A 101,369-nucleotide genomic window follows, 5' to 3' on the forward strand; every position below is an offset into this window, starting at 1 on the left:
TTGTAGATTTCCTTCGGGGCTGGAGATACCATTGGTGGATGAGTCCCGGACCCACTGAAATTGAAGGAATTAACCCTCCCCTGACACAGCTCCATGCCGTTCCCTCGGGCCCTGTCGCTGTCACACAGAGCAGAGCTCAGCGCTGCCCCTCCGCTCCCTGGGAGAGCTGCAGCCGCCATCAGGCCTCCCCTCAGCTCCTCTGCTCTGTGCTCAGCACACCCAGGGGCCTCAGCTGCTCCTCACACCCCCCGCCCTCATGCCCTGCACCATCTTTGCAAGCCCTCCTTTGGTCGCTCTCTTTATGTCCTTTTTGTACTGCGCCACCCAGAGCTACTGCACACAGTACTCGAAGCTACAGCAGTGCAGATTGGGATGACAAGCTGGACAATCAACTAGCTGTTAAACTCCAGATATTTCTCTGCTTCAGACTTTTTCTTTCGCTTTTGCTTTTTCGACAGCCTTTCCCATTTCCTATTTCACAAGGCGTCGCCTTCTTAAAGCGGCCGAGGAGGGCGCCCCCACAGCAGCGCCACCGCGGCTGCGCGCGAGAAAGCCCGCCCGCGCTGCGCCGAGCCCGACCGTTAGTCCCGCTCCCCGCCGCCAGGAAGCGGGCGGGGCGGGAAGCGGAGTCACGAGCCGAGGGATGACGCCGCCGAGCCCCGGATGTTGGTGGCGCCCGCCACCCTCAGCCCCGCGGGCGGAAGGGGCTGACTGCGGTGGGCGTCCTCCCGCCGGGGCCGCCCCGGTCCCGTGAGGGCGCGATGGGTACCGCGCTGGACATCAAGATCAAGCGGGCCAACAAGGTGTACCGCTGCGGGGTGAGTGCTGCTGCTCGGACCTCATGGGACGCGGTACCCTGTTAGATACAGTCTTTAGGCAAGGCCGGTTTCAGCGATTGACTTCTCGTTCTTTTTTACTGGTTTCGTAATACTTTTACACTGATGTAGTTGCATGAGGCGAAGTGATTTTGTGTCATTCAACTTTGGCAGCTACTTGAAAAAATGCAGTGGCTTTTGCAGTCTCTGTTTTCATTCCGTTCGAGAGCAGTTGGCTTTGCTGCTTTACAACCACCTGAGAGGAGGATGCGGTGAGGTGAGGTCGGCCTTTGCTCCCAGCACGAGCAGTGAGGCAGTGGCACAGGCTGCACAGGGAGGTGGTGCAGTCACTGCCCCGGAGGTGTTCAAGAGCCGTGTGGATGTGGCACTGAGGGACGTGGTCAGTGGGCATGGTGAGGCTGGACTCAGTGATCTTAGAGGTCTTTATCAACCATAATAGTTCTACAATTTCATTTTCATTCCTTTTTCATTCACTTCAACAGCGACTGGTAAAAAAACAAATCAATCGTCTTGTGTTTTTGAGGCATGCTTTCAACACTTCTAGGAGTAAAGTATTGTTTAAGCAGAGATATTCAGGTCATTTTTTCTCCTTTTTTTTTTTTTTTTTTTTCCTCATGGAGCCCAGCCACAGGCTGGTATTACATCTGAAACCCTATTTACACTACATCTGTCCCCCTACAATAGCAGTTTGGCTCCTACAGTGTCTAAGCATATTTCAGCTTACTGAATGCTTTTAATGCTGGGAAACCATGTTAAACAGATTTAAATAGAAGGCTATGGAACATCTGCTCTGCAGTTGTCGAATCGTGGAGACAGCAGCATCCATAAAGCTGAGCTGTCGTTCCGTAAACAACACATCCCTTTGGGTGTGATGTTTTGGTGGTAAATGCTCTTCTCTGTTTTTCACCTTCTCATCTTTTTGCTGATGCATGTTATTGTGCTGCTGTTTCTTTTCTGTTTCTCTGCTTGACTTGCTTTTGTATCATTATAAACAGAACTGATTTTCTTAGGACAAGAAAAAGGGATATTTCTTCTGTCTTCAAAATGAAATTTTTTACCATTAGTTGGTCTGTGTGGTGTTTTTACAGTCACTCAAACTCCACGTGAGGAGGTTTATAGTTTTACTTCATTAATAAGATCTGAAATTCTGAGCTTCGAGTGATGTGAAACAACAGTGAGCTGGGTGCTAGGAGCACAGTATTATTTTTTGCTGGTAATTTCCTAGGCATAGGAAGGCATTACAGATCTTTCCTTAATTAGGTAGGCATGGAATACGTGCAGCTTTGGAGTTTTTTTTTTTTGGTTTTTTTTTTTTTAGAAATGTACTGATTGTTGTATGCTGTGCTGACATCAGCTGTGCTAATAATTCCTTCAGTCTATGACAACTTTCATCTCAAGAAATGCTTTCGTCAGTGGTACTCAAAAATGAGAGGGTTCCTGTAGTAAAAATCATAGCTCATCCCATTACAGATGTCTTATTTATCTGAAGGCAGTGGGGATACTGGGGCTTGAACTGATCTTTCATTTTCCAAACTCATTTAAAACTGGAGATGAGAGAAGTTGGTCACAGTCACAGTGTTGTTCAGGTTGGAAGGGACCTCTGGAGATCATCAAGTCTGGTGACGTTCAAACTGTGCAGTGGTTAGGCCTTTTTGGAGATAATACACAAAGCTTTCAAAGTCATAATATGCCTGAAACCATGATTAATCCAGCATAACTTCTCAGTGCAATTCACTTTCACAGCCACTCAGTGTCTGCTGCCATTCTTGCATTGATAGTGTTGGCCAGAGAGCCAGAAGAAGGAAATAGGTGGTATTTGGACAGTGACTTAAATATATGTACAAATGAAATCTGTTGGATCAGATATCCCTTTTTGTTTTTTTGATGAATGGCTTCTCAAATAGAGTGTAGTACAGTGCATGTAATGATTAGAATCAGGATGAACTGGTACTGGATGTGGAAGAAAAGGTGACTGTAGAGAGATGCCCTAAGTTTCCAATCTAGTAAGTTTTATAAGATAGCTTTGCTTAAAGTATAATGTTTGTCTGTGTAGGTAAATGTTTCTGTGCATAATTAAGCAGATGGATAGTTAAGGAACTTTTAATGTTCCTGATGTTTGTTTTTGAGTGCATTATAAAAGCCTTTTTATTTTTACTTATTTTTAGCAGACTGCTTTAAAGATGGTCTGCACGCCCAAGTATATATGAAGCATTTGCTCAGAGAGTTGATACGTAGTATTCTGGTCTGTTTAATTTAATACATGCAACTTGGTGCTTTTATAACTTCTGCTGAGGGTTGTTTTGGCTTTAACACCCATCTAAATGGTATAGGCACGTGATAGCATAGTTACCTTTTCTATCATCTCCTGACATCAGTTATGATTTCAACATGAAGCCTTTGAAAGTATGTGATGTAGTTGAGCCCGTAGGTTTTCCCTACATCATGCAGGAATCAATGAAGTTGTGCCCAACATGATCTCTTTCTTATATTAAGAAGCAATGGGTGGCCTATGGAATGGAGATTGCATGTAGTGGAACAGCTCCAACAGAGCAGGGAATTGGACAAAGCAGATAAAGCTGTGTGGATAAGGAGAAGTCTGAGGAATCTCAACCTGTGTTTCTAGGTCCTGATAACCCAAAGAAGTGGTAATGGCAGTGCTGCTGATTCTTCTATTCAAGCTCTGGTTTTGTATTTTGTGAGAATGCATGAAATATTTGAGAATTTTTCAGCAGTCAGCATCTTTGGATCTGTGGAGTACATGCCATCCAGCATCTGTCAGTCTCCTGAAAGCAATTTGCTATGGTTCTGTATTACCTCCAAGATGGAAAGGGTTGGAGGAAATCAATATGAGAGAGACCCATATTTAACAAGTTCAGAGGTTCTCATGGTAGAGAGGCCCTGAAGGTGTGGGAGTTTATATTAAAAAACTTCTAGGGAGAAATATTTTAAGATAAGTAAGTTTGTTAACTAGAATGTTTTTGCACAACTCTCTTATATTCATGTTAGGGGAAAATATTGTTCAAACTCGTAGCAGAAGGCTGGTGAGAGAAGAACGTGTGTGTCCGAAGTAAATAGCTGGCCAGGAAAATTAATAACATCTGAGTAGATTCTCATTTTTTGCTTTTTATAAGGTTAGAGTGGTATGTGTGGTTTTCTGTAGGCTTTCTCCATAAGGCCAATACCTCTAAATTTCTCCTTGGTTCTGGAAGAGCCATGTCATTCAGACTTCAAATTACAGTTCCCTGCTGTCTTGGATTGGGTCAGGTTACTTTTCATCCTAGTACAGTGACCTTGGTTATATTAAATCCAGTTGAATTCAAGCAATTTTTGTCATTACAAAACAATCTTTCTTGCCAAGTTGAAATCTCTCCTCCTCCTATTTTTTTTTAATTTTGTGCAAGACAGTATCTTGGCAGTAACTTTATTTTTAATTCCTCTTTTCTTCTATGTTAATTATTTTTTTTTAACTGGGAAAAAGCAGACATAACATTTATAAAGTAATTGTGCATGATACACATCATCGATTGTGTTCCTGCTTTAAAGAATAAAAACTTGCTGTGATAATGGGTAAGCCGTTTCTGTATTCATTGTTTATGATCATTGGAAACTGGAGCAACTAAGCAAACAAAGATCTTTATTTTCTTTCCATAGTTCAATTTGAGAAAGCTTGGTTTAAACAAGTGTCTTTAAACTGGGGATAAAAAAAACAACAGCACTTCCTGGAGCAAAAAGAGTAATAGGATTGTTAGGGAGCAAGAGAGAACCGGTAGCAGATTTAAGAATAAAAAGATAATAAAATAGATCCTAATAGCCAGTTCTGTTATATATAACAGAAAGCCTTATGTATAAGGCTTACTACAGCAACTAGGAACAGAAGGTCAGTGTTCAGGAGACTTCCCCTCCCCCCCCTTTCTTTTTTTTTTAATTGAATAGAGAATTCCAAGCCATTGAGGCTAATTTAACAAACTTTGGAATGCCAGAAGAATGAGAGGGGACAGGCACAACTAATGATGGGTTTTATTTAGCAAACCTAACAGGATGACTGGAATATCTGTGGTAGTTAGCCCAAAACGGATTTGTAGGCTGAAAAGGCTGAAAAATGCAGCATACAAAGAAGAATACCATAATTAATGTCAACAAAAGACTTCTAATGGCAAGCAACTCCAAAATATACTTAAGTTAGAATTTGCCTGCATGGAAACTTCTTATTGTTTCTGACAAAGCAAACTGCTTGGTAAAACTAAACATTGAGGTTGAAACATCTGATGCCCAGTTAGTTGGATGTAGAAGGGTTTTACTATTAAATGTAGTTTCTTTCTCTGTAAAGAATCAGAAGAATGTGTAGTTAGGATCTGCAGGTGGATTGGTTGGGTAGAATAATAGACATGGCAGAAAATGATGAAGAATATTTAGTAAATGTGATTTAAGTGAACTTAATGGGAAGTCTAAAACTGCCAAATGCATGTCCTTAGTCCTAAAATTAAATGCTTGTAATGTGAAAAGAGGAACTCCAGACCAAAGTGGCATGTTGGTAGTCAACAGACCATATACTTCCATTCTACCAAACCAGTGACAAACTTGATTCATAGAGTTATGGAGATAAGGAGGCTAAGGGGAGACCTTATTGCTCTCTTCCAATATCTGAAAGTGCTTATAGTGAGAGCGGGGTTGGTCTCTTCTCACTGGTGACAGGAAGAGGGGAAGTGGCCCTAAGTTGCATCAGGGTAGGTTTAGGTTGGATATCAGGAAACACTTCTCTGCAGAAAGAGTTGTTAGGCACTGGAATAGTCTTCCCAGGGAGGTGGTTGAGTCATCATCCCTGACTGTGTTTAAATACCCTTTTGCTGTGGTGCTCAGGGACATGATTTAGCAGAGGGTTATTAGGGTAGTGTGGTTAGGTCACGGTTGGACTCAGTGATCTGTGAGGTCTTTTCCAATCTGAGTGATTCTGTGATTCTTTGTGTTATGTGCTATTTCTTATTGAACAAAGGTCATCCCTAATTGTCCTCAGCCAAACTCAGATAACTCTGCTCAAGAACTGCGGAAACAAGGGATAATGCTGTTGAATTAGATGAAGCAGATGTTCATTGAACTTGTGACTTTCCTGTCAGTTTCATGTGCCTGTTTGAAAGGTGAGGATCTGACAAGAGGAGACTAAAGAGCTTATTTGGGGATCATTAACTTGGGATGGTCTTCTCACAAGAATGTTTTGTTCCAGTGTAGCATGTGCTATTCTGTCTGCTTCACATAATGTAGTGTCCTCTCTGTGGATAGTTACTCCTGTTAGGAGAATATTTATTTGAAAAGTGCATTAGCATTATTCCATTTTAGTTTTGTTGTCACATGGTGAAGCCATGAGGAGTTCCTAGTTAAGTGTGAAGGCAGGAAGTGAACAAAAGCAACAGATAGTGTTACTCCATTGTAATAAGTGGGGATTCATTCCAGTGGTGACTTACTCAACACCTTTATAAAATCATGAAGGTTGGAAAAGACCTGGTAAGATCGTGTAGCTCAACAGTCAGCTTGCCCCTACTGTGCCCACTGACCACGTCCCTCAGTGCCACATCCACACGGTTCTTGAACACCTCTGGGGACGGTGACTGCACCACCTCCCTGGGCAGCCTTTGCCACTGCCTCAATGCTCTTGCTGAGAAGAAATGGTTCCTAATACCCAAGCTGAGCCTCCTCTGGCACAGCTTGAGGCCATTCCCTCTCATCCTATCGCTGTTACCTGGGAGAAGAAGCCAACCCCAGCTTGCTACAACCTCCTCTCAGGTAGGTGTAGAAAACGATAAGGCTTAAGTAAAGATAAATGAATCCCTTTTGATATGAAGGCAGTACTAATCAGTCTAGTGATGCCAAGTAACTTTTTCAAATGTTCTGTGTTTGGTTTTGCAACACTGAAAAGCTTTCTCATAAATGCTGTGCTGATTCTAAGTATTTTACCAACTTGATACATTTATGTTCTTTGTTTTGTACTTCTTGGAAGGACAAGTATACTGAAAGCTGTGTACTTAAAGAGGACACGAAAAAGAACAAAGTAGCTCTTAAGAAAAGGCTTAGCAGATTTTCCCACCATTGTAAAATGGAAATAGAACTTGTTTGAATATGAACAGTTTATCTAAACATTAAAGCATCTCTTTTGTGATGCTGTCTTCTCCCCTAACAAGTGACTTCTTTAAGTTGCTTGTTAAAAAGAGATTTCAAGGTTTTTGTTTAAATTTCTTTTTATTTCTTAGGAGATACTTACTGTTTAAAGAAAAAAAATCATATCTAATTTTAAGCCATTGTTCTCCCTTCTGCCCTAAATACATGCAACCTTCTTGTGTGAACCTGTGTAGGTGATAGCTCTGTAATAGGTTATTGCTGTATGATAGGAGTCAGTTCTCATTTACTGATGTGCTTCGTATGTTCAGCATTGTCCTTGCTTCTTATAGTTCAGCAGTACTCATTTTTCAAAGCAATAACCTAATTGCTGGTACTAATTAAAGCCTGTTTGTAAAGCAGTATAGTATGTAGGTCAGCTTTTCTTCATCATCTTTTTGTGATTGTGCCTTCCATTCCTGGAGTTTCCCAGTTGCTGCAGGTCCTCTTCTCAGATTTGCAGCATGTCAGCCTTCACTGTGATGCTTGATGTTCTGCTGCTGCCCTGTTCTGCTTTAAAGTGCCTGACCTATTTTCTATATTGCCATGGTGTAGCACTAGTGAAGACAAAAGCCTGGCAGCATTCAAGTAGTGTCTGTCAGATGTACAGAGCTGGACTGGTTCGAACTGGTTGAGCGTGGAGTGGGCATCTGAGTTACTGTTTGAATCTGTAGTTCAGTGTATATCTGGTAACTGGCGAAGGCACAGAGCTTCACTACTGAGCAGAAGAGAAGGTTAGTCCTGAGAAACCTCCAGATTTTCAAATCACTTGCTGCTGTTTCCAGACATGTATGAGTATCTGGCGTGGAATACTGGATTGGAGTGGATTCTCTGTTGTAGGACAGGGGAAGGATAAATGACGGGGTATGTAAAATGGAATGTGTTATGTTGTCTTGGCAGTTAATCCTTTTTCAGTGTTAGACCTTCTGATTTGGTACTTAAAAGCTGCAGTGTTCTTGTGTAGATGCATCCTTAGTGGCATAAGTGACCTTTCTCAGCTCACACATCTTATCCTTAGATTCAGATGTGCACTCAAAGCTGTTTCCCATGTAGCAGGTCATTGGTTTGTTTAGCATAACATCTATGATATGAAGTGTTGGGTTTTGGGTTTTTTTTTGGTTGTTGGTGGGTTTTGTTTATATTAATTTGCTCTGTACAGCTTTTGAGATAACCTTATCTTCAGCTCATCTTTCATGGCTATGCTCTCTCTCCCATTCCCTGTGGCTGACCATCCCGCTTTTGGTACTTACATTTCTCCTGGGATTTGGAATTGGAATTAAACTGTTAACAACTGAACTGATGGCTGTTTGTGAGGATATTTTTCATTTGCTGGGAGAGGAAAATCTCAAAGTGTTGGAACGCAATTGAAACTTGGGATAGTACTTCTGTGAGAAGGAGGAGAACACTTTTAAAGAAACCGAACTAGAAGTATGACAGTCTGTTCCTCACATTATTTCATTATCAGTATTTGTCACTTCTGACAAGGCTAGACTGTACTTGGGGAACAGCTTTATTAAGTTGCTGGAAAATCAGGTAGCACATTGGCTGAGTAACAGCAGGAGAAGGAATTGCTTTAAACAATTGTTTACATGTTGTCTTTTCTCCTATTAGGAAATTCTTTCTGGAGTTGTGGTTATAACAAGTAAGGACACGGTCCAGCACCAAGGCATCTCATTGACAATGGAAGGATCTGTAAATCTGCAGCTTAGTGCCAAAAGTGTGGGTGTGTTTGAAGCTTTCTATAATTCTGTCAAGGTAAGAACCTGTGCAAGTTGATATTTTCAGCATGAAACTTTTCTCTTTTTCTCTTTTCTTAGACTTTTCCTTAATGGCTCTCAGGAAGTTACAGTATTTCATGGTATGTGACTGATAGCAGAGAAACTTGGAGAGTTACCTTTAGGGCAGAAACACAGTTAAAATAAATACTTAAGGTTACTGGAGGATGCATTGGGGGCACATTCTGTGGTGAGAAAGTTTAATTGGACTTTTGTGCCAGATCAGTTGTTGCACCAATAGTTTCCGCAGAGGCCATTGAGGTTGTGCGCTGTGGGGCATGATGCAGGCTCCTCTGTGCAGTATGACACAGCAGGCTGAGTGCAGAATCCTGGAAGGCCTCTACTGCTCTCCAGGTTTGGAGGTGTGAGGTCTGGAATCTAGCAGGGCGAGTTATCTAGGGCTGCACACAAATGTGGCTCTGTTGATTGAGGGCAAGGTTGCCTGTGTCTAGAGCCAGTGTAGCTGTGTTTGTGGAACAGTTTGCTGAAGTTAGCAAAGTTAACTTAAGTTAACTTAAGCAGTTACCTTAAGTGTAGGGTCTTTTAAAGTCTTAATTTGTATCATAGTTAATTCGTGTACAGCATGAGTAATCTGTCCATGAATGATAGAGAAAAGCAGAAGAAGCAATAGGATTTTCTTATTTCAGACTACTAGAAGAAAAAAATAGAAGCAAAATTGTAGAGAAGTGTAATCTTCAAGCAAAGCTGCAGTGAGCGTGCTTCTTTATAGTCATCTTATACCCTTTTCCTAGTGAACTCAGCATTTATTGATTAGCTTCCTTCTAAGTGAGTAATGAACACTTTATTATGAGCTGGAGAAAAAAAAAGTTCCCTTTATGATGATCCCTAAGATGGGCTGAGATCATTTAATCCTTTCTCTTCATCCAGCACTGCTACTGCTGCTTTGTTTCTGCTCATTCTGGTTGATTTAATTTATTAGATTAGTAGATCAGGAGAGGGCAAGTTTATTTTTGATAGATCACTTTAATTGATTTGAATTGAATTACCTTACTCATAGGTCAGATGAATGTCTAGTTTGGCACAAGAGAAAGTAATGCCACATGGAGAAGCAAATGAGGCTGCTTCTTTTAGCACGAGTGAACGGTTAGCTTGGTTCAGTCATTTGTCTTTCTCATGTTAAAAGCACAGGCTGGAATAAACCTAAATAGAGAAGGTTTAGCTTTATCTCATTAAATGTCAGAACAATAATTCTCTTTCAGTTCTTGCAGTTTTTATACTCAACTAGTACATGGAAGTAATAGAATGGTAAGATAATGAGGGATTGCATCTCTTATCAATGAGACGCTGAAGCAACTTTAACTGTTTGCAAGAAACTGAAATCTTGAATGAAAATAAGATGCTAATGGTTATGCTATGCTGGATATTCAGTCTGCTTCCCTATCACACTCTAGTCCTGCTGCTTTTGCTGTGTTCCATTTGTGTTTATGTATGCATATTGATGTGCATACTGATGATTATCAGGCTTTCTCAGTCCAAAGCAAGATTTTAGTAACCATAATTCCAGAGATAAATCAGCCCTTAAGAGAAACCTTCAGGGTAAGAAGCGGTGGGTGAGCGGGCAGCAGGGTCGTGGGGAACGGCTGCCTGCTGAACTGGCACGTGCACTTGTTCATTTCTGCAGCTAACACTATGGGTCATCACTTGGAAAAAGGAACTTTACTTTCCAAGTTGTTTGAGACTTTGCTGTTCAGTTCTCTGAATATGCTTAGTCATTACTCTGATAGAAGTGTTAAATAGATCATACGTCACTTTTCTGATCAAAATGTGAGTATTTCCATTCCTTGTAAGACTGGAGAACTGCATATGAGGAGAAAATATCTGCATTTTTGAAATTTCATAAAGCCTGTTAGAATTCAGTGATGTTGTTGGCTCTTTTGGAATGATGCAACTGTCGCTGTGGTTCAGACTAAATCTTCATATTTATTTTTGCAGCCTATTCAAATTATTAATAGCACTATTGAAATGGTAAAACCAGGGAAGCTTCCCAGTGGCAAGACAGAAATTCCTTTTGAATTTCCATTGCACGTGAAGGGCAACAAAGTTCTGTATGAGACGTATCATGGTGTCTTTGTTAATATTCAGGTAAGAGAGTCCTACCTGTAAAGAAAATCTGAGCTTTTGTTACCTGCTGTATCTCTTCTTCCATGGAAACAGAGGATAAAGTTTTCTGTCATAGTGTCTTTTAAATATATTTGTTTAGAGATCCTTCTTTTCAAACCAAAGCATGGTGAGAAGCAATAGTCATCAGTCCTAATTGAATGTCATTTGGGTGCTCAAGTCATACAAGAGCGTTACTGTGTCAGTGAATTAGTTCCTGTTATATAAAGTGGGAGACCATCTGAAAATAGTGATGGCCCTGTAAGCACAAAAATTAGCTTTTGTTTAGGGCATGTGAAATTGTCTACCTTGTAACTCTTTCCCTTTCCACTGCTTCATTAGTATATGCATAGTATAGTAATCTGCTGTAAATGATGCCTTAAATATTAAAATCAACAATGTTCTGCACACACACACACACACACACACACACATATGTATATATATATACACACGCATATAAAGGACTGAAAGTAAACAGATGGAGGAAGTCTTAAATTCTTAAGTCTCTCTTCTTTCTCTTTGTCACCCCATTCTCACCAGTATACCTTGCGCTGTGATATGCGACGTTCTCTGCTGGCAAAAGACCTAACTAAGACCTGTGAATTCATTGTCCACTCCCTGGCAAGTGCAGTTTCTATTAACTATACAGAGTGAGAGGAGGTTGGTTGTGTGCGTTTCTTGTTGGATCTGATTTGGTTTATTTTTTTATTTTATTTTTCATTTTAATTGAAGTTTGGAGGTAAGGTTAGAAGACCAAGTAAAACAGTAAGTAATACTATATGTGGTATGTATAACTAAAGGATGGACATAAAAACAAAAGTATCCAGAAGAGCTAACGTGTCAGGTTTTCCTGGTAAGAGTAACACACTTTTTGTTGTGGTTTTTTTTTATTTTTAAAGAAGAGTTATAAATAGGATTTGCATTGCATTTATTCTGTTATTTAATTTTTAAAACTGAAACAATAGTGTGGTTAGATAAATATTATGTGTTTTTCAGGTTATTTGAACGTTTCCTATCCCAAGGTTCCAGGCACCCACAAAGCCTGCCCTAGAAAAGGGAGTTTGTTAGTTGAGAGGCAGCACATAATTTCTGTTTCCTAGATGACTAATAGTGACTTACAGCCCCAAGCCCAAATATCAAAGTTAGGACTGCATCAAATTGGAAGGAAGAAACTTTTCAGCTTAAATCACCTTTATTATGTAAGCCGTGGTTGGCAGTGTGCTGGATATCCAGGTTAATAACCACGCTCTCCAGTCAGCGACATGGAGACGGTCTTCTGTATCGTTCTGGGATGAGGTTTGACTGTCTCACAATAAATGGCTTATTATTATTTTGAAGTTCCTATTATTATATATTATTTTATATTATATTATATATTTATTATTATTTTGAAGTTCCTACATATTATTTTGAAGTTCCTATATCAGATTGCTTTCCTCATTTTAGTTTATATTGCCTAATACACACATTCAGAGCATGTGCCATCAGTACAGATTGTGAAGGCCTAACCAAATACCTCTTTCCTCGCAGAACTTACTAGAACATACTGTTTTGTATCATTCCTTTCAAGTTTTTAATAGAGCAATTAAAATGTTAGACTCTGTCTTATGGTGTAATATGGTGGAAATGTGCTCTTTTCATTCTGTACTATCACAGATTTAGCAAGCTGCTAAAAGGAGGTCTTCTGTTGGCAGAACCTTATTATTTTCCAAAATGTATTATGCTACTTTCTATTAGTCCATCATTATAATATAAGTAAGCCACAGTTGTCAAAATAGGGAACAAATTATATTGTGCAGTTTCTTGATTTTATTTCATGTTCCCACTATGGCACTTCTTAGAACACAAGTCAATAAATCATGATGAATCTTCCTGTTGGGTTGAATTAATGAGGTTTTACTGAACATATAATTCTCACTGTCAGTGCTCGATGTACCATTTCCCTTAGCCTTATTCTTTGCCAGAATTTGTCATTTGTGGGAGAATACAGTCAGTCTTTTGCTATTATCTTCCATCTTGCAGCTGGGCAGCAGAAGCTGTTTTGAATTCTTAGGTAGTGAGAGTAAGTCCTAATGTTGAGTTCAAGTTAAGGCCATTGGCATAGTAGTGCTCTGCCAACTCCCAGTCACACACAATTGGGTCTGTCCTAATTGATGCTGCGTCGATCACTTGTTCTAAATATGTAGGGAAAAGAGTGTATCTCTCTTGAGATGAGAATGGGGAGAGATCATGGTGAATGGTAAATTACTCTTGCCTTCCTGATTCAAAGCACGGACCACACCTCAGCTGAGCTCAGGGCCCAGCCAGACATCTATGTGAAGGCTAACTTCTTGGTTTTGTGATAAGTGATGTAAATAAGTACTGAAGAACTACAAGAATGTGCCCCTAAAATTGTTTCTCCCAGGTGGAAAGTTAACCTGTACCACGTTTTACTTTAGTTAAATTAGCTGAGATTCCATGCCTGTTAAATCAAAGCCAGATCAGATTCCCTCAGCTGAGGATCTCCTTTTGATATGAGGATGGCTTCAGAGACCTCTGAGCTGTTCCTGAAAGGGCAGTAGAAAGAGTTCAAAGAGCTCAGAGAGCAAGAGGGAGGGAAAGTGCTTTAAATGTAGAAATAAACCTGCTCCTATACTCCAGATAATTTAGCCATTTCTTCCCTGCCCAAATTTACAAAGTACCGATAACTTAAGGAAACATTAGGCATGGTATACAAAAAGTAACTATTTGTAAATACAGAAATACGAAGTTGATCTTTTTTTCTATGGCATTCAGTATGTTTCAAAAGATTGGTGATGTTCTGTTCCTTTTTCTGGGACATTGACAGTAATCAAACGCTTGGTTTATTTGTTTGTTTTTCAGTGGAACTTAGGCCAGAAACTTACAAATGGAGACTGTGTTGTGGTTTATTGCAATAGCAAGAACAAAGTAACCAACACTTGACAGTTTTGTTTCTGTAATTCAGATTTGTAGTACAGTGTTTAGACAATATCGTGATATTACTTGATAACAAATGCAGGAAACATTAGGTCTTTTATTACACAGATACATACTTTCAGTATGCAGACAGTCCTGAAAATTAACACAGCCAATTGTTATTTGATTTTAGTATTCAGAGTGTGTTTGTGTGCTGCTGATCAGTTACAGCTTAACTGTTTCATTACCCTGTAGTCACAGAAGGGGAAACTGACGCCCAGCCCAGTCGACTTCACAATTACTCCTGAAACTCTGCAGAATGTTAAAGAGGTAAGCTGTTTGGGTTTTATTTGTTTACATTTAATTTAATGCTTGTGTGGTGCTGAATGAGGACAAGAAAAGAATGAATAAATGCTTTGTTGCACATAATTGCTTTTTTTTCTTTTTTTCTCCTCTACCTCCTGTTTTTATTTGGTAAGGTGATGCTGCCTGTTTTCTTCTGGTAGAGGCGATTACAATTGTTTGTTTCTTTTCCCTCCATCTTCTTAGAGAGCCTCACTTCCAAAATTTCTCATCAGAGGCCATCTCAGTTCTACAAACTGTGTCATTACGCAGCCACTAACAGGGGAGCTGGTAGTGGAGAGTGCAGAAGCTGCAGTCAAAAGTATTGAGCTGCAGTTAGTACGTGTGGAAACCTGTGGTAAGTTTCTCTATAGGTAGAACACATATATGCTGCAGTAATTATTGCTTAGACGTTCAACATGCAAGACTGTCAGAAGCCATACAACTAAAAAGACTGGCAACAAATAAATTTGTGTTTCATGTGGGACAGTTCAATCATTAATTTAAATTAAATCTCTCATTCTGAATTTTGGAGCACTAATACAAAAATTCACTAATCAAAGGGTGAAGGGCCTTGCCCCACATTCCCTTCCCTGCTCCCTCTCCCAGAAAATCTTCCTATTTGAATTTTGGCTACTGCTTTGCCTTTTGTTCCTCTCCCTCTGAGTTTCTTGCTTTCACCAGGGTGTGCAGAAGGTTATGCCAGAGATGCCACAGAGATACAGAATATTCAGATTGCTGATGGGGATGTCTGCCGAGGCCTACCAATTCCTATATACATGGTGTTTCCCAGGTTGTTCACTTGCCCTACCCTGGAAACAACAAACTTCAAAGTTGGTAAGTGGTCAAGATTTTAGGCTCTGCTGGCATCTTCCATTAAAAATAAGCTGCTAGTTTCACTTCAGCTTCTGGCATGTAATGGGACGAATCACTGTGCAAGAGAGAACAAGCACATCTACTTCCATGTAGAAGCTCCATGAACAGGGCTGTAGTATGCTGAATTTCGTATAGACTGAGAAGGCAGAGACGCAAGTGCTTCCAAGAAGAAATAGTTAGGATACTATTAATGAAAGTTCTAAGAGAATTACAGAGTAATCAATAAGTGTTTTTTTTTCTGCCTAAATTCTGGTGTTAGTCACCACCTGAGTAGTAGCCCAAGAATAAAAATGCAATGATCACTTCCTTCTTTCCATCACCACTTGAGAATTCCTCCTTCCATAGCACCTTTTTTTGTTCTCCTGCTGCACAGACTTGGAAGTGAGGCAGATTGTATCTCAGTTCACTTTCCTGATTTACACAGGCCACTTCCTCCTAACCGTATCCAAACTCTACCATTTTAATTAACAAACATCTGAATTTTAGGATATTTCTCATTTGTTCCAATAAGTACTTCAGAAGGCTCGCAAGGAATGGCCCAAGGTCTCAGATGCCTCTGATTTGGTTCTGTCTCGAGTCCCTTGTTCATCCCTGTATGACTTGGCCATAGAAACGGCTTGGGAGAGTCCTGTGATGTGATGCACCTGTGAGAGCAGGCACTGTGCTCTGTTTTGTCTGTTACAGTTCAGTTGAATGGATTAATTAATGAAACTTTTTTTTTTCTTTCCCCCTTCCTGTAGAGTTTGAAGTGAACATTGTTGTCCTTCTGCACGATGATCATCTCATCACAGAGAACTTCCCACTGAAGCTCTGCAGGATGTAAACAGCCACAGGAAGAATCGCTTAAGGATTCACAGAAAGATGAAATCATTCAGAGACAAAATGAGATTTTATCTTATCTTGTGGTTTTGTTTTTTTTTTAAGTGAAAACTCATCACTTCCTTCTTCCTGATGGTTATTCTGGGGCTTTCAGTCTACAATTCTTCCCAAAACCTGTGCCTCTCTTACAACAGCCTTTGTGGATTAACTATCCTGAGAGCTCTGTCAAGTGTCTTTCTGATTTCAGCAGCCAGATTTTCTGCATGTTTTTTCTCAGCCAAATAGTGAATGATTTGTTTTGCATATTTTTACAAGTTATAGAAATATGCAAATTAAGTTTTTTCTGATTAATTCATAATGTAGCACTTTTTCTAAAGTCCTTTAAAGCCCTCTTACACTGAGTCAGTCCCGTTATATATGGTGTATGTATATATTTGAGAAGGGGACAAGACTGGGGTATATAATACTGAACAGTAACTGAGAAAGTGTAATAAATGGTGCTGCTGCAATGCACAGTGTCACCAGGATGAATCCTGCTTGATGACTGAACTAACAGATGTGAAATGAGCAATGATGTGAAATAACATGAAGTCTGTTCTGCTCAAATTAGGAATGAGTCTGCCTGGAAGGAGTGCTTAGAAATGAAGTTACTGCTTCACGTGTAACTTCTCCCAAGATATTCCCCGGGGGGAAAAAAAAAAAGCCCTTGCTTTACCTTTGCTATTTGTGTAAAACAGTGCTAAGAAAGATCAGCCAAAATTTTTAGCTTTAAACTGTTTCTTATTCTAGGCACTTTAACATAGTTCCTCTTCACTAGACTTGTACAGCTCAGCTCTGATGTGAAAAAGGAATGGCTGACATGACAAACAGCAGCACTGCACTGTTGCATACCCATCTGTTCAGAGTGCGGACTACGCCAAGCACTGGAGGAAGTGCCTAAAATACTTCTATGCTGTGGCACCTTGTGCTCGTAGAAGACTATTACTCCTGATGTGAGCAACCATTCCAAGGGAGATAGGCTGTTCACTGCTTAAACAGGTGTGTTATTGTTGCCACTTGATCAATACAGAAGTACAGCTTGATTTCTGGGAAACGAGCTCCCGTTCCTAGGCTGGAGACTTTAAGTCTACAGGAGTGCCACCTGCTGCTCAAACAGCATCATTTCACACATTCCAAAGTTGTATGAAAAAAAGGTTTTGCATTCGTCCTGCCCCGACCATTGTGTCTGCAGCAGTTGAACCCCTGTAACTGCAGTCTGCCAGGTTGTAGCATGTTGTTCCTCAGCTACTGCTGGGTTAAGAATGGTTTGGGAATCCAGGAGAGACAGCTGCTACAGAGTAAGCACTCCTGTTGCTCTCTGATTTTCTTGCTCTCTAAAAGGCAGCTCTGAGAGAAAGCCAAGGATTAATGTGAGACTCTCTACACTAAACTGCCCACAACTGGGAGCTGAATTAGAAACTGGGTGCTTCTTGCTGGTGGATACTTCCATGATTGTGGAGCATGTCCCCAATCTCTCCACATACAAAGTGAACAGCATCCTAACGTGATAGGAATACTCAGTCAGCACTTAGTACAGCCCTGAGTCCGGACTGCTGAACACACAGCAAGGCTGCACTGTTTTCTGTGGTCTGGAAATAAACTACCTTGAGTGCACTTGAGACACCTCACCTCCTTCAAAACAGTCTCACATAAAACCAGGCCTCATTTTTGTCTGCTTTAAGGCCTCCTTTTCAACATATGAATGATATACTTCCAGCTGTTACTAATACCTGCAGTTTTTGGGAGTTGGATAAAAGGACCAGAAATTAAAACAAACAAACAAGAAAAAGCAGCAAACAGCTGAAAGGAACCTGGGATCCTATCTGTGTTGAAAGCATAGCAGGGGCGAGGCGAGATTGGCTGGTTACGAGTGTGAATGTATTATAACACAAAAAGAAACCACCACAGTGGCTGCAGTAGTAATTTTATTTTTGACCCAAGTTGCAGTTAACATACTGACTTATCAAAGGATGCTTCGAAACTTCACCTGTGTACTTACTGACCTGGGGAAACAAATGAGCTGTTAGATTACCTAATCTGAAATAGCCGAACATGGCATGTGCCCAAGCAACAGTCAGACTCACTGCAATTTCAGTGTGTTTCCACCACACGGTGTACGTTATCTAGCCCTGGATATCTGGCTGTCTGAAACAGAACTGATCATGCAGAAGGCACTCAAGGCACACCTGGACTTTTCAAGCAGCAGGACAGCCACTCCTTCAGCTGGTGGTACTGCATACCTTGTACTGCTCATAAATTGGCACTCATGCACAGAACAAGTGCATTATATTGCTTCGCCAAGAATAAAAATCCTTTAATGCCAACGTAAACAAATCAACGAGGAGTGAAATCTGAGATGTATTTTTACATTACAGAACTGAATCATAGTATTGTAAATTGATGTGTGAGCACAGAAAGAATCACAAGAATACTTAGTGCTTCCAAATGCAGCTAAGAGGCATCATTAAAACCATCTGAATGATCAGCTCCAGATTTACATGGAAAATAGAGTTGTAACTACATGAACTATACTGATAATGATCTAAAGAAGCCTGATTTGAATCCTGTGATTGTTTATACCAGGGAAAGGTGACGATGGCTTAGTTATTCCATATCCTGCTAGTCTGTAGCTTGGCCCACCTGTATTTATTTTCAGTGTATCTGTTTTCAGTGTAGCTCTAAGGAAAATCCCCCTTTTTAGAGAAACACTTGCAGCAACAGAACCAGCTTTTGAGAAAAATAGGGGAGTTTCAATCCCTTAGCCAGAAACCCCACAAACCTTGCATGGTCTTAGCCTCTGAACTATGTGAGGTACACACACTTGGGCAGCAACCAGAAGTGCTGGGTTATGGAGTCCACTGTCTTGATTCAGTGTGTGCCATGGCAGTACCCCTGTCTTACAGCTCAGTGTTAAATACTGCATCAGTACACATAACGCTATCACTTCCACATAACCAGGGTTCTGCCTCTTCCTTGGCATCAAGATTCCATGCTGTCAGGATAATTATCTGCAGCCACTCTGCATCTTACTGCATGTCAAGTGAAACAAGGCTTAGGCATATTTATTGCGTGCAGGGAGCTCAGGAAAGTCTTCAGGTAACAGAACGTGAATGCGACAGATAGGGCAAGTACTTGAGTGTTCCTTAAGCCATTTTCTAATGCACTGCAAGGACAGGAAGATTACATTAAGAAAACAGTCTCAGCGTGGTATAAAGAGTTCAGCATGACTTTGTTAACAACTGTCCCTGACAAGAGGTTTTCCACCCCCTTCTACCGCTTGCTATGAAATCTGCAGTTAGAATACTGTTCTCCACTTCTGATGTTCTGCTCACCAACCTATTCTGCAAGTGACAAATAGAGCACTAAACAAATAGGGAAACGAGAAGGAGTCATGGATAAAAGTATTGCATTATTCCAGTATAATGTTTTGCCTCCTTACTACGTGGAGTTACACATGCAGCTCCTATCAGGTGGCAAATGCAGCTATATAGCAGTGGCCCCTTCTCTAAGGATGCTACAAACAGAAACCTGTGATTTTCTGACCAAGACTTGATTACTCTGAATTCAGAGTAAGCTTCAATTCATTCTGAGTTACTGTCTTAGTTAAGATCTAAAACTGGAAACTTTCCAAAACAGTAAGACTGCATACAGCAAGTCTTGGTGCACTAAGTATGGAAAGGAAAACCATGTCCTGCTGTTATTAACTTTGGATACTGAAGGATAAGGGGGAGGAGGCAGCTTTTAAAAAGTGGAACAACTGTGTAACCGAACAGGGAGTTTGTCAACATTTGCACTTAAGTGGTAAGAGAAAAAACTCTTACTTCTCTGTGAAAATGGTGCCCACATTCCAGCTCGCATGAGTCTCTGCTTAAATCATCATGGCATATGGTGCAAGGATCTTCACTGGAAGGCTGCAGATTTTTAAAACAAATTATTTGAACAAAAAGTTATTAGTAAGTTAGCAACAACTGTCATCAAATTCCCTACTGAAGTTTTTGCCCATGAAATGAACAAGTCCAGAGAATTCCGGAAAATAGAAAAAAAGAATCAAGAAAATTCCAAAGAATTTTCCAGTAATACTTTGATCATTTCACATCTCATAAAAAGCACACGGCAGTAACTTGAAATTCACGATGAGGTGGAAAACTTACTATAGAGTTTTTCCATTTAGATTTTGGTGTTGCTGCAGCATTCTCCCATGGCTTGAAATGTGGCTGAGATGTGTTCTGACTGGAGGTGCTTTTGTGTGCAGGCCTTGCCTTGGGTGTGCTGGAAACCTTTCCTTCTGCAGCTGCTTCTTGACTCTGAGCTCCCCGTCGCACTGAAGCAGATGATGCTGACTTCACAGGTCTCCCTGCAGAAGCTGATGCCTAGACAGGTATTGGATAAGAGCTCTGAGCAAGTTCACAGTTCAAGCTTGACAGCAAGGAGAGGTTTGTATTCTCTTTTAGACTGCCCTGCATTATTTTCACTGTCATAGAAATAGCAGCAACTACAACACACCTCATTTTGCTGGTCCAGAATGAGATCTGTCACTCTGCTTAGAATTTCAGTGGAGCTCAAACTTAATGTATTCCCACTTCTTCTTTGTACATCTTTTATGAACCTAGTAAACTCTGAACTGAAAGAAAAATGACATGATTACTGACAGGTAATACTACAGCCACTTATATTAGAAAACAAGGTAGTTCCCATGTTTGACTCATAGCAGGAGAGCCTGTAAAAAAGATCTCAGCCTCTCAAATGGACTGCAGCAAGCACCTGCTTCCTGCACCTCTCAGTAACTAGGATCCGGCTATCGTATTCGTAAAAACAAAATAATACTTCTGTTTGCTGGTGGCTCTAATTGAGAACATTAAGCCAACATGGCAGGATATCTCAGTGCACAAGGGGAGAAAACATGTTATTCTTTCTGTGAAAAAGAAGTACCTAGTAATAAATCAATTCTTTTTGTACTATTATCTATGAAAGTTCAGAATTTCTCTTACCACATAGAGCATGACACACACTAAAAAAGTACCTGCTGTAGCCTGGAAATATAGTTTGCAGATGAGCAATAATATTTTCAAATGTGTTGTTTGATGAGGGCCTCATCTGTGTCACTGAGTCATCTCGGTGGGTTTGGTTTGGCTGGGTATTCTGAGTACTGCTTCCTGAAGCCTTCAGCATAGAAATCAGCGAAACTTTATCAGCATATGATCCTCTCTGAGCTTTGGAGTTCATTTTCACTGATCCATCGCTTGCAGAACAAACCTTAGAATTTGCATATGTCGGCTTAACTCCGGCGTGGGTATTAAATGAAGCAGTTGTTGGACTTTGATCTTCAGAACTCGAAACTACAGGAAGTAAATTAAGGTGCGCAGATGCAGAGGAGTACGTGACATGGGCTGCATCACCCACAGCAGCTCCACTTTGCTCTCTCTACAGAATAAACAGATTCCACAAGAAAAACAGTAATTGAAATAAACTGAGCAGAACTCTTGAGCATTTGCAGCATGAACTGTGCTACACTTTGGTCACAACGAGGAACTGGAAGGTCATATATGAACTTTTCTGCCTAGGTGAAAATACCGAGGTCTGCTTTGTTTTGTACTGCACACAGACAACTGGCTCGAAGCAGGATTAAAAAGGGCAGCACTTATGCATTCAAGGTGTTACTTCTACGTATCCCGGGCTCACTAAAAAGTGAATGCTGCAGGACAGCTGTTTTTTTTGAAGAAGCATAGTTTGATGGTGGGAGAAATCACTGCTTAACGCAAGTGCCATCAATTTGAAAACACATTTACTGCTTTTAATTGGTGATATGAGCGATACATAACCCACTGCAATATTTAGTCACTTATTTACTTTAAAAACAAACACATCAGCTATAGGCTGATGAGAATCCTGGGAGTTGACACGATCCAGAAAGGCTTCTCTTTGCACTAACAACTCTCTTAAATGGAAAGAACTAGTGAGAACTATCGGTGGTAGGTGGATGGTTGGACTGGATGACCTTGTAGGCCTTTTTCAGCCTTGGTGATCCTGTGTTTACTGACATTGTTTCAGAACTTGACTGCTCCAAGAAGGCTGCCATCTAGCGCGTACAAGACCTGGTCAGATGGGGTCCTGGGCAACCTGCCCTAGTGCCTGATGTAGAGCTTGGCCACCCAGCCCACAGCAGCAAGGGGTTGGAACTAGATAATCTTTGAGGTCCCTTCCAACCTCAGCCATTCTGTAATTCCTCAGAGTGAGAAGAAACAAATCAAAGTACATTTTGGAACAAAGCAAGTCTGAAAAAAGCCCAACTGAGTATTTGCTTGAGAATGTGCTGGTTTTTTGTTTTTTTTTTCAATCTGCATATAACCAGCTTTGCCAGCAGAGATATGCAGAGGTGACCTGACTGAAATCACTAACTAGCAGTGCAGGCTAAATTGGACTTTCACAAATGTTCAGATTCTTTAGGACATAGCTTTAAATTCTTACACCACTTCATTAAAAAATGGTAAGAATTACAGACGGAATTAAACAGTCATCAAGTCTTTTTCATTTCAATTCAGTATTTGCCTGTTAAGGTCTTCCTGACACTGAAAGAACTAAAGCTACGTTTTCTAGAAGTTACTCCTCCATTATTACAGTGATAGAAGGTACCAAATGCATAACAAGAGGAACAAAAATCACTCTACTTCCCAACCTCTAAAATGACGGTAACCTAAAGAGGGTAACTGAGAATATCTACGTATTGTTAAGAGTTCTGTGCCAATAAGGAGAAGAAGAGATCTAAAATAGTGGGGAACAAAAGGTATGCCAAAGGACATAAGGGAGCATGAGTCTAGAAAAACTGTAGTAACAATCATAACACGCTACAGTTTTGGAACAGAGGCTTGGGTCTAAATTATACCAAAAACAAAGGAAAGAAAAAAACATGACTTAAGCAGAGAATATACGTTTTAAAGAAAGTTTCCTCTGTGGCATCTGTGATGTGCTTAAAGGTTTCATCTCTGCATGTGCCACGAGTGCCATTTTACTTAGCAGGTCACATAACGCTCCTGGTTCTGAAGGGCAACTGAACCCTTGCTGCTTTTCTCCAAACTGTCCCAAGGTACACTAAGTTGTGAGTGCTATCTGTCTTCATGAGTGGGCATCAGCTCCGTGCCCTGGTTTCAATTTTACGACAGCAAACAGCAGCATTCAGACTGCTGGCATCACTGCTGCAGCTACCTTGACTATTTCAGCATGGTCATGAGTCTCCCCAAACCACGCTGATGAACACTGACTTTGTCCTGGCACCAGGAACAATCACGCATTGTTTAGAAGTAACTGACATGATCTGAGCAAAGCACTTGTGGAACTGCTGACCTATAAGAAAGTGTTTTTGACAGCATTTATCTGGGATGTAGTCACTGCAGATTAATTCCCATAAATGGTTATACTGCTTCTAATTCATAACAGATACAATGGGGAGTTAATTTTGGTACCCACAATTAGTTACACGTGTTGGTGTCACGGAGCCTCATCCCTGTAGATTTTGGTGCTAAAGAAAGTCACGACATAAAAATAAATAAAAAACAGTCCTAATTCAGATAGAATGGGAAGCACTTTAAAGTTAACTTTGAGCAGCTCACACCTCTAAGAAAGGCTCAAGAATTTCCTTGTCACTGGATGCCTTGCTGCTCATCTCCCATCACCTTTCCCTTCTGGTCACTGCCTGGGTACATGGAGAGCCACACTGCTTTGAATTCAAGGCTACGTATTCAAGTTCTCCACGTACATGTTCTGCAATGGACAGCCACACTGCTGCAAACTTGCAGAGCTCCTGAACACTGCTATCAAACATAAGATACGTACTAAGACACTGAGAAGAGACGAAAGATCCACAGCTTCTATTCTGGTGACGCAGTTACGAACACCATTTTTCACCTTCTCAATTTTTTCTTCATACCCAACCTGTGGAAGGAAAACAAATTCTTCTCCAAATCAGCATTCAATACATCTGTTAGTTCAAACTGGAGAAGGTAGCAGGCCTTTCACGTGGCTACAATAAGGCTGCCGTCTGCTACAGTAACATTAGTCTCTATGGAAGTACTTGCGTTAATACCTGAAAACGTTTGTGAAGCATCTAGCTTTTAAAACTTAACCCAGATGTTGCATACATCTTCCTTCTTAAAAGATAAAAGAACCGAAGGACTTGTCAACCTGGGAATCAATCATGAACAACACGTTCAAAGGAAAGGATTTTGCCTTTCTAAAACTGCACATATTCACTGCAGCTCAAGAACATTTAATCACCAGGCCTTGTAATCCAGACTTCCTTTCGTCATTAAAAGAAACACGGATCGGTATCTACAGAAGACAATGGAGTTTTAACAAAGGAATGACAAATTATTTAAGTTATTTATCCTGTTTTACTTTCCAAAATTCAACTTACTCCTTGTTAAGAGAAAATAAGACTTACCTCTACTTTCTCCATTTGTTTCTTTTTATTTGAAATAAATACTTCCCAATAATTAATCTGTGACTTTACCTCAGGAAGTGCTGAAGCTGAGCTGTTGAAATAACGAAGATTTTCAGTTAAACTCCAACGTTTCCATTAATTTGTCTGCTTTGGAGAAAAGAAGGCACTGCTCTCAGCAGCTTTCTGAGAACAGGAAGCAGAGAGGGAAGTGCTAGGCTATCACGGCTCTCTGGTTGGTTGGGCAGTTGGACTCAATGACCTTTGCAGGCACCCTCCAACCAAACTATTCAATTATTTTTAAGACCATCCCCTAACAGCTTAGTCACAGATAAAGATTTACAGCTACTTTAAGCTAAAATCGTTTAGATTACTTGTACCTAGACAACCTAAACAGGGAGATGGAACACGACAACTGTTGTTAAAATATTAATTCCTTGACTCCTGCCAAATGCCCAACTGTTTTGTTTCACCACTTTTTGTTTACGTTGCAGCCCTCTTCCAGTGCTACTGGAGAGCAGTAACTGGAAGGTTCCCAGTAGCTTCATCTTCCCAGGCTAAGAAAGAATTAGAAGTTTGCTGTTTGCACGTTGGTAATCTGAGCCCAAAATAGAAATCCAGTTTCAGAAACGTTGCATCTAATGACTGTGCACATTTCAGGCTAGCATTGCTTTGAGAGCAAAACTGACTCGACTAGTTAAAACAATCATGATTAAACATCCAGTAATTGCTTTTCTTTAACAACTAACTAGTAGTACTGAACTCGCTGGCATAAACTCTCCATACCTGCTCAGTGACTTGAGACTTGCTTCCGCTTTGGCAATTATGAAATTTAGTTTGTATATTTCCATTTCTTTCCAGTTTTTGAGTACTGATATCTGTAACAAGATAACGGCTTCAAAAAAGTGCAACAATAGCATTGCTAACACAATGAATAAAGCCTCAGTCCTCTTAACAGTTTGTTAGATGGGGAACATACACTCAGGACAGAACTTCAAGTAGAATTAAGGGCATTGGCAGGCCTTTGAGAGATTAAATAGGTTTATATTCACTTCAACTGATTGTAGAATGTGTGTATAAATATATTTGAAACTTAAAAATGTATGTGTGTGTATATATATACATTTTAAGTGATTAAGACATCTTTTCAAGGCTGCATGGTTGAAGACCAACGTGGACCAACTATCTAATCTTTTTATAAAATCTCACTGCAGGTATAACAGCCTTCAAACCTCTTCTAAGAAAAAAGAATCGTACATCGTAAGATGTATTTAAAGTCTTTCCCATACTAAATATTGATGTTTACTAATAAACTCCTTCTTTCAGTGAAACAACCAAGTCGCATTCTGACAGCCGGATTATGAAGTAGCCACACATGCCCTAAGTATCACTGTTTTGAGAATGAAATCACATCTTCCTATGGTTAATACTTCCCAATGAAATGTATTCATAACAGGGTTAAGTGAGAAACGGAATTATTTGCTAAATTTAGTTTAAGGCAATACCAGAAGCCCCAAATTCTGTCCAGCTGTAATACTGGACAATAATAGCACACTGATGATCTGCGAAGTTCTGCAGGATAATGTAATGAACAGCAGTTGTCAATATTTGATTAAAACTTTTAATATATTCCTATAAAATATACTGTGTGCTATATAAAGGGAAATTGTTAAATAAGACTTCACCAGTCATCTTCCCCATCTATCAGTGCAAGTGATCCGGACTGTAACAGAAGTGTTTCAGGGCTTTTCATTTGTACCTCTGCTTTAACAGCTCTTTTCTCGTGTTCCCTGCAGTCATCTTGACTCTTTTTAATAAGTTCTTCCAATTTTACTTTCTCATTAGCGAATTTATTACTGCAAAACAAAAAAGGTAAATAGAAGAAAACTAGCTGAGAATAAGAGACTTAAGCTAAAGTGTTTATTTTTTTCTGATCTTTCACCTAGAGTGAAACAGACAACTCCAATAATGGCAAGTCAATAGAAAAATACAAACATTGCTGAGAGGTGTAAGAATTTTACCTGGTCTCAAGATACGTATTCAAACACGTGTTATACTGCTTCTCCTTCTCATCAATGGTCTTGGAATACCTAGAGTAATCAAACATTCATTAAGCTTCTTTTGAAAAACATTCCCTAGCAAATGTATATACGTCTAAAACCACAGTGTCAACCATGCAGCAGTGGCAATCTGTACATCCTATATATTAAAACACTTAGTGCACTTAAAATCATTCCTAATTAAGAAGCAAGTTACCAAAGTAAGTGCTAGCTGATAATTGTTTAAGAAAGATTTGGCCCAAGCTATTCATATTAAAGATAATACAATAGCATTTTATGACAGAAGTCTTCTCAAGCTGATGGAGAACATTAAAAATACAGAAGGAATCAACGAACTTGCTAATTAAGTCAGTTTCATCAGTTATCTGGCAGCTGTTGTAAACGTCTATCTGTATTTGCAAGGAAAAAACAAACAAACAAAAACAATAAAACTAAAGCACACGCTGTTACCATGAAAAAGCTTCCAGCTGGCTATGTGGCCAATGATAAAGTTACTTAAAGACTTCTGCAGTGCTTAAAAGGTTTTGGGAAAAGCTACATCAAATCAACCAGAAAATATTTCTCAGTGACGTGATCTCCGAGATGCCTGGACTGTGGTGGAAGGCTGAATGAAGCTGGTTCATGTTCCTTCAGAGCCCGAACTACCTGCCAGGGGAACACCTGGGTTTGCAGCACACAGGACTGTGGTGGGATATTACATACCCAAGTTCCATGGAAGGCTCTACAGACTTCTGTTATAGGGTGAAGAATGGGTAAAAAAAATGGAATGGATACATACAGCTCTGTGGCTCCTGGAGTTTTACTTCAAACTGAGAAATAAGACTAGAAAGAAAGGAAGTGTGCAGCCCAAAATTAACTTCAGATATGCCATGTGGCAGAACAGATAAAAAGAGTGAAGGAAAGTTGCAGATCAGAGTTTAGTTGGGTTGACTGAGGGGGATCAAGATATGAAAATTGAAATGAAATGAAAATTTAAGGCCAACCATACAGCATAAGTAGAATACAGTGAGGAAACAATGTTAAGTCATGAAGGAGAAAAGTAAAGCAGTGCAGATCTTAAAGGATTCTGGAAAACTGGAAGTTTCTAAGGAGCGAGGAAGTTGTATTTGTTACTTAAGTAACTATATGTAGATCCTACTGACAGCAGCTCTAATCCAAAAGCTGCATTGAACTTATTTTGAGAATTATATTATCAGAGCAAGAAGTTTGGATTTTTCATTCTGCACACATCAAAGAATCAGTGGATGTGAAATGTATCACAGTCTGTTAGAAACAGCGTGCTCACTGCTGCTTCTGAGAAAAAAATATCAAGCAAAAGGACAATAGTGTTCAAAACTGGTACCTGTCATTGGTATCCATATGCTTTTTGGCTGTGCTCCTCATTGCTTTTAACTTCTCTTGATTCTCTTTTTTCTCCTGTTGCCATTTTTTAACTTTTATTTCTAAAGTTTGATGAAGCCACTCCAGTTCTTTCTTAAATAGCTAAAAGCAGAAAATAAGAAAACATTTATGCAAATAGTATTCTACTAAATTGCAAGTTAGAGCAGATTGCTGACACACAAGCAAAATAAATGCCACTGAAATTTATGGTAACAGCTTCACTTAGTTTACTTTTAGTTCAGGTGTTTAGCACAAGATTGTCTCTCTCTATTCTGCCCTCATGAGGTCCCATTTGAAGTACTGCATCCAGGCCTGAGGGCCTCAGCACACAAAGGAGTGGAGCTGTTGGAGGGTACAGAGAAGAGCACAAAGACGCTCAGAGGGCTGCAGCACCTCTTCTATGAAGGAAGGTTGAGGCAGCTGGGCTTGTGCAGCCTGGAGAAGAGAGGGCTCTGGGGAATTCCTACAACCTTCTTACCATGGTCACAGGAAAAGGAAAATGGCTTTAAAATAAGAGAGTGGAAATTTATATCCAATATTAGGAAGAAATTCATTCCCCATTGGGCAGTGATGCGCTGGCACAGCTGCCCAGAGAAGCCCCATCCCTGGAGGCACTCAAGGCCAGGCTGGATGGGGCCCTGGGCAGCCTGAGCTGCTGGGGGGCAGCCCTGCACACGGCACGGGTTGGGGCTGGAATCAGATTATCTTTAAGGTCCCTTTCAACCCAAACCATTCTGTGATTCTATGAAAGTTAAAGCTAGAATTGAAGAGATCCCAAGATGCAGTAATGGCATTTGCTTTAAAAAAATACACAAATGAAAGGAACACACCTTAAAGGAATACTGTAGGATAGATCCCCTCTTTACTAAAGAATAATGTGGGGAGACGGAGAGAATGGCTTTGGTCTCACCTGATTTATTTAAGTGAAAAACTCCCTTTAAATGCAGACAAATGAATAGTTTATAGTACATTCAGCTTTAACCATAAAATCTAAGCAGACGAAGTACTAACAAGCTGATGGCAATGTTTGGGGACTACTCTTGCTCCCAGACATTTTCAAAGAACTAAGTCTGCTAAACTTCCCAACAAATCAATCACTGACCACCGGAATCCCTTCTCCTCAAGAAGAGGGGAAGTGTCAGTAGTGCCGTGCTTTTTTTTCTTCTCCGGTTCAATAAAAACCAGTACCTATCCACTAGTTGGGAGCAACCAATTTTCTGTGTTCACTTAAGTGTGTTCTTCAGACAACACACAAAGATTTTCAGATTTGCTGAGTAAAGACTTCATAGCAATGAGGACCATCATTCAAGTTTCAAGAAAGTGTTGACCCATCACAACCAATACTGTGAGCCACTGCAGTTTATCTTTGCTAACCCCGCTGTTGCACAGGTAAAAATGTTACCCCACTCTCTTGAACAGTTTTCTTTATCAGCTCTTCCAAAACACCAATTTCCTCTGAGTTCCGGTTTCGTAATTGTTCATATTTTTCCTGTGCTTCTTTAAGTTGCTCTTTTAATACTCGATGTTCTTTTTCCATACGGAGAATATCACCCTGAAAATAAATCAGTCACAGGAAGTAATTCAGAGTCTACTACACACAGAGCAGCAAACACTCATGACAGCTGAGATTCAAAACTGTGAGGATTTTTTGGTGTGTTTTTGCTGTTGTTTTGTTTTGTAGCCTCGTGGTGGTTTTGCTTTTGTTTCCTCAGGACACAGTAGTCTGTATAACAGAAACGAATATCTATGTTTGAAAAGAATGGAATATGAAGGGTCTGAAGATTGTCTTTTCTCATCCACTTGAGAGACACGTAAGGTAAAAATTACTCTCAGCCTGAGATGTCTATATCCTCCCATGGAATACTTAAACCAAACTTTGAGATTTTTGGAGAGGAAGTGCTCAGTTTCCCTAGAACGCAGACCAACACCTGAATGGCTACAGTACAAAGCTCCAAAGCCTCCTTATGGTGAGCCTAGGTGAAGTTTGCAAGGACATTACAGATTGCAGCCCGACATGAAGGGTGGGAAAACAAACAAACAGAAGACAATAACCCCAAATCAAATGTATCTTTCAGAACATCTCATTTTCAGAGATCCTTTATCTTCATACTGCTGCGTGTCTGGGCACTCCTTTAAACTTTTTCAGAAGAAATATATAGAAATAAATATGCAGTTAACTTACTTGTTGCTTTTCAAATGGATGAAAAGGCAAAGTATTAGTTTCCCTATCAGTTACTTCATTATTCACCTAGAACACAAAGAATTGTTGACTGATTAGAAGTATCTGTTTACACGTGCAACGACTATAGGCTGTTTGGAGCTTTTACAGCCTACCTACAATTCTATGAACCCAACTATGTAACTCAGGAGGTTTACATACAACATAACAGGAAACTATGCATATATTCCCAAAAATGGACTTGAAGCTACGATAAAAACACTTTCTTTCTCCTAATCTTTTCCAGTTTTAACTGACTACAACACATTGTCCTGGGGACAATTTCTATAGTCTTTGAACACTGCTGTGCTCAGAAAAAGATAACTATCTCACAGCTATAACAAGTTATTCTTCCCTTAGTAGTGAGAAACAAATTAAGAAGAGGAACTTCTCTACAATCATTCTTCTAGCACACTGGATAATCTATCTTAACTCGAAGCGTTTTCTGTAACAAAAAAGGTACTAGAGAACACTAAATACTATTAATGAATACCCCTTGCATTGGGCAGCTCGAAGTATTACTGCCCTTGAAACTCAATATAACACATGACCCTTTAGGAAGTCATGAAGAAATCATTCCAAAAGGAGCTGCACCTTCCACAGCTGCAGAAAGATAACACAAGATGTCAATACCATCTTTTGTCACTTAAAAGCTTTTAAATAAGCATTCCACTTTCATCTCTTACCTGAACTGCTATCATCCTTGTATGCGGATTGCTTTTCAGTGCAGGTTTACCTCTGCTTTCTTTTTTCTTCTTAATTGCCTGTATATCACCTTCAGCCTCATTTGTACTATTTGCAACAGCAAAATTGTCCTCATAAGATATGTTATCCAAGTTCTCCATCAGGCACTGAGGAACTCTGCATATTTCTGTTTCAGTTGGTATAAAGCTGCTGCTCACATACTTTCTGTCTGAAATTGCTAATTCATCATTACCCTGATGAGCGACACGATCGGCATGAATATACCCAGGTTGCTTGGCAGTGTTTGAAAGGAGAGGCACTGGAGAAGTTCTTTCACACTGATAACCCCATGAAGTCTGAGGCAAAAATCTGCTTTGATTCTGAAAACCTTGATAAAATAAATCTTGTGAAAAGTTAGGCGTATTTTTGACAGGATCAATATCGTGACTAAGCACTGACTGCCATGAAGTAGGCAAACAATAGGGCAAACACTGTTGAGTGTCACAGCTTTCTAATGGTATGTCAGTAGACATTGATATATGGGGCTGTTTAGGACAAGAGCGTGGTCTGAATTCCTCAGCAGCTGGATTTAACTTTATCTTGTTCTGGAAAGAATTTTCTCGTACATCACAGACAATATAATTTCCTTCTTCGTTATCTTCAATCTCATCTCCGTTTGTCCTTTCTTCATGCCTTAAGCTAATACAATTATCCACCATGATGAAACGACGGGATTTCAGAAGGAAAGGTTTCAAACCACCTTCATCTTCTACAACCTTTTGAGCTTCTTCAGGGAAATGTTCATATTCCCCAACTAGCAACTTATTATTTATTTCCATTGGACCATGCTCTTCCAATATTTGAGAGAAATAGCTTAAAAAAAAAAAAAAAAAGGTTGTAATTATTCATTGATGCTTTCTCACACAATTCTCAAGTTCTATTCCACATGTATTTACTTTTTTTTTACATTTATTTAATGCTTTAAAAAAAGCAGTAAGTCTTCAGCACTACTGAACTTCTTTCTGGGAATACTGTAACATTAATTCTCTAACACAAAGGTCCAGAATTTACATGCATTTAAGCTAAAGCAGTAAAACCTTTAAACTGCTAACTACAGAAACGTATACGTACTCATATAAACTTTCACAGGTTAGATTTGAATTATCATCCAGTCCTTGATAGCTGTTACTGTTTGAAAGGTCATATACAGCTTCAAATTCCTCTAGTTGCCTCTGAAGATATTCTGGGATTATACATGGTTCATAATATGCAAAATCTCTACAGTATTGAAAAAAAAAAAAGAATAAAAAAAGACTCAATGCCTCTGAAAATAATTACATTCTTCACATACACTGAGGAGATTACTACCATACAACAGCTACACAGATGCTAAGAAATACCCCAATAGCAACTTCTTCTAGAGAGCAGAACATGCACTATTCCCAAAACAGTGAGCTGCTAAACTTCCTAAACTGAGAGTAAGTGGTAACTAACAGTAACCAGCAGAAATAAAGCTTAGCTGCTTCCTAGCAGCTCTTCATCTGACAAATTCATCAACTGATTTCTTTCTACAGTAAAGTGGAACCGGAAGAAAATCAGTTACATGACAGAAGAGCTTCTGGCCTAGAAGCCTTACTAGGACCCAACCTGCTCACGATTTGATGACCTCTTAGATCACTAACATCTCGGGCAAGAAAAGTAAAGGTGCACGATGATACTTACAATGTATTTTCTTCTATAAATGATGTATTTTCTTCTTGTGGTGCTGTACTAACTCCGCTGGATAATACTAAAACAGACTGATTAAAAACAAATTATTATTTTTCATCTTGGAAAATGATCCGAGGTAAAGAGAATGAGTAACTTATGCAGAACCTTGTTCTGTCATTTGGTTGTGTTCAGATGGAGACTATGAATGGCAGAACCCTCAAGTACAATTATCTGCACTGAGAAATGGACTTTAAATCATTTAATTACTAATTTCTAATTATTAGCTTCTTCTTCAGGACTTACACTGGAACAAAAAAATCCCATAATATTCCAACAGCCCAATCTGTCTTTTTTTGATCTTTATTTACAGATTTTAAAACCCCAGATGCGCTTGATTTTTGGCTGAGTTCTGGTTAAGACACACAGCTTCCTTTGACAGCAGAGCTTTGCCTACCCCAGCAAACCTACTGAATTTTTCAGGATCTCTTCCTAGAAAAAAAAAAGCAAGTCATGAAATTTGGACAAAAGTACAAAATGTTGGGGGCACAGAGGAAATCAAGATGACTGCATTCAATAAAGCAAGATTCTAGAAAAGCAGGACAAAAGATGGTATGTTTCAGTTTCAGTACTGTTTCTAGCAATATCTATAAAGCACTGAATAAAGTTTTATCTTAGCACTGAGCACCTGCAACTTCAGTCAGCAAGATGTCCATAAAAACAATGAGAAAGGCAGTTAGACAACACTTCATATTCATTTCCTGAGGACCAGTATGTAGTTCTTTGTCCCATTTGCCATTTATCATCAGAAAACAAAATGCAGCTTAAATATCAATTACCTACTGCAGTCTGGGGTTTGTATTCACATATTATCTTTTTTTTTTCTCCTCTGGGAAATGAAGATCAAAAGTGTGAGGACAGTGGACAGACTGAAGTTATGAGAACACTTGGGTATTAGAACCCAAGATATTCATAAACAACTTATTTTTCAAGTGCAGAATCAGCTTTTATACTGACAAATTCAAACCATAACACAACAACTAGAATTGTATTAACTGAGTCTTAACATCATTCCACTTGAGGAAAAAGCACTTCAAGGAGGAGCTTCCTCAAGGCATTTATGGAAACCACCTCTATGTATCTGATCTCCAGTAACTTTGAAAAGAAAACTGTTCACAGCAAGGAGCTAAAGAATTACTGACCCGTGAGTCTTTACAGTTCTTTTTTCTGCTTTTGTTTTTAACTTTGATACCATTAGTCTGAAACAGGAAAAAGAGACAAAATCATTATTTAAAATAATAATCACAAAACGATGACGCATTTCCAAGTTCATTCTGTAAATGTAAAAGCCTCATATTAAAGTTCTGATTCCAGTTGGACCAGGAAGACTTCCAAGGCTACGTATGCATGCCATCTTGTCCCTCCATACTGCACTCTCAGCTGAACATCACAAAAAGGAGCAGAGCTTTGCAAAACCTTCTCGTTTTGTTCATCACTTTGCTCCTTGAACATAGAACAGAACATAGAATATTCTACTGTCTTACTCTTTTGGATGCTTACTCTCTACTTACATCTGGAATTGCCTGTTTAGGCAGCTGTGATAACCTCTGCGACACAGATTTTTTGTAGGGAACAAAAAGCAAAAACTGTCAGAAGTTTTAGTCACTTCAAATTCCTATTAGGATAAGCAACAATGGAAGAATTAAAATGCCTCTTCACTTTTTAATAGGACTTCATTATACACAAACATAGCTCTACTAACTATAATTTAATTACAGTACTAGAAATCATCGTTTTATTTTAGGATATAAATAGGGATATGGAACAGAATTTATTGTAGCACGTAATTAACTGAAATCACATATTTCTGTCAGTTAGGATTGTAATTAATATACTATCCAAAAAGCGATCCAGAACAAGATACAGCTGAAGAGCTATAGGTTTAATCCAAAAACCATCAGTAGAAGTTGTTCACTACAAGTGCTAATTTACTGCACTTACCAGTGGAGTGAGCTTCTAATTCCAACCTTACATCATAATGACACCTGGGAATAAAGCTGGGTTCCACCACCCTCCCATGTGTCGCTCTGGATGTTGAAATACACAGCACAGCCAACACCTGAAATTCTTCAGACTAACTAAGCCCTCTCAAGGAAGAACCACGATTCATATCAGTTACGGTAAGTATGCAGACAGGCAAGTTAGTTAAGAGTCTGCCTGTCAACTGGGCACACCTTTTTCCTCCCAATTCCTCAGTGGTAATTTTAGAGACATCAACTTCACACCAACCTGCTGTGAACACCACTCCCATACACCATACCCCACCCTACCCACTGCAATGTAACAGTACTGTAGTCTCACTTGCTTTCACTGTAACTCCCTCATCTTCATCCTTGAATTGTGCATACTCCAAAAGCTATCTTGTTGACATAATTGAAGAGAAAATCCTACACAAACACTGACAGAAGAAAAAGAGTACACAGCGTATTTCTGAAAGGCAGAGGCTCTTTAAAAGGGCCTCAGAGTCTCTCATCAGCTCTGAAGGATGATGTTAAAAAGTAAACAAGTCAAGAAATGCACACGTCTCATTCATTTCTGCACATTTTTCTCAACACCGAATACATACTTATTTCTGAGCTTATATCAAAATGGACACTTGGGTTAACATACCAATAGATCTTCATTCCTGTGTTTCTTCAATATGATGGTAAGGTCATCTACAAAAGGACAATCAATCACACTCATTAACTAGATTACTATTTCATGTAATTTATGACTGTGCTCTTGGTGATTGCAGTAATAATCCATCCAACACCACTGACTTGTTACACAATCTTTATGCTTAAAATTAAATACTTATTCCATGTGGAACATATGCATAAAGGTAAACTAATGTGCCAGCATCCTATACCAACAGCAGTACGTAGTGGCAACATAATGTCTTGTCTTTTTAGACTACATTGTATTCTAAGCACTGAACACACAAGGTGTAAAAAGCAGACAAGATTCAACGCTTGTACAAAGGTCTCTGCTCTTACACTTACCCGTTTTATCAAAGAATTCATCTAAAGCTTGATGAAGAGATGGAAAATTTTCTCTGTTGTCTTCTAATAGCCATATAAAACAACGAACTTTTTCTAGAGGTGGTTTTAAAAAATAATCAAGAATCTCTTTGTCTTCAGAACTACTTGACACACAGTCGAATTTACTACCATACTTCTCGTTCCAGAGTGCAGTTAAAATAGAAACGTCGAGCTGTTTTAAAAATTGTCCATATTGAAGGATGAAGTTCTCTGTAGCTGTCAACCCTAAAAGAGCAGAAAAAAGCCATCGTTTCATTCCAGCCTCAGAGTTTCCCTCCTTTTGTTTTAAGTGTGATATTCCTCTTAAAAGAGGAACAGTTAGTTCCAAAAGTTAAATATATGGCAAATGAAACAGATTGTGTAAAATCTTTTTCATCTTGAAAATGCAGGCCAACATGACAAATAACAGAATCACAGAACTGTAGGGGTTGGAAGGGACCTCCAGAGATCATGGAGTCCAACCCCTGCCCAAGCAGCTCCCTAGCCCAGGTTGCACAGGTAGGCGTCCAGGCGGGTCTGGAACGTCTCCAGAGAAGGAGACTCCACCACCTCTCTGTGCAGCTGTGCCACTGCTCCGTCACTGAGCTGTGAAGGAGTTCCCACACACATCTGTGTAGAAAAATGAATTTTATATAAATTCTACTCTCAGTTGGCAGCCAGTATAATAAATCTGTACAAATTATTTCAAGGACATGGGCACACTACAGTAAGAGTACAGAATCCTAGTTGAAGTTTTTGACATCTTAAGTCCCTTCCGTGAGCAAACAGAAACTCTTATCTTCATCCAAGTATAAATTCAATAGGAAACTAACACAGCAAGGCAACAATACCAAGGAATACTAAAACAGATTTCTTTCAAGTTAAACAATCAGAGAAATTCAAGTGACAAAAGTCCACAAAAAAACCACCACTATACACGCTCCAGAAACAGATTATATATGCAAGTATTCTCATTTAAGCCCATTCAGGAATTTTAAGTTATAAAAATAAATAAATACATAAATATTGCTTTTTTCTCCCAAAACCCCACGTAAGTTAAAATGCTTTATTTTTTCTGAATAGTTTTGTCTCTGCAGATAATAAGAGATGTTGCTGCTCTTACCAATGGTCACATCTTCTTCTCAAGAAATCATGCTAATGATCAAGTAAATAAAAAAGAAAAAACCTTTACTTCACTCTTCTAACTTAAAAAAGCAAACTGGGAAGCTGGGAGGTTATTTTTTCATCTGTAGATTGATCAGTAACAGCCAGGTAAATTCTTGTGCAACTACATAAGCATACAACTTACCCAAATCATTCAGGTGTTTCATCCACTTCTGTATCTTGGGATCCACTCCTTCCAGCTCACTCAGTACATGGATAAAACCCCTTGTTTTCACTCTGCTTTCTTCCTGAACCAAGTAACAGATGAGCTGCTCCACCACAGCATGTGACATGCTGCTGGCTTTGCTATACGATGCGTAATCCTCATCACTGATGACAAACCAGGAAAGTAATTCCTTTACCAGTTTGGAGGCATCACGAACAGCTGTTTTTATCTGCTCTGCATTTTGAATGATACGCTGCAGGACTTGATCACCAGCATAACCTGCATAACCTACGATGGGATTGAAAAACAAACAAACAACGATTTTTAACCTGCCAGTAACAGGAACTTCAAGCAATTGCCTGCACAGATGTACCTGCACAGGCTGCACGCCAGCCCTGGCACAGGGATAGAACTCCCCTGAGCATCAGTTCCCAGAGCAAAGGCACATTTCTGAACATCCAAGCCCACAGCCTTTGTCCTGACTCTGCCTCTTGATCACTGTTGAACAACAGTGAAAAGACTATGTGCTCATACCTTCAAGGCCACACATCTACAGGATGTCACTTAACTGACAGCACATACCTTCAAAAGATGCAGACCTGAAAGGATTTTGAAAAACAGCCTTTAAAAAGCAAGGCACTACATATTACATCTACAGTAACTGCTCATTCTAACAAGGATACAATTCCAAGCGTACTAAGCACACTTCCTTATATCCAATCTAAATTTATCCACTTTCATAGAATCACAGAAGTGTTTGAGTTGGAAGGGATCCTTAAAAGCCACCTGGTCCAACCCCCTGCAGTGAGCAGGGACACCCACAGCTGCATCAGGTGCTCAGAGCCCCATCCAGCCTGACCTTGAGTGTCCCCAGGGATGGGGCATCCACCGCCTCTCTGGGCAGTCTGTTCCACTGCCTTACCACTCATGTTGTAAAATTCTTCTTCCTCTGGTATCCAGTCTAAATCTCCATTCTTATAATTCAAAGTAATTTCCCCTTGTCCTGTCACAGCAGATCCTGCTAAAAAGCCTGACCATTCCTTTCTTACAGCCCTCCTTCAGATAATGAAAAGCCACACTTGAGTCTCCCCAGAGTCTTCTCCTCTCCAAGCTGAACAGCCCCAGCTCTCAGCCTGTCCTTGTAGGAGAGGTGTTCCATCCCTGGGATCATTTCTGATGCCCTCCTCTGGATGTGCTCCAGCAGGTCCATGTCTCTCCTGTACAGAGGACTCCACATCTGGACGCAGTAGTCCAGGTGAGGCCTCAGCAGTGCAGAGTAGAGGGGCAGGATCACATCGCTTGACCTGCTGGCCACACTTTTTTGGATGCAGCCCAGACTACAGCTGGCTTTATGCACTGTGAGGACACACTGCTGGCTCATGTCCTGCTTGCCATCCACTGCTACCCTCAAGTCCTTCTTGTCAGAGCCATGCTCTATCCTTACAGCCTGTACTGATAAGTGGCTGTAAGCCTGTAAATCCCAGCCTGTGGTGATAAGTGGGGGGTTGCTATGACCCACGTGCAAGACCTTGCACTTAGATTTGTTGAACCTCCTGAGGTTTCCCTGGGCCCATTGCTTGAGTCTGTCTAGGTTTCCCTGGACAGCATCCTGTCCCTCAGGCATGCCCACTGCACCACACAGCTTGGTGTCATCCACAAACTTGCTGACAGTGCACTCAATCCCACTGTCAGTGACACTGATGAAGATACTAAAGAGCATCAGTCCCATTACTGACTCCATAGGGACACCACTCATCACTGAGCTCCACCCATACACTGAGCCATGGACCACCACTCTCTGGGTGCAGTCTCATAGCCAGTTCCCAGTCCATCCAACAGTCCACCTGACGACTTCGTGTATTTCCAGTCTGGAGAGAAGGATGTTATGGGTGACACTGTCAAAGGCCTTACTGAAGCACAGATAGATGACAGCAGTGATTCCTCCTTCATCCACTGGCACAGTTATGCCACCATAAAAAGCCACAAATCTGGTCAGGCAGGATCTGCCTTTGGCGAAGCCATGCTAGTTATCCCATATCACCTCTCCCTCTTCCATGTGCCTTAGCTTAGCTTCTAGGAGGATCTGCTCCTTGGTGTTCTCCAGAACTGAGGTCAGGCTGACAGGTGGATAGAATCATAGGGGTTGGAAGGGACCTCATGAGATCATCGAGTCCAATCCCCCTGCCGAAGCAGGTTCCCTACACCCAGGATAGTTCCCCAGGCCATCGTTTCTATCTTTGCCTTTGCCTAACTTAAACGACCATACAATAACAAACATACAGTTAGCTAGAAATTAAAACCAAAAATGAAATGAAAGTAACAATAAGTGGAAATTCAAGTGCCTAAGGGAAGATCGTGCAAGGTCGTCAAGGGCGGTGGTGGGTGAAGTATGTACAATATTAACGATCTGCTCATCTGCTATCATTTGATTTAGGACACCCAATGGTATCTTCTGCTATCTTAAAACTATAACCCGTACTTCTACGTACCACTACGATCACAGTACTGAGATGGTTCGTTTCTCATCTGATTTTCTTCTATTTTTTGTTTAGAATTCAGTGCCTCCTCCCGTGCACGCTTTCTTTGTTGTTTTTTTTCTTCTTTCCTTTTTAACTTCCTAAAACTGATAAAAACAAGTGAACAGTGAATCTAGTCTTACTTCAAATAAATGTGCCAAACTCCTTTTGTGAAAAAAGTTTTTTTGTCTTACAACAGTGACAATCTTCCATTCTACTGTAAAATACGACTTGGAAGAGTATAAATATAATCAAGCTACTTTTTAATTTAGTAAGAGAACACAAACATTCACACGAGGCAGGTATGCAATGGGGAGAATATCCTCAAGATTCCTGAAGAAATTTTTACTCTCATTAGTAACATCTGAATTAGGATTAAGTACCTGAAAAAGATTTTTTTTTCTTTATTTTGACTCCATGTTTTACACCAAACGTTAACGTCTGGATTTCCTTGACATTTTAAAATGAATTTATTTTATACTCTTAGCATGTCTTGTTATTTACGTTTACTTGAACAAAAAGCATAAAAACAGTTATGTTAAAGGCACATGCATCAACCTTATTAAACAGCTTTTCAATCTGCAGACTTTATTTAGACTTTCTAAGCCAACAGATAAAGTTTGCTACACAGGTTTCTCTCCCACAGTTAAAACCTCGCTGACATGTGGTAAATGTTTATCATTAACTCGTATCTTCTGGTCATCTGCTGTGACCAAAACAACCTTTTTGTTTTTAAAACAAGGTAACCCTTGTTGGAGGGTTACCAACCGTTTCTTCAGCCATACCCATTAATGCTCTCCTGTGATCACACCATAAAACGCACATACAGAGCTACATGTTTATAAATTAATTAAATCACTGTATGATTAGATTGTAAAGTACTTCTACTCAATCTTTTAGTTGATTTAATATTTTTATTAAAAGAAAATCAGTTCATTCAAATATATGTTTTCAGAGGTGAAGGACAGTAACAGCTTTCCAAAGCATATGTGGTATTTTAGTAATTCTCTAGAAGTCATGAAACTCAATCCTAGAGGAAGCTTTTCCTCGAGTTGATACAACTTACTCTTAAACATTAGAGAGCTTACCTTGAACATTTCTGTTTAATACTGGCTCTTGGTGGTTCCTTGATTTTTGTGATTTTTTGTTCAAACTACCAAAATAAGTGACATCACATTAATTAATTTTGGGTTACAACGCAGCACTGATTTTTCTTGAAACCCAACAATATCTGGTGTTTTGGATAACAATAAAAACTAATACCATGAAAGTGACTGTGCACTCCTGAAAGCTACTTATGCCTCATGAAGGTCGATGTGAAAATATCTTCATCGAATATTACAACCCAGTACACGGCAGTAGGTTTTCACAAGCAAAAAAAGACAGGTGAAAAAGTAGCACAGAGTCAGAACATACTGGATACTGTTTATCAGTGGACAGGAAAAAAACTTTACAATATTTTTTTCTGCTTCTCACCCACCCGCACTGGCCAAGGAAGAAGAATCCATCTCCCCAAGACACTGTAGGGGATCAGCCATTGTCATCCCCACAGAAGTACTTCATTTAGTAAGACTATCTCAATTAATAGAGTTCCCACCATGTCACCCCAGCTAAATATGAAACACAGCTCCAATACTCATCAATGACAGTTCTAACCAAAGCAACAAGGTAATGTCCACACCAGCAAGTTAAGAAAAGAACAAGCAATTCAAGTTCCTAGTAATGCTTAGATTCTTCAGTAAAGATAATACTTATGGGTTTGCATATTACTTGTGAGTTACGTTATCATCTTTGCTTTACCTCCTTTACACAGATAAACGTTTTAAAGATTTTTTTATTTTAGATAAACTTTTACTTACTTCACATTTTACCAAACCAGAAGAACTGAAAATAACTATTTTGGAAATCAGGCCTGTACAATCAGGAGTGAAACACAGTTCTCGAAGAAAATCCTGTTGGAGAAAAAGACAAAACAAAAACATGCGAATTCATGCAAATTCTACATTCTTGTACAAATTATTTTTTTATTTGAGGTGACTGAGGTAGTTAAAGCTAGCATAGGCTTAATCTCCAACTGGATGAAGAAAGCAAATCACTCACAGCTGTGTTGGCACAGAATCTCAATCAAAATGGCCCAAACCTGTGGCATACACCTGCTATTCACAAAGCAAAGCCCCTCCTCCAGCTTCAGTTTCAGGGCTCAACTTTAAGACTATCACTTTATGAATTTATATCCTCCCAGAATTTCCTTTTATTTCAGACTGATTGCCAATATAATCTGTAAAATTCCTTTAGATATAATAAATGTCAAACTGCTTCTTCAACAAGACTTCAGAAGGAATACGTTTTCTTACGAGTAGGCATAAATAGTGCAAGAGAAACAAGCTAAGCATGTGCAGGCCTTGCTTCTGTAAAGTGCAAGCATTGCCAACACTTGCACATCAGACCATTCAGCAAGAGAATCCTCTTTCCCCTCTTCCTGTAAAATGAGTTGAATATGTAGCTGTAGCACCTCATCTATCACAAATGAAAAGGATGCTGTAATACTGATTAAACAAAGAGGAAATAAAATGCTTCTAGTCTAACATAGCTCTTACCTTGTCATTCTTATCACTGTACTTTGCAGTTTTCAACTTTTTCCAACAGTTGGTATGAAACTCCACTCTACATTGCTGACAGCAAGTAATACGTATAAAACCCTAACAGTGGAAAATAATACAAATGTAACATCTTTAAAAACACAGAAAACAATGCGCAACTTAACAGAAGATATGATAAAATGGTGCATTCACAGCTATCTAATACGGAAGAGAGCTGAAAACAGGAAAGTTTTACTTCCCGGATCCTTCTGAATTAAAACTTACCTTAAAGTCTGGATCTGTAAAATAGATTTGGATTTTGGAGTAGCCGTGGCACCGCTGATAGCGACAAACTGCATCCGGTTCTGGAGGGAACTTACATTCCTCAATGCAATTCTTTAACAACAACTGAAAAACACAAAGTGACAGAAGATAAGCTGCACAGAAACCAGGAGAAGATTGTTTTCTGTAAACAGAGCTCTCCTCTACAAAGACCAGGCTTTTGGGTTGACAGTGCTCCAGAAAACAAGCACTTGCACTGGCTTCTCCATGCTCAATCTCCTACTTCTGTTCACTCCTTTCTTAGCCTTGATAACATGAGGGGAGGAGCAAAGCAAAGATGACACGCTAGGAGTCACACTACAAAGCTTTGTGAAATGTATATTTTTTTCTGGAAAGGTCATTTGAGGGAACAGCACTGTTATTTTTGTGTCTAAACATACCTGTAAATTCTTTGTTCGTGTTTCTTCAATGACCTGAGATGTTGTGGGCCAAGTTATGACTCCAGGTATAATCTTATGATTAATCATCGTTTGTGACTTCATAAACTGATCGAGCGCATCGGAAAATCTGAAGTTTCAAACAGGTAAAACATGCAGACCATATATCAATGTCTTTTACAAGGTGCATCATTATTTCACCATTCATTTTATGATTCAAGAAAAAAAAACATTATCTGGTAAAAAGGGATATTCAGTGTAAAAGATTCATGGCCTGAGGCACGGCTGAATAAAAGGGCCCAGAGCGCAGGCATAGATATTAGGCAGAGTGTGAGCTGACGTTCAAGGGATCCATGAAGATGGGTGTGCCTGTCAATCTGGAGAGTGAGGTCATGCATGTTTTCACTAGTGTGACCTTTGATCTCCACCAGCCAGAGAGAAAGCAGAGGATGCTGCTCTCTGTACTCAAGTTCTACCTGCCTTCAGACAGTGTTACATGGTTGCTGCTCTGACTGCGACAGCCTCTGAGGCCAGAGGCCAGCTGCATTAATGTATGCACCTCTTTGGGACACAGTGCAGCTCTCTACCAGACAAAACTGCAAAGGAAAGCAGCAGTCACATCCACACAATTGGGCACAGACACTTCCTGGGTCTTACAGAGGACCTGGCTACTCTGCAGCAGCAGGAAGGAGGAATCCTCTCACAGAGTCCAGCACTCCTTGGCCAGGTTCATTCAGCTACTCCACTGAGGAGGGTTTAATGTTTGATATTAAACTTACTTATTTGATAAACTAGGCATTGTATTGGGTTTACATAGCAAGGACTGGGGTTTTGTCTGGTAGAGGAGAGGAGGAAGAATGTGCAGTGGCATCCAACGTCAATCTACCACAGGCAACACATGAGATCCTGATTTAGTAAAGACGTACAGCAATATACTGACATCATGACACAGATATAGTAACTGCAATACACAGCTGAATGATAGTACAATCATGGATTCCATTACTGGTCTCTCTGTGCTCACTGTCACAATGCTGGGTGTTCCCAATTTCCAGGAAGGAATATGTAGGCAGATGGCAGCTCAAGTCTGCTGCTTTCTTCAAAGCTGGTTAACTGGTCCAGTTTTTACACACTGTGTCAGGCTGAGTCACACATACATTCTCCCCTCTGGATAGCTCAGGGAGCTCTTTACTGTTCCTCTCAGGGACTCACTGGTACAGCTGTCTTAGCTAAAACCAAGGTCACTCTTAGTTCTCCCTGATCTTGACGTAAGTTCAGCTTTCTTTACAAGGCGTTCATCCCAAGTTCATCATTTTCTTTACCTAAGAGTTCACCTCTACTGCTGGTTGGTCACATCCCCACAGTCTGGAGACTGCTGGATTCAACTGCTTCTATTGTACTTCTAGCATTAACAAATTGGAGCTGTAATAAATCACTTCGATGTTTGAATTTAATTAACAAGGATTAATTACAAAAAAAAAAGTGTATTTCTTAAACAAAAAGAGTCTTCGTATCAAATATTGAAGTTTTATATTATGCTAACCTGTTTTGTCTGAGGTACACTTTCCCAATTCCGTAGTATGCCAGACAATCAAATCTCTCTTCATGGTACTGTTCAATTATTCTCTTAAACTGGTCTTCAGCTTTTGTTAATGCCTTGAAAATAAATTTAAGACAAAAATGAGATGCTTAGGCAGCAACTTTTCAGTTTTTGTCTTCTTTTTCCTGCAGTATATCCTGTTGTTTGATTTGTCCTATGAGCAAAAAAGGAAACTAAGCAACCTTATGTTCATGCACAAAGGGCTATAGAAACAAGGGATCTACAAAGTACTGAGCTGACTGAGCTACAAATGCCCAGACAGTTTTTAACTCGCTGAAAGAAGCTGAATATTTGTAAACAATACTGGAGGTGAGGGAATGGCTTTCTGTTTTGGTGTATTCAGGAAGCAAAAGCATTCTTTCTTCTTTTTTTTAAAGAACAGTGTACAACCATGTTACAACAAAGACAGATAAATAATTAAGCATCTCACTTGAAACATGAAAAGTAGTTTTCTTATTTGGCAGTTTAATTTGTCCAAAACCTATTAAAGACCTAATCCCACAACATATGACTTCATAACCCATGACAGAAGCATTCTTTCCCAACTCATCCTATGTCTGTTGAGAGTTAAGTCAAAAATGAATGACAAACCATCTGAACTAGAAATAAAAGCAATATGTTGGCTTAATGTCATACCTCAGGCTGTCCTATTCCAAGAAGAGAAGTGGCGTGTCCGTAGATGATTACAACATAATTAATAACACGAAGATTCAATTGCTGCAAATAGAGTCAAATTATAGAAGTAGCACAAAAACACTTGGTTAGTAATGAGCACATTACTGGCTACTGTGAAGATGTACAACAGACGTAGAAAACTATCACAGCTTCCAACCACATTAATGTTGAAATTGGCATAAGAAGTGAAAGCTACCTACTCCTTTATCTTGGTCATTTGTCAGCCTTAAATATTCAAAATAATACATCCTGAAACATCTGCTTTCAGTCTCTTATTAAACGTAATGGTAGATACTTTTAAAATTTCATCTATGAATGCACACGCACAGTGAGCAGTACAAAGACACAGCATACAATCCCATAATTATCCTGTTTCCCATTTCTATCCTTTTTAAGCTCCTTGACATACACAGTGCAACATATAACACTGTAGTCAATGTGATGGGCAACAATTCAATGATAACGATTTCTTTGGGTGGAGGGAAAGAACGACACAGTACTGAAAGTGTAAAGCTCAGTTACCTTAAAAGATACGTTACTCCTCTCAATTTACCTTTAATTCTGAAGGATCAAGAATGTTCAACAATTGTGAGAACACCTGTTCAGCACTGCGACACCTCTGGTCCATCAAGGCTGTATAACCATCATGAACGAGTGATTTCACCTTTTCTAGCAACATGGTTGAATCCACCTAAGATATTTCAGAAAACAGCTACTCAAAATGAAAACAGCAGTTTTCTTTCCCCCTCTTTTTCTTCAGAAATTTCCAAATTCAGTTCAAGCATTATCTTAATACTGTGTGTAGCTAAATGCAGCTATGTTTTCCCCCTCTTGTACACTCCCTTGTGTACCAACGTATTTTTAAAAGCTGAGTATTATTTCATTCAGCCTCCACCTAGGTAACAAGTTGATGCCTGAAGGCTTCAGACTGCATTAGGTTAACAAAATTTCACAACAGCTCCCGCTTGAAGTCTGGGGGAATTTCCAGCATTAAGATTTGAAATCAATACAAGCAGTTGCAGAAATAGGAATTTCTGTTCCCTTGATGGGGTTAAACACAAAATACAGTGCTAGCTTTAGGAAGCAGATCATTGTGCTATGGTAGAAATACCTCTGACTATTTAAGAAGCTTCTCTATCACCTATTCCTGTAGTTGCAACCAAACAAGTTGTCTGCTTTTTAACCATTACAATAACACTGTAATTAGTTGTATTCTCGTGAACTGAATTAACATTTTGGCATACTGTGTCCAGAATATACTTTCTGGATCATCAATGAACTCTGATCACATTTTGTTTTCATCATGGCACCTGGGTAAGAAGGACAAACACAAGGACTGCTCTGGAAGCAATGCCTCCTATTACTATGTTGGTGGTACAGGCAGCAGAGAGTAAACTTTTCCATCAACATTCCATTACATTTTGTTACCAGCTGACAGATGGCAGCAAAGGGGCTCTGACACAACAGTGTCTGACACGGAAGTGTCTATGAAGCAAAGATGTGTTACTGAATTCCAGCATGTAGAAAAAAATGCACCCACTGACATCCATTGATGCTTGCTGAACATTTCTGGAGACCAACCAGTGGATGTGAGCACAATGAGGTGGTGGGGTGCTACATTTCAGCAGTGGCCACAGAAACAGAGGTTCACCTCCACTGAGACATACTTTCACAAGTGCAATATGTAGGCTCTTGACATCAGTGGCAAAAACACATAGTTAACGGTGGTGAGTGTGCTGACAGTGTTTTGTGGCTGACAAATTGCTCCATCAAGCAGCATCATTGTGCTCTTTGTAGTTGATATAGTTTCCATGGAAACCTATAGGTTGTGGATATTTTTTTATATAATGAAGGTTAGTGGCAGGAGCAGCAGAAACTACCACCAGGCACACACACACCAGAAAAAAAACCAAACAGATAACTCCACACCAAAACACAGAAACCAATTAATGAACGCAGGATTGAGACCATTTTATTACCTAGAACAAACGTGACCAGGTAATGCTGGCAAACATTGTAGGTATGGAACAGAAAAAAATAATTTAGTGTTAAGCTAATAAAGAATCTACCTGAAGTATGAAGCTGATTAAGCTAGCTATAAACAGTATTTTTGATACTAGCACTACATTAATCTTACAAAAACCAGGTATTTTTAAAGGAATAAGGAAGGTGCAGTTAGCATCTACATTTTCTCCTTAATCCACTTTTCTCTTTTAATCAGCAACTTACTAATTATATGCCTCCATGAATTCATTCTCCAGCTTTGGGATACTTGTTATTTGCTGCTGATAAGGCCCAAGGACAATTCTCAATTTGTGAATTGCATCGAATTTTGAACAGCTGTTCAACAAAATATTCTGTAAATGTTTCCAAATGTACGCATCAAACATGCAAAAACACTGAGTCCCAATTCTAGGGAAGGCATTATAAATCTCTGGATGCCTCCCAATGATTTTTATAATTTCTCTTAGAAATTAACATACGAGGGCACCACTTCATTAACTCAAATTTCTAGCTAAGCTGTTCTATAAGTAACATCAGTGATTAGTTAACAGTGCTGGCAGGAGGTTTCACTGCACAAAAAGCACCAAGTGAACTAACTTCATTCACCTGTGCTCACACACTCATTCTCATAGGAAGGAACAGGCATGCACATGGCCTACATGGAATGACTTAGGTGTGACACGGAGTATTGTTAAATGCACTGTATCTCTGGGATTATCCTGACTGACAACAATAGATGGATTTTGAATTTGCCATTCACACCCTCTAGGAACAGGTACCATTACAGGTCTTTGACCTGTTAACTTTGTCTAACTACTCACAGGTCTTGGACAGAATCAGTAATTTCTCTTTTCTAGCTTTCCTTATCTGAGTATTCCATGGCTCCAGATGTGCTCCCTATATCTTTGTGTCAGTTTTCATATCCATCTGAATACAATCACACATCGTTGGTCTGCAGCAGTTACCATTACCTTCCCTTTTAGCACTGTTGTCATGTTCTTTCATGTTCACGCATGCACATCTCCATATTTCATTCAAACTAAATTTAACTTTTCCAGAACAAATCTCTACAATTAAATTATTTCTGAGTAAGTTCTTCCAGCTGGATGGAGTAAGTTTGACCTAAGATCAACTAATTGCCCCAATAAACTGTGCAGTATTAGGACAGAGTATTTGGTGGTTACCAGGTCACTGAGACAGCTGCCTTTTTTTTTTTTTTTTTTCAAATTATGACTGGATAGTGGTGGGAAGGGGAGGGGAGAAGTAAAAACAGGAATACCAGCAGTAAGATAACAAATCAGTGTAATCACATGATCCTTGTTTCCTGATAAAAATCAGGCTAAATGTGAAATGATAAGTTTCTGAGTGAACTAGGATTGTGAACAGCATTACTAAAAGACAACAAATCATATATAGTTAAAGTCATAAGCTAAGTAATTCCCCAAGTTACCTGCTGCACAGTACAGAAGAGTTTATCTTGGATGGTTTTAGACTCTATCTTCAAATGAAGGTGATCTCTACAAACAACAGGACAATGGTATTAAGAGTTTGTAGATGTACTTTATGTGTAACCCAACTTTCAAGAAACAGATGTCTGTACTTTTGTCACCAACATCACAATAGCCTATATGATGGAGATCATTACTGCACACTCCTTCACAACAGCAATAAGTATTGGAACATTATAAAGGATTATGATACTATTCAACCTTATGGCCTGGGAATCACTAGGGCTTCAGGGAAGTAGAGGCCTTCTCCATCATTTTAGTCATTTTACTTGATCTTCTCTACCTCACTGTCAGCTGAGCTGCTTTCATCAAGGCCCAGGAACAGGTGACTTTCCCACACCAAAGGTTAAAGTACGCTTAGGCCTCTTTCCCTTTCTCTTTCTGAGTACAAGATATTTAATTCTATCACAACATCTACTTAAAATCAAATACATGTGGCAGTTTGGCAGGCTGCAGGCAAGGAAAACAGAGAAGAAAGACATTACACAACTGAGGAATACAGGAACCATAATGCAGAGGGCAAAGTATCGTTTGATACTTTAAATGAAATCCTCAAGGCTCAGATTGCTACACAGACATCAACATTACTATATTGTCCTATAGATATATATTGTCCAATATATATATCTATGTCTCACATTCAAAGGCATCACTCATCTCCTGCAATAAATACTTTAGAGTGTCAAAGAATTCCCTGATTATTTTTGAAGGCAAGCAACTTGCTAATTACAGAAGTGGAGACTGACTGGAAGTGACCGTGCACCTCCCTTGTTAGGAAATACTGTATTTTCCTAAGCCTAAAACTTTACTATGAGAGAAGCAGTTTTGTAGACGGTTCTATTACTTCAAAAAGGATTTGTTCCCACAGTGACTTCTAAAGCTTCGATCTTTTTTCCCCATTAAATTGAAAGAAGAAACAACTCAGAGGCAACTAAGTTAAATGAAATAAAGGCCACCTCCCCTGTCAACTGCTGTGGTGGTATTCAAAAGGAGTTACAGAGGGGAAAAAAAGAATTACACAAACAAAATAATATAAGAATACAGATTAAAAGATAATAGATTTTTTTTTAATTTCAGAACAAATGGAAACGTATTTTGTACAGAAAAATCTATGGTGGTGTTCAAATCAACTGCTTTCATACTGTCTCCAAACCATTAAACATACTGATTTACAGTCAAGAAAGGTATTCATGATATTAAGATTAGACATCAATGCACTTTAAGCCAAGCTTCAAGTTCTATGAAGGTACTGAAGAACTTTTAAAGTCAAACTTCTATTCCAGAATTAAACTGAAATGGATTTACAATGGTAAATCTCTTACTGCAAGTAAGTGTAAGAAAAATGAAAATGGTGTTAAAAATGATTTGGTACACAGAACAACTAGTACAAAGAGACCTTGAAAATAAGATACAGCTTGAGTTATGCTGTGATGCAAGTTCAAATGTAACAATAAGAAAACTTATTGTTAGGACTGCTATTACCTTCTGCTGCAAAGGAAGCTCATCTATTGGTAGGATATATCACATATCTTGCTATGGGCAACATTTTTTAAGTAGCAGTGACTAAGTTTCTGCCTTCCTTTACTGAAGTTCCATTGAGACTTGTAAACTACTTAGTTTTCAAATAAGAACTCAATTTCTTCATGAAGCTGGAAATTGTGAACTTTAATTGGCTGTCTTAATATTAATTATACCCTGAAGGGGATATAAACAATATAAATACACAATAGGGTATATTAGGTTTTAATAAAGAAATGTTTTATCACTTTTCAGCTATACTTCATTCAGACCAATTGCCTCCATTTCCTCAATTACAACTAAGAAAGCAAAGTTCCTTCACCTGCAAAAAATAATCCCTCTTGTACAATGCTAGCAGCTTTTCAAGTGGCTTTACTACGTTCCACAGAGATAGATTCTACAGGGAGAAATATGACACACTTAACCCATTTGCATACTCTCAAATATAGTATTTGTGTGGTCAGAAACAGGCTAGAAAACTTTGTGTTGAAAATAAAAGAATGAAAGTGATAAACAAAAACAAAACTCCAGTTAACCTTCTTTTATATAAATCTTCTATTATAAAGTTAAGCTGAATCACCAATTTTTATTACTTTACCTGACAATGCTACTAGACACAAATTTTCAGTATGTAGACATCATACCCCAGATGGCTTTTCTAGAAGTCTCTTTTCACTAATGTTATGGAAATCTCTTTCCAAATCAAGATCTATTTTAATACTGCCACATTTCAACAAAACATTTGACTACAAGGGCTGCTCCAAAAATAAAGCCTCCTATTTTATTATGTTGGTCCATGATGACAGATGTAGAAGTTGGTGGCACAGCAGGAAAAGGTGAACCTTGCTGCCAAAACTGTTACATGCCATTGCTGTGCGACAGACTGCAGCAGAGGGGCAATCTGACAAACGGTGTCTGAAGCAAAAGTGTGCCACAGAATCCATCCATAATAATAATTTTAGTTATTTAGTATAATTACAAAAAAATTCTTACTGTTTCTTTTCAGGTTCACCAGGTTTGTTCTTCGACCTTCCTTTGTGTTGGTGACTTTGGCCTGTAATGGGAAAAAAAAGAAAAGTACTTCAAACACAATGACCACTATGTAAAACAAGAAAACATACACTTACAACTCGTAATATTTTAGATCTGTAAAGCAAAATATAATACTCAGAGCTAGCAGAACTGAGAAGCCTTTTAAAAGAGCCATCTGAATGTCACAATATACATTTTATATTATTTTTATTATATAGTAAGTACAGAATTTTATTAATCCTACAGAAGGAAAAGGATACTTCAAATAAACAGATTCTCTAACATATGATCTGACTCCAATATTCTAACAGCTATCGAAGCAGACCACAAGCCAAACAAATCACTTATGTTACACAAAGCCAACGTTGATATTTTAACTACTAGATGATAACTGCAATTTCTACAAGTAAAAATGGATCACTTGGATGCAAAATGTCTTCATCCAAGCAGAGTGCATAAATTAAACAGGAAATCTTCCACAGAAAAAGATTTCAAGAGAAGCTCAGTACAAGCCACAATAACTTTAGAATTCCTAACGTATGAGTCACATTGAGATAAACATCCCTTACAAAATCCCCCAACAAGTTACAAATGTTTGACTATGTGAAAATACTGTGCTACAACAAGCATGAATCTATCATGATACTGATTAGTTTCTAACCCTGAAACAACATCAAGAACTATACAAAACTCTCGCTTACTTCAGAATTTCCAGTATCTGTAGATTTAGTTAGTTACAATGCTCTACAACGTAAACAAGTTGATGTGAATGAGGAACAAGAGAAAATGTTTTAATACTTTAATGTAATTGGTCAAAAGCAGGAAGTAACTCAACTGTTTTCTCTGGAATTATAACAAGATAAGGCACAGGAATGTGTATACATATGCTCTTAATGAAGTCCTGAAATGTTTAACTTTCAAGACTTTTCAGGTACAACTTCACAAGGCTTTAACAACTCAAAAGTAATGGTGAAAAAGAATCCAGTTATGTGGAGAGTTTCCTTCTGATAAACAAACAATTCACAAATAAGGCAAAAAAAGGCAAAAAATAGTATTTCTGGTCTGGCAATCAATAAGCAACTGACAAATGCAGTTATGGAACTGCTGAGCATCACACATTACAAGAGTACCAAATTATTTACAGTAAGATGGACAGTTTTTTGGCTAGTTAAATCTAAATCGTTTTACAAAGCATACAGGAAACCCTTCCTCTGTCTCAGCTACATGTTGTAAGAGAAGACTGTTCCAGCTATGCTTTTTTAGCAGATAACTATAGTTTCCTAGCACCGCACAGAATCACACAGACAACACACATTCCAGCACCTGGATTTAAGCCATTAGAGCACTTGAACCCAAACAAAGTATGGCTACCAAATAAACCAAACAATACTTCCATTACCACAAAATTAAACACGAAAAGAAGAGCTAATTACTGAAACTTTATATATTAAATTATTATCTACTCTTTAAAGTTTTTTCGTGTTACTCAGAACAAGTCTTCTCTGTAGTTAAGTCTATATTTATATAGCATGTATGTATTTTAAAATAATGAGGTGGATTGATGATAGAAAAACACAGATCTGTCCATTTGATGAATCACACTGAGAACAGCAAAATGCCCAACACACCACAAGCAGCCTCAGTGATCTTTCACTGAAAAGTGCCTAATTACATAAAATTTGAATTTATCCAAACAAAACTCAGACGTCACTAAGACTGAGTATGTTCAGAAATATTTTACAAACCATTTATTGGGAGTGACACAGGAGTCTGAACAGGTTTCTGCAGAAACAGTTCAGCCAGATTCAAAATTCCATAGTTATAAATATTCCATAGTAAAGACTTCTAAATGATGGAAAACTGTATTATCAAAAGTCAGACATTTCAAGCATGTGATCAGTTTGCCATTTAGAGATAGGTATTGTAATATATATATTTATTATGTATTATATTTATTATATAAAATATATTAAATTGTCTGTTAAGGAACTGATATATCATTCAAAACAAAATCTTAATGAAGATATAGCAATACAAACCCTTCCTTGCACAAAATAATTAACCTAATTATTTCACTAAGTGAACATTAAAAACCATTAAATAAAAATTATTTTAGAGAAAACTTCCTGCATAATGATTACTTTTACATACCTACCAACTTAAGATAACCCATGAAATATTTTAATTAGAATTCAGCATGATTTACTTGCTAGTTTCATTTCAAAAGAAGCTATTTTTAGATTTTAAGAAGTACTTCTCATTCAATAGCAAACATAATTCACTTACCCCACCAATATTTTAAAACATTTGTACAAGTGGCACTGCTTTTCAGAGAGATTCTCATTAGGAACAAACAAATATATCTCAGAGAAATATATACATGCTCAAAAATATAGTACACACAAACAAAAACCGTAATGAAAAAGGACAGTGCTGTTAAAGTAAGAAACAGTGGCATAAAGTTCCTTTACATGAAACCTCCTGCAAGTCACAAGTTAGAGTGAACAAAGGGTACGAAAAAGAAAGCTGCTCCTCCCCACCCACTCTCAACGTTACAGCCAGTCATTCAAAGCCTAACTCCTCCTTTCACATCAAAGCCAAATCAAATATTTTCTACATCAGTACTGACACAATGAGTATTGGGGGAGGAGAGGGTTTGGAGGCCAAGATTAGAAAGAGAAAGTAAGGAAACAGCCATGGTATTTTTTTTTCTTTGTTTGTTTTATTTTTTCCCCCATAGACTTCCAACACATTTCACAATCCTACAATCTCTTCAGCCTGGAAGAATCTGCAGCTCTCTCCCTGCATTCATTCTTTCTCTTTCTTCCTTAACCTCTCTAAAATGAGTTATCCTTCTCACTCAGTAAAAAATGAATCCAGGCATTTCACTTGTCACTTGCTTCAAACTTGTTCAAAAACTCTTGTGGAAACAGTACATCTCATACTTTTCTCATTAACACTGATAGTTGAAAATAAATTCAAGGCCTTCAGCAATTCATTCAAGCTCTTCAGCAAACTGACATTCTGTCTAGGGAAGTCTTTTTTTTCCCCCTAGGTAAACGGGATGCCTGGAGTCTAAAAGCAGAGTCTCAACATTCCACAAGCCTTGACGAAGTACACACGGTATTATCAATTGAGGACTGATAATAAAGGTGCCCTAACAAGGTCGAAGTGCTAATTAGAAACTTAGTTAGCAGATGCGTTTTTGGTAACAAACTTCCTGACCATCTATGGGACCTGGCCCATGTGATACAACATTTTGCCTGGATAACACCACCCCGTGCAACCTCAGGACCACCAAAGCCCCCACTCACCAAAAACCCATATTAACACAGCACATGTGTAGTATTAGACTTTAATATGGATAGCAATTCTAGGAACAGGTGAGCACCTCATGGAAACTGTATGAATATTCACACATTATAACACATAAAATCTGTGTGCTTTAGATCCTATGCATGCAATTCTTTCTTGGTTTTCTTTTTTTTTTTTAATAATCCTAGCCATATCAGGCTGTGAAAGACAAAACTGTTACTCTTTTTTGTCTCAAGGCTTGCTTTGTGAGGCCTTTCTGGTGATAAGACTCAAATTGGTAACTGCAAATTATCTAGGTGGGTGTCACAGTGCCACAGTACCACTGCTTATGATTGTGAAGATAAGCAGAAGCAGGACAAGCAGTCTTTTTTGGGGGTGCAGCCTGAAGGAGCTGATCACTGCGCAAAGCAATAATGCTCATGCACGGCAGAAAAGGCCTGCTGTTATCTGCTGAGCCAGGTATGTCACACTAACAGAGAGAAAAGAAGAAGAAAAAAAACAACAGGGAAGCAGGGGGATAAAAGGTCTTCCCTAAACTAAGGATTTTTGAGAACTCCCAAAGTTGACAGAGAATTCCCTGAGGGGAAAACCTTTTTGGAAGAACCCCTTGAGGCCTGCTTGCTGCCAAGTTTCTGGGCTTTTCTCCCATCCCCCAGGGTGACCAGACAAGTTCCTGAGATCAACAGACCTACTACAAATCCCGCTGGACCCACAGCGATGACTATCTCCCTCTTGCTTTCTACAAGGAATCCTTGCTTTTTATTTCCTACCTATTTTCTATGCTCATCTTGCACCCTTCCCCACATCCTTAAGCAATTAGGATTTGTAATAAACTGGTTGGGCTCACATTTGACTCATTGTGTCTTAATCTTGCCATTGGGTATAAGTATATTAAAAAGAACCTCTTCTCTGTCCTATAAGTTGGAGTGAGACAACCCCACACAAGCACAGACAGCCAGGAAAGTAAACACAGGCCAGAATATCATGACTGTTTGACCTTAGGAGGGTAGTTGGTTTTTCTTCTGCGCTAGATAGGTACTCAGGAATTTAATACAGTCAACAAATTTGCATTATTTGTACTTGATTTGGCAAAACTTCCAGCAGTGCCCTATGTGCATGAAATGCAGCATCACCCCAAGTGTGTGGAAATAGGGTCATTGCACATCAGCTAATAAATCTATTTTTCTGACAACACCACCACGTAGCATCCTTTCAACAAATCAGTCTTGACTTCTCCCTTGGAATCTTTCTCTCTTTTCACAATAAATTAGCAATTCAAGATGTTCGCATATGTCCAAAGTTTACAAATCAAGATTTTTTTCTTTCTACTGCTCATATCTAAATAATATTTTGCAGTGTATCTTCATTGGCTTCCTAAGACCAAATTTTGAGATGCCTCACAGTTAGGCATCTCATCAGCTAAATATTTAAACATGGGAGGTCTAAGGAATAGCACAACTGAGCACTTCCACCTTCAGACTTCTCCCTGGTCAGGACCACAGAAGGACCCACTACAATGGAGGTCAGTGGAGGGAATACAACACAGACATGCACCTGGTCCAAATACAGCAGGAAAAATATTCCACGTAAACATTATAAGAACAATTTCTGAATGTCAGAGAAAGGAATATGCAGTTCAAGTAGGGTTACCAGATGATAAAAGCATACAAAGTTCAGAAGGATTCACTTTGAAGATGAGAACTGCTCCTCCTTAAAATGAACACACTCTCCACGGGGAGATAATGTGGTATATCTGGGGGTAGGAGGTCCTTCTACAAAAGTGTTCTTTTAACTTAACACATGAACAATAAAACATACCAGCTCTCACCTCTTGAACTACGTAGCAAAAGAGTCTCTCTGTCAAATAGTTTCGAACTGCAGGATTATTTTCTTTAATCCTGATAAGGAGCTTTCAGTAACCATAAACAAATCATGAACACTAAAACACCACTACATATTTCTCTTGATTTTAGTTCCTGTTAGATCCAAAAACTATCTTAAAAGATAGGAAGCATTTCTAGCCTCTGGCTCAGCATTTTACTTTAAATTTCAAGTTCATCCATATCAATCAGACTGAAACTACGAAACAGGAAAAATAAGAAATAGGGTAACTAAGTAACTGCATCTAGCAGGAAAAAAATAAATAAAACATGATAGCTTATTGTTGTGAAAATGACACTACACAGACTTGCTTATTAATAACAACAACAGTGAAGGAAGAACTAACTCAGGCTCAATAAATAGTAAAACAAACTCACTTGGTGGTAAGTCCAGAGACCACACTTTCTTTTCTGTCTTGGGCATGTTGGTCACCTAATGCCAAATACAATAGTTTGGTTTTACACAGAAAATAAACAAATAGGTCTTACTCAAGCTTCATAGTCATCTTGCTGCATTGACAGAAACAATCTTTAAATCTCAAAACTGATTTGCTCATTTCAGTACTATGTGGAAATTACAATTAAATTACAAATTACAATTGAAACAAAGAATCTACAATAAAAGAATCTACAATATTATAATTGTGGCTTATGTCCCCTAATAAAGTTTCAGTTGATCAAACTGTACTCGTACACTTGCTTTTCCCTAATTTCATATCAATTTGTTATTTAAAAATACCAGCTTTTTTGAAGCTTATACAGACCTACATTACAAAGATCCACACATGCAGAGGCAGGTTCAAGTTTTCATAAGACAGTCAAATCCTCGAAGCACCTCTTGTTCATTCTGTAGCTCATTCCCTACCCCACCAAGTTACAACTTATGTTTCCTTCCCTTTGCCTTCGTACCTTAGTTTCATTTTCCAAACGACTGCATCACCTTTACTCATTGTCCCACCCTCCCATAAAAACTGAGGTTATTTGCTGAGTTGAATCCTCCACAGCACAGAAAGCCTCTGCATTTCAACAGCGAGGTAATATTCTAAAAGGCAGAGTTAGAGGCTTCTGTTGGTGGATTTCTTTGACCATCCTTCAGTAATGTGTATCCTTAGTTAAATTACTTTTCCTGAACAAAACTCGACCCTGATCAGAGAACAAAGTTTTTAAGTCTCATTTTATCTTTTATTTTTAATAGCTTTTTGGTGAGGAAAACTTAATCTAGTAGAGCACTTATGCTTGTAAACAGTTATTTAAATTTTAATTATTAAGTTGGACTCAGTGATCCTTATCGGTCCCTTCCAACTCGTGACATTCTACGACTCTGAGTTTTAACAGTATATTATTACACTTGTTTCAAACACAAGCCAAACATGTAACTGAGAACCACAAAATCCTAGTTTTAAATACGAGTCAATTAAGAGTTATCCATACAGCATTCTACATTCATTGTAGAGCAGAAACTGCTTCATAGAACAGCAAAATAATCCATGCAAATACCTCAGCATAGCAACATCAGTACAAGATGTTCCTATATAGCAAAAACGCTGCAGATGATTGAACTTCAGCTAAAGCATCTTCCACTGAACTCTTATTACACCAGGAGACACTAACTGAACCCTCTTGAATTGAGAGCACACTCAGACTAAGGGCACTCCTCTTACACTTAGCTGAGAAAGTAAAACCATTATTAAAACAGAACTGGTGCAAAACTTCAGCCACGCATTAAATGGCATATTCCAGAACAGAGAAAATTAACATACTGATAGTCTTGGAATTCCATCTGTACCGTATCTTATGGTGGTATCATGTTTTTGATGGTAATGGTCATCTTTATGATGGAGCTGCACTTGTTTTCTGTCCTTTTCTATTTCTTGTTGCTCTTCAGAAATAACCAAATGAGATTTTGAAGAACTGCAGGCTCTGAAAAGTAAAAAGAAATAGCCCCAGTTCTTCCAATGTTACCATTTAAGATGTATCACATATACACGCTGTGAATGAAATAAATAAACACCTACCCTCACAAACATATTTGATGCATTTGATCAAACTTTTTTTTTTCTTCTTCTAGGTACACAGTATTAAGCAAAGATCTCTAACAAAAAAGTGATTTAAAAAACACCACAATTTCCTACAAATGGACTGCACATCACCAAAAGAAGACCAATAGAAACCAAAACAGTCTTTCATGGGCATTTAATTCAAGAGTTAAGGGCTAAGCTGTAACACAGTGCAATGTATGAATATGGAACCCCTCTTACTCTTTTGCTTTCCCTGGAGGGATTAAAACAGATGAGACAAAACCAAGCCCCTGTTAATTAGGATTCACTATATTATTTTTTTTTATCATTGTCACAGTAGATCTGCTAGCATTCAGCTCCTCTCATAACAAGGATTTGAATCAGCTTGATCTCCTAGTGAACATCATGCAGCAAAAGTCATGGCCTCTGTTTTGTGTTGACTGCAGATACATTTTCAACAGCGTGTGTAAAACAGGATGGAAAAATACAAAACTGTAACAGTTTCCTCTTATTTCCAACACGGCTAGACATTAATATGCTGAAGGAGACTAGCTGGAAGTAGAAAGTGTCAGAAGATAGCTTATTTAGAACCTAGAAGTCTTCTTTATGAGTAGGCCACATCTGGCTGCAATTCTGATAATCTTCTTTCTTTCTTTTTCATTTGGTATATTTTGTTATATGCATCAGTAAACATCTATGACATATATTACCTATTACCTACATCTTATACTAGACGTTGTTAATTAAACAGAAAAAAAAAGCAAATTAATAGTTGCTTACTTTTTCTCAAGAAGCAAATTCTTTGGTTTCTGTTTACATTCTTTAGAACCTATAGAAAATTTCATAGGAAGGAAAATCAATTAGCTATTTTTAAAAGGGAAGTTACCAATAAATGAAATTTCCTTTTTTCAAGGCAAATCTTGAAATCAGAAAAATTTACCCTTGATTTCTTCCAGTGTCTTCTTTAACCTGTCATTTTGTTGAATAAGATCCTTAAGTCCATCAAGAATATTCTTGCACAGTTCCTGAGCTCTCTCATTAGCTTCTAAAGCCAGTTCATGTTCCCCCATTAATGACAGCGCCTTACAGAAGTGGTAGTGACCCTGTGTGGATATCAGTTTAAGTGTTCATTCACTCAAGTAAGGAAATGAGTTTATAATTAAAACAGTTGAAGTACAACGGACAGCATGAAGTAAAAATATTGCATATCATAAAACAGTCTATGCCACCTGTGAATAATCGAAGTTTTCAACTACTCAGCACGCTGAAACAGAAAATAATTCATCAAGAGTACTATCTAGCCTCTGGCTTCGAAGAAAAGCTATTTTATTTCTTCCTTTCAATTTCAACTATTGATTTGCAGTTCTGTGACTACCCCTTCTTCAATCTCTACTCAACAAGGAAATTCATTTTGGCCACTGATCAGGGTTCTTATTATTCTATGGACTATACATCTTCTTTTTGAAGCGCTATGATAACATAGATGTGCATAATGATGTACTAAGTGTTTTCTTCTTTACAGAAGCAGAACATCTTGTATGTGCACCAAAATAACATTTTTAACATAAATACACAAGAACGCTATGTGCTTGTCTGACTGAACCAAAATTCCCAGATACTACTCACTCTACTGTCAGCAATGCTGAATGCAGATAAGAACACTTCATATCTACCCGTGATTCAGACACTGGGATCTTACGTTGGTTTACAATACTAGCACAAGACAATTTTGAAACATGTATGAAACTAACCTTTGGCCAATTAGGCTTCAAAATAGTGGCCCTTTTTCCATCAGCAAGGGCTCTCCTTAGAGAAAAGGAAGGAAAAAAGAAGAGATATTTATTATTCAGACTTGAGGAAAATCTACAGACCAGGGCTTCAATGTACACGGCACTACAAAAATGTAAGATAAATAAAAGAACAGTTCATTCACCTGCAAAAATGTCTTAGAGGACATGACTGGGAACTGTCAAGGTAGGAGATGACTGAAATTATCTGAGAAGTAAGACTACTTCAGGTAAAACAGAAACAAACAAAGCTGGCAGCTTGGCACTGGAGACCTCATTGCCATGACTTACCCGTGGTCAGTTAAAGACATGCCAGATGTGAATAAATAGAACTTCAATAATATGAAATAAAAAGCACCTAATATCCATTAAAAGTGCCACATATAGTAACAATCAAATGTAATGTGCAAAGAGGTGAGCACAACACCAGGAAAATGGGCAGAAACTATGAATTATATGGATGTTAGTTTTTAATTCTATTGTTATTTCTTTTTCTTGCAGCAATTAGGTGTGGATTAACAATAATCAGACCTTTAAGACTTCAGTTATACCAAGAACAAAATCTCTACATAAAAAAAAAAATATACACCTAACTTGGTCACAGACAAGATTTTTAGCTTAACAACTGGCTTAATGAACAACAATCCCACACACTCTTCTCTAAATGTTTCATAAATCACAGAGTTCACTGGTACTAAGCTTTTTGTTTGCTTTTTCCAGTCATATAACCTCTCCACTGTTCCACATTTTAAATGGCATTACACACTACCAGCAGATACAGCTAACATTTCTTAGTTTCCTGAGGTACTGACATCACAAGTTATACACACACTTCTGTTTTAAATACTCTTTGTTCTGCGTTAATTTGCACTTACAGGAGATTACAATATGTCAGATTATAAACAAGGAGTAACTTACTTGTACTGCTTTGTGAGAATTAAACAAAGAGCTCGGTTTCCATACAGAAGATGGTTTGCAGGACTTAAGAAAAAAAAAGTTCATAATATATATTACTTTAAGCAGTCTTAAGAAAAAGGTCTCACAATGACTGTCCGTAAACACCAGAGCACAAACAATGCAAACAACTATATCAAGTTTCCTTCAGTAACTTCAGCAATTTACAAGTCATTAACATTATAGTTTTGATTATGCAGGTTTCGATTATGCAGGTTTTGATTATGCAGCAATTTGTGAGATTAATAAGGTGAAAAGAAGAAAGATTTAGATTCCGCACCCAATACTTGACTGTGACGGATACACCAAAACACAAACTCAAGCCATCCAAAGACATGAGTCCTCGTGATCAACTGCTTTGAAGTCGGCACAGCCGGAGCTGCAGTGGCTGATTGAGGTACAGGGTGGGTTTTCGGGAGGTTCCAGTCTCTCGGGAACCGAGTGACAGCAGCTAGTCCCGGCAGACCCCGGCAGCTCTCTCTCGCAAGAGGCTGACGTGGCGTAGGCGTTGCCAGGGAAACGGCGGGGGATTTAAAACGATCAGAACCCGAAAGTACCGCTCAGTCCTCGTGATCAACTGCTTTGAAGTCGGCACAGCCGGAGCTGCAGTGGCTGATTGAGGTACAGGGCGGGTTTTCGGGAGGTTCCAGTCTCTCGGGAACCGAGTGAGAGCAGCTGTCCTAACGGCTGTTCTCGCGAGAGGTTAACGAAGCGTTAACGAGGCACAGGTGTTAACGAGGCATAGGCGTTGCCAGGGTTTCAGCGCCCTCGCCCACACCCCTCAGCTGAATAGGGCTGAAGGAGTATATCCCTGAAGGGCTCAGGGAGGGCAGCGAAGTATCCCATTACAATTCATATCTATATATATATTATTATAAACTATTATTTATTTATTTACTTTCAATTTTTTTCATTTCTTTGTTTTTATTTTTTTTTTGTGCCATGGTTTCTACAAGACAGAGGGCTTGCCTTAAGAAGGCTGTGGCGACCCAGACAGAAGGTCTGCCTAGAAGCGTGGCTACACAGGTCTCTGGTTGCAAGGAGTGCCAGAGCCTGCTACTACTAGATGAGGGTGCTAAGCAGTTCTCCTGTGCAAGGTGTGAGCAGGTGGAAGATCTGCTTAACATGGTGGTTGAATTGAAGGAGGAGGTTGAGAGACTGAGGGCCATCAGGGACTGTGAGCGGGAGATTGACTGGTGGAGTAACTCCCTAGAGTGCCAGAGAGAAAGGTACCAGGGAGATCCCCCACAGTTTCTGGTGGACTCCCTGACCTGTCCCCGTAGGGCAGAAGGGGGATATCTGAGGGATAGGGAGGGCTGGCAGAGAGTCCCTACTCGGTGCCGTGGGCGATCTCCCCCTCTGCCTCCCCAGTGCCCCCAGATACCCCTAAGCAATAGATTTGCAGCATTGGAAGTTGAAGAGGTGATAAGGGGTGAAGTGCAGGAAGATTCCCGCAGGAGGTCACCAATGGCAAGGCAGTCACCTCCGTGCATTGAGACTGCTGCTACTAAGAAAGAAAGGAAGGTGATCGTAGTGGGTGGCTCCCTTCTAAAGGGAACTGAGGGCCCCATTTGCAGACCAGACCCAAACTGCAGGGAAGTGTGCTGTCTCCCTGGGGCTCGGATCAGGGACATTGCTAGAAGACTCCCGGACTTGATACGCCCCACCGACTACTACCCATTACTCGTAGTTCAGGCAGACTGCAATGAAATATCTCAGAGAAGCCTGCGAACTATGAAAAGAGATTTCAGGGGATTAGGGCGATTAGTTCAAGGGGTGGGAGCACAAGTGGTGTTTGCTTCCATACCTTCTGGGGCAGTGAAGGACACAGAATGGGCTAGGAAAACACAGGTGATGAATAACTGGCTGAGAGGTTGGTGTAGAGATAGACACTTTGGGTTTTTTGACCATGGGACAGTTTACTCGGCTCCTGGCCTGTTATCTGTTGATGGGACGCACCTATCCCAAAGGGGGAAACGAATCCTAGCACAGGAGCTAGCTGGACTCATTGAGAGAGCTTTAAACTAGCTGTGTCGGGGGAAGGGGATAAAACAGGGCTCACCAGTAAAGAGCCTAAGGAGGCTGTGCTGGAGAAAGGGGCGAGGCAGATATCTCAGCTGAAGTGCATCTATACCAATGCACGCAGCATGGGCAATAAACAAGAAGAGCTTGAAGCCATTGTGAGGCAGGCTAACTATGACCTTGTGGCTATTACAGAAACATGGTGGGACCTCTCCCATGACTGGAATACTGGGATTGATGGCTACAAGCTCTTCAGAAGGGATAGACAGGGAAGAAAGGGTGGTGGCATAGCTCTCTATATCAGAGAGTGTTTTGATGTTGAAGAGCTAGTGGTTGGAAATGACAAAGTAGAGTGTCTATGGATAAGGATCAGGGGGATAGTCTTTAGGAATGACATCATGGTGGGGGTCTGTTATAGACCACCTCCTAGTCAGGATGAAGAAATAGACGAGGTGTTCTATAAACAACTCATAGATGTTGCACGATGGCCAGCACTCGTTCGCATGGGGGACTTCAACTTCCCTGATATATGCTGGAAATACAATACTGCGCAGAGGAAGCAGTCCTTGAGATTTCTAGAATGTGTGGATGATTGCTTCCTGACACAGCTGGTGCAAGAGCCTACCAGGGGAGATGCCTTGCTTGACCTACTTTTCACTAACAGGGAAGGACTAGTAGGGGATGTGAAGGTTGGAGATTGTCTTGGACAGAGTGACCGTGAAATGGTGGAGTTTGCTATTCTGGGTGACGTCAAGAGGGTGACTAGCAAAACTATTACCTTGGACTTCCGGAGGGCAGACTTTGACCTGTTCAGGACACTTGTTGCGAGGGTCCCTTGGGACTTGCTCCTGAAGGGTAGGGGGGTCCAGGAAGCCTGGATGCTCCTCAAGATGGAAATCTTAAAGGCACAGGAGCAGGCAGTCCCGGAGTCCCGTAAGTCAAGCCGGAGGAGAAAAAGACCAGTGTGGATGAACCGGGATCTTTTGTTGAGACTCCAAGAGAAAAAGAGAGTCTATGTCCTCTGGAAGATGGGTCAGGCTACTTGGGGTGACTACAGAGAACTGGCCAAGATCTGCAGGCAGAAAATTAGAAATGCTAAAGCCCAGCTTGAAATTAGACTGGCTACTGCTGTAAAGGAGAACAGGAAACCCTTTTACAAATATATTAACAGCAGGAGAAAAACTAAGGAAAATTTCCCTCCTTTACTCAACAAGGCAGGCAATATAACCACAGATGATAAGGAAAAGGCTGAGGTTCTCAATGCCTTCTTCGCATCTGTCTTTAATAGACAGAACAGTTGTCCACACAGTACTTGCCCTGACCTGGAAGTCCGGGACGGGGCGCATAATGCACCCCCTGTGATCCAAGCAGAGATGGTCAGAGATCTCCTCCATCTGAACTGCCACAAGTCCATGGGGCCAGATGGGATCCACTCAAGGGTGCTGAGGGAGCTGGCAGAGGTGACTGCCGAGCCACTTTCTGCCATCTATCAGCATTCCTGGTTATCTGGAGAGGTCCCACAAGATTGGAGGCTTGCTGATGTGACTCCCATCTACAAGAAAGGCCATAAGGAAGACCCGGGGAACTACAGTACGGACCCCGGGACCTCAGTATCAGGGAAAGTTACAGAGCAGATGATCTTGAGGGAGATCACACGACACGTGCATGGCAATAAAGGGATCAGACCCAGCCAGCACAGGTTCACCAGGGGCAGGTCGTGCTTGTCCAACCTCATCTCCTTCTATGACTGGGTGACCAGACAGGTAGATGAGGGAAAGGCTGTTGACGTAGTCTACCTGGACTTCAGCAAGGCCTTTGACACGGTCTCCCACAGTATTCTCCTGAGGAAACTGGCAGCCCGTGGTATGGACAGGTTCACTCTTCTCTGGGTGGAGAACTGGCTGGAGGGCAGTGCCCAGAGGGTAGTGGTTAATGGAGTTAAGTCCAGCTGGCGTCCTGTTACGAGTGATGTCCCCCCAAGGGTCAGTTTTGGGGCCCATCTTGTTTAATATCTTTATTGATGACCTAGATGAGGGAATTGAGTGTACCCTGTAAGTTTGCAGATGACACAAAGTTGGGAGGATGTGTCAAACTGCCTGAGGGTAGGGAGGCCCTTCAGAGGGATTTGGATAGGCTGAACAGCTGGGCTGAGCTCAATGGGATGAGGTTCAATAAGACCAAGTGCCGGGTCCTGCACTTTGGCCACAATAACCCCATGCAATGCTATAGGCTTGGGGCAGAATGGCTTGGAGAATGTAGAGAGGAAAAGGACCTGGGGGTGTTGGTTGATGCTCGGCTCAACATGAGCCGGCAGTGTGCCCAGGTGGCCAAGAAGGCCAACGGCATCCTGGCCTGTATTTGAAATAGTGTAGTCAGCAGGAGCAGGGAGGTGATCATCCCCCTGTACTCAGCTCTGGTGCGGCCGCACCTCCAGTACTGTGTTCAGTTTTGGGCCCCTCACTACAAGAAGGACATTGAGGCCCTGGAGCGTGTTCAGAGAAGGGCAACAAAACTGGTGAGGGGTCTGGAGCACAAGTCTTATGAGGAGCGGCTGAGGGAGCTGGGATTGGTTAGTCTGGAGAAGAGGAGGCTCAGAGGAGACCTTATTGCACTCTACCACTTTTAAGGGGGGTTGTGGTGAGGAGGGGGTGGGCCTCTTCTCCCTGATAAATAACGACAGGACGAGAGGGAATGGCCACAAGTTGCGCCGGGGAAGATTTAGATTAGACCTGAGGAAGCATTTCTTTTCTGAAAGAGTGGTCAGGCACTGGAATGGCCTGCCTAGGGAGGTGGTTGAGGCACCATCCCTAGCGCTGTTCAAGAAGCGTTTAGATGAGGTGCTAAAGGATTTAATTTAGTAGTTGGGTAGAGATAGTGATAGGAGGATGGTTGGACTAGATGATCTTATAGGTCCTTTCCAACCTTATGAACTTATGAACTTATGGCTGGTATACTCCCCCCATCTCTGCTTTGCTTAAGGAAAATAGAAAGAAAACGTTGTGAACCATGGAAAAACTAGCTTAACTGTCATATACATCCCATTTGGTTCTGTTCTGCAATTCTTAACTTCCAGTTAAACAAAAATTTCACACTTTTCAATCACCAGTTTTAGATCTCTGTTTCACAACTATCTGCCTGACTGGGCCAATCAAACAGCAAAACACAAAAGGATGCAGCTAGCTGGGGAAAAAGTATGATGATGAAGCAGATGAAAATCAGCTCAGATGGGGAAGGAGAAAGAAAATGAAGTTCGAGGAGGTTGAAATCAGCCTGAATTAGGGACTGAAATGTGACACTACGTACTACGTGACAAAACCTGAAGAAAAACAGCAACGAAGTGCTAATCCCATCAACTGCACAGTTATAAAACTATGGACCAAATAAAACAAGCCAACAAAAAACACATCACGTATTTACTGAATTCAGAGTTACTCTACTTATTATTTAGTCATTTTAGATCAGCTTTAAACCTAACAGAAGCTCTGGGAAAGAAAAAGTGCAAACAACCGTTAGCAAGAAGAAATAGAAAAAGTTGTGTAATACTTTTCTTTTTTCAGTTAGACGTCATTTGGCTTCTAGAGTGGCTCATGCAAAACTAAACAAAATCATGATAAATCCCAGTAAGCTCAAAGCATACAACATAACACAATCTAGATAACCAGTTCTTACCAAAACTCTATGGCTTTAGTATACGATATTATAGCGTGATCAAATTTTCCTTGGGAAAACTCCTCATTTCCTTTCTGTTTCATAAATTCACTCTTCTGCGAAATTAAAAAGAGTTCAGAAAACACTGTAATTAAACTCAGTTGCAATGTGAAATAAAGAAAACATCTGCCAAGAGACAGCTCCAATGTACAACAGCAACATAAACAACTGATGTTCTGTTTATAAAGTCAGGATCTCTCAAGGAAATTATTTATGCCTGGACAATTACTCACTTATGCTTTTTGAAATTTGAGTCTTCGATTACTTGGCCATTTTTTTATGGCCCCAAAATACTCCATAATACATGAAAATGAAACTGATACAGTCTCTTACCTTCCTACAGTTTTCACAGGTCACAGCATTAAATTCTTCAACTAGATTACAATCTTCCACAGCAACTTTAATTATATAACGTTTGCCTGTAGGCAAAAATCAAGAAAGTGCAATGAATGAAAAATTAATCAAGACAAAAAGTAGAGTCTATCTTCTGTGTTAGAAACAAAGATATCATTTATTATTGGGTTAGCCCAAAAATCCTATTGCAAGCAGTAAATCCTTTAAGGGCTTGCCTTCTTTCAAGCAACCAATTGAAATTTTGTTTTTATTTTGAAAAAGTGGAGTTAAAAGATGTGTAAAGATTGCTGTTGTAAAGAATTCATGTTTTGGTACTTAACTAGGAAAAGATTTTCTGCTTATACACACATCCAGTTCCCACCACGGACTGCAATAGCTGAATTGGAGTGCATCTGTGCAAAAGTTAAGAGCAGAATACAAGCTGCTCAACAGTTAAGAAAAAACAGCAGGCCTGGCATCTTCTTGCCATTTCAACTGAAGATCTACTGCTAGTGTTAGTAGTGTATGGTAACACCCATGAGCTACATAAACTAATTTCTGATAAATGAGCATCTAACATCTGAATTGTCAAAATCCTCTGTCAAACTTTTAACATTGAAACCTTATTAATATTACAGTCACGTTCCAAGTCTAAGGTAAAGTCGGACAGACTACAGGCACACAAATAGCTCATAAAGGGCAACAAACTCAGGAACCATTCTGAACACTTGTTCAGAGAATGAATGTGTGCACTGTGAACATGACAATATCCAGAAATTCAAGGAAGAACTGACCGCTTCAAATAAACAACAAAAAAACAACACAACAACACTGTTTTTCCAGTCACTCTAGCAGACATGTTCAAGCTAATATACCCATTACAATTCTATAACTATATATACTATTCCACATGACTGTTTCTTCACAAGAATTCATACTTACATTCAGCAAAGAAAGTTTCAAGACAGATCCAACGATAATCACCAGATTTCTCCAGCTTGTGCAGAACACTGATATCACCCGTAGATCTGATCCAATCAAGTGCATTCCCAGCATCAAAGAAACCCTAGTTCAATTGAAGAAAAGGGCAAAAAAATATATAAAACATCCTAAATAAAAAAAACAACACACCTGGTAAACCAATAATTAATTGGCAATAGTGCAAGTATTCCATGAAAACATAAAAAAACAGTTCTTACATAGCAACTTCTTGAGGCCCTTGATTCCTACTTGTCAGCCTTTCAAACAGACAACAGTTCACAACTACAAATATCCAGGTAACTCAAACACAGCAGAATAAATCATATTTGCAAAATGCAGACAGACATCTTCAACAGGAGACAGAGAAGCCATTCAAATTATAACATTTGATTTAGGAACTCTTTTTCCTTTGTTAAACTACAAAAGACAGCAGAAACCAGGAATTGAAGAATAAAAGTGAAAAGCATAGGGAAACTAAGAACAGCCAGAGAAACAGAGAAAATGAAAACTTTTAAGTGTAGTTCTGCCAAATGCTGAATTTGATCATGAAGATCGATCAGCATCCATACCACAACCTTACTCGATCTCTCACAGTACTTCAGACTCAGTCAGTACTACTGTATGAGAATCTCTTCAAATATTCCCCATCAGTCACCAAAAGAGAAGAGTTCTGAAGATTTGTATCGCTTCAGTAATCAAGCACAGTCCTATCTATAGCCCTGAAGCCTCATCATACAGCACTGCCATTGCTTACAATAGGCCACAACACTGCAGCTTGCCCAGTTTGCAATTCATCTGCTTTAACTCGGTTCAACTCTAACAGAAATGCCTCTTTTGACCAGGTGGCTATAATTTACTTGGTTCACTTTTGTACAGTACAATAATATATACAGACAGTAGTAACAATAAGTGACTTGTTACTACTACAGCTAACATAATGATGCAATATTAAGAAATGTAAAAATGAAAGACAAGCATAATAGAACAAAGGCCTCAATAACCAGACAGATAAAATAGTTGAGAAGAGCACAGGCATGGGAAAGATATCACAAGCTTAAACTGAAATCCAATGGCAATAAGCAAGTTGTGAATACTCATTTAAAAATAGAAAACAAGCAAAAAGAAGCGAACAACAAAACATGGAAGTGGATGAAATTGAGGCAAAATGTATTTAATATACATAAAACACAGTAAATATAATAAAATCAGATGCAACCTGAACCTGCACACCAATGAAAATAACATGCAAGCTACAAAAATGCACTATTGAAGATAAAGAACCCAGGTCAAATCTAGAATTAGGACGAAGGAAACACTAACACTACTCCTCACAGCAAAGAACTTTAAGAAACAATGCTTACAGTCCCTACACTGAATTGGAGCCACTGACTCTAAGTCCTCAAGGAGCTGCAAATGCTAAGCATAACACCTCTGACAGGGTCAGAGAATGGGAAATGCATTTATCAGAATTTTAATTGAATTTTTACTATCATAAAAGCTTTTCCATTTACTTTTCTTTGTTTTCATCTGTAAAAAAAATCATTCTGGAAGGCTTTGGTTATACTAACAACTCCTTGTCATTATACACAAAGTGGTTTCTTTTCCCTTAGGCCCATGCAAAGATTTTCAGTGTAACACACTAAAAACAGCACAGAAAAAGGACAAGCAAATGCATCAGTGATAGGACATACTAACTACCCACAGAACTTCCACCTATCATGATCTTCTTGCACATTTTGTGGCTCAGAGTTGCAACAACTGATTAAGTATCATCATACAGGTCCATACATTTAAGTAATCCTTTTAGTGTTTTTGATATTTGTACAAATACTTGGTTTGTATTCACACAGAAAAGAGCATTCCAGTTAAAAAGAATTCAAGAAACTTACGTTTTCTATCCTGCTGCCAATTCTCAGTATGCCTTCAATAAAATATGGAACATTCTAGCAGAGAGATTTAAAAAAAAAAAGTTAACATCTGTTAATTTTAGTTTCTACCTGCTCAGGGTCAACTCAGTAATGTTTTGTTTTGCTTTAATGCATCTGAGTAGCTGCTCTGGTCCATTGCAAAGTTTCAGGAAATATTTTTGTATTCAGTAAGTAAATAATGAAGAAGCTATGACGTGGTGAGGAAAGCCAGCTGCTTTAGACAATTCTGTAGTTACCTATGCACCAAAGTACCAGCTAATATATCAAATGAAAAATATCCAAAACAACAGTCCTTCCTCTCCTGAGATCTGGATACTGGATGTATCCTATCTGTCTTCTTTTGCAAGAAGATAAAGGCTGAGCAATTAAGGACAGCAAAGTCAACAGGAATGGGAATTCACACAGAGCCTCTCACAAAAAGATGGAGTGAGAGACTCCCATGGAGGGAAACAGAAGAAAGAATTCATCACAAGAGAGAAAGTGGAAATATTGCAGGGGCATCCTGAAGAACAAGGTGAAAATAGGGCACTCAGAGAGCCTGAACTGGTGAGGGGCACAAAGAGCACAAAGCAAGTATGAATCCATGAATACCTGATAAAATAACAGTGAAGTGTACAGTAAAGCACACTTGGAATTCAACAAAGAACTCCAGCAAATAAATATTTATTAATGTCACACTTAAATTCTAAAAACCTATCATGTGTCCATCTGCTGAAAATGTCATTCTCTCCTCTGCACTGTCAATAAGTGAAGTCAACAACAATATTTAAAAATAATCCGATGAACAAGGGAAATAATAAAGAAAAAAATCTTTTTAAATTATTCATCAGGATAAGGTGCTATTTTTTTTTTCCACTGATGTGACTCTTAGCAATTTACAAGGGCTCTGGATAAATGTATTAGAAGACTCTGCAAGTACTTAATAAAGATTCTTTCAACTGCAAGGAAAACTATCATCTGAAAGTAGATTTCTAGAAATCTGTAACTCAACTATCAAGCAATTTATTCATGGGAGTAAAAGGAAATGTCTAAATTAAAAACACAGTCTCAAGGTATAATACTTACAACGATTTTTTTAGTCAAATCAACAAGGTCTTCCACAAGCTCTAAATCACAGAGATTCTTCCAATTACAGTCTAAAATCTGTGAACTACTTAAAAAATAAAGCAAGTTATTAATTAGAAAAATAATACCGTATAACATGGTCTTACCTACTAACAGTTATAGCGACTAGATCTAAGCAAGAACATGGCTACAAACTCAAGACGTGCATTTCAGAGGGGAGAAAAAAAGATGCAAAGATTTTTCAAATATAAGACAACCATTTAAGCACATCAATACCCCCTTAGATTCTGAACTCTAGAAATCCATCCTTAATATTTTCATCACGTGTTCAATAACTATGCCTTCTGATCTTAAGTAACATAGCTCACTGCAAAAAGACTCCTGCAGATTGTTTTACCATTACTGAGAGCACAACTGCCACGTCTGTCATCGTTCACAGATGATGAAAAGAATGCAAAGGCTGATGAATTATTGCGAGAACTTACCCCCAGTAATTACTTTCACTTTGGAAGAGAAGAGGCCAAAAGATGCGTATTTTAATAACGTTGCAATATTCTCTTAGTTTGTCAACTGGCTGATGGCACCACACTTCACAGGGGTCAAAACCTTTAAAGAAACAATTAAGAACTAAACTACACAATTCAAAACTACATTACAATTAATCAAAGCCCAACTAAACATTCAAAAATCAACAGTTATTTCTATAACACATTCCTATGTACTATTAAATCAGAATAAGACAACTCGAAACTCCCAATATATCTGATAAATTGAGGTTTTTGTTTATTTTTATAAATTGAAGGAGGAGAGGGAATTTATACCGAAGTAAGAACACAGACCTGGTGGCAGGCCTTACATACCTTGCCCAAGGAATCGCCTAAGCTCTGAACTGTATTAACATAAGGTATAAATTAATAAATACTATCTGTTTTTAACAACTAGCCTAACAAGGGCTGAGGGCTGCTTAATGGCTAAAAGAGATACTATTTCCAAGGTAAAACATGAGCCTCTCCCAGCTGTACTTGTTTAATTATTTTCTATGACAAATTTAGAGTATTGTGGCATGTAGAAACACAGCACAAGAAGAAAAAAAATAATCAGAAACAATCTTTTTTCTCTAGAGGCCATTACACACATGATATACAGCTCTTCCAAAAAATACAATCCATGTCCCTTGGGTACTGCCTTTAAAAGGTAAGGATCCCAATTAGACTACCAAGTAATCAAGTAATCCCAGAGCAGAAGCAGTATTACCTGAAATTGAATAAATGCAAAAATTCATCTTACGTAGGTGGTGGCTATAGATGACACCCTACATATTAAATGTTACAGTCTTCTTCTATAGTGAATACACACATTAATAATATGGCATACTCTAAAGCCATCTGCTTCTCTGCAACTGTCCAAAAAATAATTAAGGATTATAGGCAGAGTTTTGCAGTTACTAAGATCCATCTGAATGTATCTTTAGAATCCACAGAGCTAAAACACAGGTAATAAACATCAATCTTACCTCTCCATACTGCCTGAATATATGTCACTGTTACCATCTACTCACACTGTTCTCACAAATGCAGCAGTCATCAGCACAATAAGATGACAATTCCTTCAGCATTAAATAAATATAACAATGCTTCTGCTCAGAGATGAAATAATTTTTCTTAGACAAGATGTGGGGAAAAAAGTGAAATAGCAATTGAAAGATGCAAGCACAGTACAGATATTGCTTTAGAAAGTTATGTAATATTGGTTTAGTTTACATACCAGTTTTAGGTTTATGTGGAGAACGTTGCACAAATACTTCATGGCCCTAGAGATAAACATGTTATTTTTTAACACTGTGCATTACTGAAGGAGTTCTTTAGAATTAAATCAAAATATAATCTTTACAGGAGGAAGTGGAGGAATAGAGGCAATTTTTCAGCTCTCTCACCAATTCCATTTCTCAATATACTTTTGCTTTCAGGTCACAGATACAGAATATCAGTAAAGAAGATGATCTGTGGCTACGCTGGCAAACTAAAACGTTAACGCAAATGTATCAACTAAACCAATCAGCAATTAATTAAATTTAGTTAGCTTCTATTAACTCTAATTATTTAGTAGTTAACTAAAATACTAATGTAGACAACATAGAGAGGAAAATGATTTCTGTGAACCCACTTATTCTGAACAGAAGCTTTGAATCAGATTTTAATAGAGCTTATTCAATGTTCATCATCACCTCACTATCTTCTATGTCCTACTGAAGATGGGTGAACTCCCCCAGCCTTCACCCCTCCTATCCCATTTCACAAAGAATAAAACAATACTACTGCTCCTAATCTGCTCTATTTATGGAATTCTGCCATCTGTTTCCTGGGAAAAAAAAAACAACAAGGAAACTTAATGACTGCATTATTCTGCACTAACAAATCACTCTGACAGTCTCCTTTGTATCAAGTCTTTATAATTCACATTTAGCAAAGCCAGAAAGCAAGCAGGTAAGCAGACAAACAAAAAAAGCATGCATTTTTATTAGCTAATACAACAGTCTAGTCAATTGCTCTTTTATGGAAAATAAAAAGTCTATCTACATAACCATGAACTGAAAAGCATACCCACAGATAAATCATTAGGAACAGACGGAAAATTTTTAGCAGTTTAACATAGAAACACTAGGTTGAAAAGGACCTCCAAGATCATCTAGTCCAACCATCCTCCTATCACTATCCCTATCCACTAAGCTACTAAATCATATCCCTTAGCACCTCATCTAGATGCTTCCTGAACAGCTCTAGGGACTGTGACTCCACCACTTCCCAAGGCAGGCCATTCCAGTGTCTGACCACTCTTTCAGAGAACAAGTTTTTCCTCATATTCAATCTAAATCTTCCATGGTGTAACTTGTGGCCATGCCTCTGATCCTGTCATTAGTTATCTGGGAGAAGAGGCTGACTCCTCCCTCACCACAGCCTTCCTTGAGGAAGTCATAGACTGTGATGAGGTCTCCCCTGAGCCTCCTCTTCTCCAGACTAAACAATCCCAGCTCCCTCAGCCGCTCCTCATAAGACTTGTGCTCCAGACCCCTCACCAGTTTTGTTGCCCTTCTCTGAACACGCTCCAGGGCCTCAATGTCCTTCTTGTAGTGAGGGGCCCAAAACTGAACACAGTACTCGAGGTGCGGCCGTACCAGAGCTGAGTACAGGGGGATGATCACCTCCCTGCTCCTGCTGGCTACACTATTTCTAATACAGGCCAGGATGCTGTTGGCCTTCTTGGCCACCTGGGCACACTGCCGGCTCATGTTAAGCCGAGCATCAACCAACACCCCCAGGTCCTTTTCCTCTCTACATTCTTCAAGCCATTCTGTCCCAAGCCTATAGCATTGCATGGGGTTATTGTGGCCAAAGTGCAGGACCCAGCACTTGGCCTTATTGAACCTTATCTGACTGACCTCAGTCCAGCTATCCAAATCCCTCTGAAGAGACCATCTCCCTACCCTCAGGCAGATCAACACATCCTCTCAACTTGGTGTCATCTGCAAACTTACTGAGGGTACACTCAATCTCCTCGTCTAGGTCATCTATAAAGATATTAAACAAGATGGGCCCCAGTACCGACCCTTGGGGGACACCACTCGTAACAGGATGCCAGCTGGACTTAACTCCATTAACCACTACCCGCTTGGCACAGCCCTCTAGCCAGTTCCTTACCCAAAGGATGGTACACCTGTCCAGGCCATGGGCTGCCAGTTTCCCCAGGAGAATACTGCGGGAGACCGTGTCAAAGGCCTTGCTGAAGTCCAGGTAAATTACATCAACAGCCTTTCCCTCATCTACCTGTCTGGTCACCCAGTCATAGAAGGAGATGAGGTTGGACAAGCATGACCTGCCCTTGGTGAACCCGTGCTGGCTGGGTCTGATCCCTTTATTGCCATGCACGTGCCGTGTGATCTCCCTCAAGATCATCTGCTCCATAACTTTCCCTGATATCGAGGTCAGGCTGACAGGCCTGTAGTTCCCCGGGTCTTCCTTACGGCCTTTCTTGTAGATGGGAGTCACATCGGCAAGCCTCCAATCTTGTGGGACCTCTCCAGATAACTAGGATAGATGGCAAAAAGCAGCTTGGCAATCACATCTGCCAGCTCCCTCAGCACCGTAGGGCAGATCCCACCTGGTCCCATGGACTTGCTGCAATCTAGATGGAGAAGCAAGTCTCTGACTGCTTGCATGGATCACAGGGGTGTATTCTGAGCTCCATCCCAGACTTCCAGGACAGGGCAAAAAGTACCCTGTGGACAACTGATCTGTCTATTAATGACAGATGAAAAGAAGGCGTTGGGAACCTCCGCCTTTTCCTTATCCTCTGTGGTCACATTCCCTGACACATCAAGTAAAGGAGATTTTCCTTAGTGTTTCTCTTCCTGTTAATGTATTTGTAAAAGGATTTTCTGTTCTCTTTTACTGCAGTAGCCAGTCTAAGTTCAAGCTGGGCTTTTGCATTTCTAACTTCCTGCCTGCATATCTTGGCAACTTCTGTGTAGTCTCTCCAAGTAGCCTGTCCCATCTTCCAGAGGACATAGACTCTCTTTTTCTCTCAAAGTCTCAACAAAAGTTCCCGGTTCATCCACACTGGTCTTTTTCTCCTCCGGCTTGACTTACGGGACTCCGGGACTGCCTGCTCCTGTGCCTTTAAGATTTCCATCTTGAGGAGCATCCAGGCTTCCTGGACCCCCCTACCCTTCAGGAGCAAGTCCCAAGGGACCCTCGCAACAAGTGTCCTGAACAGGTCAAAGTCTGCCCTCCGGAAGTCCAAGGTAGCACTTCTACTAATCACCCTCCTGACATCACCAAGAATAGCAAACACCACAATTTCATGGTCACTCTGTCCAAGACAATCCCCAACCTTCACATTTCCTACTAGTTCTTCTCTGTTAGTGAAGAGCAGGACTAGCAGGCCACCTCCTCTGGTAGGCTTTTGTACCAGCTGTGTCAGAAAGCTATCTTCCATACAGTCTTGAAATCACATGGATTGCTTCCTTTGCGAATATTATATTTCCAGCATATATCAGAGAAGCTGAAGCTCCCCATGAGAACAAGTGCTGACGATTGTGCAACTTCTACCAGTTGCTTGTAGAATGCCTCATCTATCTCTTCATTCTGATCTGGCAGTCTCTAACAGACTGCCCACCAAGATGCCACCCCTACAGAACATACCCCTGATCCTTATCAGTCAACCTTATTGTTTCAAATCTCAAGCTCTTGTATATCAATACACTCTCTCTTTAATATAGAGAGCTATGCCACCACTCTTTCTTCCTTGTCTATCCCTTCTGAAGAGCTTGTAGCCATCAACCCCAGTACACCAGTTATGGGAGTGGTCCCACCATGTTTCTGTAAAAGCAACAAGGTTGTAGTTAGCCTGCCTCACAATGGCTTCCAGCTCCCCTTGTCTGTTGCCCATGCTGCATGCATTGATGTAGATACACTTCAGCTGAGACATCTGCTCCACCTCCAGCTTCAGCACTGCTCCCCTAGGCTCTTTTCTGGTGAGCCCTGTTTTATCCCCTTCCCCCATCACAGCTAGTTTAAAGCTCTCTTGATGAGCCCTGCTAACTCCTGTGCTAGGATTCATTTCCCTCTTTGAGAGAGGTGTTTTCCATTGACAGGCCAGGGGCCAAGTAAACTGTCCCACAGCCAAGAAACATGAAGTTTCTGTCTCTGCACCAGCCTCTCAGCCAATTATTCATCACCTGTACTTTCCTAGCCCATTCCACGTTCTTTATAGCTCCAAAAGTTATGGAAGCAAACACCACTTGTGCTCCCACCCCTTGAACTAACCTCCCTAAAGCCCTGAAATCACTTTTAACCGATCACAGGCTTCTCTAGACTATTTCATTGCTGCCCACCTGAACTATGAGCAAAGGATAGTAATCACTGGGGTGTATCAGACCTGGGAGTTTTCTAGTTACATCCCTGACCCAGGCCCCAGGGAAACAGCACACTTCCCTACAGCTTGGGTCCAGTCTGCAAATGAGGCCCCCTGTTCCCCTGAGAAGGGAGTCACCCACCACAATCACCCTTCTCTCTTTCCTGGCAGTGGCAGTCTCAATGTACAGACTTGACTGCCTTGCCATTGGTGACATCCTATGGGGAACCTTCCCGCACCTCTCTGCTCATCTCCTCTTCAATATCCAACACTGCAAACCTACTGCTTAGGGGGACCTGGGGACACGAGGTAGGCAGAGGGGGAGTTCTCCCACAGTACTGAGCAGGGATTCTCTTTCAGCCCTCCCTATCCCTCAGATGGAGCCATTCCACCAGTTGATCTCCCGCTCGCAGTCCCTGATAGCCCTGTCTCATCTTCTCTTTCAGCTCAGTCACCATGCTGAGCAGAAATGCCACCTACTCACACCTCACACAGGTGGAATGCTTGTCTCCCTCCCCCAGCAGCAGCAGGCTCTGGCACTCCCTCCAGCCAGAGACCTGTGCAGCCACGTTTCTGGGCAGACCCTCTGCCACAATCTTTTTTAGGGCAAGCTCCCTGCCTGGTGGAGACCATGACCAAAAAACATTGCAGTCACAGAGACAGGCAATAAATAAGATGGATTCACAAGCAAGGAGGGAGAGTACTCCTGCACCCTGCCCCATGAGCTCCCACACCCACCACTGCAGCACGGCAGGGGCAACACACACATGCAGACCACTCCTGCCCTTGCCAGGTGGGCAGCAACATGTCCCTACCCTCCCAGAAGGTTTTTATAGGCAGGGGGGCGTGCCCCAGCAAGGCCCACTCTGCATCAGCTGCTCTCAGGGTGCCCAGCTGAGAGTTGCAGCTGCTCTGTTATCTTTGGGATCCCCAGATGAGGGAACCAACTGAGACCTCCCTGTACCTCACCATCAGTCACTGCCGTTCTGCTTGAAACAGCTCCAAAGCAGCAACCCTCGGTGAACAAGACAAACATACTTCAATGGGTTTAAAGCACAGTACTCCAAGCAAGCCTCTCAAGCTGAAAAATAAGTTACTTGCTTCTTCTTCTTTTTTATTTTTTTACAAATCCCTACAAAGTCTGTTATTGTAATAAACACTGAGTGTGCCATTTGATGCATACTGTACGTACTATGTCTCTGTATAGCTTCATGATCATTTCAAAGGAACACGTACCTATCCCTGAATACAACTGGAGGAAAGTATAGAAAGCACATCATTCATGAAGTTCCTTTCACAGCTCTTTATTCTTTCAGCAGATCTCACAGAAACACTAACATGTTAGGCAGTGATGACTTACTAACTTGACCTGAGGTGATGACAAGTAATCACACAGTCTTGCCCAAACTGCTGGTCCTAAACTGCTACAATACTTTACATAAATCAAGGCTTACTCTCAAAAATAAGTTATTACGGTATCAATATATTCACCAGACAAGGACACTAACACAGAGAAGAAAAAGATTAACTGGGATTTCAAAATCAATTTGTCTGAAAGGTGACTGAGAAAGTCTTATTCACTCCACAAGATGGATTTTGCTAAAGTATAATACAAACAAACTCATCCCTGAACACCTAGTACCAGACACAACAAGCCCTGTATGACATTCTCACTAAAGCAGACCTGAGAAACAAAATCTAGCATTTGCTAAAGGGCTTTCAACAGCATAGCACATACATCCCTTTAAAGAGTGTTTAGAATCTTTTGCTAGCACAACTGTTAAAGTATTTTCTTTTGTACACAGAACAGAAAATATATGATATAAACAAACTTAAATGAGACACACTACTACCAATGGCTCCTACTACAGGTCATAGAATCATAGAACACCCTGAGCCAGAAGAGATGCACAAAGATCACTAAGTCCACCTCCAGGCTCCACACAGGACCACCCAAAATTCAGACCCTGAGTTTGTCCAGATGCTCCCTGAACTCCCTCAGACTTGGTGCCATGCCCTGGTGAGCTTCTTACAGGGCCCCACCACCTTTTCCTAAGTCCCAAACCTGATACAGATTTACAAATCAGAACATCAGTTTTCCTGCACTTTTTATTTCTACGCAAAATAAAGAATTTTGCCCCAGCTAGTTTGCATCTGGCAGCAGCAACACTTCAGATAAATAATCCATAAACAAAAGCAGCAAAAAGATTAACAACCTCAGTGTTCTGAGAGTTCCTCAAGCAGAGCAAGGAGTGGAAAATAAGAGTCAAGGAAAGCATCTGTGGAAATATTCTGAGAAAAGTACAGTTCACAAAATAAAAGAAAGAACTAAGTAAGCAGAGGTCCTATCGGGCACAAAGAACTAGAAATATATATATGTATAAAATATATATACATATGTATAATAAAGGAATGAGTGAACACTATGCAGTTATTAATTCACAGTCTTAAACTCATACTAACTGTTGTGAACAACTGTGAATGTTTTGCGATTAAAAAGATACTTAGATATGCCACCCCATACATGGCCTGCATAGACAACCAAGGGATTTGTTAAGCTGTCATTATAACCAACCCATCATTGCCTATTTTTACAGTAATTGTGTATGTGTTCAGTAAAAGCCTGAGAAGATATGCTGTCTCTGGTACCCTACCCAGATTTACTACTTCTGCAAGATAGCAATATTAAGTGGCACAAGAAATCTGTTCCAGGGAGACCTACTTACAGCTGTCCAGCTGCCCAGAGAAGCTGTGGTGCCCCATCCCTGGAAGGGCTCAAGGCCAGGTTGGATGGGGCCCTGGACAGCCTGAGCTGCTGGGGGGCAGCCCTGCCCACAGCATGGGTTGGGGTGGGTGGGCTTCACCGCCCCTTCCAACTCAAACCACTCTGAGATTCTATGAAATCCCAACAGAAGACCTCATTCCAAACCCACTCACCAATTCACAGCAGGATTTACAACCAGCGCTAAAAGCCGAGGCCGCAAACCCAGACTCAGTCAAAGGTTCACCCATGGCCGAAGACCCTGAAAGAAAAGGACCCGGAGAATACGGTAAGGAAGGAGCCAAGAAGCAAACAACCCTCTTTTAACAGCTCTTATTCCAAAGCCCTCCAAAGCACGGCGCAGTCCCCGCACGGCCCTCTCTCTGCCATCCGCCGCCCGGAAGCCCCGCGGCTCCCACTGCCGCGTCGCAGCCCGTCCCCACAGCGCCGCTCCCCACCTCAGGCGTCACCCATCCGCGGGCCGCGGACAGACAGCGATCGCCCTTCCTTCCCGCTGCAAGGAAAGGGGCACAGGAGCTCGGCAGGGATGGAGGGGCCGCGGCCGCCGTCGCAACCACTCACCAGCACCTACCAGAACTCCCCACCCGCCCTCGCACACAGCTCCGGACAAAGCCCGCCCACCGCTGTTCGCTAGCAAGCTGTGCGCATGCGCACACTACTGCGCCCTCCCTCTCTGCAGAAGCGGCCTGGTGGACTCGCCACATCCGGGGTAGAGAGCGAAGCGGGCCGCTATTCCTCTCTCCGCTTCCGGGTTGGTCACGTGTTGGCAGCCGGGTGCATGCGCCGTGGCGCGTTTCTCCTCCCCGGCATTTCTATGGCCGCAGTGCCTGAGCTGAGCTGGCAGACTGCTCTGTGTGGTTTTCTGTTCTTGTTCGTAGCGTGGCTCTGCGAGAGCCTTTTGATCTTTTCTTACCATTTTTTTTCTGCCCCTTCCCTGAGTTAGGGGGACGGGTCAGTGGGAGTATGGTGGAGAACTCTCCAGCCCCATTGCCAGAAAGGGCGATATACGGATTTGCTTTGTTTTTGGGATCTTGGTTTGGCTTTAGTAAGTATGCTGGCTACTGAAAGCTGTTGCTTTGCTTGTGGGGCAAACGTAATTTCGATAAGGCCGTCTCAGGAGGGTGATGTTTGTGTCTGCCTGCTGTAAGGACATACAGCAGAGGAGTAAGCATTATTTCCCGGGCCTATGGGTTGATACATTACCTTCTGAGACTCTAGGTTTTTGTCTTTTACTATTTTATGCTGTCTTTCATAGTATCACAGATAAGAATTAATTTGAAGCTCTGCTGCAGTCTAGTTATTAGTAGATTTTATATATGAATTGCATTTATTGCCACTCTTAGTAACCATCATGGAAAGGGATGAGAAACAGAATCGTTTGAGCTGAAAGGGACCCTTAGAGATCACCTGGTCCAACTCCCCTGCAATGAGCAGGGACGTCCACGGTTGCATCAGGTGCTCAGAGCCCCGTCCAACCTGACTGAGTGTCCCCATGGATGGCTTGTCCACCTCTCTGGGCAGCTTGTGCCACTGCCTCACCAGAGTAAAAAACTTCTTTCTTATACCCAGTTTAAATCTGCCCTCTTAGTTTCAAACCATTTCCCCTTGTCCTGTCGCAGCAGACCCAGCTAGAGAGTCTGTCCTGCTGCTTACAGAAACAGAGACTGGTCACAGGTCTCCCAGAGGCTCCTCCAGACTGAATTGCCCCAGCTCTCAGCCTGTCTTTGTAGGGAGCTTGAAAACCTTCCTCACCTAAATACTGGAAAAAGGAAATAGGTCGGTTTGGTTAACAGCAATGGAAAATGATCAGAGCTAGGCTAGCGTTTTGCTGCTGTTGTGGCAGCTGCCTTTACATTTCATTGGGAGTATTTTACATGCTAGAAATGCAAGTGATACTGAATTTTAGATAAGTAAAATCCATATTATGCTACTCCATAGAATGTATTTGCTGGACCTGTGTTGAAGCTGTTGAGAGTGACCCCTAGATAAGCACCATGCTGTCTCTCACATCCCTGTGCCATGGCAGTGGGAAGAGGAATGAAAGAGTAAAAGCAAACAAAACGTTCAGATTTAAGACATTTTTCACATTAAAAAAATATATAGAAATCATGGCACCGATCTTGCCAAAATTCAAGAAGCATTTAGACAGTACTCTCAAAAATTGATGATACTTGAGGATGCTTTTCAACTCAGGATATTCTGATTTTTACAAAATGTTAAAGCAAATACAAAAGTGTTATTTTGACTAAGTGGCTACAAAATGTTGTCCCCATACTGGTCAAGATTTTTCTGAGATGTATTCTACAATATTTTGGTAGAGCTATTTTTGATTGTGCTAAAGCACAAGCTGAGTAGTCTCAGTATGTCCCAGTATGAGGAGTAGTGCTCTAAAAACTTGAGGAGGTCTAAAATGATATGCTTTAATCTGTTGTGACTCTCTTAATTCTTCTATGCAGTGCTGTATCTTATCTGGGCATATGTTCCTGAGACTTGGCTCTTCTCATTGGGACTAACATACTGGCCTCAGAAGTAAGTTCAACCTTAATTTGTTAAGTTTAGCTTCAGACTGTTAAGCCTGGGTACATGTAATGATTTCCAGATAAGAAATTGTGAAATTATTTAAAAAAATATAATATGTTGGTTCTGGTTTTGTTTTGTTTTTTTCCTGATTAGAAAGGACTTTAATCATTGTGAAACGTTATTTTATGTGGATAAGTATTTATGATGAAAATTTTTCATTGTGTCTTGGGAGGAATGGTGGCATTTTGATGTTTAATGATAAACCTGAGTTTTTGTTTTCATGGATTTTGTCCATTAACATACAGTAGACTTTAAACTGTAAATATAAAAAATAACCCCCTTCTGTAAATGAATCTATGTGATGGTTTATGCCAAACCAGTTACAGTGATTCTGCAGTCAGATGTCTTCCTGGGAGAAGCCATGATCCATACCCAGAAGTAATGCTTCTTTGCCCGTTGGCAAAGTTTGTGTTAGATAAAATAGACACTATATTAAAGCTGTTATGTTGTTAGACATTTGCTATTAGAAAATATATAAACATTAAAATCTTCTTCCTCAGGTACTGGGCAGTTGCTTTGCCAGCATATTTATTAGTTGCTATAGGAATTGGTTATGTATTACTTTTTGGTATTAACATGATGAGTACAGCTCCACTTAACTCCACACATACTATTACAGGTAATCGTTTTATTATTATTATTATTTTTTGGGGGGGAATTTTTTTTAAAGGTTTTGATTCCTAAATGATAATTTCTGTAAATATACTTACATAGACATAGATAATATAAATAGAATTTTAAGTTTTCAAATATCTTAATACAGAAAAGGAGTTCTTGGAAATACTTAAGGACCAGAGTGAAAAGATCCCTCAAGCCTGACTTTTGCCTCTTTGTTATCTTATGGCAGTGATTTCCAACTGGTAAAGTGTACCATGTTAGTAAAGCAGACAACATTAGTGAAACAGGTTTTAGATATGTATCCAGGCATGTCTGGATGTACATATGTACACATGCCACCCTCTCACGTAATGTCAACCCAAGAGTTTGTATGCCAAGTGGGATGTGGGACTCGCTCTGTTGGGAGAAAACTACTCTTGTAGTTGTCTCTGTTTTCTTCTGAGGGATCTCTTCAGTGATTTTGTTCAATGTGCACCTGTGAACACATTTATGCTGTTATAGAAGTGGGAGCTGTATGGTGATGGAAACAAGAATCCTAAAAAAAAGTGCTTGTGCTGCAGACTGAAATACTCACTGCGGGGTTTGCTTACTGTTATTATGTGTGGGTGGTTATGATTTGATGTCATACAGCATCTTAAACAAAGTGCAGTCCCTGATGGAGACTCCAGCAGGAGGGTAGGGTTGATTTCTTCAGGGGCTCTGTTAATGTATGTTGATGTGAAGTGTTTCTGATTTTACCATCTTATTATATCTCAGCAAGATAGAGTTTTCAGCATCATTTAGTAGCTGAATTTATACAGTATTGCATTATGTTACATTTATTGAAAGGCTAAAAAAAATCTTTAATATTTGGAATGTTTTCTTTGTTTCATGTAGATAACTATGCTAAAAAGCAGCAACAGAAGAAATTGCAAGAAGAAGCAATTCCGGCATTGAGGGATATTCCCATCAGTGAAGTAAACAGAATGTTTTTCCTTCCTGAAAAAGGGATCTGCAATAGCAGGTAGTAGTTACTAATATCTGTCTAAATAAAGGACTAGGAGGAACATTATACAATGTCTCATTGCTGAAAGAATCCTTCTTCTCATGGTATAATAAAGCTTTTTCTTTTCTGTTTCTAACTGGATTTATGTACATACATTTCATCGATGTGTCTTGGTAACCTGCATTAATACGAGAATTATGGCACATTAATTCCTTTAACCATTCTATTGATTTTTAAAATTACATTAGTTGTAGGCTACTACTTAGAATTTCCCACTCAGAGTAAAATAAAAGTTTGGACCTGGCTTAATTCTATTTGCCACTGAGTTAAAGGAAAGCAAATGTTTTCTTTGTAAAATGCTGGGGGCTTTTTTAATACAAATTAAATCGAAGTGTTTACATTCTAAATGTACAGTTTTCATTTGTAAATATTATTAAACTGTAAATGTTTTTAAAGTTAGCAGTTTTCCTGTGGTTCAGTAAGATTTGTTCTGGGTCAAGGTATATAGTGTTTGTTTTTTCTTTACATAATTATTACTACATTATAGAACCATAGAATCATTTAAGTTGGAAGAGACTTCCAAGGTTATCAAATTTACCAGTTAACCTAGCACTGCTGAGTGTACCACTACATCTGCATGCCTTTTAAATACCTTCAGGAGTGGTGATTCAGCTACTTCCCTGGGCAGCCTATTCCAGTGCTTCAGAATCCTTTATATGAGGAAATTTCACCTCTAACTTAAAACCTTCCTTAGTGCAACTTGAGTCCATTTCCTCTTGCACTGTTGCTTGCTTCCTGATAATAGAGACTGACCTCTGCCTTGCTACAAACTCCTTTGTGGGAGTTATAGAGATTAATGAGGTCTCCCCTGAGCCCCTTTTTCTCTTGACTAAATAAGCCCATTTCCCTTAGCCATTCCTCTTGAGGCTTGTACTCAAGACCCTTCACAGGCTTTGTTGTCTTTCTATGGGCACACTCCAGAAACTCAACATCTTTCTTAAGAGGGGCCCAAAACTGAATGCAGTATTCAAGGTATGGTCTCATCAGAACTGAGTGCAGAGATACAAATGCTTCTCAAGTCCTGCTGGTCTTGAATTTTCTGATACAAGCCAGGTTGCTATTGACTTTCTTGGCCACTTGGGCATACTGCTGGCTGATGTTCAGCTGTCTGTTGACCAGTGTATCCAATCCTTTTCCGACAGGCAATTTTCCAATCATAGTTGCATTCCATGGGGTTGTTGTGACCTAAGCCTGGGACTCTACTTGACCTTGTTGAACCTCATACAGTTGGACTCAGCCCATCGGTCCTGTCTAACCAGTTATCTCTGCAGGTGCTTTCTACCCTCAAGCAGATCAATGCTCCCACCTAACTTGGTGTTGTCTGTAAACTTACTGAGGGTGCTGTCAATCTTGTTGTCCAGATCATTGATCAAGATATTGAAGAGAACTGGCCCCAACTCTGGGCCTTTAGGGTCACCACTTGTGGCCAGCCACCAGCTGAATTTAACTCCATTCACCGCAACTCTTTGTGCCTGGCCACTCACCCAATTTTTTAACCAGCAGCACGTATACCTACCCAAATTATGGGCAGGCAGTTTCTCCAGGAGAATGCTGTGAGAGACTATGTCAAAAACTTTACTAAAGTCTGGGTAGACAACGTTACCAGAAATAAGGGAAGACCCCTTTCCTGGATTACTGTGTCTGGTTTGGGGCTCCCTGGTGCAAGAAGGACAGGGATCTCCTGGAAAGAGTGCAGCAGAGGGCTGCAAAGATGATAAAGGGCGTGGAGCACCTCTCTTATGAGGAAAGGCTGAGAGACCTGGGTTGTTCAGCCTTGGAAAAAGAAGACTCAGAGGGGATTTGGTTCACATCTATAAATATCTAAGTTGTGGGAGGCAAGGGGATGAGGCTGGATTCTTCTCAGCAGTTTGTGGCGATAGGACAAGAGGAAATGGTGACAAACTGAAGCATAGGAAGTTCCACACAAATGTGCATGGGAACTTCTTCACAGTGACGGAGCAGTGGCACAGCTGCACAGAGCTGGTGGAGTCTCCTTCTCTGGAGACTTTCAGGACCCACCTGGACGCCTACCTGTGCAACCTGGGCTAGGGAGCTGCTTTGGCAGTGGGGTTAGACTTGATGATCTCTAGAGATCCTTTCCAACCTCTAAAATTCTGTGATTCTATGATTCTCTTTGTAAAGATTTTCAGAAATAAGTATTGAAAATACTTTTTTTTTTCTTTTTTTTTACCATACTGAAATCCAGGTTCAAGGACTTACTTTACCTGTAAGTCCACCTTGTTGTAGTCTGGATTATAGCATGAAACACAGTAATTTGTGGCAATAGTTTGGATATTATGGAAGTAAATTTTCTTTCATATATGTGTTACTGAGAGTCAGAAACCTAGTTACAAGTGTTTAATGCATTTATCCTAAGTAGTCAAGGCCATTGGGTTTGGTTATAAAGATCAGTCTTTAGATCCTTGTAATTGTTTGACAGTTGTATAACACATCTTCCAAGCAGGAAAAAAAAAATAAAATGTCCCTATTTCAGTCAAAGATACTAAGGAATTTTTGAAAATGTATTTTTAAAGAAATAGATTTCAGTTCTTTAGAAATCTGTGAGTTTAAAGATTTGATAGTGATCAATTAGTTTGGTATGAATACGAAATTTGCCGTTCCTTGGTCTACTAGTCTTTAGGAATTTGCTACTTTTTCCACCTGCATTTGAAGAAGAGAAAAAGTATTGTGGATATGGGGAAAAAATACTATCTTATTTAAGGAAGAAAATGCATCTTGAGTATTCATTCTGAAATAGTAGATTTTAGGTATATAGTTGTTGGGGAACATTTCATAAGAGTGACTGTAGCTCACAGTCTTGACTGAGAATTAGTAAAGTGTTTATTTGCTTGAAATCTGTACGCTTCTTCATGTTGCTTTGTTTTTCAGATTGCTCTCAATTACTATTATTTCCCCAGCCCCATTTTTGCCCTTCAATTAATTTTAATTTACATGCCCAAACAGGCATCTATGCAGCGAATTCAAGGTTTTATGATCAACAGACCGTTCTCTATTCATATTGAAGACACTGAAGTATTAACTGTAATCTTTTTTTTTCCTGTGAAATTTCTGTGTTCTATGTTCCTATAGCTTCTTGAGAAAGCAATTTCGTTCTTAATTCTAAATTGACAACTAGTGAAGGCCATGTTTCTGTTATCGTTTAATGTAAGGATTAATTTAGTCTCCCGTTAAGGATACTCAAATCCCATTAGGATAAAGAAAAGCTACTGGAAAATGCCCCCAAGCCCTGAAAGCACACAAATTAAAGGACTGTAAACCTTGGACAAAGATTGTATCAGTGATGAATCTGCCATTTCATTTAACTGCTGACCTCACAATTATGGGAAAACTAACAGAGGCACCTAAGTGTGTAGGCAAACTGGGGCCATTTGTTTAAGTAAAACTTGCAGGCATGAAACTCAATCTTTGCTTTTCTGTCATTGCCGTGTAGCGGTGCTTCAAAGGCACTGTAGTGACCTTTTCTTCAACCTATGAATCATAATTGACACTTCAGAAATTGCCTCTGTGATGAAAATAAAACTAGGTAGCACTGTGTATGTATAGGATAATAAATGTATTTTGCTGGGGAGTATGTCTGTTTTGACTGGGATTCATCATTTCATTGTCTGCCTATTGCTGCAATTAAGTGGAAGATACAGCTCCGCCAGCAAAAGGGAGAGAGGTTCCATCTTTTGTAAGTACACAGTACACTTGAGCTACAGTTATTTAGAGAATTTTTTATGGATTTTGCCTCAAGTTTTAGTGTTCAAAGAGAATCTGAAATGACTGAAATGTGTTGTTAATACAGGTTTCCTTTACAAAACATACATCTTTAAAGACTTTGGATATCAGGTATCCATTCTTCTCAGACTGACACAAAACCTAAATAAATAAAAGCAAAAACTAAACTTGCCCCCTCTTTCACCCTTATGACTTTTGATGGCATCTTTTTCTGGCACAACCAGAAATAATGTTTAAAGCCAGACCAATTGCGCTATCCTTCCTGGGAAGAAAATAATAATAAGAAAATTAAACTTGAGCTGTGCTTTTTAATGCAACTTCTCATTTTTTTCTCCATTTTTAATTGTGTTGGAGATTGATGGAAATTTACACATCTTTGTATAACCTTTATTTAATAAGACAGGTTCCCCTCAGATGGTATCAAGATGTATATACATGTAAACATGTAATAAAAAAATCACAAAGCTCTACTGTTTCAAACAAAAAGATTGAAAAACAAGGAGAATAATAGAGCTGTGGTTGCCAAATTTGTGTAATGATGATAAGGATTGTCTCTCTCCTTTCCATCTTAGCTGCAGAGGGAAGGATAGTAATAACACAGATCATCTTTATGATATTAACGTTGAAAAATGTTAAAAAAGAAACGTTGGGAGTAGCTTTCCTTTTTAATCATTTCCATGACTTTATCTTGGACTTTGACTGTATTGCACTGTATTGAGTGCTATGAACACTTAATATACGCACATGAAGTGGCAGAGCTAAATTTTCTGTGTAGCCACAGCTCTTTTTTCTTTTTTTTTAACACATTTCAATAATAGAAGTATTTTTCCACTTTAACTGAATCAGCAAGGAGATGTAACAGAAGAGGAAAATACTTGGTTATGAAGTTCAAAGGCACAAAGCTCATGGAGAAAAATACATAGATATTGCAAAAATGAAGGATAGTGAAAATATGTTGTTTTGTTTGTTTACTGTTCCTAAGATAGAGTGACTGATATAAGGACACAAAAAGAAACATCTCACAAGTAGAGGCAAGTATACAAGGAGAGACACTGGGGATAAGGTAATAGGTTCTGGTGTTCTTTATAGTGTGCCTTAAGATGCTATAAGTTAAATGAGGCAAAAATCATGAAGAGAAGCGATCGTATCTGTAGAACAAACCATCCTCTGACAAACGTAAGGTTGGAGGTAACAGAAAACCTAAACAGAATTTGCATCTTATTCCTATTCTTTCCTGCTTCTTTCTGGCCCAAGAAAGTGTAACAAACCATTGTAGTAGCTGTACCTGTATCAATTCAGTTTGGTAAGAGTAGCAAGAAATTTTGAGATATTTGCTCACATACAGAACGATGTTTCTCTAGTACTTCAAATCCATGCTGAAGCTCCCACCTGCAGATAGTCTGAGAGGCTCAATGGTGAAGTCAAAAAGTACTTTCAAATACTTTAAAAAATCCTTTTGAATATTTTCTTTATCAAGCAGTTTATATGGACTTCCCTTTCTTTTATGGATGTAAACAATAAAGTATTTCTGATTCATAAGAATAGTTAATAAATTATTTCTACATAAACATGTTTTGTTCTGTAATGCACCTGTAATGCACTGTAATGCACCAGTTTCCTTGCAGAAAGATCACCAAAGTAGACTTTATTTGTATTCTGCACAGTTGATGCCTCACCTTAATTATGAACCTAGAAGCAGCCGGTAGAGTAATCCAGTTTAGAAATCGTGATTGTGTGGAGTGTGGAGTGTACCTCTCCAGCATTCAACTTCCAGCTTTCTTAATTTTAAACAAACAGGGGAAATAAAAGGTAGCATTTGCTGGAAACATAAAAGTTATGGAACTACTGACGGAAGTTCTGTGAAACAAAGATCCGGAGCCAACAAATAAGTCTGTAAGAGAGTACATTGCTAGCCTTGTCTTTGAAGTGGTACGCTCATGATAAAGTTGTTATTTGGGGATGCTTTGTTATCTTTTTCCTGGAACTGATGGATGATTGTAAGGTCACTGAAAACTTCACAAGGTCAAACTGCAGATGAGGTAACAAACTAGAACTGAAAACTGAAAGTTAACTGCAGCTGAGCAGCAGAGCTGCTATAGTTGGTTCACTTTTAGTCCTCACTTAGTTGTTAACAAACAGGTAAGGGATTGCAATGCACATTTTATTTAAGTGTGCAAATAAGTTTATGTTGGCATCATAACATGATGAAGAGATTGTCTGTTATCTGACATGCACAAAAAAATAAATTGCTGGCTTGATGGGGAAAAGAGTAATATAATTTTGTCTTCCACTAATAACTGTAACTGAATATTACAGATAATAAAAATAGTATGGTAGTATAACATGAATTTGAAAATGGAATTTGATGATAAAGGGGAAAACAAATGGAATGTAGTCAGAGTGGTACCGACCGGGAAACTGAATCAGTGTCTGCTGATACAATGCCATCAGACCTCTGCATAAGTGCAAAGTGATTTATTTTCACATTTCCAACTACCTTCGATAAGACAGGTATCCATTATCCAGTTGCATTTTTCTAATAGCAGGATTTATTCCACACTCCTAAGGAACGCATTTTTTTAAAGTTGTCAATAATTTTTTTGTTTGTTTCAAAGGTACACATTTGTAACACCACTTGAAACTACATCTGATATATCCAGGATGTGGCCCATTTGAGAATGTTGCATGTGAGACCAAGAACAAATTTAGCTAACATCCTCTCTCCAACAGTGGCTAGCAATGCATGTCTATATAAGAGCAAAGAAACAGGGCAAGAAGCTAGTAACATTTCTCTATAATTAATCCCACATCTGCAACAATGTGAGTCAGGAAACTTTAGAACCAGATCTTTCAATTTTTTTTATGATAATCATTCATCTGCCCTTTTTAAGTAATCTCTTAGTTTCAGCAACATCACAGCATAATCATAAGATGGGTAAAGTACTTCTTTTGTTTTAAACTCACTGCTCACTATTTTCATCTGATGGCCAACCATTCTCTGCTATCTGCAAATCTCTCAGGTGTTCAAAACTAGACTTATATACTCAATCACGTCTCCCAGGCTGAAAAGTCCTGATCTGCTTTGTTGTTTACATAGTCGACATTCTTGTTATCCTTTTTCTTTGTCGTAGCTTCTATAGCGATCCAGAAAAGTAATACACTGAAACCACTGCTCTCATTTTCTCAATATCTTCAGTAGGTTTCATCAACTAAAAATCAGCTTAGAACCTGAAGGTGTTCTGTCGTGCTGCTGGTGGTTGTCCAGGGTGCTCTGTTACAGGCCTCAGTGAGAACCCTGCTCACTGTAGACTGGTTGGCTGCCAGCTGGTGAGAGTGCCAACCAGGATCACGGAGTTCCATACAGGGAAATGAGTGTCTTGAGGATGATAGGCTGACACTGAGAATAGTACTAGCTCCAGATACAGATCTTCAAAAGCTCTGTCTGTTTGAAAACACAGTAACTTAAGTGAGGATGACCAGCAACACGTAGTCCTTCCTGATGTTGCAAATCAATTCGACTCAAAACTTCTCCTTAATGCAGGAAGACCACTGTAGTTTGCAACTGAGACTGCCTTCCATTTATGTCTTTGAGCCCTACAGATATTAGATTCCCCTTCCTACCCTGCAACAGTTTAAACACTTGCTCTCACTGAACAAATGTGCCTAGAACAATGCACTGACCTTGTCTGATGCTTTTCTAAACAGTAAACTGTTGGGCTTCATCAAGGCAGAGAAATTTTGTAGGGGGAAATAACAGGCAGCATGGCCTTACAGAAAGTTAAGGATCAGCAAGGAAGAACCTGCAAAATGTTTCTGCTGGTTTGTTATTTTGCATCATAGATCCTTACATAGTAACATCATCTGTGTAATGCAAATAGCTCTTTGGTATAATGTGTTTATTAGGGAGCACTGCTCAGTGTGGACATCTGGGTTAGCTACCAAGCTACCAAACCATTTTCACAAGGGAAGCAGATAGAACCCTCAGCACATCCCTCTAGATTTCAGTAAGCATTAATGGAGTTCTGAGCTCTTTAGCAACATCAGGTTGGTTTGTGTGAGAGAAAAATAACAGTATGAATGCACACAGAGCTGTCTTAAAAGGTGAGAAGTGCTGTTCAGGACTCAGGAAGTGACGGCAGAAAACATCAGATGTTCTGGCTGAACCCAACTGAGAATAAGAGCTTCTGGAAAGGAAGAAGTTGAGGCTTAACTTACAATGATTTGAACAGCGTTGGAAGTATGTTGTTATAACTGACCTGTTAAGTGATCTTGGATGTTCTTCTGCTTAAATGTGCTACGAATCAGATAATGTTGAAGCTGGAGCATACATAATCTTATGATCTTTAGTGAAAAAAATGAGTAATAATATTTCTGAAACGTGTTATGGCCCAACCCCTTATCCTTGTGCTATGTAAAAAGAAGTGCTGGCATGGCAAACTCCCTGAACACATACTGTTGACAAAAGCTTAAACAGAACAGATTATTCCAAGCTTTTATTTTTTTCCTAATGGATTGACTGTATGAATAGATATACTGACATTGTTAATTACATTAAATATGCTTATGCAAATTAGTAATTTAAATTATTCTGAATATCAGCATAAAAGTAATATCAGAATGGTAAGATACACACCAGATAGGAATCAACAGTGTCAGTTATATTAAAATCATAGACTCAAGCACACTAAACTGTAGAATTAAGATCTGAATGTTGTAACAAGTTAGGACCAAAATGACGCTAGCATGTAACATGTTTTAATGTGCCATTAAACTACATGATAGTGTTTAATTGCTTCTTCTGACTGAAAGAAAGGCACTTCTCTGATTAGAGGGGGAGAATCTGAGAATAACAGAAGACATCACAAGACTGTCATTTGAAACTTGTCTTCACAGGAAGGTGAAATGGATTAGGTTAGTCTGGCATACAGTGTTCGTATCAGAATAAATGTGCTCTGCAGAAATAATATACAATATTCTTTGCATTTGAAGTGATTTCTTACTTAAATTCTTAAAATTATTGTGGTTCAAAGCCTTTGGTTTATTTTGGGGCTCTATATTACATGATTTTGCCCCATAACCAGTCCTATTTTCTTACAGCATGTAAGGGAATAGTGAGCAAGCTAATTGAGTGTTCTTCATGTTTCTAATCCAACTGTTGTTTAAACCAATGCAATTAAAAACACTGTAGCCTTTTAGTTAATCTTCAGTGTTTTATTTAAAAGTCTTTTGAAACACAAAAGCATTTCCTCTGTTTTCGGTTGCATTGACTCATTCTTCTTGGTTAGATAGCTATAAATAGTCTTCATATGAGCTTTGATGCACTTCTTTGTTCAGTCACCCGTTTGTTCATAGATTCTTGACAGTTTCTTTTTAGTTTGTATCTTTATTTTTTAATTATGCATTTGGAAAGGCTAGTAATTGTTAGTTATTAGGCTGAACTGGTTTCTTCTTCATCTTCAGAGTCAGTGTCATCATTGTAGAAGTGAATTGTGGCTTGTACTGGAAAGTTAGCCAGAACCTTCTCTCCAATGTTAGTAAGAAACTTTTGGCATTTGGACTTGGGTAAATAAAGTCTGATAAGAAAGCATATTTAAAAACAAAAATTAAAACCACAAGACACTTTCCCAGGTAACTTAGCTTGGCTATTAAAATATACTTTTTTTCTTTCTCTAAGGACAGAAAAAATCCTAGGACTCCTTGTCATTTAAAATAAAAGTTGCTGACTAAAACATACTATTAACTTTAAGTTACCTCAGTTACTTTAGGTATATTTTGTGCTGTATTTATTTAAGATCTGTCCCTCTCTGATAAAGTGTTGACAAGGCAGTGATGTGTGCTTGAGATTTTTTGTTTTGTTTAATGCTTAGCACAGTACATAGAAGTGTCCTGTATGACTGTGAGAAGGTTGGAGAATGTTTTGTGATTCTGGAATTAAGATTAAGACACGAGATTTAGATTGGGGGGAGTTGCATCTTGCACATAGGTTGATATTAGTTTCTTTAGTGTGTTCAGGTGGAAGAGATTTATTTCAAAATTACTATTTTTTTTAACCGAAATACTGAGTATGTATTAATTTACATTTCAGACTTTCACCTGTTTTCCCACAAAAGAAATATTTTATTTGGTCTTTTTACATATGTTCTTGAGTTTTGCCTGCATATGTATGCACATCTAGTTCTTTGTCCCCCTTTTGCCAGTTTTCAATTAATTTAAAATTAGCTTGTAAAGAAGAGGGATATTCCAGTAATTTTCCTCTTGTAATTAGAATTCCATATCTGGAGTTTCTATATCATTAAGCCATACATGATTTAAATCGAAGTGGAAAGCCTTGTAATTCCTCTGAGAACAGGAAATAGAGGAACAGATTTATATGGAGTTCCATTTTTATTAAAGAGCAAATTTCAGCAGACTCAAGAAGAATATCTGTAACAAGCCACATTGCATTAGTATCTGTTCCTGTTCATTATTTGACATTTGTATATTTGGAATAACATGTAAATTATTGTATGTTATTATTATATTATTATATATTATATGCAAATATAAGTTAGATTAAGTAGGATTTTTTTAAGGTTACTTTTTTCTTATTTTCATTACTGGAGTACTGTTTCAAGTTCAATTCAGTCTGGGCATTTTTCCTTGCGCAAGAATAAATATCTATGGAATTTGGTGAGTAATTGAAATGCACCACTACAAAGAGACACTTCAAAGACAAAAACTAACACATTTTCCCAGAAGAATTATTTTATTTTAGGCTGTTAATTTCCCTGAATCAAGTGATAGTATTTAACTCACCTCACTGGATGTTGAAATCCCAGGGCTCCTTTTGATCTAAAATTTGTTAGATGACCATCTGATTGTGGCTGTAAAGATACATGCTTATTATATAGAATAGGCTAAAAATGAAGGTTATGTTCCTTTGATGTTCTGAGTTTTTTTATTCCAACTAAACATGCTTCAGATATTATTTGTGCCCACAGCCTGCCCACAGTTGTGTATTTAACAAAGCATTTCAACTAATATGTTTTATAAATCAGTTGTAAAGGTACGAAGAACTGTACATTCTGCTTAAGACTATATGGAGTATATCTGTTGAATCTGGTGATTTAGTAATGCCGCCAAATAGAAGCTCAGTGATTGAAAGATGAGGGTTTTCAGTCAGTTTAAAATACACCTTTATCTATATTAACCAGCAGATAGGAGATGGAATGTTTAAGTCATCAAGCTCAGCTGTAATCAGAGATCCTGTGAGTGCATTAGGAGTCCAAACTGTTAAATCAAGTGACAACTGGCATCTGATGTTTCTATTCAGTAATTTTAAAAGCAAGCATTTTTGATAGAACAAACTAGGTAGCAAAAATCAATTTTAAATTTCAATACAATATTTGGTAAATACTGATTTCTTTCAAATTAAGGTCACAATAATAATAAAGAACTGAAAATGTTAGAATTATCAAATCCTATTAAGACTGTAAACCTGAAAGCATCTCCAAAAGTAACTGAGCCTTTTAACTTGGTCTTGTAAGCATGTCCTCTACTATATCTTACAATAAGACATTATCTCTATTACTACTAGTATAAACTTGACTTTGCATACATGAATAGTTATTATAACATAGTAAAATTTTACCTTGTTGTGGTAGAACTGCTACAGAAAAGTGGAACAAAGAAGGATGGCTTATGCCACTATCAGAGCAATTCATCCATGTTTCTGAGGAAGTATGTTTCAAAATGAGTATTTTAGTGGGCCCAAAAATCCTTTTGGTTACAGATTGTACAAGAGGTGCTAAAGAATTTCCTCTGTACCTTCTTTGCTAGCCCTTTTCTCCCACATCTGCATGTCTTGTAGTCAAAATGTTTTGTCTCAAACCTGTTCGTTTGATGTTGTTTTTCAGCAGGATACTCATTTACTTTGTTTCCACAGCACCTGTTAAAATGAACTCCTGATCTGGCCGAACACTGTAGGTGTGATTGTAATATCTATGTTAATAGACACAGTATACAATTTTTCACTTTTCATTCCCATGTTAAAATTTAAAAAAGTCTTTCTACCTTTATTGACCTGTTCTTCTATAATTTTCCATTCAGAATACATATACATTTTTAAATTATATGTGCATTAATAGATATTTACTAAATACATTATAAACATACACTTTTCAGGCTAAAATACAGCATTTCTGAAAAGCAATTCTGATATGGTCAAATCTAATTCAGTCAGAAACCTCAGTAATTTGCTGAAGAAGATGCCTCTTATTTTCCACAGCTGTGGGATGTATTTACATAGTAGTGAGCACCTCTTGTGAGAGTAGGACTACTCTCATCCTTAAATTTACAGGTGCTTCTGGGAAGGATGCTCTTCCACGGGTTTTCCTGAGGGTGTCTGCCAGGAGCATGGCACTATAACAGATCTGCACAGCTATAGCCCCCACCTTCAGGAGATAAAAAGTACATGATAAAAAAGGCATTGCATGTATTAAGATGTGTTAGAAGTTATGAACTTTTAAAGATTTATGCTAAGGAAAGATGATGTCCTAACCTGCTGAGCCTTTGGGAAAAAAGTTGAAAATATGGCTGTGGATTTGATACTGCAAAAACTCATATGTGTGCTCAAAACTAAGTAACAGAGCACCGTTTCAATATATTTTTTAAAGTCTGCAGTGTTGGGATCTGTGTTGCATGTGCTTATATCTCTCTTTAGTTTTATCCTCTTATCTAACAAATCTTCCTAAGTGAATAAGTAAAACTAGTTATTAACTGGTGGGCCTTTAAGAGTAGGAGTTTGCCAGTAAGAGTTTTTAAATTGATTTTTTTTCCTGTTGATTTTCTGTCTGCTTTAGCTACAGCAACACCCCTCTCAAAGATCAATCAGTACAACTGTGCACTAAAAGGTATCTTTAAAATTTCGCTTCAAAATCTTTTCTCCCATATACAAAATATCACGTATGGATTCAGAGTGGAAATTTCAAACTGAGAATATTCTTATTTTTGTAAAGAAATAAAAACCAATGTTAAAATATGAGTTGTCTTAGTAAGCAGTATTTTCTGCAGCTCTTATGAGCTGTTAATGATTCTATATCTGATAGAAAATTAGATACTTTTACAGATCGCCATGTATGGAGCATCATAATTGGAAACATTTGCCAATGCTGAAGAAAATACATTGAAATTGAAGAAGACATTGAATAGAAGACCAAACCTCACTTGTGTTCAAATAGCTTTCTTTTCTGCACCTGTTTTCAATAAGGATTATTTTCTCCAGAATTTAATCTCACCATTTGTTGATTCTCTGTCATTTCACCATCCCTGGCTGTGGGCATCCAGGGCCTCCATAAAACAGGGCTGCTGAAAGATTAAGACAGAATAGTGCTCCCACAGTAAATTCTCTGTGGTAATATCTATAGAATACCCATAAAATAGAAGTTCTTTTGTTATTTTCCAATGGTATATTTTGGAGACAAAAAAATAAAATAAAAAGAAACATGACTTGCTTTTTCCTCAGCACATTGTGATCACAAAATCATAGAATATCCCAAATTGCTAAAGATTCATTTTGATTCAGTAAGTCTGATTTCTATGGCAATATCGGTCTGTCTTCTGTATATGATGGGATTAAATGATCTAGACAATCACTTGAGTGTTTATACATTTATAACTAAGGTATCATTTCCTTTTAAGATTTCCCTGAAATATTTCCTATTTATGTAGTACTGCTGCAAAACAAAAAATAATTCTCCCTCTTTGGTACTATGTCTAATTCAAGGTTACATATGATCATAGAGTGCCTAATCATTTATTGATTAGACAACATTAAATTATCATGGGAGATTGCATCTAATTAGCTTTTTTTTTTTTTTTGATAGGGGAAATTGAAAAGTTATTTCAAATGCAAAAGCTAAAAAATTATTTAAAAAAACAGTTATTGCAAGCTTGTTATTTGTTTGCTTTTGTTTACAATAAATTCTGAAATACTTGACTGAAAAGGATAAAATATCAGAAAAACAAATAAAATATCAGTCTCAAACATATTCATGAACTTATTTTGTCTGTTATTTCTCAAGTTAAAAATTGTTTTCCATTTTCTGCTCAATACTAGAATTATTGCATTCAAATGGTACTTACAGTCTGAGTTTCTTAGCTGTCTTTAAAGTGACCACACTCGTGTTCTTACTGGTGGAATCAATTTACTGCTAACTCAGTGATATAGCTGGAAGTCTTATTTTAGGGGGGATGGTGATGCTTAGAGACAGCTACAGTCTCTCCTTTGGCTGGATTCCTGTTTTAAGGGAGTCCTATTTTTTTTCAGTATTTCTGCTGGAGTTTTGAAAGGTACGCTGCTTAAAAAAGTTCTCTGCCTGTCTCTGTCTTACCTCTCTGGCTGAGCTCTCGGATTGAGTGAGTGTTGCGGGGCATCTCTGAAGCACTGGGAGATGTGATCCACTGTAGCCCGGAGCAAGAAATCTACAGCTGCACCCTCCATGGTTTTCGATGATCTAAACTAAAGCCTGCTGTTTCTGTGGCAGGCTGGCTGCTTGTCTTGGCCTCTCAGCCCCTCCTTTATCTTAAGTCCGAAAGCATACTTACCTAAAACAAACATGGCCTCAGGTAAAAGGAAAGAAACATCCTTAATGAGTTTTCTTTTGACTCCTCCAAATAGTTCAAAGATGTGGTTCTCAAGTGGTCAGGCTCCTGGTGAGAGCAATTATAGAGAAACAGGCTACTTATTAAACTTAAGTTAGCAAATCACATTGAATGATGTATCCTTTATCTTTCTGTTGCCATTTTACAAAATCCATATTTGGTTTTTATGAAGTGAACAATGTAAGTACTGCTGGTATGACTTGTGAAAGTTCATCAGAATCCAGTCTTAAAAAAGTGTAACAGAGACTTGAATTTTATATACAAAGTACATTTTACAGTGAATGAAATCTTTTCCATCTTTTAACTTTAAAACACAAAAAAGTATCAAAAATCAGAGATGCTGAGAAGACAGATTTAGTTCCTGCCTCAAGACTCTGGGGCTGAGTCTTTTAATTTGATTGCTATTAGATGGAAGGAGAAGAAATCTTATGCCAAGAAAAATTACTTGATCTATCAAAGAATAAGGGTTATGAATGCCATTTCTTTGAGTCACGTTTTATCTCACAATATGCAATACGCTTTAAACCTACAAAGATTGAACATGAACTGTCTTAGTCCAAGCTTTCTTCCCAATGTTTCATTTGCACTGAGCATTACTAGTTAGCTATTATATTGTACAAGAACATTATCTGTTTTCATTGTTAAGATTCATTGCAACTGGTCACTTCATTTTCTTTATTTCTCAATTACTGCAGAGATGCAAGTGGATTGTAAGAACCTTTTGTTAAGTTATCTTTCCTCTGGTGCTATTTACACATTGAAATCAAAAAGAAAAAATTGAACTGTCAGATATAATTGCTTTATGCAGTGAACTTTCTTCCTAAAAAGAGAAAAATTGTTTTGTTTGCTGAACATAGAATATAAATTGATTATTTGTTATAAATTAGGTCCCTTCTAGCTGACTGAGCTGAAGAAGCCATCAAAATGGTCATTTTCTGTGAACACTGAAAAATCTTTGTGGGAGTCAGGCTCTTCTATATAAGACTTCATGGCTCTTTCTCAAGCTCTGATACAGCTGAAGGTAGCACATGTTCAGTCAACATGAAAGGGCAGGACTCACAAATGAAGACCACTGGGTATGCTTTCTTGAAAGACGCCATTTCCCCCTGAGATGATTCTGTACTAGAAGGCATAATATAAATTTGCACATGGGATTTTTGCTTAAAATTAAATGTCCTCTTTTGAACAGGGAAGAGGTTATGTCATATGTGAAACACTGATTTTCCTATATTGATGCAAGTTGTACAGTTGTATTACCTACTTAGCTGATAAAAATAACATGACAGATGTACTTTGATTTTTGAAGTAGTCTTGAGTAACATTTTCTGGGATTTGATTTGTTGAACTCCAACTTTCACATTAATTTCCCCCATTTTAAAAACAGCTATTTCTGCTGCGACTACTAGACACAATTTAAACTCAAAGATCAAATCTATTGAATGCTGTCATGGAAAGCACTGAAAATATGGATTAGAAAATTCTCAGTCAATACCTACTCTGTCCCATGTTTAAGTGCTTTGTAGATTTTATAAATCTATAACTATTTAAATAATACACAAAGAAGAAAACATATACAGTCTCCGTAAGTTTTAACATTTATGTATCAAAATCAGTACAATTATTAGAATGAAAAATATAGTGAGTAATGTTCAAATAACAAAGTGTATGTTACATAGCAGCATGGTTACGTAGAAAAAATGGCAAACTTTTGAATAACCTAAATTATAATTGAATATATTGCTGAATTAATGTTTTAAATACACATATATAATTACATCAGTTTTGTTTTATTTAGATCTAATTGAATTTGAGAGTCAAAAAAGGAAGTATTCATTACACAATTGATGCCTACTGTCCCTGCCTTGTAATCAGATCCATATGCGAGGATAATTGATTTATAGCTCTAGACAGAACCTGCCAACGTGGATATTAGTGCAAAACTGAAGCCTGAGTCGCTGAAATACAGCTTTCTGAAAGATACAAAGTTACATCAAATAAATCTGTCGGTAAAGCCCTGCTACAGAATTACTGAAAATATACTTTTGTTAATGAAACTATAATTTAATCTAATGTAACTATGGGTAACACTGCAGAAAAAAATGTATGTTAATATTTTGCTGGAGACTTGGGGATCCTGCTGGACAAAAAGCTGGACATGAGCCAGTAGTGTGAGCTTGCAGCTCAGAAGGCCAACAGTAACCTGGTCCGCATCAAAAGATAAGTGGCCAGTGGGGAGAGGGAAGGCATTGTGCACCTCTTCTGCCCTCATGAGGACCTGTCTGGACTGTGTCCAGCCCTGGGGCCCCCTGCACAAGACAGATGTGGAGCTGTTGGAACGTGTTCAGAGGAGGGCACAAAGATGAACAGAGGGCTGGAGCACCTCTCTTGTGGAGACAGGCTGAGGGAGCCGAGCTTGTTTAGTCTGGAGGAGGATGAGGGAAGATCTCATTGTGGCCTTCCCAGCACTTGAAGGCAGCTTATAAATAGGAGGGAGACAAACTTTTTACATATTCTGATAGTATTAAAACAGGAGGGAGTGGCTTTAAACTAACAAGGGAAATTTAGATTAGATGTCAGGGGAAATTTTTCACTGAGAGGGCAATGATATCCTGGCACAGGCTGTCCAGAGAAGCTGTGGTGCCCCATCCCTGGAGGCACTCAAGGCCAGGTTGGATGGGGCCCTGGGCAGCCTGAGCTGCTGGGGGGCAGCCCTGCCCATGGCACAGGCTGGGGGTGGGTGAGCTTTGAAGTTCCTTCCAACCTTAGCCCTATCACTACACTGCCTTATAGGATCCTTCTCCAGATTTCCTGTAGGCCTCCTTTAGGTACAGAAAGAAACAAACAGTTGTGTATTTTGAAATACACTTAATTTTATTATGAGGAGCTGTATTTGACAAAGGACAGAAAATACTGATACAGTTACAAGTGCTTATCTCTTTTTCCCAGAAGCAGAGATTATTTTTCACATTTCTAATACTTCCTGAAAATAACTTTGGTAGATTTGAGACTGATTTAAAGGGAATTCAGGATAGCCTATCAAGAGAGAAATGGACTGTAAGATAGTTATTTTGTGTTTTTATCTTTGTGAGAAACTCATTTTCTTATGAAAGCACTTAGCAAGAATAAATAATATGCAGTATGAATTGGTACAGTCAGGAGACAGGATAACT

The 101,369-nt window shown here is 39.3% G+C and overlaps 4 protein-coding genes across 6 annotated transcripts; 2 read left to right on the forward strand and 2 right to left on the reverse strand.

Moving 5' to 3' along the window:
- The first annotated feature begins 635 nt into the window (after positions 1 to 635).
- On the forward strand, positions 636 to 16,245 carry VPS26C (VPS26 endosomal protein sorting factor C). The gene is made up of 8 exons (XM_065741693.1): positions 636 to 818; positions 8,592 to 8,735; positions 10,709 to 10,858; positions 11,417 to 11,497; positions 14,048 to 14,122; positions 14,342 to 14,492; positions 14,819 to 14,971; positions 15,751 to 16,245. The coding sequence occupies exons 1-8, from the start codon at positions 762 to 764 to the stop codon at positions 15,831 to 15,833; spliced, it is 894 nt and encodes a 297-aa protein (XP_065597765.1). The 5' UTR covers positions 636 to 761; the 3' UTR covers positions 15,834 to 16,245.
- A 1,741-nt stretch (positions 16,246 to 17,986) lies between these two features.
- TTC3 (tetratricopeptide repeat domain 3) lies at positions 17,987 to 80,141 on the reverse strand. 3 transcript variants are annotated; one of them, XM_065741737.1, is made up of 46 exons: positions 80,012 to 80,140; positions 79,730 to 79,815; positions 72,647 to 72,692; positions 71,368 to 71,488; positions 70,883 to 70,967; positions 69,779 to 69,832; positions 67,851 to 67,974; positions 66,909 to 66,994; positions 66,537 to 66,631; positions 60,810 to 60,872; positions 59,856 to 59,910; positions 59,045 to 59,207; positions 58,885 to 58,933; positions 57,847 to 58,006; positions 56,465 to 56,519; positions 50,853 to 50,913; positions 48,284 to 48,350; positions 45,383 to 45,520; positions 44,791 to 44,871; positions 44,098 to 44,210; positions 42,558 to 42,684; positions 42,121 to 42,243; positions 41,854 to 41,955; positions 41,116 to 41,208; positions 40,345 to 40,409; positions 39,230 to 39,363; positions 36,720 to 37,028; positions 35,393 to 35,656; positions 35,019 to 35,065; positions 33,551 to 33,607; positions 32,364 to 32,440; positions 31,773 to 31,919; positions 30,644 to 31,514; positions 29,922 to 29,987; positions 29,142 to 29,291; positions 27,702 to 27,841; positions 26,321 to 26,389; positions 26,059 to 26,155; positions 25,086 to 25,177; positions 24,303 to 24,393; positions 23,696 to 23,794; positions 20,889 to 21,289; positions 20,372 to 20,489; positions 20,020 to 20,238; positions 19,690 to 19,779; positions 17,987 to 19,031 (listed from the first exon to the last, which is right to left on the reverse strand). In XM_065741737.1, exons 2-46 carry the CDS (start codon positions 79,802 to 79,804, stop codon positions 18,921 to 18,923), a joined length of 5,850 nt encoding a protein of 1,949 aa, XP_065597809.1. In that variant the 5' UTR covers positions 79,805 to 79,815; positions 80,012 to 80,140; the 3' UTR covers positions 17,987 to 18,920. The 3 variants fall into 3 exon arrangements, with proteins under 3 accessions (XP_065597809.1, XP_065597808.1, XP_065597810.1); XM_065741736.1 differs by having other exon boundaries at positions 70,883 to 70,970; XM_065741738.1 differs by lacking the exons at positions 17,987 to 19,031; positions 19,690 to 19,779; positions 20,020 to 20,238; positions 20,372 to 20,489 and having other exon boundaries at positions 21,094 to 21,204; positions 70,883 to 70,970; positions 80,012 to 80,141.
- A 331-nt stretch (positions 80,142 to 80,472) lies between these two features.
- Positions 80,473 to 84,158, forward strand: PIGP (phosphatidylinositol glycan anchor biosynthesis class P). The gene is made up of 4 exons (XM_065741694.1): positions 80,473 to 80,619; positions 82,031 to 82,103; positions 82,655 to 82,773; positions 83,649 to 84,158. Exons 1-4 carry the CDS (start codon positions 80,538 to 80,540, stop codon positions 83,777 to 83,779), a joined length of 405 nt encoding a protein of 134 aa, XP_065597766.1. The 5' UTR covers positions 80,473 to 80,537; the 3' UTR covers positions 83,780 to 84,158.
- Positions 84,159 to 92,986: 8,828 nt separating this feature from the next.
- On the reverse strand, positions 92,987 to 98,038 carry RIPPLY3 (ripply transcriptional repressor 3). The gene is made up of 4 exons (XM_065741506.1): positions 97,929 to 98,038; positions 96,834 to 96,903; positions 94,354 to 94,421; positions 92,987 to 93,131 (listed from the first exon to the last, which is right to left on the reverse strand). The coding sequence occupies exons 1-4, from the start codon at positions 98,036 to 98,038 to the stop codon at positions 92,987 to 92,989; spliced, it is 393 nt and encodes a 130-aa protein (XP_065597578.1).
- Between the last annotated feature and the right edge of the window lie 3,331 nt (positions 98,039 to 101,369).

The sequence above is a fragment of the Cyrtonyx montezumae genome, unplaced genomic scaffold (genome assembly GCF_038088225.1).
Source record: "Cyrtonyx montezumae isolate F1298 unplaced genomic scaffold, pur_monq_1.0 scaffold_3, whole genome shotgun sequence".
NCBI classification, from domain to species: domain Eukaryota; kingdom Metazoa; phylum Chordata; class Aves; order Galliformes; family Odontophoridae; genus Cyrtonyx; species Cyrtonyx montezumae.

What these genes read in the sequence shown, in the direction of transcription:
- VPS26C (XM_065741693.1), top strand. Translation starts at nt 762, where the DNA reads ATGGGTACCGCGCTGGACATCAAGATCAAGCGGGCCAACAAGGTGTAC. An exon ending in GTGTCTTTGTTAATATTCAG is followed by an intron (nt 10,859 to 11,416) that starts GTAAGAGAGTCC and finishes CATTCTCACCAG; the next exon opens with TATACCTTGCGCTGTGATAT. An exon ending in AGTACGTGTGGAAACCTGTG is followed by an intron (nt 14,493 to 14,818) that starts GTAAGTTTCTCT and finishes TGCTTTCACCAG; the next exon opens with GGTGTGCAGAAGGTTATGCC.
- TTC3 (XM_065741736.1), bottom strand. Translation starts at nt 79,804, where the DNA reads ATGGGTGAACCTTTGACTGAGTCTGGGTTTGCGGCCTCGGCTTTTAGC. An exon ending in TCCACATAAACCTAAAACTG is followed by an intron (nt 71,489 to 72,646) that starts GTATGTAAACTA and finishes GTTTCTTTAAAG; the next exon opens with GTTTTGACCCCTGTGAAGTG. An exon ending in CACGAACAAAGAATTTACAG is followed by an intron (nt 42,244 to 42,557) that starts GTATGTTTAGAC and finishes TGTGTTTTTCAG; the next exon opens with TTGTTGTTAAAGAATTGCAT.
- PIGP (XM_065741694.1), top strand. Translation starts at nt 80,538, where the DNA reads ATGGTGGAGAACTCTCCAGCCCCATTGCCAGAAAGGGCGATATACGGA. An exon ending in GGGATCTTGGTTTGGCTTTA is followed by an intron (nt 80,620 to 82,030) that starts GTAAGTATGCTG and finishes TCTTCTATGCAG; the next exon opens with TGCTGTATCTTATCTGGGCA. An exon ending in CTAACATACTGGCCTCAGAA is followed by an intron (nt 82,104 to 82,654) that starts GTAAGTTCAACC and finishes CTTCTTCCTCAG; the next exon opens with GTACTGGGCAGTTGCTTTGC.
- RIPPLY3 (XM_065741506.1), bottom strand. Translation starts at nt 98,038, where the DNA reads ATGGAGGGTGCAGCTGTAGATTTCTTGCTCCGGGCTACAGTGGATCAC. An exon ending in CCGAGAGCTCAGCCAGAGAG is followed by an intron (nt 96,904 to 97,928) that starts GTAAGACAGAGA and finishes TTAATCTTTCAG; the next exon opens with CAGCCCTGTTTTATGGAGGC. An exon ending in GGATTTCAACATCCAGTGAG is followed by an intron (nt 93,132 to 94,353) that starts GTGAGTTAAATA and finishes CTTTCTTATCAG; the next exon opens with ACTTTATTTACCCAAGTCCA.